We start from the raw sequence: 144179 nt of genomic DNA, 5'->3' as shown, positions 1-144179 counted from the left end.
TCTGGCCAAGGTAGGGTCGACAATATGGAGGCGACCAATAGAAACCCTCGTCATGTGCGGATATGCATTGTTGTTGTTCCTGTGGTCTTCAGTCCTGAGACTGGTTTGATGCAGCTCTCCATGCTACTCTATCCTGTGCAACCGTCTTCATCTATTGCAACCTACATCCTTCTGAATCTGTTTAGTGTATTCATCTCTTGGTCTCCCTCTACGATTTTTACCCTCCACGCTGCCCTCCAATACCAAATTGGTGAACCCTTGATGTCTCAGAATAGGTCCCACCAACCGATTCCTTCTCCTAGTCAAGTTGTGACACAAATTTCTCTTCTCTCCAATTCTATTAAACACCTCCACAATAGTTATGTGATCTACCCATCTAATCTTCAGCATTCTTCTGTAGCACGAAATTTCGATAGATTCTATTCTCTTATTGTCTATACTATTTATCGTCCACGTTTCACTTCCATACATGGCTACGCTCCATACTTTCAGAAACGACTTCCTGACACTTAAATCTATACTCGATGTTAACAAATTTCTCTTCTTCAGAAACACTTTCCTTGCCATTGCCAGTCTACATTTTATATCCTCTCTACTTCGACCATCATCAGTTATTTTTCTCCCCAAATAGCTAAACTCTTTTATTACTTTAAGCTTCTCATTTCCTAATCTAATTCCCGCAGCATCACCCGATCTACTTCGACTACATTCCATTATCCTCGTTTTGCTTCTGTCGATGTTCATCTTATATCCTCCTTTCAAGAGACTGTCCATTCCCTTCAGCTTCTCTTCCAGGTCCTTTGGTGTCTCTGACAATTAGAATGTCATCGGTGAACCTCAAAGTTTTTATTTCTTCTCCGTGGATTTTAATTCCTACTCCGAATTTTCTTTTGTTTCGTTTACTGCTTGCTCAATATACAGATTGAATAACATCGGGGATAGGCTACAACCCTGTCTCACTCTCTTCCAAACCACTGCTTCCCTTTCATGTCCCGCGAGTCTTATAACTGCCATCTGGTTTCTGTACAAATTGTAAATAGCCTTTCGCTGCCTGTATTTTATCCCCGCCACCTTCAGAATGTGAAAGACAGCATTCCAGTCAACATTGTCAAAAGCTTTCTCTAAGACTACAAATGCTAGAAAAGTAGGTTTGCTTTTCCTTAATCTATTTTCTAAGATAGGTCGCAGGGACAGTATTGCCTCACGTGTTCCAACATTTCTACGGAATCCAAACTAATCTTCCCCGAGGTCGGCTTCTACCAGTTTTTCCATTCGTCTGTAATGAATTCGTGTTAGTATTTTGCAGCCGTGGCTTATTAAACTGACAATTCGGTAATTTTCACATATGTCAACACCTGCTTTCTTTGGGATTGGAATTATTATATTCTTGTCGAAGTCTGAGGGTATTTCGCCTGTCTCATACATCTTGCTCAGTAGATGGTAGAGTTTTGTTAGGCCTGGCTCTCCCAGGGCTGTCAGTAGTTCTTGGGGTCTTGTTTCGACTTAGGTCTTTCAGTGCTCTGTCAAACTCTTCACGCAGTATCACATCTGCTATTTCATCTTCATCTACATTATCTTCCATTTCCATAATATTGTCCTGAAGAACATCGCCCTTGTATAGACCCTCTATATACCTTCCACCTTTCTGCTTTCCCTTCTTTGCTTAGAACTGTGTTTTCCTCTGAGCTCTTGATATTCATGCAAGTGGTTCTCTTTTCTCCAAAGGTCTCTTTAATTTTCCTGTAAGCAGTATCTATCTTACCCCTAGTGATATGCGTCTCTACATCCCTACATTTGTCCTCTAGCCATCCCTGCTTAGCCATTTTGCACTTCCTGTCGATTTCATTTGTGCGACGTTTGTATTCCTTTTTGCCTGGTTCATTTACTGCATTTTTATATTTTATCCTTTCATCAACTAAATTCAATATGTCTTCTATTAGCCCTCGTCTTTTTGCCTACTTGATCGTATGCTACCTTCACTATTTCATCTTTCAAAGCTACCCATTCTTCTTGTACTGTATTTCTTTCCCCCACTTTTGTCAATCGTCCCTTAATGCTCTCCCTGAAGCTCTCTACAACCTCTGGTTCTTTCAGTTTATCCAGGTCCCATCTCCTCAAATTCCCACCTTTTTGCAGTTTCTTCAGTTTAAATCTACAGTTCATAACCATAGATTGTGGTCAGAGTCCACATCTGCCCCTCGAAATGTCTTACAGTTTAAAACTTGGTTCCTGAATCTCTGTCTTACCATTATATAATCTATCTGAGACCTTCCAGTATCTCCAGGCTTGTTCCATGTATACAGCCTTCTTTTATGATTCTGGAACCAAGTATTAGGTATGATTATGTTATGGTCTGTGCAAAATTCTACCAGGCGGCTTCCTCTTTCATTCCTTAATCCCATTCCATATTCACCAACTACGTTTCCTTCTCTCCCTTTTTCTACTATCGAGTTCCAGTCATCCATGACAAATTTTCGTCTCCTTTCACTGTCTGAATAATTTCTTTTATCTCATCATACATTTCATCAATTTCTTCATCATCTGAAGAGCTAGTTGGCATATAAACTTGTACTACTGTACTAGGCGTGGGCTTTGTGTCTATCTTGGCCACAATAATGCATTCACTATGTTGTTTGTAGTAGCCTATCCGCACTCCTGTTTTATTATGCATTATTAAACCTACTCCTGCATTACCCCTATTTGATTTTGTATTTATAGCCCTGTATTCACCTGACCAAAAGTCTTGTTCCTCCTGCCACCGAACTTCACTAATTCCCACTATATCTAACTTTAACTTATTAATTTGCCTATTTAATTTTCTAACCTATCTGTCCGATTAAGGGATCTGACATTCCACGCTCTGATCCGTAGAACGCCAGTTTTCTTTCTCCTGATAACGACGTCCTCTTGGTAGTCCCCGCCTGGAGATCCAAATGGGGGACTATTTTACCTCCGGAATATTTTACTCAAGACGACGCCGTCATCATTTAACCATACAGTAAAGCTGCATGCCCTCGGGAAAAATTACGGCTTGAGTTTCCCCTTGCTCTCAGCCGTTCGCAGTACCAGCACAGCAAGGCCGTTTTGGTTAGTGTTACAAGGCCAGATCAGTGAATCATCCAGACTGTTGCCCCTGCAAATACTGGAAAGGCTGCTGCCCCTCTTCAGGAACCACACGTTTGTCTGGTCTCTCAACAGATACCCCTCCGTTGTGGTTGCACCTACGGTACGGCCATCTCTATCGCTGAGGCACGCAAGCCTCCCCACCAACGGCAAGGTCCATGGTTCATGGGGAAGGGGATGTGTATTATGTTGCTGAAATGTTAGCCCAGGAGGGCTTATCAAGAAGATCATCAAAACGGGGCTTAGAATATCTTCGACGTATCAAAGGGGTCCTACAATGAAATGCAAAGGCACCCCAGACCATAACCCTTGGTTGTCGGGCTGTTTGTCGGGCGACAGTCAGGCTGGTATCCCATTGCTACTCAGGGTGTCTTCAGACGCGTCTTTGGCCTGGATTGTTATTGACCGGGGTAGAACTGTCCTCAGTGAGAGTCCCACTTCGAACTGAACCTCGATGACCATCGAAGACGTGATTTTGTAGACTTTCCCGGCATATTAGTATATCAAATTTATGTCGGGTTTCCAGCCGGATCAAACTGTCATCTGAGTACAATATTTCAGCGCTCCACCTGGCTGCCATCATCAGGTGAGAAAAGCTTCGCTGCTCTCGCCGATAACTGATTCCACTCGCAAATGGCTGCACCTTTATATGCATCGGAAGTACAAAAGCGCATGCGCTAGATACAGTACGCACGCACTCTGTCATTCCTACTGCAACTCTTTTCGCGCCGGGGGCAGAATGAATGATTGAGCGCGTGCGCACTGTATCTAGCGCATGCGCTTTTGTACTTCCGATGCATATAAAGGTGCAGTCATTTGCTAGTGGAATAGGATACGGATCCTGTACACCTCCCGTAAACTCGACTCTCCTCACCCGCTCGTCTCCCCGATCCTCACCCACCCCCGCCCGCTGCCGCGCCTGTATTCCCATGTCCCACTCGGTCTCCATCTCTCAACCCTCCTTACCCTCTCCCAAGGTGGCTTCCGCCAGCTCCCCCTCCCTGATGATGTCCTCCTCCCCTGCATCTACCCCTCCAATCAACTTTGACCCCCCCCTCCCACCTCCTGTGTCCTTTCCTTTAGGCATCCTCCCTCCCCCCCTTTCCCTTCCCTTCTCTTTCCTTTCCCCCCTCCCTCCTACCCTCTCCCCCGGGCTTCCCCTCCCCATTCCTCCCTCCCCCTCTCTCCTTTGCCCATGGCATCTCTGCTCTCCCCTCTCCCATTTCCCCTTCCTCCTCCTCCACCTCCTCTCTTGGCAGGTCCCCGGACTCGTACCCGGTCAGTGAACATTCGCGCGCCGGAGATCATCGCCGTCAGTGTTTAGTGTGTGTGCATCGTTTTGTGTTTCGTGCAGTTCCAACTCAACTGTTCCCATGTGCCGTCGCCGTTCTCCGTGTTTTGTGCGCCGTGTCTCCGAGTGTTAGTGTTTTTTTCGTCCAACGTGAACGGCTTCTTGTTTCTTGTTTTTTTGTATCTCCATTTTTTGCCCGCCGTTTTTTGTATTGTATATATCACCTTTCTGTCATGTTTATTGTTCCACTTAAGGCTGAAGAGCAGCGTACTATGCTGCTGCCAGCCCGCCTGTATAGGTGTGGAATCTAAATCCCTCGTCCGCCCTATCCTCTGCTATGACCATCCCGCCTGGATCTCCGCCCCTCGCACCTTCTACAAATCCCTTCAAATCCTGGAACGCCATGCGCTCCGCCTCGCCTATCGCATCCGCCTCCCCTCCCCCTTTTCTCACCTGACAATGGTGGCCAGGTGTAGCGCTGAAATATTGTACTCAGATGTTTGATCCGTCTTCTTGACATCGAAGAAGTTGTTGGAGACGCTCCCGAAAGTGAATTGGTACTAATCTGTAGCCTGCCATACGGTCCGACAACCAGATGATCTGGAGAGCCATTTCATTTCACAGCAGGACCTCTGTGGTTTTCATCCACGGTACCCTTGCAGCCCAGCGGTGCTTCGATGATGTTCTATGCCGCATGTTGTTGCCCTTCATAGCAAGCCATCCTGGGCTTATGTTTCAACAAGATGATTCCCACCTTCAGACGACGAGAGTTTCTACTGCTTGTCTTCGTGATTGCCAAACCCTGTCTTGGACGTATACCCGGTTGTCTTTCCAAATGAAAAAGTTTGGTGGATTATGAGTATAATCCTCCAGCCAGCAGGAGATTTGGACGCGCCAATTGTACAGAATTTGGCACGATATTCCACAGGAGGGCATCCAACAACACTGTCAATACTGCTTGTATCTGGGCCAGAGGTGGACCAACGAGTTCTACATATACATCTGCATGGACCGTCTGCAAATCACACTTAAGTGACATGTACAGGGTTCTTCGAAGCACCTTCACAGTAATTCTCTATTATTCCAATCTCGAACAGCGCGCGGAAAAACAAACGTCTATATCTTTCCGTGCGAGCTCTAATTTACCTTATTTTATTGCGATGATCGTTTCTCCCTATTTAAGTCAGTGTTAACAAAATATTTTCGCTTTCGGACGAGAAAGTTGGTGATTGAAATTTCCTGAGGAGACTCCGCCGCAAAGAAAACGCCTTTGTTCCAGTAGTGTCAATCCCAAATCCTGTATCATGTCAGGGACACTCTCTCCCCTATTTCGCGGTAGTACAAAACGCGCTGCTCTCCTTTGAACTTTCTCGATGTACTCCGTTAACCCTATCTAGTAAGGATTCCAGACCGCACAGCAGTACTCCAAAAGAGTACGGACAAGCGTAATGTGGGAAGTCTCTTTAATACATCTGTTGCATCTTTAAAGTGTTTTACCAATAAAACGCAATCTTTGGTTTGCCTTCCCCACAACATTTTCTATATGTTCCTCCCAATTTACATTGTGCGTAACTGTTAATTCCTAGGCCTTTAGTTGAATTTACGGGCTTTATATTCGATTAATTTGTCGTGCAACCGAAGTTTACTAGACACCTTTTAGCACTGATGTAAATGACCTCAAACTTTTCGTTATTTAGGTTCACCCGCCAATTAAAACACCATTCCGACATATTTCCTACATCTTTTTGCAGTTTCTTTTGATCATCTGATGGTTTTACTTGGCGGTAAACGACAGCGTTATCTGCAAACCATCTAAGACGGCTAGTCAGATTTTCTCCTAAATTATTTATGTACACACATCAAGAAAAAACGTTTTGTATCACCTCGGTTCCGAGAAATCCTGTACAGAAAATTGAAATAGAGATCAACATAAACATCATTTACGCCCTTTTTATTCCTCATGAAAACCACACATTGCATGTTGTACCACCATACAGCAAGACCTTCAGAGGTGGTTGTCCAGATTGCTGTACGCACCGATACCTCTTACCCAGTAGCACGTCCTCTCGCATTGGTGCATGTCTGTATTCGTCGTAGCATATTATATCCACAAGTTGTTCCAGATTGTCCCACTCCTCAACGGCGATTCGACTTTGATTCCTGAGAGTGGTTGGTGGGTCACGTCCTCAATAAACAGCCCTTTTCAATCTATACCAGGCATGTTCGATAGGGTTCATGTCCGGAGAACATGCTGGCCACTCTAGTAGAGCGATGTCGTTATCCTGAAAGAAGTCATTCACAAGATGTGCACGATGGAGGAGCGAATTATCGTCCATAAAGACGAATGTCTCACCAATATGCTGCCGATATGGTTGCACTATCGGTCGGAGGATGGCATTCACGTATCGTACAGCCGTTACGGCGCCTTCGTTGACCACCAGCGGTGTACGTCGGCCCCACACAACGCCACCCGAAAACAGCAGGGAACCACAACGTTGCTGCACTCGCTGGACGGTGCGTCTAAGGCGTTCAGCCTGACCAGGTTGCCTCCAAACATGTCTCCGGCGACTGTCTGGTTGAAGACATATGCGACATTCATCGGTGAAGACAACGTGATGCCAATCGTGAGCGGTCCATTCGGCATGTTGTTGGCCCCTATCTGTACCGCGCTGCATGGTGTCGTGGTTGCAAAGATGGACCTCGCCATGGACGTCGGGAGTAAAGTTGCGCATCATGCAGCCCTATTGCGCACAGTTTGAGTCGTAACACGACGTCCTGTGGGTGCACGAAAAGCATTTTTCAACATGGTGGCGTTGCTGTCAGGGGTCCTCCGAGCCACAATCTGTAGGTAGCGGTCATCCACTGCAGTAGCAGCCCTTGGGCGGCTTGAGCGAGGCATGTTATCGACAGTTCCTGTCTCTCTGTATCTCCTCCATGTCCGAACATCATTGCTTTGGTTCAATCCGAGACGCCTGCACACTTCCCTTGTTGAAAGCCCTTCCTGGCATGGAGTAACAATGCGGACGCGATCGAACCGCGGTATTGACCGTCTAGGCATGGTTGAACTGCAGATAACACGAGCCGAGTACCTCCTTCCTGGTGGAATGACTGGAACTGATCGGCTGTCAGACCCTAGCCTGTCTAATAGGCGCTGCTCATGCTTGGTTGTTTACATCTTTGGGCAGATTTAATGACATCTCTGAACAGTCAGAGGGGCTGTGTTGGGTTCTTTGGGGAAGGAGACCAGACAGCGAGGTCATCGGTCTCATCGGATTAGGAAAGGACGGGGAAGGAAGTCGGCCGTGCCCTTTCAAAGGAACCATCCCGGCATTTGCTTAGAGCGATTTGGAGAAATCACTGAAAACCTAAATCAGGATGGCCGGATGCGGGATTGAACCGTCGTCCTCCCGAATGCGAGTCCAGTGTCTAACCACTCCGCCACCTCGCTCGGTGGAGAGGGGCTGTGTCTGTGATACAGTATCTACAGTCAACGTCTATTTTCAGGAGTTCTGGGAATTGCGGTGATGCAAAACTTTCTTTTATGTGTGCAGATAAGTGGCAGCAGAGGATCTATAACATTACCTTGAGGATCGCCAGAAATCACTCGATGACTTTCCGTCAATTACTATGAAAGGAAATCACGAATCCAGTCACATAACTCAGACGATATTCCATAACCACGCAATTTGAGTACAAGCCACTTGTGTTGTACAGTGTCAAAAGCCTTTCGTAAATCTAGAAATACGGAATCAATTTGAAATCCATTGCGAATAGCACTCAACACTTCGTGTGTGTAAAGAGCTGGTTGTGTTTCACAAGAACGATGTTTACTAAATTCGTGTTCACCGTATGTCAATAGACCGTTCTCTCCAGGCTATTCATAATGTTCGAACACAATAAATGCTCCAAAATTCTGCTGCAAACCGACGTTAATGATGTGGGCCTGTAATTTAGTGGATTAGTCCTACATCCTTTCTTGAACATTGGTGTGACCTATGCAGGTTGCCAGTCTCTGGGTACGGATCTTCCTCTGAGCGAGCGGTTGTATATGATTGTTAAATACGGAGATATTGCATCAGCTTACTGTGAAGGAAACCTCATTGCGGTACGCCGGCCGAAGTGGCCGTGCGGTTAAAGGCGCTGCAGTCTGGAACCGCAAGACCGCTACGGTCGCAGGTTCGAATCCTGCCTCGGGCATGGATGTTTGTGATGTCCTTAGGTTAGTTAGGTTTAACTAGTTCTAAGTTCTAGGGGACTAATGACCTCAGAAGTTGGGTCCCATAGTGCTCAGAGCCATTTGAACCATTTTTTTGAACTCATTGCGGTACACTTTGGACCAGAAGAGTTGCTTTCATTAAGTGATTTCAGTTGCTTCATTACTACGCGGATATCATTTCTAAGTTACTCGTACTAACAGCTGTTCTTGATTAGAATTCTGGAATATTTACTTCGTCTTCTTTTGTGAAGGCATTTGGGAAGGCTGTGTTTAGTAACTCTGCTTTCTAAGCACTGTCTTCGCAAAGAAGGCATTGATCGTTTCTTGCCGCTAACATACTTAAAATACGATCAGAATTTCTTTGGATTTTCTGCCAGGTTTCGAGACAAAGTGTCGTTGTGGAAACCATTATAAGCATCTCGCACTGATGTCCGCGCTAAATTTCGAGCTTTAAGAGATCGTCAGTCTTGGAGATTTTGCGTTTGTTTAAATTTGGCATGCTTTTTTCGTTGTTTCTGCAACACTGTTCTCAACCGTTTTGTGTACCAAGGGGGATCAACTCCGTCGTTTGGTAATTTATTTCGTATAAATCTCTCAATTGCTGTCGATACTATTTCTTTGAATTCAAGCCACGTCTGCACTTATATTGTTAATTTGGAAGGCATGGAAATCTTCCGTCAGGAGGCGTCAAATGAATTTTTATCTGCTTTTTTGAATAGGTATATTTTTCGTTGGGTTTTGGGGGATTCTGAGGTTACAACATTTAATCTGAATATTCTGAAAGCTCTTCCTGTTGAATAAATCGAGTTTTTAAGAAATTATAATCTTTTTTTTTTTTAGTGTAGCCCACATGTTCATCACACCTACCGATTTCTGTCCCATTCTAAAAATTCTTTCGTGGCGTGTCGTCTCTTTTTTTAGTGTGTAATTTATCTCCAACACGGCGTATTCCATTTAAGACATACCTTCACGAAATGTCTCCCTCGTACGCATTGACATCTTAGCAAGGAAATGTTTTGGTGGTCAGACAATACAGGTGATGGCACTCTGACAAACTAATATTCTTTCTAAGCTTAAGTTCGGTGATAGTTATTTTTACTAACGTCATTTCATTTGGCTACACAAAATAGGGTCAGCTTCGCTCGTCTCTTCAGTTCTTGCTGGACCGGAGGCTATTTAGGGGCCCCACCAAGAGCGCTCGTTCTCACTTCGACCATTTCTCTTGGATCTGAAGACGCTTATATCCACTACCAGTCTTCTAGGAGACTATTAGTAAATAACTTCCAGCTATCTACGTTGTAGCTTAAGTGTCACTAAAATGAGAGGAAGAGGAAGTGAATCGCTCAAAGTTTAGATCTCATAAAGTGACTTTCGTTACGAAGAACGGAAATGGCACTTCCTGAAGGATACCTGCCACCGAGACCGCGAGAAAACAAGATCCGTCCACCAAGTAACCTGCCAACTCTTCCACTACCGCAGTAGCGATTTTATAGTGGCGTGCAGCGAAATATCTAACCAGGGACCTTGCCTACAGGACAGCGCAAAACATGTTTCACAATGAAATCTAAGAATTGCTGGTTTATGTAACACTTGAGACGAGATGGAGAACTGAAATTTCTCCTCCACTCAGTTTGTCTGACTACCGTGCAGGCATTCAGCACATTAATCGACCAGATGAAACAACCCACAACTTTTATGACACAACATTCCACTGCAAAAAGGTGAAAGTTACATTCTGCTGGAAATATAGGAGAAGAATAAGCAGACACTCCTGCCAAGGAGGCATGTAGACTAAATGACGTACGGGTCATACCATAACTCTGTAGGTCCTGATTTTAGTGACTAAGACAACGGGCTCTATACGAGATGCATTCAAGTTCTAAGCCCTCCGATTTTTTTTTTCTCCGGACTGGAAAGAGATAGAAACATGCGCATTGTTTTAAAATGAGGCCGCGTTCATTGTCAATACGTCCCAGAGATGGCAGCACCGTACGGCAGATGGAATTTTACCGCCAGCGGCGAGAATGAGAACTGTTTTAAATACTTAAAATGGCGACGTTTTCCTTACTTGAACAGCGTGCAATCATTCGTTTTCTGAATTTGCGTGGTGTGAAACCAATTGAAATTCATCGACAGTTGAAGGAGACATGTGGTGGTGGAGTTATGGATGTGTCGAAAGTGCGTTCGTGGGTGCGACAGTTTAATGAAGGCAGAACATCATGTGACAACAAACCGAAACAATCTCAGGCTCGCACAAGCCGGTCTGACGACATGATCGAGAAAGTGGAGAGAATTGTTTTGGGGGATCGCCGAATGACTGTTGAACAGATCGCCTCCAGAGTTGGCATTTCTATGGGTTCTGTGCACACAATCCTGCATGACGACCTGAAAATGCGAAAAGCGTCATCCAGGTGGGTGCTACGAATGCCGACGGACGACCACACGGCTGCCCGTGTGGCATGTTGCCGAGCAATGTTGACGCGCAACGACAGCATGAATGGGACTTTCTTTTCGTCGGTTGTGGCAATGGATGAGACGTGGATGCCATTTTTCAATCCAGAAACAAAGCGCCAGTCAGCTCAATGGAAGCACACGGATTCACCGCCACCAAAAAAATTTCGGGTAACCGCCAGTGCTGAAAAAATGATGGTGTCCATGTTCTGGGACAGCGAGGGCGTAATCCTTACCCATTGCGTTCCAAAGGGCACTACGGTAACAGGTGCATCCTACGAAAATGTTTTAAAGAACAAATTCCTTCCTGCACTGCAACAAAAACGTCCGGGAAGGGCTGCGCGTGTGCTGTTTCACCAAGACAACGCACCTGCACATCGAGCTAACGTTACGCAACAGTTTCTTCGTGATAACAACTTTGAAGTGATTCCTCATGCTCCCTACTCACCTGACCTGGCTCCTAGTGACTTTTGGCTTTTTCCAACAATGAAAGACACTCTCCGTGGCCGCACATTCACCAGCCGTGCTGCTATTGCCTCAGCGATTTTCCAGTGGTCAAAACAGACTCCTAAAGAAGCCTTCGCCGCTGCCATGGAATCATGGCGTCAGCGTTGTGAAAAATGTGTACGTCTGCAGGGCGATTACGTCGAGAAGTAACGCCAGTTTCATCGATTTCGGGTGAGTAGTTAATTAGAAAAAACATCGGAAGCCTTAGAACTTGAATGCGCCTCGTATTAAACAGATCTGGGATTACCATCGACGGGCCGGACATCTTAATTTAGATTTACCATGACCTCCCCAGATGACTTCAGGTGAATAACAATGTGAGTCGTTTAACAAGGTTGCAACCTATATTCTTCCCCTTCCTGGTTTAACAGAGAGTGTGCTCCAGACTGTAAAGTACAAATCTGACAACACGTTTCGAGCCGTCATAAACTGAACAACTCGATGAAGGTTCTCTAGCCAAACGTTTAGTTATTCACTAAAGCTTCAGTAATTTTCAGGGTGTGTGATCATGGGTAGGATCTCCAAGATCCGTCTGTAATTCCCAGGAACACTCGTTTTTCGCAATTTGGATATACCGTAATCTGATTACGCCTCAATTCCCTAGCGTTCTGAAGGTGTCGAACTGCAGGAAGGAGTGTCGATGTTCCACAGGAGCCTCTCACAGCTTTCACTACAAACTGATTGCTGTAGGAAAACAAGAGAGCCCGCTCGATGCGTGCAAGCTGTCACTGCAGCCCATGCACAACTAGGATACGAGCAGATGACTTCGTATGGACTACACCAAATCTACATCCGGCATTTAAATATCCACGTAACTGAGAATATTCAGTGTTGCCTGCCTGTAAGGTTCAGGAATCTATGTCCTGCATCACCCTTTATGTCTTCTAGGGGCACTACGGTGGGTCATAAGTTTCGTGAAAACTCTTAAAGCATTGGTTTCCAGTGGTTACATATCTGGTAGCTCCTGCATTAGACTGTCACGTTAGGCTGTAAGTTCTGACTATTTGCTCTAGTTTCTCTTAAATAGGTGTAATGAATAGAAAGAACTTCCTGAGTATTTTGATTCAAGATAATGCTGTGTGCTGAATATTGCTCGCACCTGTTGTGGTAATCGTCGAATGTCAGTCTTGTTGCACAAGAATCTATAATTCTTTACCGAACTGCCATGAATTTTTAACCTTACTCTATATCCACCCTCTTATTCAGTGGCAAGGGCTCTCGAACACAATCGATGGTTGGTGGCAAAATATACCAAAATCTGTGCACCTGAATGTGAAAGCAACTTTTCTTGCGATTGCAAGCCACCAAAGAGTTGGAGTAAAAAAATGGTTCAAATGGCTCTGAGCACTACGGGACTTAACATCTGAGGTCATCAGTCCCCTAGAACTTAGAACTACTTAAACCTAACTAATCTAAGGAAATCACATACAACCATGCCCGAGGCAGGAGTCGAACCTGCGACGTAGCGGTCGCGCGGTTCCAGACTGAAGCGCCTAGAATCGCTCGGCCACACCGGCCGGCAGTTGGAGTACAATAACATTCACTTATACAAGTGGCCATAAGAAGACAGTTACTTACGAGTTTGCAATGGATAAGATTTTCCAACAATTTTTTAACCCTTTCAGACGGTGTGGTTTCCTTTCAAGCCAGCTTAAATTTTCTCATTTGCTAGCATATGCACAGTAGCTACAACTGTTGCCGTACTTTACGTCTCCAGTAAATGCTGCCTTGTAGTAGCTGCAACTCGAACAACTTCATATGTTTCGAATGTTAGTAGTTAGAAGAGCAAACGAACGAGCCATTTTTTTGTATGAAGTGCAGGATTGTCTTTGTTTAAAATAGTGAATCTGTTTCTATAAGGCTTGTTTTGCGTATGGATTAGGTACAGAAAACTATCCTGTCCAATTATATACTGCGTCTTGCGATAATAATTAAATTTATGTATTTATTTTCGTAATTATTGTGGTGGTTCCTTTTGAAACCAATGCGACTTTAAGGACAATATGACTAGCTGTGACAGGTTGTTATTCTTCCAGTTTTACATGATGTACGCTCACAGAATAAAGGACGTGCGTTCTGGAAAGGATTTCTTTTGACGCCGCCTCAGACTGACAGTAGCAGTGAAAGCGGAGATGATGGATTAGTTGAAGACAGTGATCTTGATTTTCGAATGAAAATATTGTTGTCTTGCATTATTTCAGAGAATGAAAGCAAAGAGCCCTTAGCAACGAAATGTAAAACTTTTGTTCCAGTTGAAAAATATACAACAGAAGAAAAGCATCTACCAATACACGGTACCTGAAGGCACTGTGTAGACTGTAGCATGAAGAAGGAACATCACAAAACCAGATGGAAGTGTGCTCTCTGTTATGTACCCCTACGCCTACCTACAGAAAGGAACTGCGTTTTACTTTATCACAAAATTAGAGAAATTTCATGCACTGGTACTCCATATGAAATCAACCCGTATGTGTTAAATTGATAAATGTAACACTTGTTTTTCATATTATTCTGTCTCAATGTATGTCTAATAATCTAATTCAAACAAGAAAATCTTAGAATTTAATTTCAAATATTTCTAGTCTGAAAGGGTTGAACTGTTTCCTCGTCTTCAGTCAGAATAATGATTTCGTACTCCAATGTTATAGACCATAGTCGAAGTGCTGATAGCCGTACATCATCGTTCTAGCGAAATGGGAACAGCCGATTGGGACACCATTCCGTAACACAAACGACGCTCAGAAATTTTATCCGGGTAGCCAAACCGATACAGGTCTAACGGGACGGCAAAAATTGGTTTCTGATTTCCATTTCTGTTTTCCGCACGTTGTATCACATATAAACGTGGTGAATACGTCATTAGAAAACAAATGTATTCAGTCTACTCGTGAGGGACAACCGGTGACAGTTATGGTCTATAAACTGGGGAGAGGAAGTAATTTTTGGGAGTTCACATCAAACGCCTTAGCTTGGACTACTTTAGCAGCAGCTTTGAACGTACCACTTAACGCTGCCTGACCTTATTTCCCCAGGAATAACCATCGTTTCCGCGGAGGCCTGCACGCCGTTTTTCACACCCAGTGGACCCACTAATGAAGCTGCAGCTCCAGTCAGGGACAGCTTCTCCTAGTGGTGGCTGGTTGGCACCTCTGCGGAGAAATGCGCGACGGTAAGGCCACGGCATAATAAATGGGGACAGGACTGGCATCGTTTAGAGCACCTCGCGCCGGCTGCCCGCTCTGGAATTAAATGCCGGCGACAAGTAACTTCCTGCGGATGCGGGAGGCTGCCACATTTCCTGCGTAATGAGATCAGTAATATATGGCGTCCGACGGTTTTGTGGTCGGTAGACTGGTAAAATGTGTGCGTGTCGTCGAGCCGAGCAGCCAGGTGTGAACTGCAGGGGAATAGACGTCCGCAGGCACTAGTAACTCGAAGAAATTAATGGAGAGCTCTCTTCAGCCAGGTCTCGGCGAGCGGAGTTCAGAGCAAGTCGTATCCCCACTAGCAAAGAACACTCCCAGTAAACATTTACAGCGACTGAAAGACAGAAACAGGTACTACATCGGAAATAGGGGACAAAGACCTAAACGATGATTATCTTAGTGAGCGTCCTGGCTGTTAATGAGATAGTTGTAATAAAAGGATATACTGACAATACAACAAAGCCTTATAGCTACTTGCTCCGAACAGTTTCTTGCTCTGTACGCTTTTTATGATTTTTCGACACCAATCGGACGCAACCTTCAAGATTCTAGGAGTTTGTGTAAAGGGTAACTGTGGGTAAGGTGGATGCCAGACTCGGATATACCTAAGGATGTGTAACTGGCAAGGGAAATACATTGCTTAAAACACACTTTTTCGACCAGTTCTTGAATGCTGTTCTGGAATCCTTGCCGTGATAGATGTAGAGGTGCAAAAGACTCAAAGGAAAGCTGCACTGTTGATTAGTCAATGGGAGAGAGTCACAGAAATCCTCAACTGCAGTGAGAGAGACCACAAGAAAGACGTTATGCATCGTAGATATCGCCTCTCACTAAATCACAGTTGCTCACCGTTCAAAATGAATCAAGAAACATGCTATAACTGCCGACACACGTACTGTGTAATGATCTTAAAACCGATTTGGGGAAGAGGAAAGGGGGGCGGGGCTGTGGGTGGCTTATCTCTTAAGGTTTAGGATCCCCCTGGGTGCAAATTTGACAAATATCAGACTTCTATTGACGAATAAATTCTGTATCATATGTATAGTAATAGTACAACTGTAAAACCATCGTGTCTGTTTGAAAATCCAAATCTCCAAAATTGCTGTACCTTCCCCACTACATTTCTGTATGAAATTTAGCCCAGCTTTACCTCCCATTCTATAAAAGTCTAAGAATTACCAAAGCTATGACTTCCCATACTATTATCCAACTTACACTCGTACGCTAGCCTTTGACTAAACAGACCTAATTTGAACTGAACGCAACCGGCATCAACACTTAGTTTTATATCAAATGAGCAATTGAAGTAAAGCAATTATCTGGCCCTAACCAAACTTTCCACCTACCTAGCGTCTTGAGAACATTGTTGCAGATGTCTCGAAACCACAACAGCCAACAGCAAGCAAGGAGAGACTAAGCTAGATTTCTTTTGCTGAATAAATATTCCAACTGTTGCATACCACATGCTGCAATGCAATGAGTGTTTATGTGAAAATGTCTCATTTCTGTTGCTGAACTTACACCAATCGTCTTTCGGACACAGATTGTGCATTGGTGTTTGATCAGTGGATAGTTTGTGGAAAAAAAAAAAAAAAAATCCGCACAGCATGCCTCACTGCCTCTAAATTATATGTGTTTTTCCTGACAGCTCTCCCATAAAATAACTGAAGAGAATAAATTTCTTTCAGAGAAAGCCTGCTTTTTCTTCCTAGTGGTTTTCCATCCTCGAGTACTTCACCTTTCTTCTCTTTCAGCAAGCGACGAAGCCTACCACCAAGCATCTTTTGGATGTGGCCAACACATTCCAACTTTTAGATTGTTATATTGTACAGATTTTTATCTGTTCCAGCTTTCAACCAAGTGGGGTCCCCATCATCAAGGTATTTAGTATAACACCATACTAGTCATCAGATCTGGAGAACATCCTTACAACTGCACCATCCTCCATGCCCCCACTTGAGCCACTCTAATTTTTAGAGCATGTTACTGCATGCTTTTCTTGCCCCAGTTTATCGCTGTCTTCATTGTTGCACATTTGTTGCACACTGGTGCCAGTATTTAGACATAATTTCTACATATAAAACTTTACCTGCGTCAATACCAATAACTGATGCAACTTCATACAGAGATGTGTGACGCCTTTTCATCCAGGTCCCATTTACAGACAGACACAGGTCAGTAACATTTGTAGGAGATTCACTGTTATGAATATCTACCCCACGATTTATTTCTCTTTAGTTTATTTCCACCAATTCCTCCACTGCTTTCTACATAGAAATATTGGCAGCATCATATACAGCATCAGACATTCCTTTATTTATTTTTCAAACTTTGTACAAGGTGAAGCCATGTTCAGAAAACCACACAATAAATTACCTCCTTCCCTGCCTTATCCAAGGCATCTCAGAGCATATGCTAACCTAAAATTGCTTTCATAGGTACCAGTGTCAGTTTTTTTTTGGAAGAGAAAAATGAAAATTCATAATCACACGAATTACAAATTAATTTAAAATCACAAGCTATTCCCACTCTTCTTTCTTTTACAACAATCATGCATTCCGTATTTTTACAGCTAACACATGAACATGAAAATTTTATAGCCTTGTAGAGAAGTTCTACATATATAAGACTGAATCCAGTGGAATACATATCAACAACATTCACGCACCTGTACAATTTCCCTGTCCCAAGTTTCGATGCTGCAGCTGAGAGCTTATGTTCTTCATTTCGAGCTGCTTCCTCGTTTTTATTGGTTAACCGATTTCCATGAAACCACCGTTTCCTAAACACAGTTTTTCCACCACCCATTATGCATAAATCTTGACTTCCACGCAGAAGGTTTGCGAATTCAGCCTTCCACCCACTAATATGTGTCAGTATTGTCAAAACGTAAATAAATGTCATGTAAGAAAGTTTTCAGGCAAAGATAAAGATGTCAGCCAGAGATACAGAAGTCAGCCAAAGATGGTCGACTCGATGACCAGTGGTATTACCAAATCTGGGATGCTTTGGTGGCATTGTGGTAAGTAGATTAGTTGATATCTAAGGCGTCTTATCACCATTGACAACAGCCGCCCAGTGGCACAGATTTGGCGACCACTGTAGATTGGGCTACCCCCGTGGGGCTGTCGTCACTCACCCATCATCTGCGTTCGCTATCCTGTGGGACTGCCTTCCTAGGTGTCCAGCCACACCAACAGCGTCGATGCGAAGCCAGAGGTCATTTCCAGATGTCTCCATTACCGACGCACGGCACAGCAAGCCATCAGTCTTCCTTGCTATTGCAGTAAGCTGTTGTAAATAAACATCACCAGTCTCAAGTTGAAAGTGACTGTAACTTCCTCACCAACGCGCTAGAGAATACTTTCATACTTCTTACTTATTTGCTTGTGGTGTGTTATGAAGATGTGTCGCTTTCGACAACGTCTGTGTTTCCACGTGAGGCTGCCACAAATATACGAGGGTTGCCCAGAAAGTAATGCACAGCATTTTTTCCTTCAACAATTCTTTATTGAACATAATGAGAATTACGCACGTGAAAGAATGGTGTTTTATCTACACACCATATATTTCCACGTAATCTCCATTACTTTCTATGGCCTGTCTCCAGTGTGAAACAAGGGCTTGTATGTCCTGTCGGTACCAATCCTTGTCCTGGTGGCGGAGCCAGTGCTTCACTGTGAAAATCGCCTCCTCATCGTCCTCAAAATGTCTTCCACGAATGGCATCGTTTAATGGCCCAAACAAGTGGAAGTCTGAGGGGGCTAGGTCAAGTGTATCAGGTATGGCAGCCATGAATGGTCTCCACGACCGCTGCAAATCGTGGAGCTCCGCCGAACCGCCTTCTGAGGACCTCACCGTCCCAGCAACTAACTGGACTTCCATCGGCAGCAGATGCTCCATAGACTTTGCACAAGCGTTTGTGAATATTCCAAACAGCGCCAAGAAAACCACTAACCTCCCACCGTGGTGGGGGTGAAAGTGATAATAGACTGATAGAAAGAGAAGGTCGAGAGCAGGAAATGTACAGAATGAGGAGAGACGAGGAGGTGGAGATAGAGAGGGGAGAAGAGGGGTTGGACAAAGAGAGGGGGAAGAAGTAGATGAAATAATAGAAGAATGGAATAAATAAAAACCCGGCAGGGCCCAATTTCGCCGCTATTTGTACATAAAAGTCTTATTTTGATGAAAGAAAAAGCACTGAAGATTTCTTATCTTGATCGGTTGTCACTTTGCCTTTGCGCAAGAGTCCTTGAATTCTTAAACAAGGTCGTAGAAATACCCTCATTTTTAACAAGCTCAGAAAAAATAGAACCTATGTTTCACTTACTCGAGTGGTAGATACTGTATAACTGATGCAAACCTAATATGAAAGGAAAGCTAAACAAGAGCGTCTAAATTGTATACTGTGTGGTTACAGTTAGAGTGCAGCTATTGTCAGAGGTCCATTGTCGACTGTAATTATCGTCTGGCAACGAAACTATGTAGGTAGGAAACGATTTACGCTGGACGGAAATTAGTTCTAATTTTTACCACCAGGTGCAAATCTGGCGTTGTGAATGCAAGAAAGACAAACAGATGTTGCCTTGTTTAATGGATTACGATCGGAACGTGGGCAAAAAATGTCAAAAAAGTAAGAAAGCCATAACACTGATTAGATTATCAATTACCGCTTACACAATTTGCTCAATACGAGCGCTGGAGACGCCGACGAGAAGCTACATCCTTAAAATCATGTAATCACAGCAGTTCCGGTGGAATGTGAGCAACGTTTTCCTGTATACTGGCATTCAGATCAGGTAGATACCGAATGTGTCCCTGATAAACGTGTTCTTTTAGATGTCCCCAGCGCAAAAAAGTCACATGCATTCAGATCAGGTGATCTTGCAGGCTATGCATCTGGAAAACCTCTGGAGATAAGACGTTCGTGGAAGGTTGCATTAAGTGGGGCTTTCAGACATTTCAGTCGACATGCCCTCACAATACATTACTGCCCTTCACATAAAACAGTTTCACTAATAGCGCACGATATTCCTTCTCGATAGCCATATTGTTCACTCAGCTTGTCAAACGACAGCGTGGATGTCGTACCGTCATACAGTGTACAGCGCCAGATTTGCACCTGCTGGCTACAGTTGGAAGTAATTTGCTTTCCAACGTAAATCGGTTTTGTATTAACGCATTAGCATGTCTACCAAGTTTTTCTCGACCACGATAATTACAGCCCACGTAGGATCTGCGTGAGTAGCTGCTCTTTAATTACAACTACTCTGTATTATCGTTCTGAGTAATCAGTCTTTCTTCCTGTGTAGTGTGGCCCCTTTAAGCGTAATACCGCCGACAGCGTGACCGTAATTCACACAATCTTGAAACATATGAAGGAAGTTACTGTTTTTGCAGGCCGTATGCTGCGGAATCGAGGGGAACTTCTCGTCATATTGACTATTTAGCTGCTAAGACCCATCACCATTTGCGTAAGTGGGAACTATTTCTACCAGATTCTGTGTGAGAACCACTAAATACCTACCTGGCTCACAGATTGGCTGTGTCTTTCAGCGATTATAATTAGTACAATAAAGAACTATCATAAAATTACAGCTGCGCTTTATTTAGTGAGATCTACATTGGCGCAAACAGCAGCTGGTTTTATTAGCTGTAGATGAGCATTTGGTAGTTGATACTTCAATAATTTATGGTCACTGAGTCTGCTTTCTATCACATTTTACATTTATAAGACACTCTGAGTGACGGAACACGCCATTTGCACACTGTAAATAAACCGATAGAAAGCGACTGACTTATCTAAAAAAACTTCTGAGACAAACTCAGTTCCTAATTAAAGCAGTATTACTGTGAACATGATAGGAACAGCAAAAATATTTTAATATCAGATTTCAAAAACGACAATGATAGGGAAATAGAGGGAAAATTTCAGTAAAGACAGCACAAACAAAATAAAATGAAGTTTATTTGATATATTAATTTCACCTTAAACTGTTGGTTCTCGGACAAATAAATAAAAAAATATAACACTATATCTATACATAGCCTCTCAATATAGGAAAAATACGTACTATTGCACATTTTTTGAGATGTCACAATACGTATCAAAATGACCAGCATTGACGTATGTGTCCATGGTAACGTAAAACTGACTGTTTAGTACATATATACACAGTTTTCTGATAAACAATAGAAACATAATGAAACTCACCAAGCACGTTTGCATGCTTGTCATGAAATTAGTTTGAAATATTCAGTCTTACAACAATAGTTTCTAAAACAAAAATTAAAATAAAGACAATACTGTTACATTAAGTCACAAACTAATTATAAGTAATTTATGTGGTAACTTCATGTAATACTTTTTGGATCAAAACTCGCACTGTTTCTTTCACTATGCACAAAAATGTTGTTAATACTGTAATTTTATTCACTGTATTTGTTAAGGGAGTGTCTTATACGTAAATAATGTTTCCTGAACTCGACTCCACCAGTTCGTTGCAATATCTATTGCAGACTGTAAATTCTTCAGGTCACTTCAGTTTCATAACTATTAAAGACTAAAAACAATTTCTGGCAACCAACGCTGTATATGTATATTGTTGTTCCCTACAAAAAATGCGTGCATGAGACGAAACAGTCACAGATGTCAAACATGTGAAAAAACAAGCATGAATATGTTGAAAGGCAGGTATTTCTCTGCTTGCGAAAGGTAGTCCTTGAAAATGGCCTCTTTATTTACAAAACAAAGAAAAATTCGCAGTATATGATTTATGTTAGTAATAGAGATTTGAAAACTCCTCCCACAACGTTGGTAAACATTCATTTCTTTGTGAGTACTGTAAGAAAGAGGCAGGTTATTCATATTCATTATTAAGAAGTATTTCCTCTCAACGAGATTAACATTTTCGAAAATGATGAAAAAACATTTTCATTTTTCACAACTGAAAAAGAAAACCTAGAGATACCACATGCACTTGATAACTATTGTGTTGGATTTGACATGAAGCAGTTACGACTCCTTGTTATGGAATACGACGAGTATGAAAGCCGTTAGGAAGCGGCACACAGATCTAAAAATATGTACCCAGGGGTGAATGAATATTTGGCTACTCTTTTCAGCGTTGTATTAGCTCCACGCGCCTGTCATGCTGTCACAACACTGAAGTTATCTGAGGTGGATGAAAGTATTCAAAATCCCGAATTTTGGTGCAGGAAGACTCTTGATAACATTCACAACGCCTTGTGATTCCCTCCTTGGAGACTTCAAGATTCTGTTAAGCTCCAGCTTTCGCCTGTTAACCATCAGCAGACCAACAAGCTATGTATTTAGCTTTTCTGTCTTTAAATCGTAGTTTAATTCTTATACTCTGTGCGTGTTTTTCTATTTAAGAGGTGCAATCTCACGTTTTTGTAATTATAAACCGTTGTTTCAGGCAGTCTGTGCCCTAATTGTGATTGTTTTGTAAAACTCCTCGCCAAAATATTTATGCTGTTCTTAAACACAGGACCCAACTCGAGAAAGAAATAACAGAGTAATAGAGAATATATAGCGTTGTTTGGAAGTGAAATGCAGCCTGTTGGATAAACGGGAAAGAAGAGACGAGAGGCATTTGAGATGTGGTGTTGCAGAATAGCTCTCAGAATTTAGCGATTTATTAACGCACGAAACGAGGAGGTTATCCGCAGAATCAGCGAGAAGATGAAGACGTTGAAGCATTAACTAGAAGAAGCGACAAGCCAACAGGACGTCTTTAAGACGTCAGGGGGAATGAATAGCTTCTATGATACTGGAGTGTAGCGTAAAACGCAACATAAAATAGGGGGGGGGGGGGGGCAGATTGGCTCAAAACCGTGACATAAAACAAGCATGAATATGTTGAAAGAGGCAGGTATTTCTCTGCCTGGGAAAGGCAGACCTTGAAAATGGCCTCTTTATTTTAAAAAACGCAGTATATGACTTATATTAGTAACAGCGATTTGAAAACTCCTCCCACAACGTTGGTAAACATTCATTTGTTTGTGAGTTCTGTAAGAGAGAGGCAGCTTATTCAGATTCATTATTAATAAGTATTTCCTCCATTAATGAACATGTGTTCGTAACTTTGAAGACATACATTGTAGAGCACATATTTAATGGACATTTCTTTTCTTGTTTTGGTCGATGCTACCATTTCCCAAAATATGGAAATCAAAGAGCTTGAAGTAGAAGAGATTTGTTTTACAGTATCGAAGATCAAGAATTGCTCATAGCTCCTAAAGTATCCGCTTTAGAATCCATGTTTACTGGACTTTTTGTTTCGAATGAGCATTCCTGTCATATCCCTGAATATTGACCATTCCTTCTGTATATTTGTTATTATGTCAACTGAAAAAAGAAATTTATTTTGTGGAATCGTACAAACTGATTTAATGTTTTGTAATTCAGGTTATAGTGCTTGCTGTTATCAAAGACCACTTGTCATTTTACAAGTGCGTGTCCAAAAAGAAGGCAAAATAATCCCTACTAGTGCCATCTCTCAGCTAGCACGTATATTTGGAGAAATTTTGAGCGGAGTTGGCAGAAGACATCCTGGTTTCGAATAAGTTTCATTGCGCATTGCAGCTGAAGTTCGTTACAGAAATTCTAAGATCGAAGGGTGACACTTTTCAGCAATAGTTAGTAATCTATATGCTTGAATAATAACACTTCTCATAGTTTTCATCATAAGTACGGGATATTATGATGGCAGTATGAAACAAATAATGAAGAAATGTAATTAAAAATATATAGAGGATCTAGAATATCAGCCGTAAGTGTTCATAATGAACACAGTTTCATGAGCTGCACTAAGTTTAACAGGGCTATGAGATCGATATAGGAAGTATGAGAGAAAGGAAGATAATAGCGTCGGAAAAGGACCATGAAGCTGATTCTCAGAGCTGTTAAAGATGGATGAATGTGCAGGCAGTTGGTTAACAGAAAAGCATGTGATACGATGTGTGCTCATCAAATCATAAACATTGTGAGAAACAGATAGCTCCAACACGCTGGATAAGTAGGAAGGACGTCTGAAATGGCAGTGACCAGAGCCTTTATGTGGGGGGGGGGGGGGGGGGGGGGACCACGGGAAACTACTCCCACCGTCGGATCAATTTCTTTAGCGACGTTAGTTGAAAAACGCTCCAACATAGGTGAGTGTTTCAGAAGACTGGTTGAAGGAAGAATCAAGTACACGCAGAGGATAGTTGCTTGTTGATGTTGCGAGTGGTATCAGGGGACGTGATCGCTTGATAAAAGGGGGGAGGGAGGAAGAGAGTGCAGAGAGAAAAACACAAAGAAGTAAAGAGAGATGGAGAGAAAGTGAGAGACTAGGGACATTTGTTTGTGGCGTAAGGCGCATTCAACGTCTTTGCGCTCTGATTACTCTCGCTGCGCAAGTTCACTGCCATAAAAGAAAAATAAGTGACGTAAGTTCAGTTAAAACCGACCTTTGATGCATGCGAGAGATTCTGTTATCATAACTGGACATTCACCGGAAGCCAAAATTATTGGCACGAAATAATTTCCGATGTCATTTAAAAAAGTCAGATAATCTGTTCCGAAGTAATTGTGTAATTTACTGACAAACGGTAATATTATTAGAAACCAATTACTGGGGCGGCCTCACAAATAAACACCGCTTCTGATTTTGAGAAATAGGTGGGAGGACAACTTGTCCCATTTCCAAAAGGAAGGTCTTTGCTTATTCGAGACGTGAAAGAATTCCACAATGTAAATGTTTGCTGTGGTTCACACGCTTTTTTGGTCAGCGGTTTTATGTAAGGAAGTCCTATTGATTGATCTTCGACTTTTTTTCTTGACCAGCACGCAATTAAACTTTCTACAGTCTGAAACTGCAGCAACTACTACTTATGAATTGTTGGAATGTGATCTACCGTACGTCTTGATTATGTGGACATCTGTATAGTTGGTAATTCATCATTTTAAGGGGTATTATATGAATAGAATCGATTTTGACAAAATTTCAAGTCTCACTCTCTTAAGATTTTCAACCATTAACATATTTCATTACTTTCTGAATGTAGGTGGATTTCATTGGAGCAATATCCGCTACTCATGCTTTGGATGTTTCAGGGATGTTCGGGAAAACGAATATGATACGAGTAGTTATGTAGGTGGCTGAAACAGACTAGTTCAATGTATATGTTGTATGTACGATGCATAGCATAATGCTTTAAAAGGTGTACAGATACCGATAAATTCATGGACATACATCCTTTATGAATTAAACAAAACAGCACCAAGACTTTTCGTCGAGTACTGCAGCTTTCAACAGTTACTATGTGGCCAACTACCTGCAGAGTACTTGAGACAGATTTCCTTCAATATGGACCGCTTTGCCAATCTGGGTATCAGCAGTAAGAATAACAGACAAGCAACAGAAAATTAATTACACAAACACAAATTCAAATAGGAACACGGAGTACAACTAGGCCACAATATCAGATAGACTGAAGATGAACAGAGCTGCTTACAGGTCTGAATCTAAAGCTAAGAGAGATGCTGTTCCCACGGTGTACCAGATTTGTTGGAACACAGGAAACTTTTTTGTCATTTTACAACGATTCTGATAGTTTAATTATTAATGCTGGACGAAATGCAGTCCTCATCAAATACAGAGTGTTCAAAAAGTAACACAGCCTTATGGAACAATGTTTCTTTCCCGTTGCAGGTGATGATTTTCGTTTAGTTGTGAAAGAAATGGGCTACACGTTACAAAAGAGAATATTCAGTGTCACTCAGCACAATTATGTCGCCATTCCGAAGTCTTCACATAGAGCTTTTGTAAGAATGCACCAAATTAATCTACCATCAAGTTCCTATACGACAGAGGACAGGAAATGTGGCAAATGCAGCCAAAAGGAGCTGCATATTCTTTGGGTCCCGTTAAGTCTGTGTGACGCCTGTTGGTACCGTCTGGTCTTTCTGGAGGATACGTCCACACTGTATTGCCCAACTTTTAAATTTGCTCCCGTACAAAATTCGAGATGCGCAAGAGTTGTCCTCTGGAGACAATGCAAAACGTATACCTTCCCGAGAGTGTCATATACAACGCCATATGGATAAGAATTCGATAGTTTGTTTTGGTTTGACGAGGCATGATTCCATCTTGATGGATATGTGAATGCACAGATATCACTCATATGAGCCACGCAAAATCCATATCATAGTCTCCTCTGGATACACAAAAAGTGTTTTACGCGCAGTGTCACATAATTTCGTGGCATAATGAACACTGAGCGCTACATACAGATGGTGCAACAATGTTTAAACACTAAACCTGAACAAAAGCACGTGTTTCCGGTAGGGCAGTCTTAAATCTCAAACAGCCAACCAAATCTGACTTTGTTGGATCACAGTTCTAACAAACAACCCTCACACTATACCTGAATCGTAGACTGAAATTAAAGGGTGTGTTTCTGTAAATCCTCGATAAACGTTACACGTCTTTAAGAAATTGCGACGTCGTACTTAGCTACATGAACCGCGTATGGGGGGGGCGCTTCGAGCAACATTTCTAATTCGGTCATCTGCCCGTAAGGCTGCGTTACTTTTTGAAATAGTGTGGACGTGGCCTCTAGCGCAGGCAGGCGGGGAGCGGATGGATGCGTGGCTGGCCGGTGCCGCGGCTCAGGGCATCTTGCCGACGAGCCAGGGCAGCTTGCCGGTGCGCTTGAAGGCCCAGTAGTCGTAGGCGAGCTTGGCGAGCGCGAGAGCGATGAGCGCCGCCAGCACGCCGTTGAGCACGTCCAGAGGCTGCACCAGCTGCTCCTCCGGCACGCGGCACACCGAGTTGCGCGACACGTCCTTCACCTGCACACCACAGCACCGGCACCGCTTAACAGACTACTCCCACCAGGCGACTTCAGAGAACAACATACATATACAGTGGGTTACAAAAAGGTACGGCCAAACTTTCAGGAAACATTCGTCACACACAAATAAAGAAAAGATGCTATGAGGACACGTGTCCGGAAACGCCCGCATCTCGTGGTCGTGCGGTAGCGTTCTAGCTTCCCACGCCCGGGTTCCCGGGTTCGATTCCCGGCGGGGTCAGGGATTTTCTCTGCCTCGTGATGGCTGGGTGTTGTGTGCTGTCGTTAGGTTTAAGTAGTTCTAACTTCTAGGGGACTGATGACCGTAGCAGTTAAGTCCCATAGTGCTCAGAGCCATTTGAACCATTTGTGTCCGGAAACGCTTAATTTCCATGTTAGAGCTCATTTTAGTTTCGTCAGTATTTACTGTACTTCCTCGGTTCACCGCCAGTTGGTCCAACTGAAGGAAGGTAATGTTGACTTCGGTGCTTGTGTTGACATGCGACTCATTGCTCTACAGTACTAGCATCAAGCACATCAGTACGTAGCATCAACAGGTTAGTGTTCATCACGAACGTGGTTTTGCAGTCAGTGCAATGTTTACAAATGCGGAGTTGTCAGATGCTCATTTGCTGTATAGATTAGCACGGGGCAATAGCCGTGACGCGGTACGTTGGTATCGAGACAGATTTCCAGAACGAAGGCGTCCCGACAGGAAGACGTTCGAAGCAACTGATCAGCGTCTTAGGGAGCACGGAACATTCCAGCTTATGACTCGCGACTGGGGAAGACCTAGAATGACGAGGACACCTGCAATGGATGAGGCAATTCTTCGTGCAGTTGACGATAACCCTAATGTCAAAGTTGCTGCTATACAAGGTAACGTTGACCACGTCACAATACGGAGAGTCCTACGGGAGAACCAGTTGTTTCCGTACCATGCACAGCGTGTGCAGGCACTATCAGCAGCTGATTGGCCTCCACGGGTACACTTCTGCGAATGGTTCATCCAACAATGTGTCAATCCTCATTTCAGTGCAAATGTTCTCTTTTCGGATGAGGCTTCATTACAACGTGATCAAATTGTAAATTTTCACAAACAACATGTGTGGGCTGACGAGAATCCGCACGCAATTGTGCAATCACGTCATCAACACATATTTTCTGTGAACGCTTGGGCAGGCATTGTTGGTGATGTCTTGATTGGGCCCCATGTTCTTCCACCTACGCTCAATGGAGCACGTTATCATGATTTCATACGGGATACGCTACCTGTGCTGCTAGAACATGTGCCTTTACAAGTACGACACAACATGTGGTTCATGCACGATGGAGCTCCAGCACATTTCAGTCGAAGTGTTCGTACGCTTCTCAACAACAGATTCGGTGACCGATGGATTGGTAGAGGCGGACCAATTCCATGGCCTCCACGCTCTCCTGACCTCAACCCTCTTGACATTCATTTATGGGGGCATTTGAAAGCTCTTGTCTACGCAACCCCGGTACCAAATGTAGAGACTCCTCGTGCTCGTATTGTGGACGGCTGTGATACAATACGCCATTCTCCAGCGCTGCATCAGCGCATCAGGAATTCCATGCGACGGAGGGTGGATGCATGTACCCTCGCTAACGGAGGACATTTTGAACATTTCCTGTAACAAATTGTTTGAAGTCACGCTGGTACGTTCTGTTGCTGTGTGTTTCCATTGCATGATTAAAGTGATTTGAAGAGAAGTAATAAAATGAGCTCTAACATGGAAAGTAGGCGTTGCCGGACACATGTCCACATAACATATTTTCTTTCTTTGTGTGTGAGGAATGTTTCCTGAAAGTTTGGTCGTACCTTTTTGTAACACCCTGTATATGAAGACCATCGGTGACCATGCAGCTCGTTAGAATGAAATTACAATGAAATGAAGACCCATAGCTGCATACAGGCGTTGATATAAGTCAATGAGGGCAGTTGAAAATGTGTGCCCCGACCGGGACTCGAACCCGGGATCTCTTGCTTACATGGTAGACGTTCTATCCATCTTTTTTTTAACATCTTGTTTTTTTTATTCCACAAAAACAGTAACAAAAATGGCTACAATGAAATGACATAAATAAGGTGACAGATAATTGCAGTCATAAATTACAGCATTCAAAGAATGAGTTTTTAGCAGTGGCACAATTTTGCAGTTCACTGTTATCTTCAACTGGTCGCAGTTCAGCATGCACATTTTTTTCTTCGACAGCCTGAGGTTCCTCGTCATCGTTTCCCAGACCCAAATTAATCATTCAGTAAATCCTTGATGTGTGTTCCTTCTAAGGTAAATTACGTGGACAGAAGAGCAGTCCCGAACAACGACATCGCAAAGTCCTTCACTGCCTTGTTATTTTTGTCAGTTCCAGCCTTCTAAACGCATCCTTAGGGAGTTCAAGATCTTCTTTTATATCAGACACTAGACGTCTGTCGCCATATTCTTGTATCTGCTGTACTACTCATTTATTTTTCATGTGTGACTTGCAGGTGAGGTTAGGGTCGGGAACGTGACCCAACCCATTCCCTCTCTACTAGGAATCCAGCTCATAAGCTATACCCGTTCTGTTGAAGATAATTCGGAGCATGTTACCATATTTCTTATTGTGATTCTGATATTTAAGTGTTTTCTCGAATTCATTTTCCATATACATCTTGTATTCAATATGTTCATCGCTCCCAATATTGTTAAAAACGTAACTTGTACATTTGCTCATTAACCAAATCAGTGCGTTTTTTTTGCCTGAGGGTAGTAACTTTCCTCTGGTCTGAAAAAAATGTTAGTCGGTACGTTGTCTGCTGAAGTTCTTGTTATTTGAGCAATTTTCTCCTTGGTCCACCTACAGTTGATAATCCGATCTCCACATGTGTAACGATGAGGCACACTATCAACGAGATTGCATTTGCTGCAGAGGTTAGTGTCACTTAAACCGATGGCAAAGAGACGCTCATTCGTGCTGATGATGTTATTGACTACCTCGTACCACGCTGCTCTCACGTCAGACGAAAGAACATCACTACTGATGTTTTTCCAGACCACATTCCATGCTATTCCAGCATATTTAGTTTCATGTTATTTTTCCTTTCATGTTTCCGTCTTTCAGTTAAAATCGCCTTTGCTGTAACGTTTTTGGAGTTTTTTCCTGAGATAACTTAGTTGAAGATAATACTCCCTAACGTGTTTTAGCTTAAAGCTTATTTTTTGTATATTTATCGGCGGCTCTACACTTTCTGGCCTGACAATATCGTACAGTTTTGCTGTAATGCATCCTGGATCATTACACATTATGCTCCATGTTCGTTTGACATACAGTGCCATCGCTTTAGACTTGATGTCGGTTAGACCCAATCCTCCATTGCTTGGATCCAAAACTGCTGTCTTCACCGGCACGCGAAACAATTTCCCTTTCCACAAGAACTTTCCTAAGGTGGACATGACCGTCTTCACCACCATTGATGGAATGGGGAGAACCTCTGCTATGTAGTAGGCCTTGGATAAAATATACGTGTTGATAAACAGTATTCTCTGGAACTGGTCTATGCTACGTTGACAGTTTTCAAACAAAGCTCCCTTGATTTTTCTTGCCACCTCCCGCCAATTTATTGCTGTCATAAAGTGGAGTTGTCAATGCCATTCCAACAGCTTTGAGTTCATTAACATGGTTCGCCCACTCAATGCGCAAGTTAGCAAGCCGCTTTATTTTTAGAAATTTACTTTTGTTTTCATTTACCCTCGCACCTGATGCGGAACAGTATTTTGCAAATACCATCTCTAGTTGTGTCACATCTGTTTGGTCTCTGATGATTACGCCTACACCGTCCGCATAAGCACCTACCACGGTCTTTGTTCCTTGAATGGTAATGCCTGTGCTGAAGCTGTTTCAAGAAACTGAGCCACTGAGGACACAGAGGATAGTGCGACTTCAGGGACTTATTTCTGGCACCCCTCCCGTGAGACCCACATTCCGAACTTATATTCATAGTGCTCATTATATTACTCGCAGCTTTTTGCCGATTCCCATAAGAGTTCGGGCACTGTTAGTGCATCCGCACAGCAGAAGATGGTCAAATGGCCGGTTAGCCTTAACTATTCGTTTCATTGTAATTTCATTCTAACTAGCTGCATGGTCGCCGATGGTATATGTATAGTTAAGGATCACCGCCCATTCGACCATCTTCTTCTGTGGGGATGCACAAACAGTGCCTGAACTCTTACGGGAATCAGCAAAAAGCCGCGAGTAATGAGTATAATTGACAGGGGCACTATGAATACAGTGCGGGACAATAATTTGGGAATGTGGGTCTCACGGGAGGCGTGCCATAGATAAGTCCCTGCAGTGGCACTATCCTCTGGGTCCTCGGTGGCTCAAATGGACGAGGGCTGCTCGCCCTATATAATAAAAAATTGAGCAAAGGAATTAACGATCGACTTGAACGGGTGTCTTGTGACATCCGCCGAGACCAAGCGCAACGAACATACCGAACAAAATGCAAAATGAAAAAAGATGGATAGAGCGTCTGCCATGTATGCAGGAGATCCCGGGTTCGAGTTCCGGTCGGGGCACACACTTTCAACTGTCTCCGTTGACTTATATAAACGCCTATATGCAGCTAGGGGTATTCATTTCATTGTAATTTCAGAGAATAAGTTAAATGCCATTATGACAGTTCAACAAACTTTTATTAAATGCTAGACTGCACTTCAAAGTGACACAGATACATAACACTACTTTACAACATAGTCACCAAATCTCTACAAATAACAGTTGGTCCGTTGTTCCAATTTTTCAGGTCCCCAAAGATAAAATTCCGCTCCTTGCTTACGGTGTCATTCGACAACGGCTGTGCTGACGTCCTAGTCGTTGGGAAATTCTCTTTCCACCCAGCTGTTCTTTCACCATGTCGAAAAGAATCACTCATTATTGTCGACTGTGGTCGACGTCGATGGTCTCCCCTCCCGATCGGCACTAACCAAGTCTGTCCAGTCTTTGGCAAATTATATGAATGCATGGGGTCTGTTCTTTAGGACATGTCAGTAAGTACAGACGCCATGTATTCCTGTAACTGATTCTCGTCGCTGGACTATGAACCCACCACCTTCAGTGCGGATGCACAATTTCGTTCGATCTCCTGTGGAAATCTCAAAGCAGCTAGAAAACAGGACATGGATGGGGACTGCAGACAGGTAGCCCTAGGTGGGTTTGAGTGTCGGCCAGGAAGTGTGTCGATATAGTCTGCGCAGTTGCGATAAGTACTGTGTCCGGATGGCGTAGTGAAAACGCAACTGCCTAGTAAGCATGAAGTCCCGGGTTCGAATCCTGGTCCGGCACCCATTTTCACTCGTCACCACTTATTCCGCAAAAGTACCGATACAGCCGACATCACTAGTTCGTTCCTTTTCCTTTCCTCTACACCCGTTCCACGTTCAAATTATACAACTTGGTGATGAAGTCACCATTCAATACGGCTGGACTCGACATTGCATTTGGTCCATATTCCGCCAGAATTTCGCGGTGAATCTGCGAATATTTAGACGCTTGACCCACGAGAATCGCAGGGTCCCACGTCCTTAAAAATGGAGTACGTTTTGCCAGCCGGTGTGGCCGTGCGGTTCTAGGGGCTTCAGTCTGGAACCGCGTGACCTCTACGGTCGTCGGTTCGAATCCTGCCTCGGGGTGGATGTGTGTGATGTCCTTAGGTTAGTTAGGTTTAAGTAGTTCTAAGTTCTAGGGGACTGATGACCACAGATGTTAAGTCCCATAGTGCTCAGAGCCATTTGAACCATTTTTTGGAGCACGTTTCTAGTTGCCACGTCATTTCACTCATACCCTGTGATGCTCCTGGTATCCATACCACAGCATAACTGTGTCTCCAAGAAACCTGAAACATGTACTCTCTTCTGGCAATCATCTTTGTGTGGGACGACGTTGGTAACTTTCTCTCTCAGGTACCTACGTGCTTTGTTCCGATTTCACTATCTAGTCTACAGATTTTAGTGCTAAGAATGAACTAATGGACAAATCGCGCATCGTAGTCAACTACAGAAATGAGTGAAATACTCTACTTCAATATCATCTTCGTCTGCTAGACTTTTGTAACAGCATGAACTCCCATCCAATCTTTAGTATCTGACAGCGATTCAGTTTCCTGATTCAGCCCGATACTGATATCCATATGCAACCAGATATGTTCTCTATGCCCTCGTCTGCGGTTTGCCAGAGACAAGGCGAATGAACTTTGCATAGCTTGGCGGAAAATAACCGAGACTACCTGGCCTGAAGACACAGCCGCCTGCACCGTTAGTTTCACCATGTGCAGCTCACTCGTCTGCCCACAGGCCAGTACTCCCTTGCGCGAAGGCGAGAGAGGTCGAGTCGAGGGAGGGTAAAAAAAAAGTGTACGGTAACGACTGCCGCTCACTCATATTCACCTTGCGGATACTGTGCTCTTCTGCCCAGCTAGCAATTTCCCATGAGGCGGCGCGGTGTGGGCAAGTAATATACACTACTGGCCATTAAAATTGCTACACCAAGAAGAAATGCAGATGATAAACGGGTATTCATTGGACAAATATATTATACTAGAACTGACATGTGATTACATTTTCACGCAGTTTGGGTGCATAGATCCTGAGAAATCAGTACCCACAACAACCACCTCTGGCCGTAATAACGGCCTTGATACGCCTGGGCATTGAGTCAAACAGAGCTTGGATGGCGTGTACATGTACAGCTGCCCATGCAGCTTCAACACGATACCACAGTTCATCAAGAGTAGTGGCTGGTGTATTGTGAAGAACAAGTTTCTCGGCCACAATTGACCAGACGTTTTCAATTGGTGAGAGATCTGGAGAATGTGCTGGCCAGGACAGCAGTCGAACATCTTCTGTATCCAGAAAGGCCCGTGCAGGACCTGCAACAAGCGGTCGTGCATTATCCTGCTGAAATGTAGCGTTTCGCAAAGATCGAATGAAGGGTAGAATCACAGGTCGTAACACATCTGAAATGTAACGCACTGTTCAAAGTGCCGTCAATGGGAACAAGACATGACCGAGACGTGTAACCAATGGCACCCCATACCATCACGCCGGGTGATACGCCAATATGGCGATGACGAATACACGCTTCCAATGTGTGTTCACCGTGATGTCGCCAAACACGGATGCGATCATCATGGTGCTGTAAACAGAACGATCCATCCTAAAAAATGACGTTTTGCCATTCGTGCAACCAGGTTGGTCGTTGAGTACCCCATCGCAGACGCTCCTGTCTGTGATGCAGCGGCAATGGTAACCGCAGCCATGGTCTCCGAGCTGATAGTCCATGCTGCTGGAAACGTCGTCGAACTGTTGGTGCAGATGGTTGTTGTCTTGCAAACGTCCCCATCTGTTGACTCAGGGATCGAGACATGGCTGCACGATCCGTTACAGCCATGCAGATAAGATGCCTGTCATCTCGACTGCTAGTGATACGAGGCCGTTGGCATCAAGCACGGCGTTCCGTATTACCCTCCTGAACCCATGGATTCCATATTCTACTAACAGTCATTGGATCTCGACCAACGCGAGCAGCAATGTCGCGATACGATAAACCCCCATCGCGATAGGCTACAATCCGACCTTTATCAAAGTCGGAAACGTGATGGTATGCAATTCTCCTCCTTACACGAGGCATCACAACAACATTTCACCAGGCAACGGCGGTCAACCGCTGTTTGTGTATGAGAAATCGGTTGGAAACTTTCCTCATGTCAGCACGTTGTAGGTGTCGCCACCGGCGCCAACCTTGTGTTAATGCTCTGAAAAGCTAATCATTTGCATATCACAGCATCTTCTTCCTGTCGGATAAATTTCGCGTCTGTAACACGTCAGCTTCGTGGTGTAGCAATTTTAATGGTCAGTAGTGTATGGGGGGGGGGGGGGGGGGTAGTGGGCGCTCGCCTGATAGAACTGTTAAACACGACGGTCGAAGCAGATCATCTATGATGTCACAAAACCACTCCTTGTGTTTACTTCAATATGCTGAAAACACCGACTTCTTACAGTCCTAGTATCTCGTTTCATCACAACGATCCCTCCAACTTTATCTCAACAAAATCAAGTTCTGGCGCAACCAGTGGATATTTCCACGGAGATCCAGGTAAAATCCAGACAATAATTATAGGAAAAACCACCCAGCTGTTCCACTCTAGAGAACTTCACCTACACTAGGCATCCGCCCAACTCACTTAACCAAAATAATGAAACATTTTGGACTAAATCAAGACCGTAAATTAACTTGGAAACTCACTAACTAACCACTCAAAACAAAGCCTACAACATGTGTGAGGTTTATACACCATGCGGCGTCTCTCGCATCCAAGTTTCCATCTTCTTCCATCTTGCCGATCATCATCTTGCTTTGGACTGTCCTGTATCGCGCACCTCAGTCCATCGTTCCCATGCAGCCGGTGTCATCCTCCTGTATGTCGTGGAAATCTTCAGTGCCACAGTTTAGAAGATCATCTTTCCCATGCCATTTTTCTATGATGTCCATACCATGTTAGACCTTTATTTGTAATTGTGTCTACAATATACTTTCTAACTACCTTCTATTCTCTCAGCATTTCATTTCTTGTTTTTACTTCACATTTTTCTCTCCAAAACTCCATTTCCATTCTTTTTAATTTCTTGTCATTGACCCTCGTACTTCGCACAGTTCAGTGCCATACAGAGCAATACTTTCAACTACAGTTTCGTATGTCCTCCTTTCCAAATTTTTTGCTGTAGTTTTAATCTAAATAATTGAGTGTAACTCTCTACTTGCCACCTTTCCTATTCTGAGCTTTATTTCCTGGAAACGTCGTCGAACTGTTGGTGCAGATGGTTGTTGTCTTGCAAACGTCCCCATCTGTTGACTCAGGGATCGAGACATGGCTGCACGATCCGTTACAGCCATGCAGATAAGATGCCTGTCATCTCGACTGCTAGTGATACGAGGCCGTTGGCATCAAGCACGGCGTTCCGTATTACCCTCCTGAACCCATGGATTCCATATTCTACTAACAGTCATTGGATCTCGACCAACGCGAGCAGCAATGTCGCGATACGATAAACCCCCATCGCGATAGGCTACAATCCGACCTTTATCAAAGTCGGAAACGTGATGGTATGCAATTCTCCTCCTTACACGAGGCATCACAACAACATTTCACCAGGCAACGGCGGTCAACCGCTGTTTGTGTATGAGAAATCGGTTGGAAACTTTCCTCATGTCAGCACGTTGTAGGTGTCGCCACCGGCGCCAACCTTGTGTTAATGCTCTGAAAAGCTAATCATTTGCATATCACAGCATCTTCTTCCTGTCGGATAAATTTCGCGTCTGTAACACGTCAGCTTCGTGGTGTAGCAATTTTAATGGTCAGTAGTGTATGGGGGGGGGGGGGGGGGGGGGTAGTGGGCGCTCGCCTGATAGAACTGTTAAACACGACGGTCGAAGCAGATCATCTATGATGTCACAAAACCACTCCTTGTGTTTACTTCAATATGCTGAAAACACCGACTTCTTACAGTCCTAGTATCTCGTTTCATCACAACGATCCCTCCAACTTTATCTCAACAAAATCAAGTTCTGGCGCAACCAGTGGATATTTCCACGGAGATCCAGGTAAAATCCAGACAATAATTATAGGAAAAACCACCCAGCTGTTCCACTCTAGAGAACTTCACCTACACTAGGCATCCGCCCAACTCACTTAACCAAAATAATGAAACATTTTGGACTAAATCAAGACCGTAAATTAACTTGGAAACTCACTAACTAACCACTCAAAACAAAGCCTACAACATGTGTGAGGTTTATACACCATGCGGCGTCTCTCGCATCCAAGTTTCCATCTTCTTCCATCTTGCCGATCATCATCTTGCTTTGGACTGTCCTGTATCGCGCACCTCAGTCCATCGTTCCCATGCAGCCGGTGTCATCCTCCTGTATGTCGTGGAAATCTTCAGTGCCACAGTTTAGAAGATCATCTTTCCCATGCCATTTTTCTATGATGTCCATACCATGTTAGACCTTTATTTGTAATTGTGTCTACAATATACTTTCTAACTACCTTCTATTCTCTCAGCATTTCATTTCTTGTTTTTACTTCACATTTTTCTCTCCAAAACTCCATTTCCATTCTTTTTAATTTCTTGTCATTGACCCTCGTACTTCGCACAGTTCAGTGCCATACAGAGCAATACTTTCAACTACAGTTTCGTATGTCCTCCTTTCCAAATTTTTTGCTGTAGTTTTAATCTAAATAATTGAGTGTAACTCTCTACTTGCCACCTTTCCTATTCTGAGCTTTATTTCCTGGTTGCTTCCACCTTAATCCGTAATGATTGTCCTTCAATATACGTATGATAGAAAGCACTTTACCATAGATTCATCATTTATGTCAATATCCCTTCCTATACCTACCATTCAGTCTTTGTAAAGCTAATTTTCATGCCCCACTGATTATATTCTTCTTTAAGCTTTCGTAGTATACGACACATCCTTTCTAACGGCTTGTGGATAATATTTATGAATGTTCCGGTTATTCATTGGTTCCCACATCCCAGAAAGTGCTCCACTGTCATAGGCCGCGTGCGAGTATATAAAAGTCTTGGGTATCTCCAAGATATGCGCCTGTCTAATGCTGCAGATATCATCGATACAAGATCTTCCTGCCCGAAAGCCAGGGAAGTCTTATATCTACTTCCTCAATTTCTCTCTCAATTTTAGTTTTAAGGGTATTACCATACAGTCTCAATATGAAACTGAGAATTGCGTTGCCTCGGTCATTTACGTAGTCATCCTTGACTGCCTTTGTAATTATGTTTGTGAGGAAACCTTCTTTAAACTCTTACAAGGATTTTTTCGCCACTAAGATAGAGGATAAATAGCTTTGCGAGATGTTCAAATAACACGTTTGATCCGTCCCTCAAGAAGTTCATTCATACATCTCCAGGTCCAAGTGCTCAGGCATTTTTGAACTGCTTAACTGTATCCTGTACTTCCGTTGTTCTTATCGCCTGGATTTCTGTGTCATGTTCATTACTTGCAAAGGAGCACATACCCTGATATTCGGATCGACCTTCTTCAAATAGTGCTTCATAGCATGTCTTCCATCTACCTAAGCTTATGTAATGTAGGATTATGCTAGTTCTGTCACTTGTTCTCAGCTTTTTTATGACCTTCCGTGCTTCTGTGGACTTTGAACTCCCTATGCAGCTATAAACTTCTTGACATTCAAAATCCTGTATAGCATTTTTTAGCTTTTTCTGTCTCTCCCCTGAATCTTACATACCTAATTCTGTTACCAGTCGTAATGCTCATAAGACATCTGTTATAGGCCTCCTTTGTCTCCTTCAGCGTCGCGGCAATGTCACCATCCCACCAATCACTTCTAAATTTTCCATACGGGTTCTCAACTACTCCGAGACTCTCAAAGGCAGCTTAATGATTAGCTCTCACAATTGTCTTATACTCTACTTCCACTGTTGCATCCTCAGTCTGATGTAGCTTCCCACTCAGTCTAAGCTTTTATAAGAAGGCAATTGAAGGATCCTGCAATAAACTTAACTTGTACTGTGGTTGGTCCAGTTTCTCTCCACTCTCATTACCGTTGTTATAGCACCTACTAATTTTCTGAAAGGGGACCAAATCACGCAACGAAGCAGGAAATGTTCCGTCCACATTCTGCTCCATTGTAGTCTTTCAATCCTCCTCCTTTGTACGATTACTTTCTTTCCCTACAGCATAATCAATTATAGGTTATAACTTTCTTGTAGGTTGTGTCCACTTGTATTTGTGGACCTATTTGTGTTGAGAAAAGCAATTCCATATCCTAAGACTATACTGTACAATCATTTCTATCAGCCTCCGTCCATTATCATTCACAATATCCTCCCCAAATTTGCCTACAACCTCGCTAGCACCCTGCTTCCCACTCGTCCATTAAAAATCTCCTGAAAGATACTGCTCCTTCCTATTGCCAATGCCATCTAGGCAATTTATCAAATAATTGAAGAAATTAAAGATTAAAACGACTAGCCAGTGGAGCATGATGATACATTTCATGACCACTATCCATACATATGAAACTCTCACCTATCACAGTCTTACCTATAAAATGTTATATGAACGTCTGTTGCTCCCAAGTTTTGTTATTGCCTCTACTTCCAGAAAAGAAAGGCACTATGCCATGCTTTCTATATCCGTCTTCCCTCACTCACACCCTCTACCAATTCATAATGTTTCCACAAATTCTTCAATAGCTATAACACCACTGCGACTCTTACATATGCTGTAAACATTTAAGTCCAAACACTCTCCCATCCATGGGAACCATGGATTGCTCCAAAGCTTTTACCAACAAGTCCCTCGTTGCTTCCATCTCCAAGCACTCCACATGTTTTCCTAGCCTTTCTTCCAATTACACCGTAACCTACTTACCCCACTTCGAATGAAGGCTTCAGTGCAGCATTTTCCTTACTCACTTGGCATCTGACTCATTCCTAACACCTAAACCTTACTTGTGAGTTGCTTTTGTCGTAGACAATACGGAGCTGGCTGAGGTGGCCGAGCGGTTCTAGGCGCTACAGTCTGGAACAGCGTGACCACTACGGTCGCAGGATCGAATCCTGCCTTGGGCATGGATGTGTGTGATGTCCTTAGGTTAGTTAGGTTTAAGTAGTTCTAAGTTCCTCAGCAGTTAAGTCCCATAGTGCTCAGAGCCATTTGAACCATTTTTTTGACAATACGGATCTTTTTCCATATGACAACATCTTCAAAATACTTCCCACATCCCAATCCCTATCCAGCTACCAGCAATCTCCACCATGTCATCCTCACAATGAAGAGAATATACGCCACACCGCCATCATATAATTATGAGAATCATCCATTTTTTCTACATCTTTCATCCACAGCTCGTAAAAATATGATAAGCTGTTGTAGTTATTCGTTCTTTTCATACAAATATTCCATTAGTGTCGTAGTGGAGCAGAGGAAATCTCAACTAGGAATATTTAGGAGAGGATTTCTAGTTGCATCATTCGTCTGACGACCAAGGAAAACCATCAGATTACATAGGTCAGAATGGGGGATTAGAAGTTTTTCAGTTTATTTTTGGGACAATGTTCTGCATTTTCTCAGACGAAAATTGAAATTTTGTGTTTGTTTATGTATGTATGTCAGCTTTGCGACGCTTGTGTAGTTTAAGTCGCTGTCGAGGCATGCAGGCCATATGGTGTGAATCACCTATTCTTAACGCCATAAATTATTTAAATTTATCTATAAATATTAAATAATTTTAATGTCACAAGATTTGGCAGCAGCCAGTGGCTGGAGCGCAAACACAGGTTTTATTTAATGAAAGCGTCTCATGCGTGTTCTCACATTTTACGAAGCTACCATTATCGCGTCATACGGGTAATTACAATCCGACTTTGCCTGTTGCTTGTTCTCGAGTTGGATTACTCTCTGGGCTTGACGAACTTCCCTTTGTTCTGATCTTAGTTTCTGGCCGGCCGTCCACTACGTAAACTTGTTCGCTACCGATTATTCGGAACAGCCTGTTTGTTCCATCCGTATCCGCGTCACCATCTGTGCTAGTGAACACTAACTTTGTTTCTACAAATTCTCGAGTACGATAGAAAACTATCCAATTGGATAACACAACAAAATATAACATATATACGGGTAAAAATGATTGACGTATTGTAGACCTATTTTTATAAGACACAATCACGAAGTACAATTACAATGTGATTCTTCAATTTCTCCAGGCGTATTTTATGACGAAATAAATCTCGGGTGAACAGCCTAGTACATCAGCTGATCTACATTAGCGCACCTGATGATGGCAACGTGGTCGATTGCCGAAATATTGTGTCCTATGCACACTCATACATACCAGGCTGTTCACCCGAGATTTATTTCGTTACAATTACAATCATAACCACTTCCACACGTACAATGGCCATCTTCGGAATCTACAAGAGGAAACGGGCAGAAAATCCAGATTAATGCTTTAAAGTTTTTATATTTTTCCTAGTTATTTTTGTAAATGACGAAGCTGAAGTAAAAACTCACGCGCTCCATACCTATACGTCAAAGGTGACATTTAAGAACAAAGTGTTGTCAAGCTAAGCTAGAGACCGAAAACCAAAGAACCATATATACGTACTTAAGTGATACCTCGCTTTACATACTCTATGCTCTAGATCCAATTGTCCTCCATAATTATGTCGAGGTAAAACACGCAACATCTTTAATGTAAAAATGTGTAAAAGGTTGCAAATCACTTCAATGCTATATTTATTATATCATCACATTTATAATTTTCCAGGTTATCCGTCAACGTAAAAACGTTGGTCGCCTCTAGCGCAAAACGGTAGAGAGATTAGGGTTTAGCATCCCATCAGCGACATCAGTAGCAAAGAAGAACAGTCTCGAACTGGGAAAGAAGAACGAAATAATCAGTCGGGATTTTTTCATAAGAATCATCACGGCATTTTTCTCTTAGCCAATTTAGAAAAATCGCAGAACATCAATCTGGGTAGCTTCTGTTCTCTGGTTCACTGTGACAACTCATATCGTAAACGTTTTGTTAGCGAGGTATTGGCTATGGGGTATGGGTATGAACTACATGTATCTGTTTTGATTTTTACCCACCATCACTTACAAGTAGATGTGGCAAAAATTTTACAGATTTCGAAATTTCAATGTAGACCGTCTCTCATTTTGCTGTTGTACAGATTCTAAAGATGGCAAATGTAGTGCCGAAATCGGTTTACAATTGTAATCATATTCTGTAATAGTATCTAAAATAAAAAAACGTGCGCAATGAAATACTTATGATTGTAGAACTGTAGCTATTTTCTATTTTAACAACTTATTTCAAATTATTTTTAAGCCTCCTTCAACTTACAGGTACGAAAAGAAATTGCCATTACAAAAAGTGCATACATAAGCACTGTTACAGAATAACCTATGGACTGCAGAAACTAAGTCGTGGCTATACAACTATAAGATGTATTAAGCTGAGCGTCATACATACAAAACTTCTTTTATAGAATATGAAATACGTCATCGTAGTATAAACACAAAACCAAAGACATCGGGGTATTGTATATAAATACACATATTGTACCCTCAGTTTAAGTTCTGTTGTGAATGGTATACTAATCGATATAAGCTGTACGATCTACGTACCTAACCACTACGGATGTATAGTACTGTACGTGGCAATACCTGATTGCCCACTGATTTAATAACGCTCAAAGAGCATCCATGACTGATTATAGATTCTGCATTCGTCCTCTACGTTGATGCATCACATAAGGTGAATATACTTATTTAATATTTTACATCCACACACATAACAGTTACTTAAAAATCATCATGTAGTCTAGTTAGACAAATGATCTTTTTGTCACTCAGCTACGGTCTTTAATATAACAGATTAAACGACGACAAATATTCATCCGTAGAACCGACCTAAATGTTTTCAAAAATGAAAATAATGTCTGAATATAAATGAATTATCGAATGTTTACTAAACAATGTCATTTGATTTGCAGCTGTAGGGTCTGTGTTTAGTTCCCTTACTGTTTTTTCCTAAGTGTGAAATCAGCTACTGTACATGCCATGAAAGCTTCCATTTTCTATAGAAGTATAGGACGTTTCTTCTCCATTTGTGCTACCGACATAAGGACCATCCAACAATCTACAAAAATAAAAACCTTATATACATTTAATAGAAGCATTCAAAAGTAGAGTAGAAATATTCGTCTTTGAATAATGTCTAATGCGGACTTCAAAGTACCGTTCGTAATTTACAATATCGTGTGTCAGCAAAGTACATAGGCTAAAAATTATAGTAAAAAACAAGTTCTCACCAAGTCAGTATACATATCATATTAATCCTAACCATCTTTTTATGAAACAGATAACCAGAAGAGAGTTAATAAAATAAATAATAAATACATCCGTTCAATACAAGATGAAATTTTTTAAATATATAGAAGCTTCCCCATATTTCCCACTTCCTTTACCAATCATTCTTCCACAAATCCCTTACTACCTAATGATCAGTTCTGTTACATATTTCTGGAAGAAGAACAGATTTTTTACTGGAAGATATGGCATTCCATCTATGGAGGAGAGTGATTGATGAGTCACGTATTTTAATTTTTTTATTTTAAACACATTCACAGATCCGGTCATTCGAGCACAATGACCATCGTCAAACTCTATACATCAGAGTCAGCTCCAGCTGAGATAACACAGTGATTAATACATTGGACTCGCTTCCAGGAGGATGTTGCTTCAAATCTCCCTCTGGCCATCCAAATTTAAATCTTCCGTGGTTTCTCTAAATCACTCAAGGCTAATTCCAGGATCGTTGAATAGGACACGACTGATTTTCCTCCCCATGTTTTTCCAGAACGAGCACGAGCACCATCTCTAATGATCTCATTGTTGACAGAACATTAAATCCTAAGCTTCCTTCTTTCTTTCATATACAGTATTTGACGAACAAGGCATTGACGAAATGCGTTGTTATACTTAAAAATACTCTATATGAATCCGCCAAAATGACTCAGCTGCCCCTACAAATAGGTTTTATGCAACCCACAACGCCTTCAAATACCAAATGCGAAACTGTCAAATTTTCTCACTCTCTATGCTTAAATTACTAGTATTAAAGCAAAAATGAACAGGACTTTTTGAAGGAAACTTAGTGTAACTAAACTTTTTTACTGGGATACGTTTTCGACGAAAGCCACGGTTTTTGAGTTATCCAAGAGGTCACTTTTGTACATTTTTCTTGGACAGTTCGAAAATTAAGGCCTCTAGCGAAAATGTATCCCACTACAAAATTTAACTACATTAAATTTCCAACAAAGAGGTTCTGTTCATTTTTTTTTTGTAGGACTAATGGTTAGTGCACACCGAGCTAGAGAGTATGAACATGTTGTGTGTGATACTTGAAGGTGTTGTGGATTGCATAAAACGCAAAATAGGGCAACTGAACTATCCTATACAATCTGAATATGTTTAACGACTAGCCTTCTTGATATATATGTTAGGGGATAAAAAATTGGAAGTATTACCTCTGACTGCCTATTATCTGACCCCTTGGAGCATGGGGAATGAAATAACAATAAAAGACCTGAACGCTCAGCCCGCCACAGAGTGTAGACGATAACGGAAGTTCCTGGCGCACAATAACTTCGCGTTGGCACAGTAACTGAACCCAAATCTTTATTCACCGGAAACGTTTTTATCACGCCTCGAGTCAAGACTAAAATTTCCGTGTACCTGTTCCCCGTCCTGATTATTCGAACTACGTTTTCACTCTTCCGTATAACGTACTAGACTAGAACTCCTGGAAGAACGAAGAGCAGCAGAATATCTTGGCTGCAACCTACTGAACGGTCTTTACCTATCTGCCAAAATCAGTCAGATGAATACTCGTTAAGCAGCGAATTATTCTGAAAATAAATATATTTATCGCTATACAAATAGAAGCCCAAGCAAGCATTCAGAAACGCACGAATTCTTCAAATGTGCGAAAGACAGTATCCAGCTTCCTATGGAGCCTGACAAAAATTATGAAACAGCATTTCTCGTTATATTACGAGGAACTGACGTCGCAGTATACAGAAAAACAACACGCACTTGCCAATGTTTGAAGCAGCTCTCCTGTCATCATTCTATGGATAAAGTAGTTACTGTCGGCATTCGGGTAGTACATAACAAATGTTTACTTTAGCCTTCATGACGTGAAGGAGGTAGGCAATACCTGAAATACTTGTTCTAACTGTGCGGTCTCTAATAGACTCTTTCTGAGTGAAATGATGCACTGGTGAAGATGAAGAGGCTGTGTTGCTTCCTGGGATACTTTGACCAATAATCAGTAACGTTACGAAGTGGAATCCTTTGATATATCACGTTTGTAGAGCAACAGACACAAACGGCAAATTTAAGGGAACTAAAACGTAAAAAGTCAATGAAATAATTGGCGAGGAAAATTATTAAGTGTCTGATTAAAAGTAAACAAGATCTGCTCCTGGTGTCGGAGCAGTATCGTATCTCACGTTGTCACCTAAGAGTAAACGTAGCGATAATGAGGCTTAATGCAGGGAGTAGAAGTTTGAAATGTAGACACTTTAAATACACAAATGAAAACCTAAAATAATACGTGCGTGTTTGCTATAGTAGCACGAAACCTTTGTTGCATCATATAAGCTAAACATAAGGGCAACAAAACCGAACATCCACTTGCGCCTCAACACAAGCTTCGGCTGCAAATAGACTCGCTGTCTTTACGACAGCTGGCGGTTTTAGTACCCCCTCTTCATTTAGAATTCCGATCACTGTCTATGGCTAGACTTTAGCTGACGTGATGAAGACATAACAGCCTAAATATAGAAAACGCATGCTCACAAGTGAATTGTTAAAATATCTACCTTAGTTCTTAAACGGGTGTACAATTCCTGAGATAGAAGGCGTCGAGCAGGCACTGTACGTGCAAACCCTATGCGTCCACGGCTTCCTCGAGCTTGGTGTGTTCGGCGAAGAAAACCTTTGTACCACAAATAAAATGTGAGGCAGTGCACATTCCGAATTATGAAGTGTGTAATATCTTAATTTTTTCATTTCATCACACACGATTTGTACAGTTTCTCTTTCCTGCCTGTTGTTACCGTTTATTGATATTTTTATTGTTCATTGACAAGTCAAAAGCTTTGCAATGCTTCACTAATTTCATTTCATGTCTGTGACTCGTATGTGCTAATATAAATGCTTACGCGATGAACTTTACAGTGCTCCGTACACATCTTTGTTTATTGATTACAAATAATTTTGTATACAGTTTCTGAAAAATGCAAGCAGTTTATCAATAAAGTTTTGCTATGGTGACGCAGTTTTATTTCATAGATAGGGACACAGAGCACAGGAATAACGTTCTGTTTAAATTAGACAAAAGTAACAAACGGGAAATAGTTTATTTTGTATGTAAATGTGTCACACGTTTTCCAGATTGCAGACACGTAGAGTTTATAAAAGCAGAGAGCGCAATTAATTCGGAAACGTGTTTCGAAGAAATAGATGACAGCTGGATGGCTTTTAAATGGGGTGAGTAATATATATGAGGTGTGATGCTTACCTTGACATTGGCATTTTCGTCGCCATCGATGTTCTGGCATCGAATGTCATCCAGATCTGTGACCAGCTTCGAATACTTTAGCAGTAGCACCTGAGAAAAGAAGATCAGAAAAATTAATGGGAATCGCTTTATGGGGCAACTGGCTTACAAGAAATCGTCCCTTTCGTAAGTAAAGTAAAGCCATATGACACTGGTGACAGGGAGACGCTGAAAGGCAGGTTCAGCAAACTAATTTTAAAATTTTTCCTGTCCTTCACCTACAGGGACATCTTTTCTTCTCGAAATGCTGGAGTCGTGTGTTTAAGTGTATCTTATAAGTCTCCGTGACTGTAATGGCTGTGTGTTGTGTCGTGTCATATTTGTGCTGCCTGAAGCGGAGAAACGGGAGAGGCTGAAAACTCAGTGCCGGCACGTAGTCTACTGGCCGGCCGGAGTGGCCGAGCGGTTCTAGGCGCTACAGTCTGGAACCGCGCGACCGCAACGGTCGCAGGTTTGAATCCTGCCTCGGGCATGGATGTGTGTGATGTCCTTAGGTTAGTTAGGTTTAAGTAGTTCTAAGTTCTAGGGGACTGATGACCTCAACAGTTAAGTCCCATAGTGCTCAGAGCCATTTGAACCATTGAACGTAGTCTATTCCTCTCGAATAGTACCGAGCTTAACGTTCCCGTCCGACAGACAGACCATCAACAGTGCCACATGTCCTCACTTCATGAGACATTGCGGAGAGACTTGGAATTTAACCCAGGACATTGATGTAAAGTCTTGTGATCAGAGACTTTACGCCACCACCCATCCTCCCCTCTGACTTAAAGTCAAAGGGAAAGCAGCCAGAGGCACGTGGCCTAAAGAAGCGTTTATCCATCCAAGTAGCGCCCACGTCCGACGTTGCTTAACTTCGGTGATCTCACGAGAACCGACGTATGCCACGAGGCATACGCTTTCCATAGATAATGGCTCCCAACATAAAATAACGCTCATCTCTCTCTCTTTTTGCCCCGTACATCTCCACCACGCTGTACTCTTCCAGTACAGCACCGACGAGTAAATACAGAAAAAATAACTTTATACCACAAACTAGATATCAACTAGATACAGGGTGTTTCAAAAATGACCGGTATATTTGAAACGGCAATAAAAACTAAACGAGCAGCGATAGAAATACACAGTTTGTTGCAATATGCTTGGGACAACAGTACATTTTCAGGCGGACAAACTTTCGAAATTACAGTAGTTAAAATTTTCAACAATAGATGGCGCTGCAAGTGATGTGAAAGATATAGAAGACAACGCAGTCTGTGGGTGCGCCATTCTGTACGTCGTCTTTCTGCTGTAAGCGTGTGCTGTTCACAACGTGCAAGTGTGCTGTGGACAACATGGTTTATTCCTTAGAACAGAGGATTTTTCTGGTGTTGGAATTCCACCGCCTAGAACACAGTGTTGTTGCAACAAGACGAAGTTTTCAACGGAGGTTTAATGTAACCAAAGGACCGAAACGCGATACAATAAAGGATCTGTTTGAAAAATTTCAACGGACTGGGAACGTGACGGATGAACGTGCTGGAAAGGTAGGGCGACCGCGTACGGCAACCACAGAGGGCAACGCGCAGCTAGTGCAGCAGGTGATCCAACAGCGGCCTCGGGTTTCCGTTCGCCGTGTTGCAGCTGCGGTCCAAATGACGCCAACGTCCACGTATCGTCTCATGCGCCAGAGTTTACACCTCTATCCATACAAAATTCAAACGCTCCTCAGCGCCGCTACCATTGCTGCACGAGAGACATTCGCTAACGATATAGTGCACAGGATTAATGACGGCGATATGCATGTGGGCAGCATTTGGTTTACTGACGAAGCTTATTTTTACCTGGACGGCTTCGTCAATAAACAGAACTGGCGCATATGGGGAACCGAAAAGTCCCATGTTGCAGTCCCATCGTCCCTGCATCCTCAAAAAGTACTGGTCTGGGCCGCCATTTCTTCCAAAGGAATCATTGGCCCGTTTTTCAGATCCGAAACGATTACTGCATCACGCTATATGGACATTCTTCGTGAATTTGTGGCGGTACAAACTGCCTTAGACGACACTGCGAACACCTCGTGGTTTATGCAAGATGGTGCCTGGCCACATCGCATGGCCGACGTGGCCTGAAGCAGTACATCTCATCTGCATGTGAAGCAAGCCATTCCGCCAGACACGTTGTCAAAGATTTCGGGTAATTTCATTCAGAGACTACGCCATATTATTGCTACGCATGGTGGATATGTGGAAAATATCGTACTATAGAGTTTCCCAGACCGCAGCGCCATCTGTTGTTGAAAATTGTAACTACTGTAATTTCGAAAGTTTGTCTGCCTGAAAATGTACTGTTGTCCCAAGCATATTGCAACAAACGGTGTATTTCTATCGCTGCTCATTTAGTTTGTATTGCCGTTTCAAATATACCGGTCATTTTTGAAACACCCTGTATATCCCTTAGGCAGCAAACTTGAATTTGTTCGTTGATAGGCTGCAGGCAGTGCTGTGACAAGTGCGGACGCGTTCGATGCCATCTAACGTCCATTGGGAGAAGTTGTAAGTGCAGTCCGTTAGTGTAACATATACAGGTTGTTTATAAATGAATATCGGGGTTTTAACGCTTAATATTTATAATATTAAACTTACAGTTATAAATGATGTGTCAAATGAAAGAGCAACTCAAACAGTTTTACCAAGAAGCTTATAAATGTTCAATGTCAGCACCATTTGTCTCACAGCACACATCAAGTCTGCAACCGAGGCCTTTCCAAACTTTGATAAGTGTGTCTTCAGTGATTGTAGCAACAGCTGCTTCAATCCAGTTTCTTAATTCAGGGAGATCTGTTGGTAGCGGAGGCACGCACACGCTATCCTTGATGAAGCTCCAAAGGAAAAAATCGCATGGCGTTAGGTCGGGTGAACGTGGAGGCCACGCAAAGCAAGCCCTGTCATTGGTCCCCTTGCGGCCTATCCAGCGCGTAGGTACAGTGAAGTTCAACCAATCGCCAGTGAGGTGGCGCACCATCTTGCTGGAAAATGAAGTTCTCTGCATCTTCTTCCAACTGAGGGAAGAGCCATTTCTCTAGTGTATCAAGCTAAGATGTGCCAGTTACAGTAGGTTCACCAAAAAAAGAAAGGAACATAAACTTTTCTCCAGGATAAGGCACAAAAACACTTTAGGGGAATCTCGTTGCATTTGTACCACCTCGTGAGGATTTTCTGAGCCCCAGATGCGCATATCCGCTAAGGTGAAAGGTCGGTTCATCACTGAAGACAACATAATCCAGAAAATCTTCATCGTCATGAAACAACATTTCGTTTGCGAAGTTGGCACATAATCCATGGTCTGCCGGCTTTAGAGCCTGTAATAACTATAAACGGTAAGGACGTAGTTGTAAGCGTTTTCTTAAAACTTTCCCAACAATGGACACGGGAACTTGTAATTCATGACTAGCCTTCCGGACTGATTTCTTTGGGCTACGAGTGAACGACTCTCTCACTCGCTCAACAGTCTCTTCACTAACTCTTGGTCGTCCTGTGCTCTTCCCTTTACGAAGGCAGCTGGTTATCTTCAAATTGATGATACCATCTACGATTGTTGTTATCACTTGGAGGATCAAAAAAATGGTTCAAATGGCTCTGAGCACTATGAGACTTAACATCTGAGGTCATCAGTCCCCTAGAACTTAGAACTACTTAAACCTAACTAACCTAAGGACGTCACACACAGATCCATGCCCGAGGCAGGATTCGAACCTGCGACCGTAGCAGTCGCGCGGTTCCGGACGAAGGTGCCTACAACCGCTCGGCCACAGCGGCCGGCTTGGAGGATCACAACCGAACTTCAGCCGGAACGCACGTTGCACAGTAACTACAGAATCGGTCTTTGCAAACTGCAAAACAGAAAACCCTTTCTGTTCACTAATCGCCATCTTCGCTACTACCGCTGTCTGGCGGATTGCAGCAGAAACATTGCGCGTTGCCCATGCATACTGGTCCCAACAAAAGTGTTTGAGTTGCTCTTTCATTTGACATATCATTTATAACTGTAAGTATAATATAAAAAATGTATCATAAAGCTTTAAAACCCCGATATTCATTTATAAACACCCTGTATTTTCTGCTGATGGGGTGGCCTAGTTGCATGTACTGCACTGTACCTTGGCCGCTCCGTAGCGTCGTCGACTAACCTTTGCGGACAACGGCTGGTACCATCAATTTGTTACTTAAGTCAGTTTTAACAGGCTCCTCGAAGATTGCTGCAATCTTTTGTTACACCTCTTATATTTTGCCCTCCCTTTTCCCCTTTCCTCATCTTCTTCACCTGTTCAAATGGCTCTGAGCACTACGCGACTTAACTTCTACGGTCATCAGTCGCCTAGAACTTAAAACGAATTAATCCTAACTAACCTGAGGACATCACACACGTCCATGCCCGAGGCAGGATTCGAACCTGCGACCGTAGCGGTCTCGCGGTTCCAAACTGTAGCGCCTAGAACAGCACGGCCACTCCGGCCGGCTTCTTCACCTGTCACAAAAGTGCTCCACGACGGGAGCGGCAGCCTGGGTACGTGCCTACGCTGCTACATCCTATTTAGACCCTGCAGTTTGCAGACTTCAATCATGCGGGTGGCATCAATGTGTCCACTGTTTCCGAGACTCGAGAGGGGCGGGTCGGAACGTACCTGGAACGGAGGCGTGACGTGGCAGTCGCAGAGCCAGGGGTTGTGGCCGAGCGCGAGGCGCAGTGCGTTGCCGTTGTGCTCGAGCGCGTCGTCGAAGGCGTAGGCGGGCAGCTGCGAGAGCCGGTTGCCGCGCACGCTGAACGCGCGGAAGGTGGACAGCCAGCGGGAGCCCTCCAGCTCGTCCAGCGAGGACACCTCGTTGTCGTCCAGCTGCACGTCCAGCACGCGCGGGTAGTGGCCCAGGCCGCGCGACAGCCGCGACACGTCGCGGATCTGCGGGCAGCCAGCACGCGTTCTCTCACACGCTCCGCTTCATCTACCGGCACTACACTCATGCTCATACATCAAGGATAATCGCAGAATGTGGTGCCTCACAACGTGGCACTACACAAAACTGGCGCTAATAGCATAGGCACGTAGGGAACACACGCGACACCAATCTGTAAGACCACGGCGTTGGTGATAAGTTGAGAAAACCGTCCCGAAACACATGTGCTACAAAACGCCACTGTTTCCTACGCATGTACCCCGATATCAGAAAATGGTTCAAATGGGACTTAACATCTGTGGTCATCAGTTCCCTAGAACTTAGAACTACTAAAACAACTAACCTACGGACATCACACACATCCATGCCCGAGGCAGGATTCGAACCTGCCACCGCAGCGGTCACGCGGTTCCAGACTGAAGCGCCTAGAACCGCACGACCACACCGGCCAACACCCCGACATCAATATCGGATATGATCACGTTTTACACGTACACAGGCTGCACAGCAGGTCGGCATATTCTGGATCAGGTGGTGGAGCAGCTACATCTACATCAATACTCCGCAAGCCACCTGACGGTGTGTGGCGGAGAGTATCTTGAGTACCTCTATCGGTTCTCCCTTCTATTCCAGTCTCGTATTGTTCGTGGAAAGAAGGATTGTCGGTATGCCTCTGTGTGGGCTCTAATCTCTCTGGTTTTATCCTCATGGTCTCTTCGTGAGATATACGTAGGAGGGAGCAATATACTGCTTGACTCCTCGGTGAAGGTATGCTTTCGAAACTTCAACAAAAGCGCGTACCGAGCTACTGAGCGACTCTCCTGCAGAGTGTTCCACTGGAGTTTATCTATCATCTCCGTAACGCTTTCGCGATTACTAAATGATCCCGTAACGAAGCGCGCTGCTCTCCGTTGGATCTTCTCTATCTCCTCTATCAACCCCATCTGGTACGGATCCCACAACGATGAGCAGTATTCAAGCAGTGGGCGAACAAGCGTACTGTAACCTACTTCCTTTGTTTTCCGATTGCATTTCCTTAGGATTCTTCCAATGAATCTCAGTCTGGCATCTGCTTTACCGACGATCAACTTTATATGATCATTCCATTTTAAATCACTTCTAATGCGTACTCCCAGATAATTTATGGAATTAACTGCTTTCAGTTGCTGTCCTCCTATATTGTAGCTAAATGATAAGGGATCTTTCTTTCTATGTATTGGCAGCACATTACACTTGTCTACATTGAGATTCAATTGCCATTTCCTGCATCATGCGTCAATTCGCTGCAGATCCTCCTGCATTTCACTACAATTTTCCATTGTTACAACCTCTCGATATACCACAGCATCATCCGCAAAAAGCCTCAGTGAACTTCCGATGTCATCCACAAGGTCATTTATGTATATTGTGAATAGCAGCGGTCCTACGACACTCCCCTGCGGCACACCTGAAATCACTCTTACTTCGGAAGACTTCTCTCCATTGAGAATAACATGCTGCGTTCTGTTATCTAGGAACTCTTCAATCCAATCACACAATTGGTCTGATAGCCCATATGTTCTTACTTTGTTCATTAAACGACTGTGGGGAACTGTATCGAACGCCTTGCGGAAGTCAAGAAACACGGCATCTACCTGTGAACCCGTGTCTATGGCCCTCTGAGTCTCGTGGACGAATAGCGCGAGCTGGGTTTCACACGATCGTCTTTTTCGAAACACATGCTGATTCCTACAGAGTAGATTTCTAGTCTCCCGAAAAGTCATTATACTCGAACATAATACGTGTTCCAAAATTCTACAACTGATCGACGTTAGAGATATAGGTCTATAGTTCTGCACATCTATTCGACGTCCCTTCTTGAAAACGGGGATGACCTGTGCCCTTTTCCAATCCTTTGGAACGCTACACTCTTCTAGAGACCTACCCTGCTGGGGTATAGCATCCCATTCTTGCACCAGTGCCGGTTGGAGCTCCTGAAGTGTCCTAGCGGTTTGAAGACGTCGACCATCGCAGACGTGCTCGATGGGGTTTAGGTCTGGAGAACAGGCAAGCCACTCCATTCGCCTGATATCTTCTAAGGTGCTCCTCCACGATGGCAGCTCGGTGGAGCCGTGCGTTATCATTCATCAGGAGGAAGGTGGAACCCACTGCACCCCTGAAAAGGCGGACATACTGGTGCAAAATGACGTCCCGATACACCTGACTTGTTACAGTTCCTCTGTCAAAGGCATGCAGGGGTGTACGCGCACCAATCATAATCCCACCCCACACCATCAAACCACGACCATACGGGTCCCTTTCAAGAAGCGGTTGGTATCCGTTCCTGGTTCACGCCAGATGAAAACCCGGCGAGAATCACTGTTCAGACTATACCCGGACTCCTCCGTGAAGAAAATCTGGGACCACTGTTCTAATGACCATGTCCTGTGTTCTTGACATTAGACTTTACGGGCTCTCCTGAGACCAGGGGTCAGTGGAATGCACCTTGCAGGTCTCCGGGCGAATAAACCATGTCTGTTCCGTCGTCTGTAGACTGTGTGTCTGGGGACAACTGTTCCAGTGGCTGCAGTAAGTCGCTGCAGAAAGGTCCGGATCAAGGCTACCTCCGTGGGTGTCTGCGGGCACTGATGGTGAGATATCAGTCTTCTTGTGGTGTTTTCCACTGTGGACGTCCCATGTTGTAGCGCCTGGACACGCCTCCTGTCTGCTGGAATCGTTGCCATAATCTTGAGATCACACTTTGTGGCACACGGAGGGCCTGTGCTACGACCTTCTGTGCTTGACCAGCCTCCAGTCGCCCTAGTATTCTAGCCCTCATAACGTCGTCAGTGTGTGTTCTTTGAGCCATTTTCAACACGCAGTCACCATTAGCACGTCGAAAAATGTCTGCACACTTACGCGCTACACACACTTACTGGCTGCACTGTACTCTTGACAAGCACCAACACACCTCTGCGTATGTGGACTGCTGCCAACGCCACCGTGCGACTACCACAGGTCAAATGCATCGCATGCTCATACCCCGAGGTGATTTAAACCCGCAAACCGCCCACCAGGGCGTTCTTTCGCCATGTATCAGCATTATCCATAATTTATGAGCATGAGTGTACATCCGAAATACTGCTGCCTCTGTACCCAAACACAGGCTGTTCATTTTAAATACTAAAAAATCTGCACATCCAGGAGAAATGGCCAGTACTGAGGGATATGACAGGAACGCGCATTTGAAGTGAAGAACTTTATATAGACATAATCTCTATTCCGAATCGTTTCCGAGATAGAACACATGTAATGACATTTGTTTTTGGGCTAGACAATCGCTCGTACGTGTCTTATCCACCCAATTTCTTTCACGGCTTATTCTAGCACAGCCTACCTCGTTGCTTTCAGCCTCTTCTCTCGGGATGTCTTTCTGCCATTAAACTAGCCTGTTGAAAGCCCAGTTGTCAGCGGTGTGTTGTAAGTGAAGTAGTATGAGGGACTGAGCGCACTGGTTAACTGTGGTTGTGCACGCACTGACTAAAATGCCACACATTTACAATAATGAAGAATATGCAAATGTCGTTTATGTTTACAGCTTCTGCGATGGTGCTGTATATGCTGCGGTTTTCAGAAAATACAGTCTGTGCTTTCCGACATGTCGAATTCCTGATTATATAGTGTTTTTTTACCAGAGTTTTCAGAACATTGCATCAAACACGTGTACTTCCAAGTTCCTGCTTTTCTTCTGAAAGTGTAGTTCAACAACTCACTGTTTAAGTGGTTCAGCATAGTCCTATTAGCAGCACACGATCACTTTCTGCATGTATCACGGTCCCACCAACACATACAAGGGTAACATTATATTCGGAAAACTTGAACCCGTTTCACATATAGCGGATCTGCAATCTTTGCAACAGCGACAATGCCACACGACTCGAAATTGCTATTTAACCAGTGACAATATTCACGTACTTCCATTAACACTATTCACTGATGTAGCTTCGTTTACACTGCAGTGATTGGAATGAAAAACAGACGTAATAATCATAAAAATAAAAATGGTTGTAAGAAAGTCCACACACTTTAGTGGAAACCAATTTCCAAGTTGGTTTTTCGATGTTTGGCGTGGCGTGATCAGTAACGTGTTGATACGTGCTCTCATTTTAGATGGATGAATCATGGGAAAGAATTAGCTTTTTTTTTTTTTTTTTTGGAAAATTCCTTTGTTGAACTTTGAGCTGGTGCGTTTCTGGCGCCAGTTTCCATCGGTCGTCAATTTGATCTTTGAGTGGCGCGGATTTAACGGCAGCGAGCGCGTGCACTCTGCTGGGGAGGTGTGTCGTGATCGGCGGTGAGCGAGAGTCACGTGGGACTGCGTACGTAGGCAGGACGGCAAGAGGACGAGTCGGACAACGAAGGAGCGTAGCCAGCGGCTACGGCGTGTTGATTAAAATGCCTGTGAGCACTATGGGACTTAACTGCCGAGGTCATCAGTCCCCTAGAACTTAGAACTAATGAAACCTAACTAACCTAAGGACAACACACACATCCATGCCCGAGGCAGGATTCGAACCTCCGACCGTAGCGGTCGCGCGGCTCCAGACTGTAGCGCCTAGAACCGCTCGGGCACTCCAACCGGCACGGCGTGTTGAGTCGGGAGTGCAGATCCACCGCCCATGGCGATATGGTTTTGCTAGAGGTCGGAAGGACAAGCTCCTTCGAGTTTGTTATAAGCTACGCCAGCCGATTGAATTGGAGTCGCCGAGTTGCTTCGGTGGGTTGTGTGCGGCTTAATTGAATATGCCAGTGTACTAAAAATCCTTTGCAATTGTTTTAGTTGTTTATCACTTACCTCGGTGTCGTAACTAACTATCTTGACGGCAGTTGAGGAAGTGTGGCTACACCCAACCAACTGACATGAAGCGTGGTTAAAGACGTAGCTAGAAGTGCAACGAGTAGTGAGTAAGTCGGGCTCTGGCGTTTCAAGACACGCTGAGATACGTCCTCTATTCTACCTTGTAGTTGATTTGGTAGTTTGGCGTGTAAATGTGCGCCGAGATAATTCTTGTCATCCTAACTTTAGGTCATGATTTTTAGCGAACTTATTAATCAAAGTTTAAGGGCTGGCACTGGCCAAGTAACTCACGAAGCTAACTGTTTCCATTCAGTTGTATTGATCACCTGTTTTCTAGATAAGATTGTGTAGTTTATGCCTCAGAACATAGTCTGCCGTTGATGTGTGTTGTGTTACAGATAATTGGCAGCGGTCGATGCGAGCATACTGGAAGCAGAGCACCACGGGGGCAGAGAGATATTTAAGGTCCAGTCCTCTCCTTTCCATCTTGGGTTATGTTGTCACTGTTGCGTGATTCCATCTTTCCGGTGGAGAATTGTAGCATCTGAAGTTCGATTGCAGTGCAAGGTTGAGTACATTTCTATGTCATTTCCTGTCTCGTGGATCTCTCGTATTGATTTGAATCTTTGGTCTGCTCGTGTCTATCGCTAATTCACACGCAATATTGAAGCAACCTCATTGTAGGGGTACTGTCATATGGTCATGTTCTAGTTGTAATCATTCTAAGATTATTGTTGATTACTCAACTGAGTAAGTGAATTTGAAGATTGGTTTGGTCAAAATTAAAGCACCTCCTTAATTGTTTTAATCATTTGTATATAGTTTTGTTTAGGAAAATTGGCTAGCCAAGCCTTAAAAGATCTGTGTTCTTACCCTTAATCTGTTCCTCAGCTGATTGGAAGTAGTGAGAGTTCTGATGGGTATTGTATGGACATTTGTACTATTTAAGTAAAGCTTTATCTGAGTATATTTACCTAGTCATATTCAAATTTCAATTTGTTCCGTTTAAAGAAGTTTATTTGTTATTCGTCCAAGTGATATGGCCTTGTAAGACAGTCTCCCGTATTATTGTGATTGTGATTTTATTATGCTTTTGACTTTGAGATCGAGATATATGCCCATTATAGAGATGAACCGCCAATGCTTCTCAGTGAACAGTTGGATTTTCGTGAAAAACATTTCTATGATCTCTTTGACGAAATTCTATGAACTCTTTTGTTCAGAAAATCATAGGACCCAGTTGTATGCATGGCAGAAATGCACCTTAGAACAGTACTTAAATATTTATATCACAATCTTAAACTTCCAACTAGAAATATTACGAAATATGACTCCATTTTTAATAAATCAGTCTTCTAACATTTAAAAAAGTGTATGTAATATCATAGCGCTCTGCAGCTGATCATTCCATTATTACATGTATCACCAGTGGCAAATAAAGTTAATATAAGACAGACAGACTGAATCTAGCATAGGCATACACTTGCAGTCGAGTTACAACTCACATATCGATATGATGCCGCAATGCCAAAGACCTTCACAACATCGTTGACCACCTTAGCCCATAGAGGGCAACTGATCATACAACTTCTGTACAGTTATTTTAAAGCTTTTAATTGATATTTTATACAATATTTATGTAGTTCCACGGTTGTAAAGAGATATTTTATACATAACTATTTTTATATTATTATTGTACTTTGTTGTTTTACGTTTTGACCATTATGTGAATCCGTTTTACACTGGTTGACGTGAGGTAGAGGGAGAAGAGGTAGGCGGAGCATCTTCGTATTTAAGCGTATGACCGTCAGTTGCTGGCACTAGTTGACATCACAGCAGCTGAGAAGAGTGCTCCACCTACCATCTTCGAAGGATGCCATGGGTATAACAATTCTCATTGTATTTTATCTTTATAAGCATTTTGTCATATTTTATTGTCAGTCTCTGCCTCGTGATGGCTGGGTGTCGTGTGATGTCCTTAGGTTAGTTAGGTTTAAGTAGTTCTAAGTTCTAGGGGACTGATGACCATAAATGTTAAGTCCCATAGTGCTCAGAGCCATTTGAACCATTTTTTTTATTGTCAGTCTAGTAAAGTTTCTATAACTTTCTAAATTAAATTACAGTCTGATGATGGTCATGTGATATGAGCGAAACCGGTCACCTATGTTCTTGTAGCATACGTGGTGCGATCAAGACTGAATTTTAAAAAGGAAATTTTTTAAAAAATTATTTGATTGCTGTTCAAAAAATGTTTATTAAAACTGTTCAGAGATGCAATTGGTTTACTAATTTCGTCTCCGCTTCGCTTATATACATTCCTTATCAGATAATTCCCTCAGGGCCCTCCGGTGGCATTCTGTCTGGCGATGTGCAGTGGTCACAATATTTTGGCCCACGAGCGTACATTGACAAGTCATTAAATAGCAGCTCTTTGGCATAGTGACAAGTCTAGCGGGCATAATCCCATTATGACAAATGGATTAACTATAGGGGGCTGCGAAGAAACATCCTGTGCCAGTAGAAGTGATGCCAAGTAGAAGTTGTAATGACGTTGCATTATACAGTGTTTTGAAAGTGCCAACGTGCGGTTTGGGTTTGGCATAGCAAGAGAGCTCGGACTGACCTTGTTGCCGGTGAGGATGAGGGTGGTGGTGTTCTCCGGGACGTCCTCGGGCAGCTGCGTGAGTCCGCGGCCGCTGCAGTCGACGGTGATGATGGGCAGCAGGAAGCCCTCCTTGGTGGGCGCCACGTAGCCCATCCAGCACGTGCAGTTGCTGGGGCACTTCTCCTGCATCGCCTGCAACGCCGCCCAAAACACTCTCATTCAAACCTTCACACTCGTGGCAGTATACCAGGACAGTCACTATCTTCAGGAGCACTGCGTGAGACTTGAATTGCAGATTGAATTAAAAATTAATGTCTCTTTTGACTTTGGTGTTCTATATATTGCCTGATGAGGCGACAAACGAGTTAGGTACGTTCGAATTTACTGAATATCCAGTATCATTCTGATAAGCAGAACAACACAGACAGAGTGTGGGAGAGTCAGTGAGCGACGATTGGATTATGGTTTGAAGTTTCTGAAAACCCACGGTTGGCCTAGCGATAAATTTTTTTGGCGACCAGTTCATGCTTGGTATCTTTCCTTGCTGAAGTTTCGTTAGGTTTCCACCCGAGCTTGCTTAAGAGGCCAGCACAACCTTCACGTTTGTGGTCTTCAGCTGCACTAAGGTGACCCAGCCCTCTCAGATGTTCACATCCCGTAAGTTCCGAATTATCCTGTCAAAGAGCTTTCGCAAATCTTTTATATAAAGCTAGGACTTCGTTTCAGTTTTTATAAAAGATATGACAAATGTACCTGTCAAAGATTTTATAAAATATACTTATATGGTACATAAGTATATATATATATATATATATATATATATAATCGCCCGTCATTAGCTCAAGGTATTAATACAATTCTAATCTCATTTTATAAAATTCCTATTATAAATGATGTCTTACGAGCTGCAAATCCCTGTCGCCTTAGCAAATGGCCAGGTAATCTCACAAACGTGCTTCTCACCTAAGCATCACAAAACTTTATGTTTCGCCTTACGTTGCTGTCAGAACCCGTGAGGTGAGAATAAAAAGAAGAAATGAGAAGACATCTTGTAGAAAGAAGCTAGCATTAGTCTACGGTGCATTCTCGTACACAGAAACTTGACAAGATAGCGCCTACCATCTTCTTTTATTTCGTGTACGCATAGAATTGAAAATTATATAGGCTTTAGTTTGCAGTCGCAATCTTTTTTAATATTGGCTAATGGACGCAGGCTTCGGTACGCAGTACCATCCTCACACCATCCCCTGGCATGCAGTCGTCACGCTCGCTTCTCAAGTTGTCTCTAAAACTTATATTATTTATAAAGTGTATTGGTCGGTGTCCCAACGGATAGTATGTCGAGAATAAGTCATACAGAATTCTATTCTTTGCGTAAAACTGCTTATCTGTCGTTCTCTTCATTGCCACAGAGATTATGAGGACGTATGCTATACGTAAATAAAAGCGATCAAGGAAGAATATTACAATAATTGGTGTTATTACGAGCTATATTCAAATTTCTTTCCCTTTGCCTATGAAGGTGCGGTTGCTTTTGGTAATGTTTCATTTACGAGAAAAGAAATGACGTAGCACCGTGATTCAAATTGCACGTTAAACCTTACATTACATGCTAAATGGGTTGGAGAGCCGAATCCTCTGGTCGATGAAAGCAACGCATGGTAATGCACTACATTGTTCAATTTATCTCCAATGCTTCTCCAGTCAGTTATAAGTAATCTTAAAGCTAATATGAAAAACGAACGGAACTTCTCTGGCTTCTGGCGTCATCGTTACCTTGATGAAGTACATGACTCGCACGACTGGCCGCTCCGTGAAGTTGGCGTCTCCGCAGCGCATGGCGTCGCGGTCCTTGACGATCGCTCCGTCGTCGCCCAGCAGCCACGTCAGGTCGGCCGTCGCGCAGTCCCACCTGTTACCTGACAGAGAGAGAGAGAGAGGCGTACACAACAACCACCGTGGTGCAGATGACGAGCAGCAAATAAGGCTAAATAATTTACATCGCAACGAGCTCTAGTTTTCGAGGCAGTAGCCGCGCGGGGTAGCCGTGCGGTCTCAGGTGCCTTGCCGCGGTTCGCGAGGCTCCCCCCGTCGGAGGTTCGAATCCTCCCTGGGGCATGGGTGTGTGTGTTCTCCTTAGCGTAAGTCACTTTAAGTTAGATTAAGTAGTGTGTAAACCTAGGGACCGATGACCTTAGCTGTTTGCACCCATAGAACTTATCACAAATTTACAAATTTTTTCGACGCAGTAAGGGTCCTATATTTCATTTGTTTGGGAATATAAAACACAGAATTCATGGGAACGTCGAATTATAAAAGTAAATAGGTTTTTGATGTGAAATTAAAATTATTCAGTTTCTCCGTCAAACATGAAAATTGCCTTTAGACCTGATCGCAATCTAGAAATGTTGTGTAGATTTACAAATTTCCCGAAGTACGCAACCTTTTTTGATTTCTAAATTCACGAATTTAAGTATAAGATGAAGAAACAATTGCTGTATTCAGGGTAACAACACAAAAATTACTTTTTTATATCGAACAGAAAAACAAATCTTCATATTCACTCCCATTACTCCTACTCTCTCTCTCTCTCTCTCTCTCTCTCTCTCTCTCTCTCTCTCTCTTTCTCTCCTTTATGTCTTTGGTATTGCTTTCGAAGTTATTCACTTTCTAATCAGCTTTTCCATCGTCTATTATGTTCTTGCATTCTTTTATTCCGCCTCCACCGAGAAAGGTGGTGCAGTAGTAAGACGCAAAACTAGCCAGTAGGGTATAATGAAGGGAGACGCGGCAACGGATTTTTCTTTAGAGTCGGCGCCGCCGTGTTCGATGCACCAAAAAATTAGTAGACTTCTGTTTACGATTGCTTCTTGTTTTTAATTTCTGTCATGTGCACGCAACAGTTGTTTCCAACAGAAAATGTTACAGTGCGGCAGGAAGGCATAATCAGATGTGTGTTCTGACCTTAAACGAATATTTGATCCAGTAATACGAAGCACTTCACCTAGTCAATGTAACTTTCTTTTTGTTATACGTTTCTAATAAACAAGAAGTGAAGTATATGATGTGATAAGGCTGCTTTCGTAATCCAACATTTTCATTAATACGGGCTAACGAAGCTGTATGTCGGCCTATGTCGTCTTCTCGAAAATGCTGAGAACATATTTTGCTATGTGTGGTTGGTTTACAATCTTCTCTTCTCTTAGCGTTCATCCAGAGAGCTTTACGAGCTGCAGCAATGAGAACACTAAAATCAAATGACAGAAATAGGAACATTACAGTAAAAGGACACCGCGCAACCCAAACTCATGTATATCTCTTGAACGAGTTCGCTTTGGGATGAACCGTGATTCCTTCACACTTTATGCTCTTATTAGGTAGTTACTTTATCCAGTTTTTCACCAAGGGATTTCTTTAGAAAGTGTATGTAAACTCCGGCGTCTAGGGTAATCTTCCTTGACTAATAATCAAATCGTCCTACGTCCCGGATCTCATTCCAGCTTCAGATTAAATTCGGAATAAAAATCGTCGTTAATGGTAACCAGAGACACCCGCTACAAGGAGTCTCCCTCAATATGTCAATGGCCTGATCAAAGCGGTCGAGGAAGCAGACCGATTTTCAGAGCAAGCTCTTGTTCTTGGTAGGAACTGTCCCTAAATGGCAGAATAATCAGCAATGATGAATGGCATAAGGATACAGAAGTCAACGGAAACCACTCCATTAAAGACAAATGACGTGTATCCACAAGACATGTGAGGCCTGTAATTGAAAAAGAGTCATGATGATTTGCAAGAGATTACGTATAAACCTCTATTCCAGTCTCCAGGAAGGGACTTCCAAGCGGGAAGTAACTACGAGAAAAAGACTCAATAACCAATGAAATGGAAATTTTTTACTAGTCGGAGCGTGGAATGCCAGAAATTTAAAAGTAGCAGGGAAGCGATAAAACCTGAAAATGTACGCTCAGTCCATATATATTGGCGACTGGTGAAATGATATTGCAACAACATAAGAATTTCTCGTCCGATGAATGTACGGTAATGTCAACAGCAGCTGGAAATGGTATAAGGGGATTAGGTTTCGTTATCAACAGAAATGTAGCATAGAGAATGAATTACTGTTAAAAATTTTGTACTGGGTTGTTCTCTTTAGACTCGACAGCAAAACAACGCCAAAAACAATTGTCCAGCTGCACGTGCCAATGTCACAAGCAGAAGATGAATAAGTAGGGAAAGTATACGAGGATACACAACGAGTGCTTCAGTGCGTGAGATGTGACGAAAGTCTAATAATCCGGGAGGACTGAACGCGGTGGTAAGGTTAGGAATAGAAGACAGAGTTACAGAGGAATATGGGCTTCGTAACAAGAATGAGAGAGGAGAAGGACTAAATGAAATCTGCAAAAAGATTCAACTAGTCCAGACACCCCCAAAAACATACGTTTTTCATATTAGGTACATTGTGCTGCCACCTTCTGCCAGGTACTCCATATCAGTGATCTCAGTAGTCGTTAGACATCGTGAGAGAGCAGAATGGGGCGCTCCGCGGAACTCACGGACTTGGTCAGGTGACTGGGTGTCACTTGTGCCATACGTCTGTACGCGAGATTTCCACACTCCAAAATATCCCTAGGTCCACTCTTTCCGATGTGATAGTGAAGTGGAAACGTGAAGGGTCACATACAGCACAAAAACGAACGGGCCGACCTCGTCTGTTGACTGAAAGAGACTGCCGACAGTTGAAGAGGGTCGTAATGTGTAATAGGCAGACATGTATCCAGACCATCACACAGGGATTCCAATCAGCATCAGGATCCATTGCAAGTACTGTGACAGTTAGGCGGGAGGTGAGAAATGGTCGAGCGGCTGCTCATAAGCTACACATCAAGCCGTTAAGGCCAAACGACTACTCGCTTGGTGTAAGCAGCGTAAACATATGACGATTGAACAGCGGGAAAACGTTGTGTGGAGTGAAGAATCACCGTACACAATGTGGTGATCCGATGGCTGGCTGTTGGTGTGGCGAATGCCCGGTGAACGTCATCCCCCAGCATGTGTAGTGCCAACAGTAAAATTCGGAAGCGGTGGTGTTATGGTGTGGTCGTGTTTTCCATGGAGGGGGCTTGCACAGGCCTACATTGAAGTTTTAAGCACTTTCTTGCTTCCGACTTTTGAATACGATCGAGCACCTGTTCATAATGCACTGCCTGTGAAGGAGTGGATACACGACAATAACATACCCGTAATGAACTGGCCTACACAGAGTCCTAACCTGAATCCTATAGAACACCTTTGGGATGTTTTGGAATGCCGACTTCGTGTCAGGCCTCACCGACAGACATCGATACCTCTCCTCAGTGCAGCACTCCGCGAAGAATGGGCTGCCGTTCCCCAAGAAATCTTCTATCACGTAATTGAACGTGTGCCTGCGAGAGTGGAAGCTGCCATAAAGGCTAAGAGTGGGCCAACATCACATTGAATTGGAGAGCTCAACGAACTTGTAAGTCATTTCAGCCAGGTGTCCGGATAATTTTGATCATATAGCGTACTGTTCAAAAATCACAGGAGGATGACCTATACTAGGAAAATTCCCAGAAGTACAGGAATATTTCATCTAGATTACATTATTGCCTGAGAAATATTCTGAAATGAGATACTGGATTCTAAGGCGTGTCCAGGAGCAGATACAGACCCGGATCACAATTCAGTAAAGGAGAGTATACTAGAGCTTAAGACAGTCCGAGCAAATTAATGTGGGAAGAAATGAGATATTGAAGTACTAAAGAATGGTGAGATGCGTTTGAGTTCTCTAAGGTTGCAGATACTGCGATTATGAATTCTACTGCAGGCAGTTCAGCTGAAGAGGAACACACATCTCCAAAAATATACTTACCGCAGCTAAGCAGAAAAAATGTACGTACAACGAAGATAACTGCGAGGAAACCTTGGATAGGAGAAGAAATTTTTCATCTTATTGGCCTAAGAAAGAAGTACAAAAATGTTCAAGAAAAGACAAAAAAATGGTTCAAATGGCTCCGAGCACTATAGGACTTAACTTCTAAGGTCATCAGTCCCCTAGAACTAAGAACTAATTAAACCTAACTAACCTAAGGACATCACACACATCCATGCCCGAGGCAGGATTCGAAACTGCGACCGTAGCGGCCGCGCGGTTCCAGACTGTAGTGCTTTTAACCGCTTGGCCACCACGGCCGGCCAGAAAAGAAAATAATACAGAAGTATAAGTCCCATAGGATTGAAATACACTCCTGGAAATTGAAATAAGAACACCGTGAATTCATTGTCCCAGGAAGGGGAAACTTTATTGACACATTCCTGGGGTCAGATACATCACATGATCACACTGACAGAACCACAGGCACATAGACACAGGCAACAGAGCATGCACAATGTCGGCACTAGTGCAGTGTATATCCACCTTTCGCAGCAATGCAGGCTGCTATTCTCCCATGGAGACGATCGTAGAGATGCTGGATGTAGTCCTGTGGAACGGCTTGCCATGCCATTTCCACCTGGCGCCTCAGTTGGACCAGCGTTCGTGCTGGGCGTGCAGACCGCGTGAGACGACGCTTCATCCAGTCCCAAACATGCTCAATGGGGGACAGATCCGGAGATCTTGCTGGCCAGGGTAGTTGACTTACACCTTCTAGAGCACGTTGGGTTGCACGGGATACATGCGGACGTGCATTGTCCTGTTGGAACAGCAAGTTCCCTTGCCGGTCTAGGAATGGTAGAACGATGGGTACGATGACGGTTTGGATGTACCGTGCACTATTCAGTGTCCCCTCGACGATCACCAGTGGTGTACGGCCAGTGTAGGAGATCGCTCCCCACACCACGATGCCGGGTGTTGGCCCTGTGTGCCTCGGTCGTATGCAGTCCTGATTGTGGCGCTCACCTGCACGGCGCCTAACACGCTTACGACCATCATTGGCACCAAGGCAGAAGCGACTCTCATCGCTGAAGACGACACGTCTCCATTCGTCCCTCCATTCACGCCTGTCGCGACACCACTGGAGGCGGGCTGCACGATGTTGGGGCGTGAGCGGAAGACGGCCTAACGGTGTGCGGTACCGTAGCCCAGCTTCATGGAGACGGTTGCGAATGGTCCTCGCCGATACCCCAGGAGCAACAGTGTCCCTAATTTGCTGGGAAGTGGCGGTGCGGTCCCCTACGGCACTGCGTAGGATCCTACGGTCTTGGCGTGCATCCGTGCGTCGCTGCGGTCCGGTCCCAGGTCGACGGGCACGTGCACCTTCCGCCGACCACTGGCGACAACATCGATGTACTGTGGAGACCTCACGCCCCACGTGTTGAGCAATTCGGCGGTACGTCCACCCGGCCTCCCGCATGCCCACTATACGCCCTCGCTCAAAGTCCGTCAACTGCACATACGGTTCACGTCCACGCTGTCGCGGCATGCTACCAGTGTTAAAGACTGCGATGGAGCTCCGTATGCCACGGCAAACTGGCTGACACTGACGGCGGCGGTGTACAAATGCTGCGCAGCTAGCGCCATTCGACGGCCAACACCGCGGTTCCTGGTGTGTCCGCTGTGCCGTGCGTGTGATCATTGCTTGTACAGCCCTCTCGCAGTGTCCGGAGCAAGTATGGTGGGTCTGACACACCGGTGTCAATGTGTTCTTTTTTCCATTTCCAGGAGTGTATGTAGGAGGTGCGGGGAAGCCACGATGAAATGACTCCAAGAAAAAAAGAAATAGTCGTCGCAGAGATAGGCTTAGCATGTAGAAAAATCAAAACAACCTTCACGAAACTAAAAGCAACGGCTTCGACATTAAGACTGAAATGGGAATTCCACTGTCAATCGCATAGGTGAGAGTAAATGAGTACACTGAAGCCCTAAACGACGGGAAGAAATTGTCTGATGAGATGATGAAAGAAGGGACGGAAGTCGATGTGGAAGAAGTAGGGAATCCGGTATTAGTGTCAGACTATCTTTGGAAGATGTGCGATCAAATAAGGCAGAAAAGATAGGACACATTGCTTCGAAATTTCTGAAATCATTGGAGGATGTGGGAACCAAGCCGCTATTCAAGTTGGTGTGTAGAATCTCTGAAACACGAGACATACCATCGGTATTTTGGAAAAATTGCAATCACACAATCCCAAAGATAAACACGCAATTAGTGTAAAACTACCGCACAGCAAACTTAACAGCTCATGCATCGAAGTTTCTAACAGGAACAACATACAGGAGAATGGAAAATAAAATCGAGGATACATAAGATGACGATCAGTTTGGTTTTCGGAAAGACAAAGGAACTAGAGAGGGGGTTCTGACGTTGCGCGTGATAATGGAAGCAAGACTGAAGGAAGATCAAGACATGCCCATAGGATTTGTTTACCTGTAAAATGCGTTTGACACTGTGAAGGAGTGAGATACGGGTGCGAAATAGGCATATACATAAGACGGGAAAGTAAGAAGGGCCGTACGGGGTGGCCGTGCGGTTTGAGGCCCATGTCACGGACTGCGCGGCCCCTCCCGCCGGAGGTTCTTGCCCTCCCTCGTGTGTGTGTGTGTGTGTGTGTGTGTGTGTGTTTTGTTCTTAGCATAATTAAGTTTAACTTCATTTAAGTAGTGTGTAAGACTAGGGACCGATGACGTCAGCAGTTTGGTCCTTTAGGATTTCACACACATTTGAACATCTTTTTTTTGAAAGTAATGGAAAACCAAGAACGAAGTGTTCTGTTAAAACGGCTGCAGACAGGAATGTAGTCTTTCGTCCCTACTGCCCGATATATACAGCAAAGAAGCACTGACGGAAATAAAAGAAGGGTTAAAGACTGGGATTAAAATTCAGGGTGAAAGGATATCAATGATAAGATTTGCTGAGAGCAATGAGCAGTAATAGAAATGAGATGAGGCATAAACTTAAAATGAAAATTAGGGAGCACAAAGTAGACGAAGTAAAGAATTCTGTTACTGTGAAAGTAAAATAATCCATGATGGTTGATGCAGCTAGAAGATAAACAGCAGAATAGGACAGCAATTAGGGCATTCCTGATTGAGAGGACTGACGACACTGCACCCCCTTCCCCGCCACACAAGAAGGATTCCTATGTTCTTTCAATAACTCCCAGTCTGGCGTATCCGACAGGTACACTCCTGGAAATTGAAATAAGAACACCGTGAATTCATTGTGTAAGTAGGCTGTTTATGTTTTCTTTATGTAAGTTTGATGTTTATGTTTTCTTATTGGCAACGTTACGTAGCGCTCTCTGTATGAAAATCACTGGCTGTGCTGTGTGCAGTATGTGGCTAGTTTGCATTGTTGCCTGCCATTGTTGTCATGAACTGCTATAGCTGGATGTGAACAGCAGATAGCGTTGGGCAGTTGGAGGTGAGCCGCCAGCAGTGGAGGACGTGGGGAGAGAGATGGCGGAGTTTTGATAATCTGTAAGACTGAATGTCAATTATGAATATTAAGGTAAATACATTGTTTGTTCTCTATTAATATCTTTCATTTGCTAACTATCTCTATCAGTAGTTAGTACCTTCAGTGGTTTGAATCTTTTATTTAGCTGGCAGTAGTGGCGCTCGCTGTTTTGCAGTAGCTTGAGTAGCGAAGATTTTTGTGAGGTAAGTGATTTGTAAAAGGTATAGGTTAAAGTTAGTCAGGGCCATTGTTTTGTAGGGGTTATTGAAAGTCAGATTGCGTTGCGCTAAATAATATTGTGTGCCAGGTTAAGCACAGGCTTGTATAATTGTTCTAAGTGGACGTTTCACATGTAAAATTGTTCAAAGGGGACGTTTCAAACACATAAATTACACAGCTATCTGATCATTTAACAGAGAAACAAACATCTTTTTACTATGTCAGTGACACATGTTTACGCAATTACAGAGTTGGATTACTTCACACTTAAGAAATTGTACTTTGTCTGTACCTTTTGCACTGTTCATATTTTTTTGGTACCATTGTGATACTATGAGAGCTTTGAATGATGTATTTTGGTATGAGATCATAATTTTTAAAGTACGTTTGAGGTAGATGACACTACTGAAATGAGCAGAGAATTTTCTTTAGGTTTTGAAATTATTGCAGGAAGCTACGACGTTTTTGACATTTGACTGAGGTGTTATGATGTTATTTTTACGACGACGATGTGTATTATGCTGTTGAGGTATGTTTATGTCAATAAAATTCTTGACCTGTGAAATGTTTTTATATGAGACTGTCACTGTAGCGGAAACTACTGTCGTAAATATTTCCGTAAGAAAGTTAAGTGACCACCTGCACATAATGTGACGTGGGCACCCAGGTGTGTCAGACACCTGGAGAACAAGCATTTTCAGACGCTCAGGTAGAAAAGAAAGCCATTAGGATGTGCCTTTCATCGCTAATGCGACACCCTCGTTACTTAAAAATTTATGATATTTACTGAAATGCCTAACAAAATGACAAGAAATATTTTTACATCTGCACACCTGATTATGACAAGAGTCTTTGTACGAGAGTTGAGAGCAATTAACTTATGAAATGAAATGTCACATGACTACTGAATGATATTTTTATGCTTTGCTTTTCGTAGTTGCTTATTTCATTTGATGTCTGGTTTCCAGCTGTGTTGCAGCATTGCTCTTATAAAATGAAATGCATTTGCTAATGTGAACTCTTTCTGTCAACAGATTTATTAATTAATTATTTTATGATCCACATTCTTTAAAAAGGAGCACTTGGAAAGGAAAGAACAATAAGAAGGAACTAGCAACAGTAAAACAAAATTTTCTTTTCAAGTACATGGTAATATTTTTTTTACAATAAGTTGTTATGGTGCACCACTTTAATTACATAGACATTAAGATGACCACTTTAATTACATAGACATTAAGATGTGAATATGCATTTCCCTTGTCTGCATTGTTGTTTTTACTGTAATATTTTTTCTGCTTGAGCTATGTCATGTTTAGGTATAAGTTGCTGCTGTTTGCCAGGCATAGTGTTATTGAATTTGACTTTTGCTAATTTATGCTGCTAGCTTTGCCAATTTGCATTTTTTGTCATTTCTGTTAGTGTTGATTTGTTGTGATGCTGCATTGCCTCGTCCCTTGGTATATATATCTGAGCTCAGTAGATTTAAGTTAGCTTAAGAGGGGGTAGACTATATAAGAAACTGACTATGGAGAATAGGTAAAGTATGCATTGCAAGGTTACATGAAAAAAGATTTGGGCCCAAATGAGTGTTGTACAATCAGAAATAATCATTTTGAAAGAAATATGAATAGAATACAGGAACGAGGTATAGGTAGGATTTTCTTGGAAATTAATGATGAGGTAAGCAATATGTGAACATATAAATACAGAAAGCATGCTTGGATAGGATTTTTTTGGTGGAAACAAATGTTGAAATAAGACGAAAGATCTATCGAATGAAGTTGTGGGGTGGACTGCAGTACCAAATGTTACACTGAAAACAAACCCTGTCCTTTCCTTTTGTGTTATCCCACTATGTGTTTGGGTACCCGTGTGTATTTGTGTTTTTCCTGTCTTTATGTGTTTAGCTGATGAGAGCTATGTTGTAGAATTTTTCTAATACTCTGTTATTTTCTTTGTAAAGATGCTTAGACTTTATTTATTCTGTTTTGTTTTAATGCTCATGTGTGAAGTTGAATTTTTAAAAGTGATTCTGATCTTTTATGTATGTACTCATGTCATCATTCCTGTAACACTGATGTATATGTTTATTTCTATTGTTTTGTAAAGCCTGCACTACAAATATTATCTGTATTGTTATGTTTTTAATGATGTATTTTGTATCTTTGTAATTGTATTCTTAAGTTATAAAATTGTAATTGACAGCAGTTCATCAAATTAAGTAACTTGTAAGTTCAATCTCACTGCACACATTTCTGTTGGTCATAGTATATGGACAATATGTGAGAAATAGGGACTGATAGTGTTTGCACGTGTGTTGATAATTCAGCAAGGGACTGGATAAGAGCATTGCTGGTTCTAAATACAATTTCTAAAACTTTGTGCGTGCACAAGTGATGGTTTATGGACTTGCTATCTTCTCTGCAAGATTCTTCGATGGTAATTGTGCACCTGCACAGTCGCAGCAGATGGCTGCTGGCAATTTCTACCAGGACTACAGTGGGTCTACACCTTTGCTGACTCACCAGTACCACAATTTCTACAAGGACTACAGTGGGTCTACACCTTTGCTGACTCACCAGTATCACAATTTCTACAAGGACTATAGTGGGTCTGCACCTCTGGTGGCCCACCAATACTCTCTACCAGGACTGCAGTGGGTCTGCACTGTGATGACCTACCTACCAATCTTCATCAACTTCGACTGACTCTGCTGTGGGTTTGCTCCATTGTGGCGCATTACCTGTCAGCATGTCAAGAGTCAGCACTGTCTTTCTGTTGGAAGGACAACACTACTTCTTCAAGACTGCATGGAAATCCACTACTTCCGTGTGCATTGTATTTTACTGCTCAGACTTTGAGCAAACAAAGTGCAGGTTTACTCTTATGATGAATGATCAGGACTGTCTTTATTGACTGTGAAAAAAAAATTTTAGCTGTTGACCAACATTGTATCAATAAGTGTGTGCATTTGATATCTTTGTTATTGTAATTATGAAAAATTTTTTCAAATCTGTATTGGCCACTGGCCAAAAACATTTTTGTAAAATTTTTTGTGGGGAGCATGGGGGCTATGTAAGTAGGCTGTTTATGTTTTCTTTATGTAAGTTTGATGTTTATGTTTTCTTATTGGCAACGTTACGTAGCGCTCTCTGTATGAAAATCACTGGCTGTGCTGTGTGCAGTATGTGGCTAGTTTGCATTGTTGCCTGCCATTGTTGTCATGAACTGCTATAGCTGGATGTGAACAGCAGATAGCGTTGGGCAGTTGGAGGTGAGCCGCCAGCAGTGGTGGACGTGGGGAGAGAGATGGCGGAGTTTTGATAATCTGTAAGACTGAATGTCAATTATGAATATTAAGGTAAATACATTGTTTGTTCTCTATTAATATCTTTCATTTGCTAACTATCTCTATCAGTAGTTAGTACCTTCAGTGGTTTGAATCTTTTATTTAGCTGGCAGTAGTGGCGCTCGCTGTTTTGCAGTAGCTTGAGTAGCGAAGATTTTTGTGAGGTAAGTGATTTGTAAAAGGTATAGGTTAAAGTTAGTCAGGGCCATTGTTTTGTAGGGGTTATTGAAAGTCAGATTGCGTTGCGCTAAATAATATTGTGTGCCAGGTTAAGCACAGGCTTGTATAATTGTTCTAAGTGGACGTTTCACATGTAAAATTGTTCAAAGGTGCTAATTATTGAAATGATTATGAATTGATGGGAAATATTCGTACATCTGCACACCTGATTATGACAAGTGTCTTTCTCCGAGAGTTGAGTGCTACTGACTTACGAAATGCCACATGACTATTGAATGATATTTTTATGCTTTGCTTTTCATAGTTGCTTATTTCATTTAATATCTGGTTTCCAGCTGTGTTGCAGCATTAGTTTTATAAAATAAACTGAGATGCATTTGCTAATGTGAACACTTTCTGTCAACAGATCTATTAAATAATTATTTTATGATCCACATTCTTTAAAAAGGAGCACTTGGAAAGGAAAGAACAATACGAAGGAACTCGTAACAGTAAAACATAATTTTCTTTTCAAGTACATGGTAATATTTTTTTACAATCAGTTGTTGTGGTGCACCACTTTAATTACATAGACATTAAGATGTGAATATGCATTTCCCTTGTCTGCATTGTTGTTTTTACTGTAATATTTTTTCTGCTTGAGCTATGTCATGTTTAGGTATAAGTTGCTGCTGTTTGCAAGGCATAGTGTTATTGAATTTGACTTTTGCTAATTTATGCTGCTAGCTTTGCCAATTTGCATTTCTTTGTCATTTCTGTTTGTGTTGATTTGTTGTGATGCTGCATTGCCTCGTCCTTTGGTATATATATCTGAGCTCAGTAGATTTAAGTTAGCTTAAGAGGGGGTAGACTATATAAGAAACTGACTATGGAGAATAGGTAAAGAATGCATTGCGAAGAAAGATTTGGGCCCCAATGAGTATTGTACAATCAGAAATAATTATTTTGAAAGAAATATGGATAGAATACAGGAACGAGGTATAGGTAGGATTTTCTTGGAAATAAATGATGAGGTAAGCAATGTGTGAACATATAAATACAGAAAGCATGCTTGGATAGGATTTTTTTGGTGGAAACAAATGTTGAAATAAGACGAAAGATCTATCGAATGAAGTTGTGGGGTGGACTGCAGTACCAAATGTTACACTGAAAACAAACGCTGTCCTTTCCTTTTGTGTTATCCCACTATGTGTTTGGGTACCCTTGTGTATTTGTGTTTTTCCTGTCTTTATGTGTTTAGCTGATGAGAGCTCTGTTGTAGACTTTTTCTAATAATATGTTATTTACTTTGTAAAGATGCTTAGACATTATTTATTGGGACGTTTCAATTGTCCCAGGAAGGGGAAACTTTATTGACACATTCCTGAGTTCAGATACATCACATGATCACACTGACAGAACCACAGGCACATAGACACAGGCAACAGAGCATGCACAATGTCGGCACTAGTACAGTGTATATCCACCTTTCGCAGCAATGCAGGCTGCTATTCTCCAATGGAGACGATCATAGAGATGCTGGATGTAGTCCTGTGGAACGGCTTGCCATGCCATTTCCACCTGGCGCCTCAGTTGGACCAGCGTTCGTGCTGGACGTGCAGACCGCGTGAGACGACGCTTCATCCAGTCCCAAACATGCTCAATGCGGGACAGATCCGGAGATCTTGCTGGCCAGGGTAGTTGACTTACACCTTCTAGAGCACGTTGGGTGGCACGGGATACATGCGGACGTGCATTGTCCTGTTGCAACAGCAAGTTCCCTTGCCGGTCTAGGAATGGTAGAACGATGGGTACGATGACGGTTTGGATGTACCGTGCACTATTCAGTGTCCCCTCGACGATCGCCAGTGGTGTACGGCCAGTGTAGGAGATCGCTCCCCACACCATGATGCCGGGTGTTGGCCCTGTGTGCCTCGGTCGTATGCAGTCCTGATTGTGGCGCTCACCTGCACGGCGCCAAACACGCGTACGACCATCATTGGCACCAAGGCAGAAGCGACTCTCATCGCTGAAGACGACACGTCTCCATTCGTCCCTCCATTCACGCCTGTCGCGACACCACTGGAGGCGGGCTGCACGATGTTGGGGCGTGAGCGGAAGACGGCCTAACGGTGTGCGGGACCGTAGCCCAGCTTCATGGAGACGATTGCAAATGGTCCTCGCCGATACCCCAGGAGCAACAGTGTCCCTAATTTGCTGGGAAGTGGCGGTGCGGTCCCCTACGGCACTGCGTAGGATCCTACGGTGTTGGCGTGCATCCGTGCGTCGCTGCGGTCCGGTCCCAGGTCGACGGGCACGTGCACCTTCCGCCGACCACTGGCGACAACATCGATGTACTGTGGAGACCTCACGCCCCACGTGTTGAGCAATTCGGCGGTACGTCCACCCGGCCTCCCGCATGCCCACTATAAGCCCTCGCTCAAAGTCCGTCAACTGCACATACGGTTCACGTCCACGCTGTCGCGGCATGCTACCAGTGTTAAAGACTGCGATGGAGCTCCGTATGCCACGGCAAACTGGCTGACACTGACGGCGGCGGTGCACAAATGCTGCGCAGCTAGCGCCATTCGACGGCCAACACCGCGGTTCCTGGTGTGTCCGCTGTGCCGTGCGTGTGATCATTGCTTGTACAGCCCTCTCGCAGTGTCCGGAGCAAGTATGGTGGGTCTGACACACCAGTGTCAATGTGTTCTTTTTTCCATTTCCAGGAGTGTAGTTTAATGTGATCATTCTACATTAATTTGCAAGCATCTAGACGTCCTTTTCCACTAATATTGCCATATCCCGATTAACATGCCGATCCCTTGACAGATTGCCGTAAGCTTAGTGACAACAGTTCATCCTAATTTAAGTTATACAATATAGCACTGAAGATGGTCACTCAGTGACAGAAAATCGATTTTGCGATAGTATAAAAAAATATACGACCAATGCTGTCTCTTTTTTCAAGTATACCTGTTATCTGGTCGTAGTGCACAAGACAAAATGGAGTCGCCAATCAATAAGTTAAGAAAAGTTTAGATTCCTCATTAAATCGCTCCACTCTCATACTCCTAGATATTTAGATGTTCCAGTGACTGACTGCCAGTCGCACAATGGATTAACAATGGGTATTTTCGCTTATTTATACATAAAATTTTTCCATTTGTTTGATGACTAAATGATCCTCCAAGGGATTGAAATTTTCTTTCATTGATGATTACATGTGGAATTTTGCCTTTATACACTCCTGGAAATTGAAATAAGAACACCGTGAATTCATTGTCCCAGGAAGGGGAAACTTTATTGACACATTCCTGGGGTCAGATACATCACATGATCACACTGACAGAACCACAGGCACATAGACACAGGCAACAGAGCATGCACAATGTCGGCACTAGTACAGTGTATATCCACCTTTCGCAGCAATGCAGGCTGCTATTCTCCCATGGAGACGATCGTAGAGATGCTGGATGTAGTCCTGTGGAACGGCTTGCCATGCCATTTCCACCTGGCGCCTCAGTTGGACCAGCGTTCGTGCTGGACGTGCAGACCGCGTGAGACGACGCTTCATCCAGTCCCAAACATGCTCAATGGGGGACAGATCCGGAGATCTTGCTGGCCAGGGTAGTTGACTTACACCTTCTAGAGCACGTTGGGTGGCACGGGATACATGCGGACGTGCATTGTCCTGTTGGAACAGCAAGTTCCCTTGCCGGTCTAGGAATGGTACAACGATGGGTTCGATGACGGTTTGGATGCACCGTGCACTATTCAGTGTCCCCTCGACGATCACCAGTGGTGTACGGCCAGTGTAGGAGATCGCTCCCCACACCATGATGCCGGGTGTTGGCCCTGTGTGCCTCGGTCGTATGCAGTCCTGATTGTGGCGCTCACCTGCACGGCGCCAAACACGCTTACGACCATCATTGGCACCAAGGCAGAAGCGACTCTCATCGCTGAAGACGACACGTCTCCATTCGTCCCTCCATTCACGCCTATCGCGACACCACTGGAGGCGGGCTGCACGATGTTGGGGCGTGAGCGGAAGACGGCCTAACGGTGTGCGGGACCGTAGCCCAGCTTCATGGAGACGGTTGCGAATGGTCCTCGCCGATACCCCAGGAGCAACAGTGTCCCTAATTTGCTGGGAAGTGGCGGTGCGGTCCCCTACGGCACTGCGTAAGATCCTACGGTCTTGGCGTGCATCCGTGCGTCGCTGCGGTCCGGTCCCAGGTCGACGGGCACGTGCACCTTCCGCCGACCACTGGCGACAACATCGATGTACTGTGGAGACCTCACGCCCCACGTGTTGAGCAATTCGGCGGTACGTCCACCCGGCCTCCCGCATGCCCACTATACGCCCTCGCTCAAAGTCCGTCAACTGCACATACGGTTCACGTCCACGCTGTCGCGGCATGCTACCAGTGTTAAAGACTGCGATGGAGCTCCGTATGCCATGGCAAACTGGCTGACACGGACGGCGGCGGTGCACAAATGCTGCGCAGCTAGCGCCATTCGACGGCCAACACCGCGGTTCCTGGTGTGTCCGCTGTGCCGTGCGTGTGATCATTGCTTGTACAGCCCTCTCGCAGTGTCCGGAGCAAGTATGGTGGGTCTGACACACCGGTGTCAATGTGTTCTTTTTTCCATTTCCAGGAGTGTATAAGTTATTCGTTACTGTCGGTGGAATAAATTATATTGATGTCATTCAGAACGAAAACATTATAAAAACTTCAAATTTAGAGATTTCCCCTTAATCCCAATTCACAGCCGACACAATAATCACAATTATTCGTTCTAGAGATACTTAAATCGTTTCAGATATTTATTTATACACCTATACGCCTAAACGCCCCGCGAATGTCTTTGAGAATATTTTCACTAATAAAATTTCTTGTAAAGTAACAGATGATCTTGATATTTCTGTCATTCTATCATCTTCCGGATTGACCATGCCGGCCGCTGTGGCCGAGCGGCTCTAGGCGCTTCAGTCGGAAACCGCGCTGCTGCTACGGTCGCAGGTTCGAATCCTGCCTCGGGCATGGATGTGTGTGATGTTCTTAGGTTCAAGTAGTTCTTAGTCTAGGGGACTGATGAACTGAGATGTTAAGTCCCATAGTGCTTGGAACCATATGATCCGTATTAGACTGACCATCATTAACAGATATAGATTTTTCCATAACGCATTCGGGCCATCAAAACTTCCTTCTATTCCATGCATAGGAAGTGGATTAGAAACTGGAATGTCCCTTCTCATAACAAGTAAAGAGTTTTTATGATGTAGGTACTTAGCTCTCAAATAGCTTTTAGTCAGATATTTCTCCTAATTGATACTAGAGAATTCAAGGATTCTGATTTCTCGTTTTACGGTAATTTCGTGTAGAGTATGGTGCACGATGTGTTGATAAAACGTTCACTGCATGCTTCGTGAGAACACTCGGATGTATCGCCACTACTCGAGTGCGAGCAGCCACTACACGACGGTTATAAGGCGGACTCCTTGGCGAGAGAGCACTGACCCGCGGTCGCAGCTATAAATCTACGCCGTAATTGTCTCCGCCCGACCGAGAAATTATAGCACATTTGCGATGCAAATTGGCTCCATCTAAACGAGCACCGGAATGAGGTCAACTGATCAGCAGAATGGGTGGCGTAAGCGAACCCTGACACACTGCGAAACTGAAGCAGGTCATCGTCAGTCGAGAGAATAATGAGCCACGTTGAACCAGAGAAGGTCCGGCAAAAATAAGTGTAACATCAATCAAGTTTCTTCACAACCTCTGTATCTGCCGACCTTGTCGGCTTATGGACCGATCTCGGACAGTGCTTTTCATTCATAGTCTGGTGTGGACCACTACATAATTAAAAATCCGTTAGGTCAGATAAGATCTGTGACGTTTAAAGTGCGCTTAGGGGGTCCCCCACTTCCAATCACACGACGTGATTTTGGTTACTATTCTACAGAAACGACTCAGTGTTGCCGTAGTTCTAGGGGATTATGGTTTTTCACTCGGGGTTGTGGACCACTTTGCCCGAAAGGATTGGACGCATATATTCCAAGGATTCTGCAGGTAAGTTCCTTGCTGGTTATCGTGAAAACGACTTCTTGTAACGCTGGGAACGCAATATTTGGAAAAAAAGCTACACTGAATGGTGAAACGCGAATTTATACAGGGTACGAGGCCGTGTGAAACGTAAAGCCACCGAACTTTTTATGTGAAATCTCGTAAAGCTTTTTAAATAAAATAAACGTTATTACCGCTTACATGTTTATTCCTCATGTCTACATATTTGCAGCCGTCTGCCGCCAGAGGTCTCAGAATTGTAGCGTGTTGACATTGCTTGATTGAGTATTCAATGAACTGTGGATGAAGCCCGACCAACAGGCATTACATGCATTGATCAAAAATGATAGTGATTGATAATGGCTAGTTTCTAGCTGAAATCTAGATATCTGCCAATAAAAGTTAAAAAGGACGACCGATAGCTCAAATCTATTATTTACAAGGAAAACCCTATTATTGAACTGATCAGTGTGACACACTCTCTGCCCTACCTTTCTATTCATAACGAATCCTACTCCCGTTATACAATTTTCTGCTGCTGTTGTATTACCCTATACTCACCTGACCAGAAATACTTTCCATTTCACTTCACTGATCTCTACTATATCTAGATTGAGCCTTTGCATTTCCGTTTTCAGATTTTCTAGCTTCCATACTAAGTTGAAGCTTCTGTCATTTCACGCCCTGACTCGTAGAACGTTATCCTTTTGTTGATTATTCAATCTTTTTTCCATGGTCGCCTCCCGTTTGGCAGTCCTCTTCCGTAGATCCGAATGGAGGACTATTTCGGAATCTTTTGCCATTGGAGAGATCATCAAATCATCAAGACACTTTCTCAATTACAGGCCACGTGGCCTGTGGATACACGTTATGTATCTTTAATGCGGTGGTTTCTGTTGCCTTCTGCATCCACATGCCGCTGATCATCGCTGTTTCTTCCACCTTTAGCAGCAGTTTCCCATCCCAAGGACAAGAGAGTGCCCTGAAACTCTGTCCACTCGTCCACTCTTCAGCCCTTTTGACAAGGCCGTTGGCAAAATGAGGGTGACATCTTATGCCGGAAGTCTTCGGTGCCAATGCTGATTGTTAATCAAAATTTAAGCGGTGGTGGGTTTCGAATCAAGGTCTGAGGACATTTTGATTAATAATCAGAGACGCTACCTCTAGACCAAAGAATTAGGTACCAACAAAAAAATGGAACTTCTACCAGAGTGGTGTGATGCGACTACGTCAGTTTAACATTATTACATACATGTGTTTATCAGTCCTTAGGCCCAAGGTACGCCGAGGAACTTGGGTCTTCCCTGCTCTACACCTGTAGCACTGATCGTTACCAATTCAGTATCCACGTAATGTCTGACTGTCTGATTTAACAGACTTAAAAACTGACAATGACAATGAGACTGCAATATTGGCGATTGAAAGTAACAAAACGAGCTACGTGAGTCAACTTTTCTGCACGGTACTTCTCAGTATACAGCAGCGTGCAGCTCCGCATACAGCTGAGTTGGATCATAGCGATCTCTAGAAACCGACTGAAATAGCTTGTGCACTATCCCACTTACGGCCAGAAACAGATAGGCAAAAGATCGCTTCACAAATATTAATGCACTCGGTTCAAAGACCTTAATGCACCAGTGCTCCAGCTGTCACAAGCCTACAGAGGTAGAAATTAGTCAAGCCTGAATTCATTCATGTGTGGGCGCTGACGAAGGCTGAAAAGATAGAATAAACTTCTTTCAGGTGACAATGGCAGAATTAAATTAACGGGGAAAGGACATACACCATCTGTTCAAAAAATTCCGTGTCTGATTTTGTTCCTGGCATACATGGGATGAAAGAAAACTTGTACCAAGGCTGGGATTCGAACCCAAATCTCCTGCTGACTAGGCAGATATGCTACCCACTTGCTTCATCGCTTCATATTGAGACTAGAAAACGTCTCTGGAACGATATCGTTTTGTTTGATTTAAGCACCTATGGCTGGGTTTCAAGCAGGATCCCCTGTTTCGTTCGATGCTGATACACAGACATCAAAAAAGTTTTGCATCACCCCGGTTCCCAGAACTCCTGAAGGTAGACGTTTACTGTGGATATTGTATCACAGACACAGTCACTTTGACTGTTCAGAGATAGCAGGAAACCTGCTCAATCTCAATTACTAAATATCTGAGGTTTTTCAGGGATATTTCCTGAATGATTTTGTATCAGACAAATACAGTTTCCGGTTGCTCGCTACGGTGCATTTCGTTCGATTTCTTATCTCCGTTTAGCTTTCTATCTATATTGCACTGAAAAGATCTGCACAACAGTGCAAATGCAGAGGATACGTGCTATTGTGCTATGTGTCTTGTTTAAAAACGAACTTGTTTCATTCACTAATGATACTTGGTGTTGCAACAGTAGCGCCCACTTTACTCTTTACCCCCAAGGCAGCGTTTAGTACTGGTCCGTTAAGTCTCGGGCTTGTATCAGTTGTCAATATCAGTTATACGATAACGGTGGTACAAGGCGACGTAAAGAGATTCGCTTACGAAGATTTGGCCGACATAAACCTGGTGTATAATCTCACAGTATGTAATTTAAAAATGACACAACGACGCCCTGCTGAACTGTTTCCGCAGCGACGGCAACCACATCGAATTAGTTTGATAGATGACTGAGGGCTATGTTGTGTATTTTGGAGACTGCATATTACAAGATTTTTTCAGAATTATGAAAGCATTTTCAGAGAAGAGGTAACTAGAATAACAGGGTAAATAATAATTATTACTCTGTGGCGAGTCACCGGAGACAACGGTCCATTGCATCGAAGTATTCAGAAAATATCACTGAAAAAATCATGCCATTTTGGCCATTGTTCAGTTGCTACTGTTTATTAAAATTTACTAACAGGTATCGTTAGCAATCACAATTTGTTGTCAACTTGCTTAAATCATTTAATCTTGCAACATGTTTGGGGGTATAACGTCATCATCAGGCAATAATGACAATGAAAAATATTTAACATAAACACGCGAATGTTTCGAAGTAGTTGTCTCCTAGCCCCGTATGTGACGTCGCCTGCTCTGCTCATCTGAAATGCCTATCTTCATGTGGCGCATTCATTTACATTATAGCTAACTGATCTTTGTCGTCCACTGTCTACAAACTTGTACAGGACACTTACACAATGTTGTTTGTTACAATCAAGAGGATGTGAATTTTTAAATGAAGAGCTTCATTTACTACATTTGCACCAAAAAAGGACCTCCCACTGTTTAAGTGCTCATGACGATGTGACCGTGTAGGTGTTACCTCAGAATCCTCAGCTGCGTCACAGTGGTTCTGTCAATGAACTGAATGTAGTGGAGAAGTGGTGTGTATACCAGCGAAATCTTCCCAGCGGCATGTACCGCAGCTACGGTGGGCAGGGACGGTGTGTTTGTAACGCAAATTCCTGGACCGCTGTCGTGTATTTCAGAGGGGCCACAGGCTCGGTGCGAATTTATCTCTCAGCCGGTGTCGGCCGTAAGTTTGGGCAGCTCGTAAAGCTGCCGCTTTATGCAGTCGCGGACGCCTTGCAGACTTACAGGCCGTGGGGTAACATTGCCTGCCTGACAACTGAGGCGACAGCGAAACGTGTGAACGTATTTCGCCTCCAGAGCTCCGAAAGCACTAGAAACAAATCGTTCACGGACTATATACGCCATACGAACATACGATCTGGCAGCTGCTGCACGTAACTTATCCTACAGCTCGGACAGTGGGGGTATAGCACTACGTCCAGAGATCACATACCCTACCCCATTTTAGTAAAACTGCTCATGGAACCCACACCATTCGTATGCCCTACTATCTTTCACTATGCGATGCTTCCCTTCAGTACAGATCGGAGGAAAGAGTTTCCTGGACATTTAGTGCCAGTTCTTTCGCTCGGTAAAGCCTATTTACTGATGAATCAGCGACCTTGTTTTCAGTTTTGGTGGTCAAGCTTACTTGCCTGTGTTTCTTTGTTCTTTCCATATTTGACTACATATGGGGGGCACCAACGCTTAGATAAAGTTAAGGAACATCATTGTTTCCACCAGGTTGCTGGTTTAAATGAGTATGAAGCACTACTTTAGATCCGTCTGGATTCGTGAGAGAGTTAGCACGCCGCTGCAGGGATTCAGTGTGGCATGCCGGCCACGGATCGAATCCGCATGCCGAGTTAACGACGAGATCCGGTATGCCAGCCAAGCTGTATGTCTCTTAGGCAGTTACTATATCCGACTAGGTGAACAGCGTTCTAGTACCGACGCCCAACCTCAGTTACACGATTCGTACACTTCGAAAACTTTCTCACACTTTCACTCGGGATAACACTAGACACTAGACGCAGACGAACGACTTAAATTGGAAGGAACACACAGAAAATGTTGTGGGGAAGGCAGGACACTTAGAAAACGTTAAAGACCTATTAAGGGGACTGGCTACACTACGCATGTTCGTTCTCTTTTAGAATACTGCTGCGCGGTGTGGGATCCTTACCAGATAGGACTGATGGAGTACATCGAAAAAGTTCAAAGAAAGGCAGCACGTTTTGTATTATCGCGAAATATGGGATAGAGTGTCACAGAAATGATACAGGATTTGGACTGGAAACCACTAAAAGAAAGGCGGTTTTCGTTGCGTCGGAATCTTCTCACGAAATTCCAATCACCAACTTTCCCCTGGGAATGCGAAAATATTTTGTTGACACCGACCCAGATAGGGAGGAACGATCACCACAACAAAATAAGGGAAATCAGAGCTCGTACGGAAAGATATGGGTGTTCATTCTTTCCGCGCGCTATACGAGATTGGAATAATAGAGAATTGTGAAGGTGGTTCGATGAAGCCTCTGCCAGGCACTTGGATGTGATTTGCAGAGTGTCCATGTAGATGTAGATGTAGACATGATACGCGAATATCGTCCCGGCGGGAGGGGGGGGGGGGAGGTGCGGCGTCAGGAAAGGCATCCGATAGCTCTCTTACAACACTACTATCACAAAAACTAACTACAAGCAACTGTTTATTTTAAACTCGCTGGAAGAGTGCCCTGGTTTAGTGATACACTACATATTTCAAAGAGTAAGGTACTTGTTACGTGTCAACAATCTTTCAGAATTTTAATGTAAATAGCATCAACTCCTTATGAACTTTTATTTTTAAGAAAGTTTATTATTTTCTTTCTTTCAGATGTGGAAGGGATGAGGATATCAGGTGACTATGGTCGTTTCTCAATGTACTGCTGTGATTTTTGTGTTGAACTGCTTGACCCTATTGTCTCTACCACATTTTATTACAAATTCCTGCTAACTTTCCATTTATAACTTTCCCAGTCAAGTCAGTAGAGATGTTCTCTCGTTCTACGTCCCTTCTCTTAATAAAGATTTAACTCTGCTATCTGAAATATTTATTTCAGATATAATTGCATACCTCCAAACTTTTGAACAACTATTCTCAGTACTCTGAAGTAACTTTTATACATCGCAGAAAGTAGGATCTTGTTAACATATAATTATCCATTTTCCGTTTACAAGATACTCCAATCCAGTATCTGAATCGTTCCCTGCTCTGCACTATGTCCTACTGCAATTTTATTGCGGTATCATTCACAGTGACACGCCTGTCGTCTCTAGTGAACTGAACACTTCCCTTGTAGCCTACAATGGAGGCAGGTAGAGGGTTAACATTACAAGATTCACTTTGGATGCTCATTTTACCACCACCGAAGTGTTCACTATAAGGGTACAGAATTGTTTTATAATTTCGAAACGGATAGGTAGTACGCCTTTACCTTTGACGTTTTAAATAACGCAGTAATCGTGCTCAATGACACGTAGGATTCGTCAAAAGGAATTAGGTAGGTATTCAATATTATTCTGCATTTAGATTGTGGTGTCTGTTATATTCGAGGTGCTCCAGAGATGTAGTGCGGTGACGCGAGAGTGCCACCCGACGTGCATACGTCAATACAGTTATACGTCTCGAGGTCTGTAGCGGCGTGCGCCGCGCTATGGAGTTATCCTGAGGGAAGTTCCGTGGTACTGGGCTTCCCTAGAATGGAGAGCTTCTCTGAGATGATGTAAGACACAGAAGAAGCGGGTGGTTGTTAATCAGTTTTTGCTTAGCAAAGTGTCACTACCCGAGTAATAAATACGTAGATTGTGAGAAATACATTCTTATGTCTCTTATTCCGCGAGTTACTGATTAGTGGGAGCGAAGATTGACTTCAGAGCGAGGTTCCAACAGACGGATTTCGGTCCCACTTCCAAGAAAGTCGGCGGCAACCCTCGCATCACCCCACTGCTGGTGACCATTCACACCCCTCAACAGGGATGGTGAACTCTGAAATGAATTCCAGGATCCGATTTTTAATTTTTAATCATGTATTCAATGACAACACACTACAGAAAGGAAATATTGATGTGGGCCATTTTCTAAATGCTACCAGCGGCCATGTAATAGACATTAATGTTGTCGCAATGTATCAACACGTAGTGAAAAGCTTATATATTAAAAATGGCTCTGAGCACTATGGGACTTAACTTCTGAGGTCATCAGTCCCCTAGAACTTAGAACTGCTTAAACCTAACTAACCTAAGGACATCACACACATCCATACCCGAGGCAGGATTCGAACCTGCGACCGTAGCGGTCGCGCGGTTCCAGACTGAAGCGCCTATAACTGCTCGGTCACACAAGCCGGCTATAGATTATAATAATACAGTTGTTTTTATTACGTTATTTCAATGGTAGCAAAGGGTTGCCTACGACTTTCAGTGTGACCCTAGAACGGTATTACATGAATAAATACAATTTCATCGCGGTAGCGCCTGCCTGCAGCTACGCTCTGCTTACCTGACAAGTAGACTTGCTTCAGCTCATCGAGGTCGTCGAACAGCTCGGGATCCAGACGCTCCAGGTGATTATTCCGCAAGTCCAGCGTGCGGAGAGACGTGAGGTTCCCAAGGGCGTCCTCCGATAATTCGCGGAGGCCGAGACCCGTCATGTTCAGCGTCTGGAATGAGCACGTATGACCGGTGACATCAGCATACATTAAGGGGCTCCGGAAAGGCTCAAAATCATGAAAAGTTCAATTTTTACTTTTTTGCGTTTTCCGAATCTGCAGACTATTACTTTTTAATAGATATATAATTGATTCAATTCCGAAGACTACAACTATTTTTAAATTTTTTTTGAAATGTGTTCTACATGGGCGTGACCCACTGTGGCGCTGTTAAACTGCTGTCAAATGGTGTTATTATTAACGTCCGTGTTCATCAGGTACATTTTAGTGATGTGAGATAAAGTATGTGTTGTGGCTAACCTGTGATGGTTCAATATATATCGCTGGTGTGATTGTCGATTGTTTCATGTTTATTTACTCTGTCGTTATCTCGAAAATATTCGTAATTAATTCTGTTTCTTGAGTCTCTGTTTTGTTGAAGTATAATAATGAGTAAAAGTAAAGTTATTAGAAATCCTCTGAAGGCTTTTAAGAAAAGGAGGAATGTTGGAAAGCCAAAGGTATGTGTTATTACTGTAAATAATAACATTCTAACATGGTACGAGCGATGCTTGCTTTAGACAAGGAACGCCTTCGGGCTGCAGACAGGGCTGTAAAGAGTCTAGAAATACAAGCAAGAGTAAACAGGAGAAGGAACTAGAGGAAGCTGGAGGAGGAGTTTGCAGAGGATGAAGATAATCCATCCTATGGACCTGGAATGCACTAAAAAGTTAATCCAATCTTTGTCGCTCGATTCCCAAAACTTTTATTTTCTCATACTAATTACATGTTTTCTAAGGATCTTCCAAACATATTTGTTTCAAACTTTCAGTAAATGTTACACAGTACCTTCTGCATAATTTAACACAGCCTTTTTCCAAAAAACTGTATATTTTTGAATATATAAATAAAAAATTGCAAAAAAATGTTGTGAATTTTCATTACAATTGAAAAAAAAATCATCTTTAATAACTGAACTAAAATTTTGTAAAATCCCTGTGTTAAGTTGTAGCCCATATTCCAATAAATAATCTGTAAAAAGTTCAACTTCCTACCTCAAATACTTTGTGAGGAAAGATGTAATTTATAACCGTTATTTTAACATTGGAAGTATAGGGCGTTCCGGAGCCCCTTAAAGCATTACTAAGGTGAAGATATTTCTCACGGATGACGGAAAGCCACCTACTGCAAATGAAACCTCATTACGGCGGTCGGCATAACAAGTATAAAGTGCGATCAAAACGTTTCCGTTCTAAGGCTGCACAGTTCAGAATCGGTATGCCAATCATCCAATCAGTTTGAAGGTAACTGGTAAAACAACGCGTCCTGCTGCACGAGTAACTCCGTAACTACCTGCTGCACATCCTCGTCTGATCGTTCGCGGTACTTTTTAACGGCCTGAACGCATAATAATCGCATAGGGGAGAGATCGGGATTATAGGGCGGGTGCTCGAGTCTCTCTGACTTGAGTCAGCATATCTCCTACGTTACGACATTTGCGATACGGGGACGTACGTCATCACGAAGCATCATTACCCCTCGACGCACTATTCCATAACGGTGGTTTTCGACGGACATGGTGGCTCATGCACATTCTTCATTCTCCAATCGATGTCTACCGGTGTTTGTCCTCCGCAAGCATTGGTAATAATGTCGCCCTAGCCCACGTTTCTGCAATCAAGTCGGAAAGACACGAATGCCACACAACTTACCTCTACGTCGGTGTTAATATACACGCTACGGACTCGCACTACGTTGTATATAAGCTGCAATATTGTTCGTCCCTGTTCGTCCCTTATACAGGGTGTTACAAAAAGGTACGGCCAAACTTTCAGGAAACATTCCTCACACAAATAAAGAAAAGATGTTATGTGTCCGGAAACGCTTAATTTCCATGTTAGAGCTCATTTTAGTTTCGTCAGTATGTGCTGTACTTCCTCGATTCAGCTCCAGTTGGCCCAATTGAAGGAAGGTAATGTTGACTTCGGTGCTTGTGTTGACATGCGACTCATTGCTCTACAGTACTAGCATCAAGCACATCAGTTCAAATGGTTCAAATGGCTCTGAGCACTATGGGACTCAACTGCTGAGGTCATTAGTCCCCTAGAACTTAGAACTAGTTAAACCTAACTAACCTAAGGACATCACAAACATCCATGTCCGAGGCAGGATTCGAACCTGCGACCGTAGCGATCTTGCGGTTCCAGACTGCAGCGCCTTTAACCGCACGGCGCACATCAGCACGTAGCATCAACAGGTTAGTGTTCATCACGAACGTGGTTTTGCAGTCAGTGCAATGTTTACAAATGCGGAGTTGGCAGATTCCCATTTGATGTATGGATTAGCACGGGGCAATAGCCGTGGCTATTTCCAGAACGAAAGTGTCCCGACAGGAAGACGTTCGAAGCAATTGATCGTCGTCTTAGGGAGCACGGAACATTCAAGCCTATGACTCGCGACTGGGGAAGACCTAGAACGACGAGGACACCTGCAATGGACGAGGCAATTCTTCGTGTAGTTGACGATAACCCTAATGTCAGCGTCAGAGAAGTTGCTGCTGTACAAGGTAACGTTGACCACGTCACTGTATGGAGAGTGATACGGGAGAACCAGTTGTTTCCGTGTGCAGGCACTATCAGCAGCTGATTGGCCTCTACGGGTACACTTCTGCGAATGGTTCATCCAACAATGTGTCAATCCTCATTTCAGTGCAAATGTTCTCTTTACGGATGAGGCTTCATTCCAACGTGATCAAATGGTAAATTTTCACAATCAACATGTGTGGGCTGACGAGAATCTGCACGCAATTGTGCAATCACGTCATCAACACATATTTTCTGTGAACGCTTGGGCAGGCATTGTTGGTGATGTCTTGATTGGGCCCCATGTTCTTCCACCTACGCTCAATGGAGCACGTTATCATGATTTCATACGGGATACTCTACCTGTGCTGGTAGAACATGTGCCTTTACAAGTACGACACAACATGTGGTTCATGCACGATGGAGCTCCTGCCCATTTCAGTCGAAGTACTCGCACGCTTCTCAACAACAGATTTGGTGACCGATGGATTGGTAGAGGCGGACCAATTCCATGGCCTCCACACTCTCCTGACCTCAACCCTCTTGACTTTCATTTATGGGGGCATTTGAAAGCTCTTGTCTACGCAACCCTGGTACCAAATGTAGAGACTCTTCGTGCTCGTATTGTGGACGGCTGTCATACAATACGCCATTCTCCAGGGCTGCATCAGCGCATCAGGGATTCCATGAGACGGAGGGTGGATGCATGTATCCTCGCTAACGGAGGACATTTTGAACATTTCCTGTAACAAAGTGTTTGAAGTCACGCTGGTACGTTCTGTTGCTGTGTGTTTCCATTCCATGATTAATGTGATTTGAAGAGAAGTTATAAAATAAGCTGTAACATGGAAAGTAAGCGTTTCCGGACACATGTCCACATAACATTTTCTTTCTTTGTGTGTGAGGAATGTTTCCTGAAAGTCTGGCCGTACCTTCTTGTAACACCCTGTATATCTAGCAACTTGGTAATCTGGGCACACACTGCTAACTAGAGGGTAGGATAATTTATCGTAGAATGAGGAAGAAAATTGCGATATCTGACTACCTGAGGCGTCTGCCTACCTTAACGTTCGCTTGCCTAACCTATCCGATTCACTGCTTTCTCAGTTATAGCCATTTATAGCCAATAAGAAATTAAGCAACATAAAATCTATTTCACATTGCAAGAACGTCCACAAGTAAGTTGGTTTTAACCCTGATCAGTGACGAAACACCATTCCATGAGTAAAAACTTGAGGAAGCCGACGAGTAGAATGAACGTAAATGATCCTGTACGATGCGAGACATTGCCAATCATATATTGGAAGAAAAAGTACAGGTTAATGACGAAATTAACACGATGTCAAATCGCCTTTGACACTATGCCACGCCGCACTACGGACGTTCGTGGAGTGTTGAAATGTCAGATGTGCTGCCGAGATATATCCCGCCTCGTCTGTTACAACTGACAGTCCAGATTCCTCGTTGTAGATGCACGCTACAGTTGAATTCCAGCCTGCCCCAAACGTGTTCGTTAGGCGACATGAGTTCGGATTACTCTCATCTTAATACCGTGTTAAGGATTTGTGACACCCGAAGAGATCGGTGTGTGTGGATTCTGCAGCTGCTTCTGAATGGGAAGACGTATGTGGTGTCACTGCTACGTAACTGTTCACCGGTTAAGTATGTGAGCAGATCAGAAACCTTATGCGATGGAGCGTCAAACAGTCAGAACATCAGTCATAGTTGTACCACGATTTAGTTCGCACGCTTCTCAGAAGGATCCCAAATGTGGTCACTGTGACAAGACAAAGATTATATTAGGGATTACATACACCGTGAATTCCGTAGACAGACGCTGGAAGACTCGAGAGTATGAAACATGTTAGAAAAATAAATATGCATAAAACATAGGTAAAAAAGAACAGCTTATGCTAATATTCCTTCCACAGACCATAACTAACGTGCTCTTCAAAGAAGAGACAAAAATAAAAATATATAAATTACTTTTTATTCAAACATTTATTAAATCGCTTCTAATGTAACAGCTTAATTCTATAAATGTATATTCAGAATGACATTTTTTTTGCGAAATAAATATGAAGTGTGTCCATAATTGTAGCGCCTTTTGCAATCGTAAAAGTAACTACGGATAAGTACTGCCATTCCGATGTATTGGGCACGCTCGTGCGAGTTTTCCATTACTATAATAAAATTTGTTTTGATCCTATTTAGTATGTACGTTTTGCTAATATGAACAACTGCTCTCGAATAAGTTCAGATAATTATTATTATCTCGGTTAAGCGCATGAATCCTTTGCGCCGCGCGGGATTAGCAGAGCGGTCTCAGGCGCTGCAGTCGTGGACTGTACGGCTGGTACCGGCGGAGGTTCGAGTCCTCCCTCGGGCGTGGGTGTGTGTGTGTTTGTCCTTAGGATAATTTAGGTTAAGTAGTGTGTAAGCTTAGGGACTGATGACCTTAGCATTTAAGTCCCATAAGATTTCACACACATTTGAACATCTGAATCCTTTGCAGATGTGTAACATCGAATGCTTATCCAGCCATGATGCTGTGCAGAGTTATTATTCATCTGGCGTAACAGTGAACGCGACCCTGCGTTGCCGTTACTACAAATCGAGTAAAACAATGGCAGTTTATTTCTGAAACAGGTATCATTTTATTGTTCACGTAAGTGGTTATTTATTGAACTGTGAAGAAACGCACAATTTAACAAACATCCGTTTGCATATTATATTAATGAGTCGGTGTCTCTTCGAATTACGGTTCTCAGATCTACTTTCGTTACGTCAAAGCTGCAATGTTTTTGATGTTGTCTGACTAAGCAATTACATTCCCATTCGATCATATCAAAGATCCAACATGTTACAATAAAGTGACTTTTCTTTTTGTGCATCCTGGCTCAAACAGTAAACTAACGAGATCACTATTCAAGTAACGCATTTTTAAACCAATCAGCGTCACGTATATTATTACTCAAACTGCGTGTATGCTCTACTGTAGATGTTCTGGGCATTAATAGACAAAGCTTTAGGAATAGATTTCTGTACGAAACTGGTGAGATTCTCAAGGCCACTTGCTGGCGTATTGCCTGTTGGCTTTTGTCTAGGGATCTCCGGAGGGCGTTTGTTGATTGACTTTTCCGATGTTCCGCCAGCACGAAAGGGTGGCATTGTCAAAGATTCACCTCCCGCCAACAGCAGTGAAGGGCGAATCTTTGGCAATGTCAGCCACTCTTGCTGGAAAAAAAAAGGTCAGGAAAGTTATTCAACGAAAGTCGGCCAAAGATACCGAGACAAAAGCCAATACGTCACACATGTTTGTGTTCGGCTCCACAGTAATGAATGCTGAAAGTTACTACATAATACTTATCTTTTCAATTACTCAGCTACACTAATGTGCTAATGCTCTTACGAGTATCTTTGCTTGCTGTTATACGTATTTGTCTACATGTGTGTCTCTTATTAACTTTGAATGCACTTAGGCTCTTATGAAACGTAATCTTAAATGTATGCCAGCTTGTCAGCTATCTTCCCCAATACGTATGCGCTAGGTTCCCTTGTGTGATATGCTTTTTCTGCCAACGTCTGCTGACCTCTCAGTGGTTATTCAGTCCGACTATAATTTGTATGCTCAGCACTACCATTGCCGCCGCCACCAACCGGTAATCCCACGTAACAAGCTCGCGGTCAGTCCATTTGCTTAACACGCTTTCATTCATTAATGCATTCCTAATTAGAACTCTGTGAGAGGCGTTACATGTTTACCACAAACATTTAATTACATGCGGACTTAAGTACATATGGTAATCGCTGGGCTATTATAGCCAGGCATCTCAGAAACAAAAACGATGCTCTGTTAACAGAGCGAATTACTGCACGAAGCTGAGTCGAAGTCGGGTATTACATAACTTTCATGCTATGAAATACAATAAATAACTTGAGTTTGCAGAGATATTCTCCAATGGAATTCGTAAAAGGAGATAGCCATCAATAAATACTTTAGTCTCCTCTTAAACTATACGTTATTAACAGCCGATTTTTTCTTAGTTGCTTGAAATGTGTAATCCTGAACAATGAGCAGGTTTCTGCGCCGAAGTGAGCCTTAATGAAATTGTTTTCTTATTTCTAATATTTATTTCATGTACGGAGCTTTAGTGCTAAGGATTGCGATGTTTATCTATTGATTCACGATCTTCAAGTTTACTGCGTTCTACTGGCCCCAGTAGAATAATTATCAGTTTAACTAGTTCAGCGCTCGACGTGTCACTCAATTCTAGTGCGCATGCTTGCATTGCTTACAGACGATGCCACTACGAAACTCTCAGATTGAGATTTCGTTACGTGGTTTTCGGTTGTCTACCCAGAACTACTAGATACCTGATACCTTTTATGTTCTATCTCCTTCCTAGTATTCGAAACCACGCCCCGCTGTCCAGTCACAACCTCCAAGTGTGTGATTAATTTATGAAATTATTAACCTTGTTAGTGTACGGATGAAAGCTGAAGAAGTGAATTAAAAATTTGTGCCACGGCCGGGACTCGAACCCGGGTCTGCACTTTATTTTGGGGAGGGCACTGGAATTAAGCAGTCCGTGCAGCAATGCAGGGCTACGATGGTGTAATGGTCAGCACTTCTGCCTAATAAGCGAGGACAGCTGAGTTCGAGGCCCGGCCGTTGAACAAATTTTAATTCATTTCTTCAGCTTTCATCCTTATCGTAGATAAAAATTAGACTTAAATGTCTCAGGGAAAGTTGAAGTAAATACTGGTTAGTGTAATTGTAACAATGCTAGTGTATCAAATAGTTCTATCGTTGATCTTTTTTCCTAAATTTAGCAAGCAAGCAACATTATCGACATTCGTAAGACCAATGTAGTATTGATATACGATGATGATGATGATGATGTTGTTGTTGTTATTGTGTGCTCGTCAGTCCGAAGACTGTTTTGATATCAGTCATCACGCTGGTCTACGCTACGAAAGTTTACCGTAAATACTACATCCAACGTCCATTATAAACCGCTTTCTGTATTAAGGCCTTTGTGATTCAAGGCAGTTTTTATCCCCCTTCCCCACAGTTCCATCCAGTATCAAAACACGCTAATGAAGCTGAACATAATGACCATTGCCCAACACGAGATGTACCACCGTCTGGTGGCCTTGCTATCGCGTGACACGGAAGGTGTGTAGTATAGGGTGATTCCGCAATGATGGAATACCTCTAGCGGTACAGTTGTTGCTAAGATTGTAGGGTAGGCAATTTTCAAAGTTTCCAATATGTACCAAAACCAGAGAAAAGTCAGTAGACATGTATTCTAAAAGGCATGCCTTACAAGCTGTGAGCTTTTATTCATCTTCTATAATACATGTTCTTTGCTTTCCATATTTTAGGGGCTCTAAAATGCGTATCTCAGGAGTTACGAGCACTTATTAAGTAGGAGCGATGTATTTCACGGTAGCGAAGATAACCAAGTGCTCATAGCTTTTAAAGTATGGATTTCAGAGCCCATGTTTACTGAATATTTTCTTCTTGTTTTGGTCAAGAATACCACATCTACAAGTTGCCTACATTGTGATCTTAGCAACAACGGTAACGATGCATGTACAAGGCTATTCAAAGAGATGATGATGACGTTTGGTTTGTGGGCGCTCAATTGCGTGGCTATCAGCGCCCATACAAAATCCCAATCTTTACACAGTCCAATCTCGCCACCTTCACGAATGATGATGAAATGATGAGGAAAGCACAAATATCCTCAGGCAGAGAAATTCCCAATCCGGCAGGGAATCGAACCCAGGACCCCGTGATCCGGAGGCAGCAACGCTAGCCACTAGACCAAGAGCTGCGCGCTATACAAAAAGAAGAAACACATTTCAAACATTCATTGCTTCCAAACTACAAAAATGTCAAAACGGTTGCTCATTTCCTGCCAAACACGGAGCAGCTGGTCTCTCGTTGACGAATTCACAGCTTCAAAAATGCGATGTCACAGATTTCAAGACTGTTAAGCATAGGAGGGGATAAAAACGCGGTCTTTTACGTAACCCCACAGATAAAAGTCACAAGATGTGAGGTCTGGAGACTTCGTAGGCCACAAGCGATGAAATTCATCTCCTCCTCCTCCTATTCCAATCCAACGTGCAGGAGAAATTCTCTAAGCACGCTGGACTGAAAAAAGGAGGGGTAGAAGATGAACTTCATAGCCAGTGGCGTCCCATTTCTCCGGACCTCATACCTTCTGCCTTTTATCTGTGGGGTTACGTTAAAGACCGTGTTTTTATCCCCTCGTATGCCTAACAGTCTTGAAAGTCTGCGACATCACATTTTTGAAGCTATGAATTCGACAGTGAAAGACCAGCTGCCTCGTTTGTGGCAGGAAATGAGCCACCGTTTTCATATTTGTCAAGGAACGATGGTGTTCTCATTCAATGCACAAAAATTTGAATTTTTCCCTTTCCAGGCACGATGGAATTATATTTCTATCTTTTGTAGTTTGGAAGCAATAAATGTTTGAAATCTGTTCCTTCCTTTGAATAGCCCGGTATTCCACTGTCAGACGTATCAGAACGATTTTTGCTTATAACTTTCGGTCGTTTCCGGACCAGAGTTCCTTAACTCAAACTGATACATCTACCCATCCTCCGTCATTAATGAATGTTTGTAACATCATCACTGAGTCACCCTGCATAAGTGGAGCAGAGATTAATGAGAAATTATTGTAGCAATAATACGGAGATAAAACGAGGAAATCCATTGACAGAAACGACTGTGTCAAATGATGAATGGGGTCGGCCCGACGCCTGGAAAGGAGAATCTCGAAACCGGAAGACTGGTCCGCTGTTTGGGTTGTGCTGTCGTGAGAGTCTATGGGCAGTGGTTGAAGGACGGTGAAACCACGAGTAGGTGGACAAGTGGTCGGACGTTCACACCTCATCAAAGGACGTGCAGACTGGAGGCTTGCCCGCTCCGTAAATCTGGATAGGCGGTGATCTGGCAGATCTGACAACAACATTCAACGCTGGTGCATGACCAGTGTTTGAGAAAACTTCGTTCGAGCCACAGTGTCTGAGGGGCAGACAAATGAAAACCAAAGACCCGCCACAATAGGACCATGGCACGGTTCCATTCAAAAGTCACCACCATGTGCATTAAGACGTTTATACCACTGAGAGATGAAATGATCAATTGCTGTTTCACAGAAAAGCGGTCGGCTGCTGACGGATCCACAACCGTACCCACTCTTGGACTTCCTCCTTCGACTGAACCCACGTTCACGTATCTCTTTCATCAGGTAGTCGAAGAACTGAAAATCACACGATGAAAGATCCAGGGCGTATGGAAGATGTCGCTATGTTTCCCAACAGCATCGCTGAAGCGTAGCCTTCCTCCGATTGGTAGTGTGGGGGCGGGTGTTATCTTGAGACAGAATGATTCCGTCCGACAGCATTCCAACAGCCCGAGGGGAAACGCCAAAACCATCAGTGGAAATGTCCAACATCTCCCCCACCAAATAAATCCAAAGCTATTCACACACGTTCCTGTGAGGTCATGATGACCTCCCCCTTCCACTGCAGGAGCCCTCAGCTCGCCAAGTTCCTCGACCGTAAACCACAACGCTAACAAGGGAACCTCCCCATCGCACCCCCCTCAGATTTAGTTATAAGTTGGCACAGTGGATTGGCCTTGAAAAACTGAACACAGATCAATCGAGAAAACAGGAAGAAGTTGTGTGGAACTATGAAAAAATAAGCAAAATATACAAACTGAGTAGTCCATGCGCAACATACTCAACATCAAGGATAATAAAAGCATAGGTGCGCCGTGGTCCCGTGGTTAGCGTGAGCAGCTGCGGAACGAGAGGTCCTTGGTTCAAGTCCTCCCTCGTCATAGGTCATAGGTCAACCGATTCCTCCACAGGAAAACACGTCTGATATATTCTATATGACACTGGTGACGGCATGTGCGTCACATGACAGGAATATGTTGTCGACCCACCTAACTTGTGCGCTTGGCGAATGGGTAAAAAGATTCTTCTACCTTTCCCGATTTAGGTTTTCTTGTGGATGTGATAATCACTCCCAAAAAAGTGATGAAAACATAAGAGTTTGTGACATAAACTGAAAATAAAAAATTTAACTTTCCACTCGAGGGAAGACTCGAACCAACGACCTCTCGTTCCGCATCTGCTCACGCTAACCACGGAACCACGGCACTCCGGAGCTCACCCTCCCCTTGATATTTCCTATGTTGCGCATGGACTACACAGTTTGTATAATTTGCTTATTTTTTCATAGTTCCACACAACTTCTTCCTGTTTTCTCGATTGATCTGTGTTCAGTTTTTCAAGGTCTATCCACTGTGCCAACTTATAATTAAATCTGAGAGGGGTGCGATGGGGAGGTTCCCTTGTAAGAATAAACTGCAGAAATTGCGACGTATCACAAAGTCCATACGCCAAGGAATTATGTCGAATGGAATCATACTGTTGCACGATAGACCCGCCCCCACACTGCCAATCGAATGAAGGCAACGTTTCAGCGATTTGGTTGGAAAATACTGCAAGATCCTTCGTACAGCACGGATCTTTCACCATGTGATTTACATATTTTTGGCGACCTGAAGAAAAGCTTGCGTGGACGTCGGTGTCAGTCGGTGGAGGACGAGCAAGAATGGGTGCGGTTGTGGATCAGTCACCGGCCGACAGCATTCTACGGAACATAAATTCATCGTCTCATACCCCAGTGGATAACTGTCTTAACGTGTGCGGTGATTAAATTTGAATGCGATCGTTCCATTGTCTCGTTGTGGCTGATGTTCAGTTTTCATTTAATTGCTCCTTATAGAAGACGAGCAGTAACAGACGACCCCTAAGTGTTCCTACGTTGACCCAACCACATCGTCCATTACGTTTGCGTGGACACAGGATTAACAAGGTTCATCCGCACATCAATGAGAACGTTGCGCCTAACCGAAAAAATCATGTTTCTTGCTACACCATATCTGGATACACTGTTATCCAGATGAACGGTTAGTGGAAACCTATAGTGTGCACCGGATGCAGACTGGTGGAGGGCTGTGTTATGCTGTACCTTTACCACGGCTTCCATGTGACCTGTGAGAGATAGTAATCGAAGGTTTGATAACAGCTGTGAACTACCTGAACGTTACTGCAAACGCGTTTCGGGATTACACACATCTTCAGACATCACAAACTTTAACTCCTTCCTAACCAACCAGGCGCACACGCTTGACAACTCAAAGAAAGTGTCCAATAACTTATGACTATAACTGCGACACAAGCAGTCTTGAAGCAGAGCGTTGAACATCTCATGACTTTATTGCGATTGTATAGCATTGGTTGCCAATTATTGACATAAAAATGATCGCAGGTCTCAAACGGGATTTTATGTCCTGTATATCGTTACTGCAAACCACCCGCTTCAGTTCAATCTTGATGTCCATAACCACCTCAGTAGCATTTTCCAGCAGGATAACTCTGCGTGTCTCAAAGTCGTAACCGTGCTACAGTGGTTCGAGGAGCCTGACAGTGAACTCAGGTTGATATCTTGGCCAACAAACTTATCTGATCTTAATCCGAGTACATCTGGGATACTATCAGGCGGCCCGTATTTTACGGGAACTGGTGAGGAATGAGCAGACATCCGGGGTGGCAGATAACTCCGCAAACCTCCCAAGATCTTGTCGAATCAATGCTACAAAGAATCGTTGCTGTATTGCGTACCAAAAGTGAAGTAACAAGCTGCTAAGCAGTGGGAAATAAAGTTTCGCTCATTAGTGTAACTATTCGTTGTTCCCTCAAGATGCATCCTTTACTGAAACAACGATTCGTCGTTGCTTCGACGTATCCCGTACTCTAGGCAAGTCGCCGCGCGGGGTAGCCGAGCAGTCTAGGGCGCCTTGTCACAATCTGCGCGGCTGCCCCCGTCGGAGGTTCGAGTCCTCCCTTGGGCATGGGCGTGTGTGTTGTCCTTAGGGTAAGTTAGTTTAAGTTAGATTAAGTAGTGTGTAAGCTTAGGTACCGATGACCTCAGCAGTTGGGTCCCATAAGACCTTACCACAAAATCTAGTCAAGTGGTGCCATATACACTCCTGGAAACTGAAATAAGAACACCGTGAATTCATTGTCCCAGGAAGGGGAAACTTTATTGACACATTCCTGGGGTCAGATACATCACATGATCACACTGACAGAACCACAGGCACATATCCACAGGCAACAGAGCATGCACAATGTCGGCACTAGTACAGTGTATATCCACCTTTCGCAGCAATGCAGGCTGCTATTCTCCCATGGAGACGATCGTAGAGATGCTGGATGTAGTCCTGTGGAACGGCTTGCCATGCCATTTCCACCTGGCGCCTCAGTTGGACCAGCGTTCGTGCTGGACGTGCAGACCGCGTGAGACGACGCTTCATCCAGTCCCAAACATGCTCAATGGGGGACAGATCCGGAGATCTTGCTGGCCAGGGTAGTTGACTTACACCTTCTAGAGCACGTTGGGTGGCACGGGATACATGCGGACGTGCATTGTCCTGTTGGAACAGCAAGTTCCCTTGCCGGTCTAGGAATGGTAGAACGATGGGTTCGATGACGGTTTGGATGTACCGTGCACTATTCAGTGTCCCCTCGACGATCACCAGTGGTGTACGGCCAGTGTAGGAGATCGCTCCCCACACCATGATGCCGGGTGTTGGCCCTGTGTGCCTCGGTCGTATGCAGTCCTGATTGTGGCGCTCACCTGCACGGCGCCAAACACGCATACGACCATCATTGGCACCAAGGCAGAAGCGACTCTCATCGCTGAAGACGACACGTCTCCATTCGTCCCTCCGTTCACGCCTGTCGCGACACCACTGGAGGCGGGCTGCACGATGTTGGGGCGTGAGCGGAAGACGGCCTAACGGTGTGCGGGACCGTATCCCAGCTTCATGGAGACGGTTGCGAATGGTCCTCGCCGATACCCCAGGAGCAACAGTGTCCCTAATTTGCTGGGAAGTGGCGGTGCGGTCCCCTACGGCACTACGTAGGATCCTACGGTCTTGGCGTGCATCCGTGCTTCGCTGCGGTCCGGTCCCAGATCGACGGGCACGTGCACCTTCCGCCGACCACTGGCGACAACATCGATGTACTGTGGAGACCTCACGCCCCACGTGTTGAGCAATTCGGCGGTACGTCCACCCGGCCTCCCGCATGCCCACTATACGCCCTCGCTCAAAGTCCGTCAACTGCACATACGGTTCACGTCCACGCTGTCGCGGCATGCTACCAGTGTTAAAGACTGTGATGGAGCTCCGTATGCCACGGCAAACTGGCTGACACTGACGGCGGCGGTGCACAAATGCTGCGCAGCTAGCGCCATTCGACGGCCAACACCGCGGTTCCTGGTGTGTCCGCTGTGCCGTGCGTGTGATCATTGCTTGTACAGCCCTCTCGCAGTGTCCGGAGCAAGTATGGTGGGTCTGACACACCGGTGTCAATGTGTTCTTTTTTCCATTTCCAGGAGTGTATTTGCTTTTCTCTGATTCGATTCATTACCTTCTGACTAGGTGTTCGAGCTAGCCATCTAATCTTCAGCATTTATTCTGTACCACCTCATTCCAAAAGTTTGTAATGTCTTCCTCTCCGGAGTTTTTATAGTCCATCTTTCATGCAGGAACACATTCCCGACGCATACCCTCAAAAAATGGTTTCTAATATTTAATTTATATTCGATGTTACAAGATATTTCTCTTTTACAGAAACATTTTCATGATGTTGTATATCAGCTCTACTGTAGTCATCGTCAGTTATTTTGTACTAGATAGCAAAACTCATCTACTACTTGTAATGTTCATTTCCAAGTCTAATTCCCTTCAAAAAAAGGGAGGAAGGTTTATCTGTTTAGCAAGAGTAATAGAAGGTAGATTTCAGACTACCTGACAGATCAAAACGAAAATTTCTGTTCCGACACTGACAATGTTGAGTGTTTATGGAAAAAGTTCAAGGCAATCGTAAAATGCGTTTTAGACAGGTACGTGCCGAGTAAAACTGTGAGGGACGGGAAAAACCCACCGTGGTACAACAACAAAGTTAGGAAACTACTGCGAAAGCAAAGAGAGCTTCACTCCAAGTTTAAACGCAGCCAAAACCTCTCAGACAAACAGAAGCTAAACGATGTCAAAGTTAGCGTAAGGAGGGCTATGCGTGAAGCGTTCAGTGAATTCGAAAGTAAAATACTAGGTACCGACTTGACAGAAAATCCTAGGAAGTTCTGGTCTTACGTTAAATCAGTAAGTGGCTCGAAACATCATGTCCAGACACTCCGGGATGATGATGGCATTGAAACAGAGGATGACAAGCGTAAAGCTGAAATACTAAACACCTTTTTCCAAAGCTGTTTCACAGAGGAAGACCGCACTGCAGTTCCTTCTCTAAATCCTCGCACCAACGAAAAAATGGCTGACATCGAAATAAGTGTCCAAGGAATAGAAAAGCAACTGGAATCACTCAACAGAGGAAAGTCCACTGGACCTGACGGGATACCAATTCGATTCTACACAGAGTACGCGAAAGAACTTGCCCCCCTTCTAACAGCCGTGTACCGCAAGTCTCTAGAGGAACAGAAGGTTCCAAATGATTGGAAAAGAGCACAGGTAGTCCCAGTCTTCAAGAAGGGTCGTCGAGCAGATGCGCAAAACTATAGACCTATATCTCTGACGTCGATCTGTTGTAGAATTTTAGAACATGTCTTTTGCTCGAGTATCATGTCGTTTTTGGAAACTCAGAATCTACTATGTAGGAATCAACATGGATTCCGGAAACAGCGATCGTGTGAAACCCAACTCGCTTTATTTGTTCATGAGACCCAGAAAATATTAGATACAGGCTCCCAGGTAGATGCTATTTTTCTTGACTTCCGGAAGGCGTTCGATACAGTTCCGCACTGTCGCCTGATAAACAAAGTAAGAGCCTACGGAATATCAGACCAGCTGTGTGGCTGGATTGAAGAGTTTTTAGCAAACAGAACACAGCATGTTGTTATCAACGGAGAGACGTCTACAGACATTAAAGTAACCTCTGGCGTGCCACAGGGGAGTGTTATGGGACCATTGCTTTTCACAATATATATAAATGACCTAGTAGATAGTGTCGGAAGTTCCATGCGGCTTTTCGCGGATGATGCTGTAGTATACAGAGAAGTTGCAGCATTAGAAAATTGTAGCGAAATGCAGGAAGATCTGCAGCGGATAGGCACTTGGTGCAGGGAGTGGCAACTGACCCTTAACATAGACAAATGTAATGTATTGCGAATACATAGAAAGAAGGATCCTTTATTGTATGATTATATGATAGCGGAACAAACACTGGTAGCAGTTACTTCTGTAAAATATCTGGGAGTATGCGTGCGGAACGATTTGAAGTGGAATGATCATATAAAATTAATTGTTGGTAAGGCGGGTACCAGGTTGAGATTCATTGGGAGAGTCCTTAGAAAATGTAGTCCATCAACAAAGGAGGTGGCTTACAAAACACTCGTTCGACCTATACTTGAGTATTGCTCATCAGTGTGGGATCCGTACCAGATCGGGTTGACGGGGGAGATAGAGAAGATCCAAAGAAGAGCGGCGCGTTTCGTCACAGGGTTATTTGGTAACCGTGATAGCGTTACGGAGATGTTTAACAAACTCAAGTGGCAGACTCTGCAAGAGAGGCGCTCTGCATCGCGGTGTAGCTTGCTCGCCAGGTTTCGAGAGGGTGCGTTTCTGGATGATGTATCGAATATATTGCTTCCCCCTACTTATACCTCCCGAGGAGATCAAGAATGTAAAATTAGAGAGATTAGAGCGCCCACAGAGGCTTTCAGACAGTCGTTCTTCCCGCGAACCATACGCGACTGGAACAGGAAAGGGAGATAATGACAGTGGCACGTAAAGTGCCCTCCGCCACACACCGTTGGGTGGCTTGCGGAGTATAAATGTAGATGTATGTAGATGTAGATCACTAGAGATGGGTCGTTCGCGAACTAACGGGTCCAAAGGAACGGAAGGAGCGAGGAACGAATTCTAAGGAACGGTCTTTCATAGTTCACTTCGGTCGGGGCTTTCTACTTATATTTCCCGGGAACGGGAAACGGTCGGTCTCGTTCGCGCCGCGGCACGTCGGCCGGTCTCGTTCCAGCCTCGGTCCTGTTCCCGTCTGTGTCGGTCTCGGTCTCACTCGGCCAGACTCGTCCTTCTTCGCGTGGCCGCTCGTCGCAGTTCCACTGCCGACTGCTCATAGTTACTTCAGTATCGATGTTCGTTTCTTTCACTGCACACGCCGATTCTAGATCTGTTTCAAACCTTTTTAGAGCTCTGAATTTCTGGTTCTCTTCAGATTCTATTCAGCGTCCACGACCGGTAATGAAAATGTGTTTCATAATTACGTAAATTACATAAAAATTACGTGTTATGTAATACATAGATTTTTTCAGGTAGCGGAACTGCAAATCAGCTTACTTCACTATTTCGATAAACAGCAGAAGAAATACTTGTAAAAATACAATATTTTTTTGTTATTACACATGCAAAGGAAGTCGGCACACGGCACACACGAGTGGCCATTTTCCGTCTTTTTTTGATCCAAGGTAAAAGGGCATGTTCATTGTTATGGAAGGCAGACCGACTTATAACCGAAGCCCGCGCTTCACAATCGAGTCGCGTTTCAGGTGTCACATTTTGTAAAGAGAATATAAAAACTTCTACAATATTATTTCAGTGGTACAGACTGTTCATTGTCACCCACCAATCGTCATCTATTGTTTCGAAGTTGTTGTTTGCATTAGCTTATTTGTTATTTCTTCACTGCCTAATTATTACATGTTTATCTATTATGCTCGTAGCGGTCAACAAATCATGCGTAATTGGTGAGCAGTCTGTACTCGGGGCCGGTTTTTCGTGCGCCACCTTCTCCGATCAGTCACATAACGCTACAGTTGTCTAAACGAGAGGTTTTGCAGAATCACGAAAATTACAAGTGCGCGAGAATTCTGTTATGAATAAATGTACTCCAGGGGGGAGGCAAGTGCCCCCTCTTGGCGCCTTCCTTCTTCAGTCACCTATGCTACTAATTTTCAATTTTTTGTAAGAACCATATACCAAGCACATATGAACCGTGAACGAGTAAAAATGAACGGATTCCGAAAAAGAGCGATCACCAGTGAACTAGTTCCCAAGGATGAACGAGTTTGCGCATCTCTCCTCATCACTGCCGGCCGGAGTGGCCAAGCGGTTCTATGCGCTACGGTCTGCAACCGCGCGACCGCTACGGTCGCAGGTTCGAATCCTGCCTCGGGCATGGATGTGTGTGAAGTCATTAGGTTAGTTAGGTTTAAGCAGTTCTAAGTTCTAGGGGACTGATGACCTCAGAAGTTAAGTCCCATAGTGCTCAGAGTCATTTGAACCATTTGAACCTCATCACTATAGAATTAATTTGACTACTCTCAGTTACCCTTGTTTTACTAATGATGACATTGATCCCATATCCTTTATTCGATATGCTAAATGTCCCATTCAATCGACTTCCTATGTCCTCAGTCGTCTCTGACGGAATTACAATGTCATCAGCAAAAGTCAATGTTTTTATTTCTTTGTCTTGAACTTTATTCGTTTTCGCAAGTTCTCCCGAGCTTCTTCCACTGTTTGCTTAATATAAAGACTGAATAGCAATGTTCAAGTTCAACCCTGCCTCACACCTTCTGAACTGTTGTTCCAACAAGTTCCGGTAAGATCACGATGGCCTTCTTTGACCATGATGATCCATTTATGTCCATCGACTCTTATAACCGCAGTCCAGTTCAGAACGCTACAAGATGACTTTGACTAGGCTAAAAGCCAGAATTTACAGAATCAGATCAGAAAAGAAAAACTTTTGCTCGCAAAAGTATAACGCCAGGCCTCATAAGTTTTGCAACCATGGAACCCCCTGTCAAATTTGGATTAACTGCTTTTCACATCTACCGTACAGTCATAATTTATACCTTCAGACTTCACCCTCTGCGTAGGATGGGCTACGCGGTAAACATTTTACAGATTCAAATGCTGCCAGCAAAGCTATAAGATAGTGGCTAGGTTCAGCAGGTTCAGTTTTTTACAACCACGACATACAAGCTCTAGTTCATCATTGGCAAAACTGCATAGTGTATGATTCCCCTGCTTGTTGAAAAGTAATGCCTCCGAATTTTAAATGTTGAAACCTTTAGAGCTTCTTAAATAAAACAAACATTATTCACATTTTACATCTTCATTCTTAATGTCTACATGTTTGCAGCCCTCTGCCGCCAGAGGGCTTCGAATTGAGGAGTGTAACATTGCGATGTGTAACATGTAACTACTTCGGTGCGTTTGGAATATCCCGCTGCAATCCAGTGTCGGATGCGAAGAGCTCCGCCACACACAGAGCAGTCTCACTTTCGCCGGAGTGGCCGAGCGGTTCTAGGCGCTACAGTCTGGAACCGTGCGACCGCTACGATCGCAGGTTCGAATCCTGCCTCGGGCATGGATGTGTGTGATGTCCTTAGGTTAGTTAGGTTTAAGTTCTAGGGGACTGAGGACCTCAGAAGTTAAGTCCCATAGTGATCAGAACCATCTGAACCATTTGCCACTCTCACTTTCAGCACGACACTGCCGGACCACCCTCGAGCGCTGCGACATCTGTAGTACTCAGACTCTTTGGGTTCACTATCATCAATGGTCCACCATCTTGACCCCATCTCCTTCCATAACTTAAAGAACACGTTCGAGGACTTCATTTCGATCGTGACGAATCGATGCAAGCAGGGGTGAGTAGCTGCTCCGTCAAAGTCTAACATCCTGCAGTGACGGTATCAATAAACTGGTCTCCCCTCTGGAGAAACGTGTTTGTCGCTGGGATGACTATGTCAAGAAATAAATATGTAGACATGAAGAATAAACACGTAGAATGTTAACACTTTGCCGTCCGCACGTCTTGTACAAATTTATTCGCTTGGCGCCGGCAGCGCTAATTCGGATTATTCGGCTTGTCGCCTACCGCTTGTCACCTTTCCGTTGAGGACAAGCTTCAAACACATTGACTTTTGCGCTCTTTAATTTTTCGGAAATCCTCTATTTTGCCGTATCGTTCCACAAACTCGAATTTTCTTTTAGAGTAACTTCTCTACAAGTTCTACGCTGTTATAATAATTATCCATGCAGAAGTGATGCCACTTTCCATCAGAAGGTGTCAATAGTTCCAGCATTGTTTTTGCTAAAGGCTGTCCAGTGCCGGAATATATCTTGAATGAGGGAATGTATCCCGTACTGCCGCGCGGAGTGACCGTGCGGTTTGAGGCGCCATGTCCGGACTGCGCGGCCCCTCCCGCTGTAGGTTCGAGTCCTCCCTCGGGCATGGGTGTGTGTGTTGTTCTTACCATAAGTTAGTTTAAATTAGTTTAAGTAGTGTGTAAGTCTAGGGACCGATGACCTCAGCAGTTTGGTCCCTTAGGAACTCACACACATACGAACATTTGTATCCCGTACTCGAATCACACAGCATCCGAATGAGTATGCCGTATTTAGTAATTTTCGACGGATTGTAAACTTTAAAATTTAACCGTCCACGCCACCGTATCACTCCTTCATCAGCTGCGATGTTTTGAGTAAGATTAAACGTTTTTTTAAACTTTTTGGAAAAATAATCAATTACGAATTGCGCTTTGACAAGCCGTTCGGCATTATCCGGCTTATTGTTGCTGTCGGAAAAATGTAAAAATGATAATATTTGTCTGAATCGGTTGCGGGACATCGTTTTGCGAAATATCGGTGTGTCTATCAACCGACTCGTTGACCAATAATCATCGATCCTTGCGTTTCATACAGTTTCGATAAGCATAGCAAGTTCATACCATTTTCTAAGTTCGGGTCCCGTAACGTCGACAAATTTGCCATTTTCTAAATCCAGTTTCCTTCTATTGCAATTTTGACTTTAGTACTTTTTCGTTGCTAATATATTCAAATAGATCGTTCCCAATATATAATTCTACGATATCCTCGACGCTCTGTGTATCTTTGGGAAATATGTTTGGACCCGGTGATCCTTCAAATTTATTATTGGTCCTCGGTAAATAAAAGCCTGACCACTCTGCACTGTTTTCTTCGTCTGACTGAGCCGAATCACTTGGCAACCGTAGCTTTCGCCGAATTCTTCTTGCACGTAATTCAGTATTTTCCTACGGTTCTGCTTCACTTTCATTTCTTTGATATCCAATGTCTTCTTCCCAATCGGCCACGTCGACTGGAACGTCAGACAAGACGTCCGCGCATTCATCATAAATAATACTATTGTCTCTTTCGTCCGCCATGATGAAAGGGCACAAGCACTTATAAAAACAAAAATCTTGTTGACGCGTGTAACTTATTGTTACCTAAACAAAACACCAACAGAATGCAGAGCTGTCGCCGGCCACTGCGCGATGCTATGCTCACGACACCACTGTGGTGTCGCCGGCCACTGAGAGATACTATGCAGACACCACTGCGGTGTCGCCAGCCGTCGACCGCTATTTCGCGCACGACACCACTGTGGTGTCGCCCGACGGCATAGTGTTAATATAGTCTATTTTATTTGAAAAAGCATTAAGCGCTTTCTCATAAAAAATCAGTGGCATTACTTTTCAGCACGCCCTGGTATTGTAGCTGAAATATTTCTGTATTATTGTGCTGTGTGCATATGTTGCAATTTTCATGAAAATAAACAGGTGGTCATTAGTTTCGGAAAGCTTACCTATTTTCAGCAGCAATGGGATAGAGTTACTACAGTAATCGAATAAGACTAATGATACGTCATCTACACGGTGACACACAAGTTTATCGCAAAAGCCGTACGCGAGGAAACTTAGAAATACGAGGTGCATTCAAGTTCTAAGGCCTCCGATTTTTTTTCTCTGGACTGGAAAGAGATAGAAACATGTGCATTGTTTTAAAATGAGGCCGCGGTCATTCTCAATACGTCCCAGAGATGGCAGCACCGTACGGCAGATGGAATTTTTCCGCCAGCGGCGAGAATGAGAACTGTTTTAAATACTTAAAATGGCGACGTTTTCCTTACTTGAACAGCGTGCAATCATTCGTTTTCTGAATTTGCGTGGTGTGAAACCAACTGAAATTCATCAACAGTTGAAGGAGGCATGTGGTGATGGAGTTATGCATGTGTCGAAAGTGCGTTCGTGGGTGCGACAGTTTAATGAAGGCAGAACATCGTGTGACAACAAACCAAAACAACCTCGGGCTTTCACAAGCCGATTTGACGACACGATCGAGATAGTGGAGAGAATTGTTTTGGGGGATCGCCGAATGACTGCTGAACAGATCGCCTCCAGAGTTGACATTTCTGTAGGTTCTGTGCACACAATCACGCATGACGACCTGAAAATGCGAAAAGTGTCATCCAGGTGGGTGCCACGAATGCTGACGGACGACCACATGGCTGCCCGTGTGGCATGTTGCCAAGCAATGTTGACGCGCAATGACAGCATGAATGGGACTTTCTTTCCGTCGGTTGTGACGATGAATGAGACGTGGATGCCATTTTTCAATCCAGAAACAAAGCGCCAGTCAGCTCAATGGAAGCACACAGATTCACCGCCACCAAAAACATTTCGGGTAACCGCCAGTGCTGAAAAAATGATGGTGTCCATGTTCTGGGACAGCGAGGGCGTAATCCTTACCCATTGCTTTCCAAAGGGCACTACGGTAACAGGTGCACCCTACAAAAATGTTTTGGAGAACAAATTCCTTCCTGCACTGCAACAAAAACGTCCGGGAAGGGCTGCGCGTGTGCTGTTTCACCAAGACAACGCACCCGCACATCGAGCTAACGTTACGCAACAGTTTCTTCGTGATAACAACTTTGAAGTGATTCCTCATGCTCCCTACTCACATGACCTGGCTCCTAGTGACTTTTGGCTTTTTCCAACAATGAAATACACTCTCCGTAGCCGCACATTCACCAGCCGTGCTGCTATTGCCTCAGCGATTTTCCAGTGGTCAAAACAGACTCCTAAAGAAGCCTTCGCCGCTGCCATGGAATCATGGCGTCAGCGTTGTGAAAAATGTGTACGTCTGCAGGGCGATTACGTCGAGAAGTAACGCCAGTTTCATCGATTTCGGGTGAGTAGTTAATTAAAAAAAAAAAAATCGGAGGCCAGAACTTGAATGCACCTCGTACCTGTGCCTCTGATGAAGACCTCGTACAGAACGTTCAGTCGAATCCTCCTCCCAGAGCAATATTATGGGTAAAATAACAGCATTTCGGTCGCGTATATCTTTCCCTAGACGACTGCTAGCCACTGCCACCGCCTGCCTCGCCACGTCTACAGGACCCTCCGCGTTGCCGCGGCGCGAAGATGCAAATGAGGCAGCCGGCGTGTTTAGACGGCGGCGTGATGGACGCGCAGCCGCCGCAGTCGCAGCCACTACCAGCCCACCTCTCGCGGCACGTCGACTTCTGCTGCGAGCAGTCTCAAAGCCGTCCGGGGGGACCGTTTATTTGCCACGGCCCTCGTTATCTCACACAGTTTACACTTACTGAACGACCTGCTTTCGGCAAACCATCGTATGGCGTAACGAGTCGAATTATTGTTATTGCTGTATATGTGGCATGATTTGGCGGCTCCAGCTGTGCAGGATAGTTACGCTGCTGGACGAGAAAGGTGGAAAATCTTACGCAGATATGGCAGTTGTGCTACTCGTACAATCCCCAATCAAAACGACTTTGTTAAACTTCGTGTAGTATTTTCTGAATATAACACTCATCTTCATCTACACTCTACAGTCCACAATGTGTAGTGCATGACATTGGGTACATTCCTCGGTACAATTTATTAGACCTTCTTTCTATTTAATTAGTGTATTGAGCGTGTGAAGAATGGTTGCTTAAATGCTTCTGTAAGCACTGTAATTGGTCTAACCTTTTCTTCACAGTCCATGTGGGAACAATAGGTAGATTTTTGTGGTATATTCCTAGATGGCGCACTTAAAACCGGTTACTGAAAATTGTAAGTAGGCTTTTGCGGAATAGTTGGCATCGGTCGTCAAGCGTCTGCGAGTTTAGATTTTTCAGCAACTCCGTGGCGATCTCCCACAGGGGAAGCAAACCTGTGACCATTTTTGGGTAACATATCACTTTGAAGAGTGTGATGTGTTATCTAACGTCTACCTGACATCTGGACGATGGTCGCGACATTTGAATTTGTTTTCTTTTTTTCTCTTTCTTCTTTTTTTTTGTTAAGTACTTTAGAATCGCATATTATTCTAACGTTTGTTACGTATTTTTGGATGGGCATGGGTTTAGAGCAGGGATCAATGCCAGAATACAAGTGGGAAACCGATCTTACCACAGCCTAGCACAACTGCTTCGGTCCAAATATCTCTCCAGACAGTTCAGACCCTGATTCCAGCCTGTTGTTCGATATGGCTGTGAGGCATGGAGTATCCGGAAACAGGACTTCCATAAGCTCCTTGTTTTTTAGAGAAAAATGCTTCGGAAGATCTTCGGTCCGGTTCTGGATGCAGATACAGCGGAATGGAGGAGTAGATACAACCAAGAGCTTGAGGAACTATACCAGCACCCCAACATAGCAAGAACTGTCAAAGCCAAACGAATGCAGTGGGCCAGCCATGTGGCCCGGATGGAGGATCACAGATGGCCTGGGAAGCTCCTGGATTTCACACCTACAGGAAAGAGACCGCCAGGGAGACCCAAGAAGCGTTGGAGGGATGGACTCCATGAAGATTTAAACCAAGTGTCAACAGATGTGGACGAATGGCGGATAGCAGCAATGGACAGAATACAGTGGAGGAGGAAACTTGTAGATGCGTGCGGTTCACTGGGCCTGATCACGTAGTAGTAGTAGTAGTAGTATGGGTTTAGACAGACGCAACATGTCTGCAAAACGGGGTGACTTTCACAGCTTGACCCCGCTTCGCTGTAACTGATAGTGTAGTGGTTTTTTCTGTGTTGCTGTGTCCTGACTTGTAGATGCTCCACGCGCCCTGAAAGCCGAGTACCATGACAATGCGGATGACGTCACGGAAAGAAAAGCAACTAGAAGATATATTCAGTCTCTCACTATGAGCTGAGAGAACTGTCATTTAGGTCAAACGTCACACATGTCATAGCCCATGTATCCATGAAGTATTACCAACTTATGAAGAGAAGATCAGTATAATCTGATTTCTGAAGACGTACTTTCTATTATTGGTAGAAGGTTGAGGTAGAGAACGGCTTTCAGTTTTCGTCACAGGATAAATTTGAACGGAGTATGTGGTATCCACCAGTCTTAAATATCCGCCATGAGCAGCGGCGCGCTGCACTTCGCGCGGCCGAGAAACTCACCGTTGGCCGCACTTCGTGCGCGGCCCACTGCTATCGCAGGCTGCCTTCGCGTGCGCGCGCGCTACAAACCACAGCGACTACCCACCCGTAACACTCAGCGATTGGCCACCCAGAATATACAGCGACCCCTGCCGCCGGCTGCGTTAACTATTGAGCCTTATTTAATGCCGCTCCTGATGCTTACAATCTACGATCTCATCCCCTTCCCCCACCTCCTCCTTTTCCTTGAAAGGATACGGATCCTGTACACCTCCCGCAAACTCGATCCTCCTCATCCGCTTACCTCACCCATCCTCTCCCACCCCCACCCGCTGCCGTGCCTGTATTCCCACGTCTCACCCGGTCTCCATCTCTCCACCCTCCTTACCCTCTCCCAAGGTGGCTCCCGCCAGCTCCCCCTCCCTGATGATGTCCTCCTCCCCTCCATCTACCCCTCCTATCAACTTTGATCCTCCCCCCACTTCCTGTGTCCTTTCCTTTAGGCACCCTCCCTCCCTTCTCTTTCCTTTTCCCCCGTCCCCTCCCTCCACCCCTCTTCCCCCGGGCTTCCCCTCCCCCTTCCTCCCTTCCCCCTATCACCCCTACCTGTGGCATCTGCTCTCCCTTCTCCCTCTCCCACCCCCCTCCTCCTCTCTTGGCAGGTCCCCGGACTCGTACACGGTTAGTGAACATTCGCGCGCTGGACATCAACGCCTCGTGTTCTGTGTGTGCCGTCGTTTTATGCTTAAGTCGTTCCGTGTTATTCGTTTTGTGCACCTACAGGGTGTTTCAAAAATGACCGGTATATTTGAAACGGCAATAAAAACTAAACGAGCAGCGATAGAGATACACCGTTTGTTGCAATATGCTTGGGACAACAGTACATTTTCAGGCAGACAAACTTTCGAAATTACAGTAGTTACAATTTTCAACAACAGATGGCGCTGCGGTCTGGGAAACTCTATAGTACGATATTTTCCACATATCCACCATGCGTAGCAATAATATGGCGTAGTCTCTGAATGAAATTACCCGAAACCTTTGACAACGTGTCTGGCGGAATGGCTTCACATGCAGATGAGATGTACTGCTTCAGCTGTTCAATTGTTTCTGGATTCTGGCGGTACACCTGGTCTTTCAAGTGTCCCCACAGAAAGAAGTCACAGGGGTTCATGTCTGGCGAATAGGGAGGCCAATCCACGCCGCCTCCTGTATGTTTCGGATAGCCCAAAGCAATCACACGATCATCGAAATATTCATTCAGAACATTAAAGACGTCGGCCGTGCGATGTGGCCGGGCACCATCTTGCATAAACCACGAGGTGTTCGCAGTGTCGTCTAAGGCAGCTTGTACCGCCACAAATTCACGAAGAATGTCCAGATAGCGTGATGCAGTAATCGTTTCGGATCTGAAAAATGGGCCAATGATTCCTTTGGAAGAAATGGCGGCCCAGACCAGTACTTTTTGAGGATGCAGGGACGATGGGACTGCAACATGGGGCTTTTCGGTTCCCCATATGCGCCAGTTCTGTTTATTGACGAAGCCGTCCAGGTAAAAATAAGCTTCGTCAGTAAACCAAATGCTGCCCACATGCATATCGCCGTCATCAATCCTGTGCACTATATCGTTAGCGAATGTCTCTCGTGCAGCAATGGTAACGGCGCTGAGGGGTTGCCGCGTTTGAATTTTGTATGGATAGAGGTGTAAACTCTGGCGCATGAGACGATACGTGGACGTTGGCGTCATTTGGACCGCAGCTACAACACGGCGAACGGAAACCCGAGGCCGCTGTTGGATCACCTGCTGCACTAGCTGCGCGTTGCCTCTGTGGTTGCCGTACGCGGTCGCCCTACCTTTCCAGCACGTTCATCCGTCACGTTCCCAGTCCGTTGAAATTTTTCAAACAGATCCTTTATTGTATCGCTTTTCGGTCCTTTGGTTACATCAAACCTCCGTTGAAAACTTTGTCTTGTTGCAACAACACTGTGTTCTAGGCGGTGGAATTCCAACACCAGAAAAATCCTCTGTTCTAAGGAATAAACCATGTTGTCCACAGCACACTTGCACGTTGTGAACAGCACACGCTTACAGCAGAAAGACGACGTACAGAATGGCGCACCCACAGACTGCGTTGTCTTCTATATCTTTCACATCACTTGCAGCGCCGTCTGTTGTTGAAAATTGTAACTACTGTAATTTCGAAAGTTTGTCCGCCTGAAAATGTACTGTTGTCCCAAGCATATTGCAACAAACGGTGTATTTCTATCGCTGCTCGTTTAGTTTTTATTGCCGTTTCAAATATACCGGTCATTTTTGAAACACCCTGTACGTTCACATGTGACAATTTTCGTCTATGTCTGTGTCGAAGTGTCTGAACACATTTTATCTTGGACTCTACGCCCGTGAACGGCTCCATGTATTTTAAGAAGTGTTTGTCTCCGTTTATATGTCCCCCATATTTTTTTCTCTAAATGTCTTCATTTGTATCTTTTGTGTTTCTCTGCGGCCCAAGAGCGGCGTAGTACGCTGCTGCTGGCCTGCCTGTACACAGGTTCTCCTTCAGTGCGCTTCCATTCACGTGTGAAACTCTGTGTCTCCGTTGTGTATAGTGCTGAACGTTTTCACACAAACAGTGCGTTCGTGAACGCCTTCATTTATTTTAGTATGTATGTCTCCTGTTTTTATCCTCCATGTATGTTTGTTTATATGTCTTCCTGTTTTATGTATGTTTTTTCTGTGGCCGAAGAGCGGCATAGATAGGCTACTGCCGGCCTACCTTTCTGCAAAGGTTTTAAAACTACAATAAAGAAAAAAAAGTCTACAATCCAGTTCTCATCGTGCTATGTTTCCACAACTCGGAAATGGTACGCTGCGGTTGACCTGCCGTTCGACGTTGATACGGCTGTGTTCTGAATTTAGTATCTGAATGCTGTACTGGAACTTGGACTTCAACGTTCACTAGGCTTAGAATTTCTACGGACTTTCTGGACATTGGTGTAACCATCATCAATTTACATAAATTTCCATAAAGTGTTCATCTATAACTTGGCGCTTGGTAACAAAATTATTTGCATCAGCATTGCATCAATAAACCATAGAACGATGATATATTTACTGTGTTATTCCTAGTTATAACAGCGAACATGGTTATTATGAACGTTCGATCAATAATCAAAAGTTCAGAATTAAAAAGCAAAAGCGATGTTAATCCAATCACACGTATTCTCAAACACCAAACACTGACTCACAAGTCACTCTGTGACAGGGCACAGTAACACTTCAACTATTCATGCTGCTTTTCTGTGTATACATTCAATACCCTGTGCTAGTCCTACCTCGTAACGATACCATACTTTTGAAAAATATTCTAGAATGGCGAACATGAGTGTTTTGTAACGAACCGTCTTCGTGGGCTGACTGGATCTTCCCTGAATCCTACCAATGAAACGATGTCCGCCACCTATTCTACGTACGTCTGATCCTTTGCGCTCATTGCATTTCACATCCCCACAATAATACTGTGGTATCAGTCGCCTTATTCTCACGTACTGATATTGTAGTCGTCCGATACTGCTTCTTTTATTTTTGTGAAACACACACAGTTTTACATTTCTGAACATTTAGAACAAGTTGTCAATCTTACACAATGTGGTGAAATAAATTTTAAAAAATTAAATTTATTGATTTTTTGAAAAGAGAAAAAATTATGGATATGGAACCTTAACTTTAGAATTTTTGAAAGGCTTTTTTACGGACTGTATTGACCGGCTTGAATGGGGACAAATTCAGTGCTGCGTGAAATTTGCCTGTAACATAATTTACAATTCAGGTTAACAATATTTTTGAATTCGACGTCATTGTTGATTTATTCAGAGTTCTCACCTTAGACGTAGAATTAGTCCTTCCGCCACAATATTAATTCATTAGTCGCCATCGATATTCTTCTCTTTGTTGATCGTGTGTATCTTCCTAAGTCGGCATCGGTTTCCTTCACGAAGACGGTGGAAACAAAGGAATACAGTGTGACGTCGCCTTAAATAATTCTCGTAAAACTTAAATACTTTTCACTATTTTTTATTCACAAGACAATAAGACTTGCTCTGCTCGTAGCACAAACCAAAAATACCAACAAGATGGCTGCCTTTCAGTACACTCCAAAAATTACGTCCATCCCCTACAAGGTAACAATCGAAAGTGTGTCTTAACTCCTTCTTGGAGTATGAAACAAAAAAGAATCAAATATGAACATTACAGAGATTATATTCTACATTCCTCTCAATTTAATCTTTGGCGCAGAATTTAAAGTGTTGTATCTCTCTGCGTCGTAATGTGTCATTACAACTACTTTGAAATCTTATAAAGAACTGAAATTATATTTTCGTGCATCACTTTTCAGACAGTACTTCATTACAGATAACTGCATTATCTGCGAAAAGTCTGGGGCTACTGTTGTCATTAACATAATATATGAACAGCAGCGTCCCCAATACCCATGACAGCATTAATTTTTGTGTTTTGTGGTGCCTCGAACCGGGATATGTGATTTTTTCGAAAAAATAATCAGTAAGTTAAGATTTCTTCTTGAAATGAAAAGACCAAACCAACAAACACATCTGAATACGTTCATTTCCTTGACGGACTTCCCTGCGCTCGATGCTGATTGTATGTCGTTTTATGGCGTTAAGTAAATAATGACGCATTGCCGACCTATGGTTATCTGCTAGACTTTGATCGTTAAGCCATCGATAATTCCAACAAAATTTAGTCAGTTCCGTCCATTTTCGAAGCAGTCTGTGATTTTCTCCTAAAGATTTTCAGAGAGATGGAGCTGAAATATTAAAATAACTGATCTTACAGTTTTCCTAAGAGTTTCAGAAGAAAGAGATTTAACGGGTGTCTAAGATGTGGTTGATTCTACTACACCAGTTTTTATTGCACCAAAAATGAGACAGACTAAACTCATAGACGCCAGGCAAGATGGAGCTCAGGAGAACGTCAACGAGGTGTACAACAAATTAGAGAAAAATGTACCAATGAGACACTTTCCATTAAGACATGCTGCAACAGCTGCAAACTTCTGCTTATTACAGTCACAGGTGTTACGTAAAACAGACGATCTTCAGATCTTTTCAGATTACTTACTGCATAACACTTCATCTTTATTATTTATTGCGGTGTATGACGGTCTCATCATTGAAATACGAGGGGGGAGGGGGGAGGGTATAGTCACCTCTAGTGACTGCCATAGCTACTCAGTTATCATATCAGTGACACTCTCTCCTTTATAACGCAAAACGAGCTGACTTTCTTGGAGTTGCTTTACGGTAAAGATTCCACACTCCGCAGGAGTACTGTGGAAGAGGACGGACAAATGTAGTGCTTATGTCGCAGCTGCTAAATTTTCTACCAATGAAACGCAGCGTTAGGTTTGCCTTCTCTGCAGTTAGCTGGTTTCTAACTGCAATCACCAGACATTTAGATGAATCAATAGTGTCTAAATTTGTGTCGCTTATTAGGTAACACACATTCAACGGAATTCTCTTAGTAATCCTGGGGACGACAATATACTTTTTAATATTAAAAAAACACTCCTAGGTTGTAAAATGCCCTTTATTGGTTCAAAAACGACTTGTTTCACCTGGGTAGTGCATCATCAAGTTATCTAGTTATCTGAAAGAATATGCAAAATGAGCATTGTACTTTTCATGGTTTAGGGTCATTTGCTTTTTTCCGCGCCATTCAGATATCACTTTGCTGTTCGGTTTTATGTGACTTCAGTATGTTGTAAATGGCGGAAGCACTTGCAAAAAATCTAGGACAGCTGTTCATATTTTCGTCTATGTCGTTTGCGTAGATGAAGAAGAGCTTCCTTAGGAAACGCCAGGTATATCTTTGGTTTCACTCGATACGTTACTGTCATTTACCACGTACTGTAATATTCCTGACAGCAACTAATGAATCCTATCGCATAACCGTGACGGCCTTCATAGGCAGTCTTTTTAATTTGAAGCCTCGTGTGAGAAACGCTTAAAGGCCTAATCCTTTACTGCTGTACTTCTTACTACGCAGTCAATTAGACAATGGAGGTTCAATATCGAACTGGACTATCCAAATAAAACTTATTAGTTCTGGGAATGCCTCCGCGATGCAGGTAATAGCCATGGAATAAAAATCTAACTTTTGGAAACGTCGTTGAGGATGACAACTTTCATGACATACCGCTCAAAAAATTTAAAAGGACCCTGTAAATAGAGGTCTTTATCTACTTATGTGGCACGGAAAAAATTTGTGTCAGTGAAAACTATGTTTGGACTGGGAGTCCAGAGATCAGTTTCTTGTTGTTAGTGGGAATTCTTTGTGGAAGTGTAGAGTGATTAACTTTTCAGTCCTGTATCCTGAGCGTCGCAATAGTTATTAATCATTCTCGTTCTCTTGCACCGGTTCACTTTGTGCACATGGATGTTCAGTCTCACTTTTGACCACTTTTTCGATATTAGAGAAAGAAACTTCTCTCCTTTTGTAGTGTAAATCCCTCATACTAGAATTTTTACACTGTCTAGTGATTTATCATTCTTGAAATAACTATCTTCATAAACGCTTTACTTTCTATCATCTCACCAATAACAATACAAATACACAACTATGTAACACCAAAACTTACTGTTTACTAAATAAAGACACTATTCACGAAATCAATTACGTAAAACGATTTACTCATAATACTAATGATACTGTATTACAGACAAATGTAATCTCAGGCTAGGTTCAGGCATTTTTGTTTGTGCTTTCAGTGTGTCTTTTCCCCACAATCCTACATAAAATTTTATGCAGGTAACTATCAAGAAAAATTATCTTACACATGGTTTAACTGTTAAATTGTGTTATCGACTAACAGACTAATTTTATTATAACACTGTTAGTGCGAGGAGTTTCTTGACAAATAATCGTAAATTTGAATAAAACGTTCTCGGTTTTCCAGCAGCGTCAATTCGAATAAAATCCTCGATCTTTCGATGGCCATCTCCTTCATTGTCGTCAGGAGTTCACTGACTGCTTTTTTTTCCCTTTATTGTTAATTTCACACCTGATACAGGTAGGCCAGCAGCGGCATACTACACCGCTCTTCGGCCACAAATAGAACTAATGATACAACCGCAGAACAGACATGGTGGACATACAACTGTAGACATACAAAATTAAAACATACGGAGCCGTTCACGGACGCAGAGTCCAAAATAAAAATGTTGAGACATGTGGACATGCACAGAGATGACAGATGACACACGCGAACGTTGGAGCACAAACGAGTAACACTGGAACACTTGATCACGAACACGACGGCACACACAAACATTAGGCGAAGATCTCCAGCTCGCGGAAGTTCACTATAAGTGTACCAGTCCGGGGACCTGCCAAAAGGGGAAAAAGGGGGGGAGGGAGAGGGGAGTGTGCAGATGCAAGTGGCAGAGGAGATGGGAGGGGGAGGAAAGAAGGTTGGGGGGTAGGGGAAGCCTGGGGGGAGGAGGGAGGGAGGAAGGGAGGTAGGAGGGAGAGAAGGGAAAAAAACACTCGCTGCAGTAGAGGAGGATAAAGTTGGTAGGAGGGGTAGATGGAGGGCATGAGGGAATCATCAGGGAGGGGGAGTTGGTGGGATCACCTTGGGCGAGGGTATGGAGAGTGGAGAGATGGAGAGCAGGTGGGATGGAGGAATGCAGGTGCGGCAGCAGACGGGGGTAATAGAGGATGGGAGAGACAAGTGGGGGGGGGGGGGGATCAAGTTTGCGGGAGGTGTAGAGGATCCGTATCCGTTCGAGGAAAAGAAAAAGGTGCGAGAATGGAATAAGGTCATATAGGATCCACATGGGGGATGGTAGACGGATACAATAGGTGAGGCGGAGAGCATGGCGTTCTAGGATTTGAAGGGATTTGTAAAGGGTAGGAGGTGCGGAGATCCAAGGATGAGCGTAGCAGAGGATAGGGCGGATGAGGGATTTATAGGTGCCGGCAGCGGTGGCCGTGCGGTTCTAGTCAGAGAGAGTCCCTTTAGTCAGCCATAGTCAGTGTCAGTGTCGTCGTAACTGCCGTCTGCTTCACGTCTGCTGTGCAGCGAGCTACCTTAATTTAAGTATTAACTGTATTTTTCTTACTTGTCACTTCTTATTCCGTGTGTATTTGCTTTTAGGAAGCTTTAATTTTCGAGTGCTAGTAATAGTGTTCCATAGATTTCGTGTTTGTTTTGAATACAGTCAGAGAGAGTCCCTTTAGTCAGCTATAGTCAGTGTCAGTGTCGTCGTAACTGCCGTCTGCTTCACGTCTGCTGTGCAGCGAGCTACCTTAATTTAAGTATTAACTGTATTTTTCTTACTTGTCACTTCTTCTTCCGTGTGTATTTGCTTTTAGGAAGCTTTATTTTTCGAGTGCTCTTAATAGTGTTCCATAGATTTCGTGTTTGTTTTGAGTACAGCCAGAGAGAGTCCCTGTAGTCAACCATAGTGCCAGTAGTGCTAGAGTTTGTTTTCAATACAGTCCAGAGACAGGTAGTGCTATTTTCATTGTTTTCTACAAGAAGTGGCTAGCAACCACAGTTTAGTGAATAAGCAGCCGCCCTTAGTGAATTAGCAGTCTAGTTAAAGGTTGATTAACTCTCTTCAGTAAATTGTTTCCTTTGGATGGATAGGATGTGTGACTGCTGTGTACGGACGCAGGAGGAGCTGGCCACTGTTCGCGAACAGCTGAGCGTGTTGATGGCCGCGGTCAGCCGTCTTCAGGCTGCTGCCTCGGAGTGTAGCGGCAGTGGGGAGTCTGGTGCGTCGCAAGGTACACCCCAGGTGTTACATGCTTCACCCACTGTCCCTGCTGTCGAGACATCTTCGCGGGTACCGGGCGCGGTTGGGCCACCCTCTCCCCAAGGGGAGTGGCGGGTTCAGCGGCGTTCGCGGCGCACGAGGCGGAAGGTCAATGTGGAGGCTGGCCGTGTGGCATCGCCCGCTCTGCCTGTGAGGGGACATGTGGCTGCTCCTTCAGCAAGGTCCGAGCAGGCACACGGGGGGAGGGGTTTATTAGTTATTGGGAGCTCCAACGTTAGGCGGGTGATGGAGCCCCTTAGGGAAATAGCGAGAAGGTCGGGGAAGAAGGCCAGTGTTCACTCTGTCTGCTTGCCGGGGGGTCTCATCCGAGATGTGGAGGAGGCCCTACCGGCGGCGATAGAGAGCACTGGGTGCACCCGACTGCAAATTGTTGCTCATGTCGGCACCAATGACTCCTGCCGTCTGGGTTCAGAGGTCATCCCATGTTCGTACAGGCGGTTGGCGGAATTGGTGAAGGCGGAAAGCCTCGCTCGCGGGGTGGAATCAGAGCTAACTATTTGTAGTATCGTTCCCAGAACCGATCGCGGTCCTCTGGTTTGGAGCCGAGTGGAAGGCTTAAACCAGAGGCTCAGACGATTCTGCGGAGATCTGGGGTGCAAATTTCTCGACCTCCGCTATCGGGTGGAGAAATGTAGGGTCCCCCTGAATAGGAAGCGGCTACAAGGGTAGCGGAGTACGTGTGGAGTGCACATGGGGGTTTTTTAGGTTAGAGAATCCCCTCCCTAGGCCCGACAAGACGCCTCCTGAGACGCGGCAAGATAGGAGTAGGCAAAATGCAACAGGGAATAACAATATTAATGTGCTAATAGTAAACTGCAGGAGCGTCTATAGAAAGGTCCCAGAACTGCTCTCATTAATAAACGATCACAACGCCCATATAGTACTAGGGACAGAAAGTTGGCTGAAACCAGACGTAAACAGTAACGAAATCCTAAACTCAGATTGGAATGTATACCGCAGAGACAGGCTGAAAAGTGAAGGGGGAGGCGTGTTTATAGCGGTAAGAAGTGTAATAGTATCGAAGGAAATTGACGGAGATCCGAAATGTGAAATGATTTGGGTGAAGGTCGCGGTTAAAGCAGGCTCAGACATGGTAATTGGATGTCTCTATAGGCCCTCTGGCTCAGCAGCTGTTGTGGCTGAGCACCTGAAGGATAATTTGGAAAATATTTCGAGTAGATTTCCCCACCATGTTATAGTTCTGGGTGGAGATTTTAATTTGCCGGATATAGACTGGGAGACTCAGACGTTCATAACGGGTGGCAGGGACAAAGAATCCAGTGAAATTTTTTTAAGTGCTTTATCTGAAAACTACCTTGAGCAGTTAAACAGAGAACCGACTCGTGGCGATAACATATTAGACCTTCTGGTGACAAACAGACCCGAACTATTTGAAAAAGTTAACGCAGAACAGGGAATCAGCGATCATAAAGCGGTTACAGCATCGATGATTTCAGCCGTAAATAGGAATATTAAAAAGGGTAGGAAGATTTTTCTGTTTAGAAAAAGTGACAAAAAGCAGATTTCAGAGTACCTGTTGGCTCAACACAAAAGTTTTGTCTCAATTACTGATAGTGTTGAGGATCAGTGGACAAAGTTCAAAACCATCGTACAATATGCGTTAGATGAGTATGTGCCAAGCAAGATCGTAAGAGATGGAAAAGAGCCACCGTGGTTCAACAACCGAGTTAGAAAACTGCTGCGGAAGCAAAGGGAACTTCACAGCAAACATAAACATAGCCAAAGCCTTGCAGACAAACAAAAATTACGCGAAGCGAAATGTAGTGTGAAGAGAGCTATGCGAGAGGCGTTCAATGAATTCGAAAGTAAAGTTCTATGTACTGACTTGGCAGAAAATCCTAAGAAATTTTGGTCTTATGTCAAAGCGGTAGGTGGATCAAAACAAAATGTCCAGACACTCTGTGACCAAAATGGTACTGAAACAGAGGATGACAGACTAAAGGCCGAAATACTAAATGTCTTTTTCCAAAGTTGTTTCACAGAGGAAGATTCCACTGTAGTTCCTTCTCTAGATTGTCGCACAGATGACAAAATGGTAGATATCGAAATAGATGACAGAGGGATAGAGAAACAATTAAAATCGCTCAAAAGAGGAAAGGCCTCTGGACCTGATGGGATACCAGTTCAATTTTACACAGAGTACGCGAAGGAACTTGCCCCCTTCTTGCAGCGGTGTACCGTAGGTCTCTAGAAGAGCGTAGCGTTCCAAAGGATTGGAAAAGGGCACAGGTCATCCCCGTTTTCAAGAAGGGACGTCGAACAGATGTGCAGAACTATAGACCTATATCTCTAACGTCGATCAGTTGTAGAATTTTGGAACACGTATTGTGTTCGAGTATAATGACTTTTCTGGAGACTAGAAATCTACTCTGTAGGAATCAGCATGGGTTTCGAAAAAGACGGTCATGTGAAACCCAGCTCGCGCTATTCGTCCAAGAGACTCAGAGGGCCATAGACACGGGTTCACAGGTAGATGCCGTGTTTCTTGACTTCCGCAAGGCGTTCGATACAGTTCCCCACAGTCGTTTATTGAACAAAGTAAGAGCATATGGACTATCAGACCAATTGTGTGATTGGATTGAGGAGTTCCTAGATAACAGGACGCAGCATGTTATTCTCAATGGAGAGAAGTCTTCCGAAGTAAGAGTAATTTCAGGTGTGCCGCAGGGGAGTGTCATAGGACCGTTGCTATTCACAATATACATAAATGACCTGGTGGATGACATCGGAAGTTCACTGAGGCTTTTTGCAGATGATGCTGTGGTGTATCGGGAGGTTGTAACAATGGAAAATTGTACTGAAATGCAGGAGGATCTGCAGCGAATTGACGCATGGTGCAGGGAATGGCAACTGAATCTCAATGTAGACAAGTGTAATGTGCTGCGAATACACAGAAAGATAGATCCTTTATCATTTAGCTACAAAATAGCAGGTCAGCAACTGGAAGCAGTTAATACCATAAATTATCTGGGAGTACGCATTAGGAGTGATTTAAAATGAAATGATCATATAATGTTGATTGTCGGTAAAGCAGATGCCAGACTGAGATCCATTGGAAGAATCCTAAGGAAATGCAATCGGAAAACAAAGGAAGTAGGTTACAGTACGCTTGTTCGCCCACTGCTTGAATACTGCTCATCGTTGTGGGATCCGTACCAGATGGGGTTGATAGAGGAGATAGAGAAGATCCAACGGAGAGCAGCGCGCTTCGTTACGGGATCATTTAGTAATCGCGAAAGCGTTACGGAGATGATAGATAAACTCCAGTGGAACACTCTGCAGGAGAGTCGCTCAGTAGCTCGGTACGCGCTTTTGTTGAAGTTTCGAAAGCATACCTTCACCGAGGAGTCAAGCAGTATATTGCTCCCTCCTACGTATATCTCACGAAGAGACCATGAGGATAAAACCAGAGAGATTAGAGCCCACACAGAGGCATACCGACAATCCTTCTTTCCACGAACAATACGAGACTGGAATAGAAGGGAGAACCGATAGAGGTACTGAAGGTACCCTCCGCCACACACCGTCAGGTGGCTTGCGGAGTATGGATGTAGATGTAGATGTAGATGTAGATGTAGGCGCTGCAGACCGGAACCGTGGGACTGTTACCAGGTTCGAATCCTGCCTCGGGCATGGATGTGTGTGATGTCCTTAGGTTAGTTAGGTTTAAGTAGTTCTAAGTTCTAGGGGACTGATGACCTAAGATGTTAAGTCCCATAGTGCTCAGAACCATTTGATTTATAGGTGTGGTGGATGGTGGAGGGGTCCAGATCCCATGTGCGGCCAGAAAGGACCTTGAGGAGACGGACTCGGGAGCGTGCCATTGGCTTGCACTGACTGCTACTGTTTCTCGCTTATATAGGCGCGATGACATCATCAGCAGCCAATCAGATCGACCCAATGTGGGGCGCGCGCGCGTTAAGTCGACCCGGACAGCTAGCGACTTACGCGCGCACGCCACATTGGGTCGATCTGATTGGCTGCTGATGATGTCATCGCGCCTATATATGCGAGAAACAGTAGCAGCCCTCTCAGTCAGTGAACTCCAGACGACGATTCGACGTTTGCGGAGATGGCCATCGAAAGCTCGAGGATTTTATTCAAACTGACGTGGCTGGAAAACCGAGAAAGTTTTATTCGTGTGTGCCGCCGCGAAGGACTCCAAGGACACAATCGTAAATTTGTTCTACTGAACGAGCGTTTCAGTTCGGGGTTATACCTGCCGTCATTCAAATGGTGATTTTTCTAACATTGCAAATTCCAAAACAAGACAAAGACTTCATCCTTTATGCAATGCTAATAGCACGTCGTCAAAATGTGTAGTCCAAACCTTTAGAGAAATTAAGTTCACTTTGTACAGCTATACGTGCCCCACATACCCTGACACTGACTTTATCTTCCTGATCCCGAGTGTAAGGCACCAAGATATACTCCAACTAATCACAACATTGTGACTGCCGTCTACCATGAGATTTAATACAACCTGGTGGTGTGGTGGGCATGCTAAGTGGTGAGGAACGTATTTAAGCGGAGCAAAGACGAATGGAAAATCATTTTAGCGACTTTTACAAAGGGCAGATTGTTATGGTGTTATTGTGCCCGGAAACGAGCATATCAGAAGTGATAAAGTTGGTCGGCTGTTCAAGTGTTACTGTCTCGGGCATCTATGGGAAATGGTTGAAGGACGGAGAGACCAGGAGCAGGAGACAACGTGTTGCGTGTCAAAGTGTCGTCACTGAACTTGGGGTCGGAGTCCTGTCCGCTCGGTAAAGCAGGATAAACGCACACCTGGGGCACATCAAAAGACAGAGCACACATTTCTCGAAACATACCCTACAGCTTGCACTGTTGAAGATTGGTTTCAACAGCACATGATTGTTTGCCCTTGTAGACCCGATGACATTTTCAGTTACGATTTCAGTGAGTATGGAAACATCGAAATTGGACAGATGATCGATGGAAAAGTGTCGCCTGATAGGATGAATCAAGTTTCTTGTCACACCAGGTCGTTGCTCGTGTCCGGAAGAAGGCAGATAAATGTTTAGCATCTCGTCAACAGCGATATCATCAGAGATGTAGCACAAAATCGGAATAAGGAAGGTTGGGGAGAGATATCGGCCGTGCCCTTTCGAAGGAACTAACACGACATTAGCATTAAATAATTTAGGATAATTACGGAAAATCTCAAGCATGATGGGTGGACGGGGATCTGAAACGTCGTCCTCCCGCACTCAACAACGATGTGTTAACAGATAACCAGCCCGATAACTCGCTCGTTGCATTTAGTAACCGCTGCTCGAGGCTTGCACCACGCCACGGACGTCAGGTCAATGGATACGTTGTTCTAACAAATACACTGAATAGCCAAAGAATCTGGTACACCTGCTGAATACGGTTTAGGGCCACCGCAAGCACTCAGAAGTGCCACAACACGACGTGGCATGCACTCGACTAATGTCTGAAGTAGCGCTGGAGGGAACTGACACGATGAATCCTGCAGTGTTGTCCATAATTCCTAAGATTACGAGGGGGTGGAGATCTCTTCTGAACAGAACGTTTCAAGCCATCCCGGATATGTTGAATAATGTTCATATCTAGGGCGTTTGGTGACCAGCGGAAATGTTTAAATTCAGAAGAGTGTTCCTGGAGCCAATTTGTAGCAATTCTGGACGTGTTGGTGTGTTGCGTTGTCCCACTGGAATAGCTTAAATGGTTCAAATGTCTCTAAGCACTGTGGGACTTAACATCTCAACTACTTAAACCTAACTAACCTAAGGACATCACACGCATCCATGCCCGAGGCAGGATTCGAACCTGCGACCGTAGCAGCAGCGGGGTTCCGGACTGACGCCAAGAACTGCTCGGCCACAGCGGCCTGCGGAATTGCCTAAGTCCGTCGGAATGCGCAATGGACATGAAGGTATGCAGGTGATCAGACAGGATGCTTACGTACGTGTCACCTGTCAGAGTCGTATCTAGACGTATCAGGGCTCCCATATCACTCCAACTGCCACGCCCCACACCGTTACAGAGTCTCTACGAGCTTGTTGACACGCAGGCTCCATGGATTCTTAAGGATATCTCCATACCCGTACACGTCCATCCGCTCGATACGATTTGAAACGAGACTCGTCCGGCCAGGCTACAGGTTTCCAGTCATCAACCGTCCAGTGTCGGTGTTGACGGGCCCGCCGAGGCATAAAGCTTTGTGTCGTGCAGTCATCAAGGGTACATCAGTGGGCCTTCGGTTCCGAAAGCCCATACCAATTATGTTTCGTTGAATGGTTCGCATGCTGACACTTGTTGATGAAATTTGCAGCAAGTTGGGGAAGGGTTGCAGATCTGCAACGTTGAACGATTGTCTTCAGTCGGTGATGGTCCCGTTCTTGCAGGACCTTTTTCCGCCCGCAGCGACGTCACAGATTTGATGTTTTACCGAATTCCTGATATTCAAGGTACACTCGTGAAATAGTCGTACGAGAAAAAACTTCGTCGCTGCCTCGGAGATGCTGTGTCTCATCGCTCTTGCACCGTCTATACCAAGTCCTACAAACTCACTTAAATCTTGCTAACCTACCACTTAACTTCTGAGGTCATCAGTCCCCTAGAACTTAGAACTACTTAATCCTAACTAACCTAAGGACATCACACACATCCATGCCCGAGGCAGGATTCGAACCTGTGACCGTAGCGGTCGCGCGGTTCCAGACTGTAGCGCCTAGAACCGCTCGGCCACCTTGGCCGGCTACATGATTTCAGGTCATATAACATGACACATACCATCATGTCATCCAACATGGCATTTGTCATCTCGTGCAATACGACACAGAGTGTCATTAAAGTTTAGGATGCATGCATCCGCACTTTGGGATACTTCTCATTATAAATGCATCCTTACTCTAAAATACTTCCTACTGTAGACGCATCACACTCTCTAGAAGCACATAAATTTCTAGTGAATAAAGTTGCAATGAAATACAGACCATTAGAGTTTACAGCCGTTGATAAATATCAACGGGGACAGTGGAAAATGTGGGCCCAGACCTGGACTCGAACCCGAAATCTCCTGTTTACATGGCAGACGCTGTATCCGACTGAGCTATCGAGGACACAGATGATAGTGTGACTGCATGGACTTATCAATGGCATACTCCCAGTGAGATCCACACTTCCAACTTACTGTCCACAGACTACATTTGTAGTGCCCTGCCCACTATACTCATTACTCACGACTGTCAATCTACCAATTTCCGTAAGAGTTTGAGCAATGTGAGTGCATCCGCACTGAAGAAGATCATTGGCCGGTAAGCCTTATCTATATCAAGATCGTATCTGTTCTTTCGGACATCTACATACGAAGATCGTATCTGTTCTTTCGGACATCTACATATGAAGATCGTATCTGTTCTTTCGGACATCTACATCTACATCTACATCCATACTCCGCAAGCTACCTGACGGTGTGTGGCGGAGGGCACATGTCCGAAAGAACAGATACCACCTTCATATTCATAATCATATAACATGTCTTGATCTTTCTTAAACCGTACTTCCGTTTATCAATCGCAACGTCAGAAGTGCCTCTACGGTGCCATTACCTTTTCGAAAGCCAAACTGATCCAACGGTAATTAGCAACTGTGACAGCAACGCCAATGCATAGCTCGTGAGATGAGAGCATCTTAGTCCTCTTCGGAGAGCTAGTAAAACGTAATTACGTGGATGACACACTTTCCCTGCCAGTGACTGAGTAAGCACACACACGCAGGTGTTCAGAGGAGGTAGTTTTCTGGAGGTTAAAACTAACATTACTATTGTCTGTGAAATGTGGTAATAAATTGTAACGAGATTTGCGTGACTAAGTATTTTTGTGGATAGAGATTGTAATACATATTCTACGTGCCAGATAGAAAGTCGTAAGGAAAAGTATGGAGGATCGTCTACTATACTCTTAAATGAAGTAGGACTGGCACAGAATTTACTTTAAGCAAAAGATTAGACAGATTAACGAAGTATGGAGAAGATGGATCAAAATAGGAAGGAGAAACATCGCAAACAGCGATATACAACTGCAATGAATTAGGTTAACAAAGATTAACCTTATTAAAGGAGTTGTTTGGTATCTATACGGTGTAGATCTTCATGTTTCAGGGAGCTCTCCTTTTCAACCAGGGAATGTGTTGGGTGGTTATCAGGCAGTAACTGTTAATTGTTCAGACGGCAAATGCGAAGTGTGAAACATTGTGATGCTTGGTCCTACAATGATTGTAATGAACGTGAAACTTAGGTTAGTCAGTGCAGTGATATTTCTGATTGCGACGTACATGCTAGAATATAGACTATAAAGAAACCTGAGAGTGAAATAAATAAATAAACAGATGGCTTGTACCTGAGGATACGCCCAAGCGACGGAGAACTTCACTGAAGCCTCTTTTCTTTAAGAGCTGCGAGTTAACTACAGGCTTTCTGAGCGTCTCACAGTCGCCTCTTGAACGCCGGTGACAGTGGGTACCATTGTGACATAAAAAATGGAACAAAAAGTTCGCAAGGACTGGTAATAATAAGGATCGACGAGGAAACTATGATATATCGCACCTTACGCAAGAACTGAAAGCGTGACGGGAATCGTTCTGTTGCAAGTGACTGCGCAAGAATGTGAAAAAGTGGTGGTGTTGGTGTGTTGGGGCTTATGGGCGCTCAACATCGAGGTCATCAGCGCCATGACACACATTAAAAGGAACGAATGTGGACAGATCTAAGAAAACTAAAGCACACACTCAAAGAAAGCAGGAAAAGAAGGAAAATGCTACATAAGAAAGTAAAACCTAAGGAAAGGGGAAAAATAGCAACAAGAATGTCACAGGAAATTGTTATTGGCTGGCCACTTACATAAAATATGGGCGAGCTTGTCACATAGTGAGCAAATTAAAATCCTCTCCCTAAAATCTTTGTAAAAACATTTGACAGGGCACAGAACTTTAAAACTTTAGCCACATTCGTCCGATTGTTGCCTAAAAGAGATGGCAGGTCCGCTGGCAAGTCAGCCGCGACCCGCTGGTCAGAAAATAAAACGCAATCCAATAAAACGTGGCGCACAGTGACCTGGACGCCACAAGCACCACACATTGGAGGGTCCTCTCGCCGGAGCAGGAAGCCATGCGTCATAGGGCTGTGGCCTATTCGAAGGCGAGTGAGGGAAACCTCGTCCCGTCGATGGGGCTGAAAGGAAGTACACCACACACGCGTTGTGGGCTTGACTATACGGAGCTTATTGTCAGTCACTTCCAGCCACTCATCCTCCCACCGACGCATGACCCGTGAGCTCAACAGCGAGGTGAGTGCGTGCAAGGGGATAGCACACTGAGATACTTGTGGGGCGAGACACGTCTCCTTGGCTGCGAGATCTGCCCTTTCATTCCCAGCAATGCCGACATGCCCCGGAACCCAGCAGAAAGCTACAACCTTCCCCAGTCGCTGTAGTCGGAGGAGGGCATCCTGGATGGTCTGGACAATTTTGTCTGCCGGATACAAACGTTGCAATGAGTGAAGGGCACTGAGTGAATCGGAACAGACAAGAAATTTAGGAGAGGAAGAATGTCTCATGTACTACAGTGCCCGCAAGATCGCAAACAATTCTGCATCAAAGACAGTAAAAGTCTGAGGCAGTCGGACCTTGAGGACACGATCCGGAAAAACAACTGAGCAACCAACAAAATCCCCTTGTTTCGACCCATCCGTAAAAACAGCTACATAGTCGTGGTGCTCAGATAAAATTGCAGAAAATGCTGCATTAAAAACGGTGGCAGGAGTGCAATCTCTCTTTTACTGCAATAAGTGAATATGATGTAAACAGCTTTAAAGAGGTCTTATTCTGTACACAAGTTTTTTAGAAATGCTAGATTATATCAGAATGAGAGGGGTTTGTAAAAGTCCATATCTCACAATCAGGACTGAAAAATTAGGATTTTAAGTATACGTGGAACCACTGTAAAGCACTAAAAGAAAAATTCTGACTTAACTCCTTGATCAATCGAAAAATGAGTCATCAGTGCCTCGTGATATCATTATGGTAGTCATTCTACTCCAGCCTACGACTATAATCCTGAACATCTGCGTAAAATCTGACAGCTTTTCTTCTCCTTGGAGACGAAATACATGGAATAAATGTGATATTTCCGTCGGAGTAGTCAGCGCCAAGACCTTAAAGTGAACATCACAGTATGAATATCGGTTATTTGGAAAAGACGTCTTACGCAGAGGATGCATTTATTCGCGCTTGTAAAATCACATATGTCAGGGATATACGAGAAATTAGGATTGAACGTCACGTCGATGAAGAAGTTATTACAGTAGTTGAAACTCGGAGTGGTCGAGAACGAATGGGAACTTCAGCCACATTCTTTCTTTCCAAAGGAACCATCCTGTGATTTGCAATAACAAATTTATGAAAATCACAAACAAACGTAAATGCGGATAGGCGCGCTTGGATATGAGTCCCATTCTTCCAGACTACGAGTAGTGTTGAACATTTTAGGAGGGAGAAGACGATCGCTGGAACGCAACACAAAGTACTGATACATCAATTTGCAATACCAAAATGTATCTTTCGAATGTTCCAAGAACAATTAATGTGTAAAGAGTACTATCTTTTTTTTTGCCGACGATCGCTCTCTCTCTCTCTCTCTCTCTCTCTCTCTCTCTCTCTCTCTCTCTCTTTCTCTTTCTCTCCCACCCCCCCTTTTTGTCACACACACACACACACACACACACACACACACACACACACACAGATACATACACACGTACTATTTTTAAGTAATTAATTATTAAAAGCTGCTGATAAATTTACTGTACCATTCACATTTTGGCCGTAACAGTGTTAACTTCGTAGTATTGTATTGTTGTTTAGTTTAGCCACACGTCACACTCTTCAGCTTAGTGAAGGATTTTTGTGACACTGCAGCTGCTTTGCAACTATCTAGAGTACATGATGAAATGAAAAACGACAGAGCATCTAATATGATTTGAGGAGAACTGACAAGCAAACTGATAAGGAACGAACTTCGTGTACGTTAGAAGGGAGTCAGAGTGGTCTGACAGAATGCAAACGGCGGTAATGATTGCGTACTACGTAAAGTTGTATCTCTGATACGCGTCACTGGTTCATTGGCCTGTGATTCAGTACCACTTTGTCTTTTGCTGTTCTCAGTATGGACCACGTAAAGAAGGTACGTAGTTGATAGGGCATTGTATGGTAATGAGCGAATATTGTTCCGCTTAACTCGATGAATAGTATACCTGCTGTTGCAAAGCGCTAAATAACCATGAAAATATGGCGTGCGAGTTCTAAAGCGTAGAAACAAGTCTCCTGGAAAATACAATGCGTGCAGGTGTTCGTAAGATTTAATGTGTCGCATCATGGCGTTGGAAACCGAAGACGAAAGAGAAAATGGAACAATAACTTTTTCGCACGTCTGAAGGAAAACTGCTAATAATCTTGAACGAAGGAAAATGGCACAAAATGACAAATAATTCTGCTCTTGCGAATGTCAAACACGTTATTCATCATTCACCTAACACTGTAGTTTTCTCATTAAATCACAAACTTTGAATGAATAAGGCGAATATCAAAAGTGTATCAGTTCTTCCGAAAATGCATTGTTGCTGTTGACAAAATCCCAGGCAAATAGTGCAATCAGAAAATAATGGTGCTTTTAAAATATCGGACTTAGATCAATAAGTGTTGAACAAAAGCACCTCGGCGAAGATAAAGTTCATTAGACAAGGCAAATTAATTTTAATTAATTTGACTTTAGGTTCGTAGTATAACATTGTAAATAATACATCCAAAAGACATATTTCTACTTGTTTGGTTTTAAGTCAGTTTTAGACTGATAGACTGTTACAAAAAATCATTAAAAATTCTGATGCACGACCAAACAATGAGACCACAAATACCCAAGGGATTAAGAGCTAATTCTAAATGTGATGGGATCTACGCGATACGAAGTATGAAGTACTGCGTAAACAAATAGAGTATCAGTGATCTGTATTGTCGTTATAGTTCTGTTAACTACAGCACACACTGTGTGGATAGTCCCCTGGTCTTGTTTTGTAGTATTTAACGTGGGTCACATTCAGGTTAAAGTACTTCATAGACCGAAGCGTTATTATTAACTGAAGAAATATAAAAGTGAGAAATTGGCTGTTTTACTTAAAATGTTCTGGCAGTATTTAGAAGTGGCGAGGCAGAAAACTCCGTCTGTAGTCACACGTAGGACACTTCCAGTGTTCTTTTTATTCCTAGTGTTAAGGTGCTTGAAATACTTCAAATCATAAACCCCAACGAAGCAGCTAGTTAATTTTTTTCGTTCTGAAGTTGAGACCGAGAACCTGTCAGTATTTGCCTCGATATATGTTGAAAACCACCCGAAAACAGCACTCTGATTGATCTGTGTCCAAAATCTAATAGTCTTAGATCCTGCTTGTGCATTAAACTATATAGCAGGTAAAGATTAGAACATGTAAACAATGGTATGGAAGATTATTTAGAAAGGGACCTAGAAATGAGTAGATATCGCATTGTAAGAAATGTGGGTAGAAAGCGTCAAACCATTCGAAACACTGTGCAAGTCTTCCTCCCTACTGGTCTCTGCAGTGGGCTGATTTGACCGGGCTAATTACGGTAGCAGATCACTACTCAGGAGCCGGAGTTGATTAATTTAGTTACACAAAGAATTTAATTAAGGCGATGTGATATGCCCTAAACATTGTGTACTGAGTGGGTTTCAATGAATATTCTATTACTCCTTTCTGTGGAATGGGGTTTACTGACTGTGAAAGTAAAACCATAGAATATAATAGATTCAGAACTTATTTCACGAACAACATATTACACCTTAAAGGATTGAACATACATTATTCACAATCTCACTTCCAGTAGTATTTGGTTGATCGCATTAGTGACTGTATCTATTGATGGGCGCGGTCTGAAGATGTACAAGGATGTTAGTTTGGTTATGATGATTCATTTTCATGACTGCAAAATCTCGAAGTCGTACACTAAGTATACAGTAATTGTAAGGCGTGCAGCTGACAGCAAATGAAGACAAACAGCCTACTGGGGCAGAGCGACCGTTAGAGAGATAGCCGCTTTCATGCGAATCAACATGTTATTGTGCCTATAGGTCCCAACCAAGCTGCCAGTGCAACGTAATCTTGCATGAGCTCCCATGGTCGGCGTCGAACCGTCGTAACTTGAGGGGTCCTCCTGCCACTGACCGTCAGGCAGATGCCCCACAACGTCCATCCGACTCCGAGTATTAAGGTTCGAAATCTACTTCAAACGATAGAAAGCGAATCTGTTTCTCTCCTACTCCTGACCAGAGCCCGAATCTCCTTATTCGACAGCCCAAGAGCGGATTTATCTTCTCGAAAGACAGAACACGAATGTGTAAAAAGCGAACTCTTCAGTACCTGGTAGCAGTTTTTTTGCACTCCTGACATTTCTTAACAAATGGCCAATTTTGCTATCAACATTGTCTAGTAAGACAACTTTTTATTTTCTTCCATATTTCATCAAGCGGCCCCGTAAAAATACCTTTTTGCTCGATTCGACTTTCGACTGTGCCACAGTAAGCTAGAATGTACACAGTCATCAGGAACATGAAAATGTCAGTAGTAACTTTCTTGTAAACACAACATAACAAAAATAGAATGACGTAATTTTTATCCAAAGACGTCTGAACTGTTACCAGTACTGAAAATTTACTCACCCTGGCAGCTAGATGTAATTGTGTTGCAAATTAAATTCCAGTCTCAATGCTTTTCATACAAAGCAGTCCAAACAACTGCCTAAGGGAAGTTCAGCATCAACCCCATTAAGGACCTCCCCCTGGGAGTGGTAATATTTGTGTCACATAAACGAAAGTGTCTCCTTTTATCTTCTCTACTAACTAAACAAATTTGGATACTTGTATTTTACACCCTATAACTGACATACTTCAGCTGACAAAAAAAGTGAAGCACCCAGATATCAGTGTAACTTTGTACACGTCACACCATCGGCGGGTATGTAAATGATTCGAGTTGCAGTTCTCTGTCACAGGTAGGATAGCCACCAGAAAGCATTAGTGTTTTTTGCGTTTAATGTTGTTGCCAGTCCTAGTGTGTATATAAGGAGCACGAACACCATCAGATCCTGAGTGATCACTGTGAAGGACAATGAGATTATCCTTACTCATGTAAGACAGTGTTATCAGCGCCGAACAGAGTTTCATATCGGTTTCATTGTGGGCCACCTGATCTAATATTGCAATACTCACAGCATTGGGGCATTTCGAAGTGACAGTGGCCCTATCTTGGACTGCGTGAAAACTAACGTGCAGGCTTAGTCGTCATCAAGGTTCCAGATGGCCACATCTGACCACCACAAGGCAGCATCACGGCAATGTGCGCCAAGCAGATCGTAACACCTTGAGAGGGGACGACTCACTCTCTCACTATTCTCCATATTCAAGGGTACGATTTAATGTTGATTTTACACCCAAGACATAGTTTTTGTGAGACAGCAGGAAGTTACCAGAATGAGCAGGCACTGTTGAGAGCATCTACATTGGTGATACATGCGGGATCTTTTTGATGGCTTTCCTATGAGTAATATTTTGCCAGAGTTGAGAACAAGTAGGCAGTTTGGTCATTTAACAGTAAATCTTGCAGTGGATGTTTGGGGCTTGAAAGCCACGTGCATCTATTAGAGAAAGAAACATCTCGAAGCACTTTCCTGGGACTGAATCCTGGGCCCAAGAATATCTTGCACCAGTGTGCAGACAATGCATTCTGTCAAAGAGGCGAAGAAATGGCCTACCTCGACCTAACTGTTAGGCGCCTCTTCCTACAGCAAGTACAGGGACTCAAGAGATATCTACCACGCCGGCCGACGCGTTACGACAGTGTCATAAAGGCCCTTTGTGTACGGGGATGGCAGCCATAAAACTTCGCGAGTTTTCATGTTCACTGTGGACTGGACGCTATTGAGCGAGCCAGCAGGTGCTGTCGTGCCTTTGCCTGCAGGTCTTTTTGGGAAGCCTCAGTTCTTCAAAACCATTTTAGAAGGAACACAACGTTTATGGCGACTCTAAAATGATCTCTGTTGCGCACGCAAGCACTTATCGTAGTTTAGCTGGGCCACAGGTCAGACACGTGGTAACGTTCATGCTGACCAGATAATGATCTCCACGATAAATCTGTTCACTTTAGAGCTACATGGAAACACAAAAACGCTGCCTAAATTGGCCATGGGAAAAAAGAAGTTGGGAGCACAACATCCCCTCTCCATGTGGGAATTTGTGGATCAGGGATTGGCTGCTTCTCCTGAAGAGATAAGAGTGTTGTTAACTTTGATTAAGCTTGGCTGATAAGTGCAGAAGACGAGTTAGAGGGGAGACATGGAGCTCGTGGAGTCTTGTGATTGGCACGAAAACCCTGTGGGGATGGGTGAGGGAGTGGTTTTGTGTAGTTTAACAAGGTTTGATGGGAAGTGCGGAGAGGAGACTCTTGGTCTTCCGATTCAGAATTCAGTCTGGAAAGGATTCTGATCTCGATTTCGGTTGCGCTCGATTTTGTTGCGTTTAGGACACCTTTCCTGAGAGTGACGTCACACTACCACCAGACTTGACTGTGGAGCCTGTGGTGAGGCTTTAGCCGTACCGATAGTTTAGATCTCAGTCATCTCGGACAACTTCCCGTGCCGAGCGCAATCTTATTCGTGACAGGTCTGCCGCCTTGATGTTTGATCTCCTTGGGCGGACTGCCGTCTAAGTGAGTCAAATTGGTCCATGGTATTACGGGAGAACGGGAGTGTCGGTCACTGGAATCTGCCAAGATTTCGGGGCTCCGTTAGAAAGTAATTGCAATCCGTCTAACAGATCGCCAGACGCAAACTCTGCATATTTCGTGCCTGCGATAGGGAATTACAGACGCCTCACGTCGCTGGTCTGCAGACGCCTGAACCACGACAATCACATGAGACATTGCCGTACGTCGAGAAAACGGATATTGTACTGCTGCTCCAGATTGTTATGGCAAACAAGATCACAATCTCGCCACTTGGCCTCAGTTGTACCAACGTAGTATAGCTTGTGTGTAGAATAAATCCATCAAAGTCTGTTCAGTGTTAGATAATTTCAGATTGCGTTATCCACATTCTGAGCCAGAGTAAATAGTTCAGTCAGACACACCTTAGTCTTTACGAACTAGGTGCCACACAGGGTGGTGTTAGCTGTTTGTTGCATATTTGTGCTGCCGTCTCTTCATGTTCTATTTTGTTATCATGCTTAATGTGTATTTTTGTCCTATTTAGTCAATAAACCAGTACTATAACTTTTATAAAAGATAGATCCCATGCTGATACATTAATTGTCCATCAACAGGTGACTAAAATACCGACAGGTACACCATTTCAAAAATATTATTTCAGTATTCAGGTTCATTTAGATTCTAATAAATGTGATAAACCCTAAAGTAGGCTATCAACAACAACACAGCCAGAGAGCAAAATCAATGTAGCAGATACATGTGGTAAGTAATCAAGTGGGAGGTTTACCAGTAAAAGTGATTGCTGTCAGAGAGGTAACTCAGTCGCCTGTCGCCTTGCGAAACATACTGCAAATCCAATGTAGTCTTGCACCCTCCACATCTGCACTTTCCATCAAAGAACTGGTAATGGACTGTCCAAAACATTCTGTGTCATCTCACGCCACTGTTTGGAAACTAGCAGCAGCCGGGCTAAGGAACTGCCGTCTCATATGTGAGGCACCATTAAAACCACAACACAAGTGGCTGCGTCTGCAGTGGTGCCATGAACAAGAAGCATGGACTTGTGATTGTTTTTCATTACGTTATGCGATGAACCATGGTTCTGCACTGTCCGTGATGTCCATTATCAGTGGCTACCTGGAGAGAAATCCCATCTGTCTGATGTTTTGGAAAAGCAATTCGGTGTTTCTCCTGGATTCACGGTCTGGTGAGCTATTGAGTACGACTTCAGGTCATGGATGATGGTAAGTGAGGACACTACGACACTACAACAGTATGTCACAGGCATTTTGTGTCCTCATCTGTTACCTCGCGCAACAGTATCGTGGCACCATTTTTCAACATGACAATGATCGTCCACACATGGCATGCGTATCTATGAAATGTCTCTGTGCTATTTGTTTTGTAAATGAAAACCTGCTTTCCTTGTTGAATCGTATTTTGTTGCTCCCAGATGCGTTTCGCCTTTTACTTTAAGGCACCCACCCACCCAGCCACGCACACACCCGCACGCGCACGAGCGGGCGCGTGTTCACACACACACACACACACACACACACACACACACACACACACACACACACAGACATAAACATAACAGAAATGAATTGACGTTAGTTTTCAGCAAATACTTCGTAAGACTGGCAACATGTACGTAAACAAACCAAATAGGAGGAGACAAAGTGTACTCACAGCAGTTGTGTGTGTGAAATCTTATGGGACTTAACTGCTAAGGTCATCAGTCCCTAAGCTTACACAGTGCTTAACCCAAATTATCCTAAGGACAAGCACACTCACCCATGCCCGAGGGAGGACTCGAACCTCCGCCGGGAGCGGCCACACAGTCCATGTCGGCAGCACCCTTAGACCGCTCGGCTAATCCCGCGCGGCACTCACAGCAGTTACGACGTTAAGTTTTGGATCAAATATTTTAAACCCGTGATAAAACACTAATAGTGCTCCACAGCAATCAGGGCAAACAATATGAAAAAGTGTGAATAAAAAAGTTCGGGACATGAAAACGTGCATTTTTCTCGTAAGCGAAGTTATAGTGCGATCACCAGCATGTGACGAGGTGACAGGAACCTCAGATGCCAAACAAAAACCCGAAGAACTGTAAGTGATCACTTATTTACGCAAAAAACGAGAGGTGAACTGTTTTATAATCAAAACAAAACTGTATCATTCTAGATCCCACTGAAAATACCTTTAAGAAAAAGGCGAAACGCGTCTGGGAGAAGCAAAATACATTGGTTTTTATTTACAAATCATATATATCTGCGCTTGCTGCGGATGACAGCCATCCAAATGATTTGTCTGCGTGATGTTGACGTACTTCTGTGGGCAGCCAGATAGCCAGGTCTATCCCCAACACAATCTGTGTGGGATCCGGTTAGATCTCAACTCCATCGCAGTGCCGGTATCCAAGATGGCGAGGACCAGTTACAACAGTTGTTGGACAACTAGTACCAAGAGAGGATACAAAGGCATTATGACACTCATCCCAAACGAATCAGCGCATGCATCTAAATCAGGGTGTGTGCAACGTTTGACTCATAAGGGAGCTCGTACCGTCAAGTTGTTTGTAAATATGACTCGACTTTGTAATCAGTTAAATAACATCACGTACCCTCTCAACCTATGAAACTTCATTTCACTTACTACTGCTCTTCTGGGCGCTTCACCTTTTTTGTCAACCAGGCTATATTCTGCAGCAAAAGCCTATCATGTTTTGAAATGTTTGGACGACATTTTTTTCTGTTGTACCACTTCTCAGCAATTTGCCACCAATCTTTGCAAGAACATGAGCTGTTAATTTTGATTTTGACGTTAATGCACTTTATCATAGCTATTTACTTAAAAAATGGATCAAATAGCTCTGAGCACTATGGGACTTAACATCTGAGGTCATCAGTCACCTAGTACTTAGAACTACTTAAACCTAACTAACCTAAGGACATCACACACATCCATGCCCGAGGGCTATTTACTTAAGTCTGACACTACATTCTGACTTTTTGTATAAGAGATGGTATGTCACTCACTATCGTCATTCGCTACTAGCATAAGCCAAATGATGTCGTGTTGACATTCCGTCTCGTGTGGACACACCACCATTTGAAGGCCGTTCGGCTTCCGTTGTATTCCGCTCCCTCCAATGTGTATTAAACTTATACTGCCCGTATACATTACCTAAATTACTAATAATGCTTCTATGGGGTTGTAAAAAAATTGTAGTTGAAAAGGTCTCCAAGTGAATCGGACCTGACGATTGTTTACTACACTACTGTCCTTTAAATTGCTACACCACGAAGATGAGGTGCTACAGACGCGAAATTTAACCGACAGGAAGAAGATGCTGTGATATGCAAATGATTAGCTTTTCAGAGCATTCACACAAGGTTGGCGCAGGTTGTGACACCTACAACGTGCTGACATGAGGAAAGTTTCCAACCGATTTCTCATACACAAACAGCAGTTGACCGGCGTTGCCTAGTGAAACGTTGTTGTAATGCCTTGTGTAAGGAGGAGAAATGCGTACCATCACGTTTTCGACTTTGATAAAGGTCGAATTGTAGCCTATAGCGATCGCGGTTTACCGTATCGCGACATTGCTGCTCGCGTTGGTCGAGATCCAATAACTGTTAGCAGAATATGGAATCGGTGGGTTCAGGAGGGTAATACGGAACGCCATGCTGGATCCCAACGGCCTCGTATCACTAGCAGTCGAGATGATAGGCATCTTATCCGCATGGCTGTAACGGATCGTGCAGCCACGTCTCGATCCCTGAGTCAACAGATGGGGACGTTTGCAAGACAACAACCATCTCCACGAACAGTTCGACAACGTTTGCAGCAGCATGGACTACCAGCTCGGAGCCCATGGCTGCGGTTACTCTTGACGCTGCATCACAGACAGGATCGCCTGCGATGGTGTACTCAACGACGAACCTGGGTGCACGAATGGAAAAAGTCATATTTTCGTATGAATCCAGGTTCTGTTTACATAATCATGATGGTCGCATCCGTGTTTGGTGACATCGTGGTGAACGCACATTGGAAGCGTGTATTCGTCATCGCCAGACTGGTGTATTACCCGCGTGATGGTATGGGGTGCCATTTGCTACATGTCTCGGTCACCTGTTGTTCGCATTGACGGCACTCTGAACAGTGGACGTTACATTTCAGATGTATTACGACCCGTAGCTCTACCCTGCATTCGATCCCCGCGAAACCCTACATTTCAGCAGGATAATGCACGACCGCATGTTGCAGGTCCTGTACGGGCCTTTCTGGATACAGAAAATGTTCGACTGTTGCCGTGGCCAGCAAATTCTCCAGATCTCTCACCATTGAAAACGTCTGTTCAATGGTGGCCGAGCAACTGGCTCGTCACAATACGCCAGTCACTACTCTTGATGAACTGTGGTATCGTGTTGAAGCTGCATGGGCAGCTGTTCCTGTACACGCCATCCAAGTTCTGTTTGACTAAATGCCTAGGCGTATCAAGGTCGTTATTACGGCCAGAGGTGGTTGTTCTCGGTACTGATTTCTCAGGATCTATGCACCCAAATTGCCTGAAAATGTAATCACATGTCAGTTCTAGTATAATATATTTGTCCAATGGGTATCCGTTTATCATCTGCATTTCTTCTTGGTATAGCAATTTTAAAGGCCAGTAGTGTATGCACTGGTGCAGTCATACAGCAGGTGAGAAGTGAGAGTGTGAGTAGAGTTGCGCTCTACCAATACTAAATTTTGGTAGTTTCGTACGGTACATAAATGTAGTAGTAAATGGTAGAATTAACGGTAGTACTGGTAGATAAAGAAACATAAATGAATGTGTAACAGAGAAGCTGGGAACCAACGACTTCTCTTTATTTGTTGATTTATTTGTTTTGCGCATAATTAGATTCAGACATCAGGGAGGATTAGTCCACTGTGTATTTCACACCCTTACAGAATACTAATTGCATTTTAAGCATTAAAAATTGCCTGATCACGTAACTTCTTTTATGCAACGAAAGCAACTACTTTTGATTCAAGTACGGTTTATGTATAAACACATAAATATATACAATTACTATTGTTATTTTTTAGTCAATAGAACGTTTTTCATCATGGCCGAAGACAAGAGATTTCTGTTATTATTGATAAATGCAAAAGTTGTTTATCAATAACAGAGATATGTTTTATTTAAGTTCGACGAAGTATTGAAGGGACGTTTGATTCATCGCTATTTTGCGATTTTTCTTTATTTTAACTTTTTGTTGAGTAAATTGAATTTTCTAATGCTATATTGTTAATCTTTGTGGTTTTCTTTATTTTTCCTGCAGGTCAGCAATTTTTGAATTACACCTGAATTAAAGATTGAAAATTTCAATTCTGTAGTAAATACTGTTTATTTTTAAGTAACAGAGAGGAACCTATGTACAACTAAGGTGTTCTACAGTTTACCCGACCCTTTATGTATCCCCACTCATTTTCTAGACAGTCCATCACTTCCGGTTTTCAGAGGAATCTAGTAAGGCTCCGATCGCATATGTAAAGAAAGAGTTAGTTATGAGATAACATTAATGACCAAAGTTACTTGAAAACTTACTGTATGCTATGCTTACTTACGTTAGTCTACGGTAATTTTGCAACCCTAAATGGCACTTACCTCGAGCTTGGCCATGGGCGGGAACGGCGCGGAGAGGCGGGAGACGTTGGCGTTGAGCAGCGCCACCTGCTGGGCGCCCGGGAAGGCTCGGGCCAGCGCCGTGGGGTCGAGCGTCGCCTCCGGCCAGTCGCACAGCCGCACCGAGCGCACGCGAGGCCTGCGGAAGGTGAGGCGTAGCGCCGTATAACGATCCTGCCGTGGAGGCGGTTAAGTGGGAGATGTGTCTCAGAGCAGGATAGTGACAGATGGTGACGCGGGACTGGACGCGCACGTAGTTTATGTATCAGCCGATAGAGGACAGTATTGTGATTTAGTTTCGATTCTGTCCACTAGAGTGCACTAAAGTAATAGAATGTTTTTCATAAACTGTTCTAGTATTTTCATAAAGCGTTATTATGTCTTTTTGTGTATGTAAAATGTTATAAATGTGTTTTACCAGTATGAGTGATGCGTGAGTGTGGTTTAATAAACAGATAATTGTTTAACGAGTTATGTAGTGGGATTTAGTGTGGGAACATTTCGATGAAGTATGGATGTGGACAAAGGGGATTTTTGTAGAATAGATTTGTAAACTATGTTTATGGTAAAGGGAAAGTTAATTCAGGTATAAATAACAATAGTAAATACCTGCCGGCCGAAGTGGCCGTGCGGTTAAAGGCGCTGCAGTCTGGAACCGCAAGACCGCTACGGTCGCAGGTTCGAATCCTGCCTCGGGCATGGCTGTTTGTGATGTCCTTGGGTTAGTTAGGTTTAACTAGTTCTAAGTTCTAGGGGACTAATGACCTCAGCAGTTGAGTCCCATAGTGCTCAGAACCATTTGAACCATTTTTTTGAAGTAAATAACTTTATGCATAAACAAAACTTCGGCATATTAGATAATTACGTCGGTAAATAGTGCAGTCGTTAGATTTACTATTTTGCGATTGGTTATTGATGAAAAGCACGGACGGACGCGGGAGAATGTTGTTTTGTTATTGGCTGTTGAGTAAACTGACCAATTGTAAAGCAATATTCTTCGCGCGCCTTTCTCTGCTGGTAGAGAAGACAGAGTATTCTAGAGAAGAGTCGGAGCGTAGCCATGAAACAGTTCGGACGTGTGTAGTTGTAATTCCGATGGAAATGATAAGTTGCCGGATCTAGCAGTGTTTCATACATCAAAAGTGTGGTAAAGTGACGGCATAATTACTCCGATGGATGTGTAGAAATTTCGGAGTTTTCAAGTAAATTTTGTGACAAGAAAAGACATATATTCCTCATGGCGTATTGACCAGGTCGGTGGCTAAAAACTGTGACTGTATTAGGTACCGACAGACTTAATATTTAGCGAGCATTCTCAATAAAAAACAATCCGTATTTTTGTAGCTATTACGTTTTCGAGAAATGCAACACCATAAACTTGCTAACGTGAGTGAAAGAGATTGTGAGTTACTGTGTTAAGACTAGCACGGGCTTGGCAGTGGTACTTGTTCACCTAAGTTTCAGAATATATTAATTAAGGACGAAATTTCCAACCTTTCGTTTCGAGTGAAAACTTTCTCCCGAAACGTAGAGTAGTGACTTGAATTGCAGCCTGGTTCACGTCGAAGTACAGTAGGTTTCGCTCGGCTTCCCTACTGAGACAATGTTCACAGGTAGGTGCAGGTACGTCGAAAAGGGACGGAAAGAACCGCGCCGCCGCAAAGGGACAGACTGAAGCACTGATCGCCATGCTGACAGCTACCGTTACAGTTCCATCTCCTCACTCGCTGGCCGATTCATTAGAGGTCGTAACTTGAAGGCAATTATGACTCTTGAAATTTTACTGGCAGGTATAATATTCCATCTTCTTTCATGTGTGCGTCCGGGACAGCGATACTTCACCTTCCAATATTTCGTCTGATAACAGAACAGCCATCTTCAAAGCGAGTTGCTGACTGAAGTAGAACCACTCGAGACTGTGATATACTAAGCAGTACATAAGCGTGCATCGGAGACAACTGTCGTTATTCACAGAAAAAGAATAAGAAAAAGGAACGCCAAGTTGCTTACGAATTATGTGATTAATTATGAAAATGGATGGTATGTGTTGGAATGGCGGTCAGCGAACACTCAGAGCAATAATTCCTCTGGAAGCATTTGTATTACGGGGAAGTAAAGATAGTGGCCACAAACCTTATCCATGTCAACGAAGCTGTGGAAATACAATTAGTAGTCTTGTTCAATCGAGACGAGGGTTTCCAGCTTAATACATAGCGAAAACAATTCATTACCACGTCTGCGCTCTCAGATGAATTGCTGTGACGAGTTTTCGATGCATTGCGTTCCAACACATGCAGTCCATTTTAATAATTAGCCATTATTGTAGCTGTCCTGGTGATGGTTTGAGGGCCGGCCGCGGTGGTCTCGCGGTTCTAGACGCGCAGTCCGGAACCGCGCGACTGCTACGGTCGCAGGTTCGAATCCTGCCTCGGGCATGGATGTGTGTGATGTCCTTAGGTTAGTTAGGTTTAAGTAGTTCTAAGTTCTAGGGGACTGATGACTACAGATGTTAAGTCCCATAGTGCTCAGAGCCATTTGAACCATTTGATTTGATGGTTTGAGGAAGTAGAAATGAAACTGACCTTAGCTCCCAAAAATCCTGCGGAATGCTAAGACACTAACAACCTAAAGCTGAACTCATCCAAAATACAGGTGTGTGCATTTCTGTTGAGAAATGACAAGCTAGGAAAAATCTGGAAGTAACTTGGATGGTTCAAATGGCTCTGAGCACTATGGGACTCAACTGCTGAGGTCATTAGTCCCCTAGAACTTAGAACTAGTTAAACCTAACTAACCTAAGGACATCACAAACATCCATGCCCGAGGCAGGATTCGAACCTGCGACCGTAGTGGTCTTGCGGTTCCAGACTGCAGCGCCTTTAACTTGGAAGTAGAAGCAACTGCAACACTGGGCGTCCCCTACTTACCCCATGAGTAAAGCTCGACCAGACGCTCTCTTTCAAAGACCACTGCGGAAACATGAATCTCAAAGTATGCTAAAAAAATTGTTTCAAATGGCTCTGAGCACTATGGGACTTAACATCGGAGGTCATCAGTCCCCTAGAACTTAGAACTACTTAAACCTAACTAACCTAAGGACAGCACACACATCCATGCCCGAGGCAGGATTCGAACCTGCGACCGTAGCGGTCGCGCGGTTTCAGACTGAAGCGCCTAGAACCGCTCGGCCACACCGGGCAGCCTCAAAGTATGCAGCCGAGGTAACACTATAAGCAAGCTCACTAATAGCGCGTGGGGGGGGGGGGGGGGGCTCAGTCAAATGTTGTAACATCGTCTGCTCTAGCTCTATGTTTCTTTGGTGTAGCAGTCTGGCAGAACCCCGCATGCACCAGGGACATAGACACTGCTCTTAACGGATCAGGTCGCATTATAACCTGTTGCTACGATCAACTCCAGTTCACAAAATCTAACATCTTATTGACACTGGATATTAGACGAAGAACAGCAGCAGAGGTTGAGAAGAAAACCAGGAAAATGGTTCCAGGCATCCCATGTCGCAGGCTGAATTCGAGAAAGTGATTTCATCGAACAACTGAAGCCATTACATCATCACCTTCCGCTCGCCGAATAGGACTGTGGCGAAACAACTGGGAGTAGTAACGAGAACCTTACAGACGATCGTACTGCTGTTTTTCAACTAGTCTGCCAGATGTTGAAGACTTTGAACAGATTACGAACTGGGGTGACGCTTTCCAAACTAAACATGAAGCGCTGAGTCTACGTTACTGGAGAGGAAACCTGCTAATGTTGAGAATTTCAAGATGCTGATCACCCCTTGGTCTGTCCGACGTCGCATGAAGCCTGCATGCTAAGAGGACCACGTATTAGCAAAAGTTTCAGCAATGAAGAATGTCAAATTTTGGGCGTCAAAGTCAACTTGCCATATACAAATGTTGTGTGTACTTATATTGTAGATATGTTTTGTATTCGTAAATAACTGTACTGTCTTGGATGCTACATTAATAATAGCAATAATACTAATAATATAAATGGAAATACAGTGTGGCTAGGGCCTCCCGGTGGCAAGACCATTCGCCTGGTGCAAGTCTTTGGAGTTGACGCCACTTCGGCGACTTGCGTGGCAATGGGGATGAAACGACGATGATAAGGAGAACACAACAGGCTGTCCCTGAGCGGAGAAAATCTCCGACCCAGCCGGGAATCGAACCCGGGCCCTTTGGTATGACATTCCGTCCCGCTGACCATTCAGCTATCAGGGGGCGGACATAATAATAATAATAATAATAATAATAATAAACCACGTGATTCTCAAGCACTGTGCATTTGTTGATACGGCGCTTGCTATGTTC

At 43.8% G+C, this 144179-nt stretch overlaps 1 protein-coding gene across 1 annotated transcript; it reads right to left on the bottom strand.

Annotated features, from left to right (window-relative positions):
• Positions 1 to 25998: 25998 nt before the first annotated feature.
• On the bottom strand, positions 25999 to 141990 carry LOC126155911 (protein singed wings 2). Its single transcript, XM_049916309.1, has 8 exons — positions 141982 to 141990; positions 139831 to 140022; positions 84363 to 84522; positions 60055 to 60197; positions 58297 to 58470; positions 50569 to 50841; positions 45870 to 45959; positions 25999 to 26654 (listed from the first exon to the last, which is right to left on the bottom strand). Exons 1-8 carry the CDS (start codon positions 141988 to 141990, stop codon positions 26472 to 26474), a joined length of 1224 nt encoding a protein of 407 aa, XP_049772266.1. The 3' UTR covers positions 25999 to 26471.
• Positions 141991 to 144179: the final 2189 nt, after the last annotated feature.

The sequence above is a fragment of the Schistocerca cancellata genome, chromosome 1, assembly GCF_023864275.1.
Source record: "Schistocerca cancellata isolate TAMUIC-IGC-003103 chromosome 1, iqSchCanc2.1, whole genome shotgun sequence".
Classification (NCBI taxonomy): Eukaryota; Metazoa; Arthropoda; class Insecta; order Orthoptera; family Acrididae; genus Schistocerca; species Schistocerca cancellata.
Note: the sequence above shows the minus strand (reverse complement) of the source record. Positions and strands in the feature narration are given on the sequence as shown.

Coding starts and splice junctions, on each gene's coding strand:
- LOC126155911 (XM_049916309.1), bottom strand. Junction 50,842..58,296: donor TCATCCTCACCGGCAACAAG/GTCAGTCCGAGC, acceptor GGCTGCCCGCAG/ATCCGCGACGTGTCGCGGCT. Junction 45,960..50,568: donor ACGTCACGCCTCCGTTCCAG/GTACGTTCCGAC, acceptor TTCTTTTCTCAG/GTGCTACTGCTAAAGTATTC.